At 38.4% G+C, this 130,925-nt stretch overlaps 4 protein-coding genes across 4 annotated transcripts in view; 3 read left to right on the top strand and 1 right to left on the bottom strand.

Moving 5' to 3' along the window:
- Positions 1 to 2,361, top strand: part of LOC140246095 (uncharacterized) — a 16,796-nt gene extending 14,435 nt beyond the window's left edge. The window contains exons 8-10 of the mRNA XM_072325544.1: positions 462 to 730; positions 938 to 1,016; positions 1,435 to 2,361. Coding sequence (XP_072181645.1) covers positions 462 to 730; positions 938 to 1,016; positions 1,435 to 2,179 — 1,093 coding nt within the window. The 3' untranslated portion in view covers positions 2,180 to 2,361. The remainder of the gene's footprint in view (positions 1 to 461; positions 731 to 937; positions 1,017 to 1,434) is intronic.
- Positions 2,362 to 25,237: 22,876 nt separating this feature from the next.
- Positions 25,238 to 54,481, top strand: LOC140246094 (calcium-activated chloride channel regulator 4A-like). The gene is made up of 12 exons (XM_072325543.1): positions 25,238 to 25,890; positions 41,860 to 42,020; positions 42,919 to 43,049; positions 45,115 to 45,437; positions 45,925 to 46,167; positions 47,412 to 47,651; positions 48,437 to 48,730; positions 49,270 to 49,515; positions 50,224 to 50,497; positions 50,887 to 51,045; positions 52,018 to 52,239; positions 53,029 to 54,481. Exons 1-12 carry the CDS (start codon positions 25,696 to 25,698, stop codon positions 53,721 to 53,723), a joined length of 3,183 nt encoding a protein of 1,060 aa, XP_072181644.1. The 5' UTR covers positions 25,238 to 25,695; the 3' UTR covers positions 53,724 to 54,481.
- A 1,250-nt stretch (positions 54,482 to 55,731) lies between these two features.
- Positions 55,732 to 72,279, bottom strand: LOC140245908 (calcium-activated chloride channel regulator 1-like). Its single transcript, XM_072325385.1, has 14 exons — positions 72,273 to 72,279; positions 69,783 to 69,898; positions 65,294 to 65,588; positions 64,143 to 64,426; positions 62,800 to 63,042; positions 61,994 to 62,221; positions 61,430 to 61,571; positions 60,855 to 61,018; positions 60,267 to 60,497; positions 59,385 to 59,513; positions 58,152 to 58,299; positions 57,471 to 57,632; positions 56,690 to 56,908; positions 55,732 to 56,207 (listed from the first exon to the last, which is right to left on the bottom strand). Exons 1-14 carry the CDS (start codon positions 72,277 to 72,279, stop codon positions 55,732 to 55,734), a joined length of 2,844 nt encoding a protein of 947 aa, XP_072181486.1.
- A 30,336-nt stretch (positions 72,280 to 102,615) lies between these two features.
- On the top strand, positions 102,616 to 130,266 carry LOC140246093 (ATP-binding cassette sub-family C member 9-like). The gene is made up of 33 exons (XM_072325542.1): positions 102,616 to 102,812; positions 104,481 to 104,641; positions 106,247 to 106,500; positions 106,856 to 107,101; positions 107,529 to 107,702; positions 110,441 to 110,599; positions 111,222 to 111,377; positions 111,801 to 111,935; positions 112,748 to 112,910; positions 113,443 to 113,483; positions 113,839 to 114,111; positions 114,502 to 114,717; positions 115,447 to 115,525; positions 116,289 to 116,394; positions 116,960 to 117,058; positions 117,546 to 117,711; positions 118,214 to 118,351; positions 119,082 to 119,313; positions 120,247 to 120,449; positions 120,707 to 120,870; positions 121,783 to 121,852; positions 122,083 to 122,240; positions 122,780 to 122,872; positions 123,363 to 123,465; positions 123,700 to 123,813; positions 124,688 to 124,799; positions 125,304 to 125,431; positions 126,110 to 126,188; positions 126,930 to 127,038; positions 127,719 to 127,822; positions 128,153 to 128,286; positions 129,080 to 129,142; positions 130,129 to 130,266. The coding sequence occupies exons 1-33, from the start codon at positions 102,616 to 102,618 to the stop codon at positions 130,264 to 130,266; spliced, it is 4,767 nt and encodes a 1,588-aa protein (XP_072181643.1).
- The last annotated feature ends 659 nt before the right edge of the window (positions 130,267 to 130,925 follow it).

The raw sequence follows: 130,925 nt of genomic DNA, 5'->3' as shown, positions 1-130,925 counted from the left end.
ATTGAACACTAACTTCTCCATGTTCATGGACTTCGATGCCAGACGGATTTTATAGGAGACTTTTGATTACACAAAAGAGCTTTACATGACATTAAACAAATCTGTCTAATATCTTCTGTCATTGTTATATTCATTTCAAATGACACGTTATTGAGTCACTTCTTCATTTTCTCCCTCTTCTCATTCCTCGCCTTCCACTTCCTTCTCTCCCGTCAATTATTCCAACTGTCTTATCCGTCGCCATCTTGTTGTTTCACTCTCAGCAATTCCTCTTTGACAATATCCAACCCTGTCCAAATTCGGCCACCCTCTCTTTCGTTCCCGGTTACCTTGAAACTGTTTAACACGACTCACGTATCGACGAAGAAAAGATAAAACATGAGTCATTCTTACATGTATATGTTATTGATATGATTAAAAATATGTGAGTCATGTTTTTCTTTACATTTTCCCCTTTACAGAAGTCTACGGAAATTGCGGCCTAATAAAATCCTGATGTCTTTGTGTGCTTCCCTGCTGTGTCTCTACACTGTCTTCATCATACTGCTCTCCGTCAATAGAGTTTCCATGGTGATATGTGGCGTCATTGTAGGACTGCTTCATTTCTCCCTCTTGATGGCGCTGTGCTGGATGGCCGTAGAGAGTCTTAACATCTACCTCATGGTCATCAAAGTGTTTGTTCAGATGGGACTGGAACATTTCATGCTAAAAGCAGCAATATTTGCCATTGGTGAGCAATATGACAAGATTCATTATGCAGTAATCATTATACTTCAACCATTTTTATCGCTGCAGATCTTGATTGTCAAATTCAATTTGTCAAACTCGCCTTCCTTTGATAACGTAACATTTGACAAACATAACCCTCTTAATAGGAAGAGTAGGTTAATTAACAGTAACGTATTTAGGCCTATATCAATGTTTGATCTACACACAGGGACCCCTGCCTTGATAGTAGGAATAGCCGCGGGAGTAGCAAGGACCGAATACATGAGCTACGATGTGGACACCCAACAGTGAGTGCACATTATACATTTATAAGCAGTAAAACTCATTTGCTGTTTAACAGCTAGTACATCGCACTCATCTCATCATATGTGAATGTGATACCCTACTATTCATGGGAACCGAAGTAGATTTTACGCAAAACAAATGTGGATATCAGGATATCGTAAGGAATGTATTTTCTCTATCTATCATTATGAGACTTTAAAACACGGTTTCCCCAAAGAATATGCTCTTTCACGACTTGATTAATCCAAATTCGTGAGACGACATAGTTTTATGATTTATCACGTTTCAATACGCGCATAACGCAGTTTTACTGCAAATTATTTGAGTGTCGTTATCACTCACAGACAATGCACAACGAAATATCCTACTGCACATCTCAGTTGCCAGCTTGTGATATCAATTTCCGTTTTCTCTCAACAGGTGTGGCTTTCTAAACAAATGGCCACTTGTGGGCGGTGTTCTGGTTCCCATAGCAACCATCATCATATACGATACTATCGTATTCACGATGGTGATGCGGCGCCTCTCGCAGCGAGTGGATGGCAAGCGGATTACCAAACCCAAATACAAGGAGAACCTACAGCGTGTGCAGCATGCCGTGGGTTTTATCATCGTCATGGGAACGACTTGGATCTTTGGATTCCTCACATCCATTCCGGCAGCAACCGTGGCTTTTCAGGTTATCTTCATCATCTTTAACTCCCTCCAGGGCGTCTTCATATTTCTCTTCTACTGCTTGAGGAGACCAGCTGTCCGCGCCAAGTGGCGTAAGGCACTCTGCTGCTGCCTACCACCTCCAAAGGATTCAACCAGCACAGCTTCCACGGTAGAAAGTCAGTCGCGATCTCGCTCCCAGTCTCACCCCTTGGCCGACTCTCATGTTGACTTTGAAACATCTCCTGAGGGAAAGACAGTCAAGTGGTATCAAAAGTTTGGTAGGGTGAAAGGATTCTACGACTTGACGTCAAAGAATAGAAACAGTCGAATGATGAATATGGAGCTATCATCCGATTCAGCTTCTACAGTGGTTATCTCGAAGAGTAAATCTTATGGGGCCACTCATGTGTTTGGTACTGGTATCAATGGTGACAGTTGTCACCCCAGTGATGCTCAGCAGAATTTCTCTGAAATGGATTGTGAAGAGAGTAATTTTGGAGCTCTCTAGCTAGAGTCTTAAATGCATAGAGTACAAATTCAATGACAGTTTACACATTAAGAGTACAAAATAAAGGCATTCTGATTCTACTCGCTCTCGACCAGTTTCACATCCCCGTGAACTGAGGAGAGGACACTCTCTCTACGACCAACTAACAGTCAGTTCTTCGTTCATAATTTTAAAGTTTTACTCCGTAGGTAACGATTCAAAGGTAAATTTATTTTTAGTGTTAAAACTTGTATATAAGCACATTAATAGCAGACAGCACCCTTGAAAACTGCAACAAAAATATGAAATAATGACAAAGTACAATACCTCCATAATGTCATCTGCAGGTGTTCTTGCTCATCCACACACGGTCAAATGGTGCTGCATGTAGTGGTACCTTTAATACAATTACAGTAGTAATGATAATAATGACAGTAGAAGTAGTAGTAATACTATAGTCATGGCAATTGTAAATACAATAGCAGCCGCGCTGCAACAAAACAAATTATTACCCATGTAAGGTAGTTTTGCCGGGCAATTGTAGTTGTTATTTTGATTGGTCGGCAGACCACCAGTTTCCAGCGAGCAATATCAGTGGGTATTTTCCTTCTTCCGGGTTTGGCCATTAACTTTACACGTATACACTCCGGTCAATCACCGAGAGAATATATCGAAAACCGCTAGCATCCGGGCACTTTAGTCCCCGGTGAGGAAAATTTACTGTTGTGAGAGTTTCTCGCGGAGAGGTTTCGAGATGAAGGGCAAATTCCCATACGTTAACACGTAAAATTAGAAGACAATCGCTGCACCGTATATAGGCGTGTGTCTGACTGTGTGTGCTGGCTGTTCTACTCGCACGGTATACCTGAGTTTCGCGACAGAGGGCATACGTTAGCACGTGAAAAGGGGGGACGATCGCTGCGTGAGCACGCCAAGTACCTGAATTGTGCATAGGGGTTGTGTGCAAGCATGTGGGTGTAGTTGAGCGCAGTGGTCTAGGGTTCGACCTGGGACCGAGTGGCTTTTGCTACCGTAAATCGGAAAGTTTACATTGTAATAATATAAGTTACTGCTCGAAGATTCCTGAAATGGGCAGTAATAATAATATGGACTGTCTACTCGCGGGGGATAAGACATTGATTCCCTCACTAGAATTGTATTGCCCTCGTCTTCGACTCGGGCAATACAATTCTAGTTCGGGCAATAAATGTCGTGTCCCCCTCAAAGCCAGTCCATATTTCATGTATATTAATATTCAACTTTAACTTACATTCACTTGTCTTCATATTCAATTAATAATATGCACGGTATATATGATATAAAGATATCTTCTGCATCGTTCTAAAACATTCTGCATAGTGCGTTTTTCAAAAACATACTGTACAGTTACAACTTTTAACACGTATGCATCAAGCAAATTTAACTTCACAGTACATGTAGTCCATTCTAGTAATGTCTGTAGGAGTTAAAAAAAAAAACAACTATATACATATAAGTCCTCAATGTTCAAGATGCTGCAAGAAGCAATGTTACTTATTTAAAAATGAAAAACCAAAATAGCTGTGTTTCATAGTTACATCGACTTGAATGGATGGGAACTACTTCGAGTAAATGTAATTGTATTGTGTGTGGATGTGCTTTACGGAGATTCACCATCTCTAAGAGTTACTAGTAATGGGTATAGGTCCTAGTCTTGACATGCGTTCGTTTGTTTGGTGGCTTTTAGTATTTTGTTTCGTTTTGCTTTGCTTTGTTGGTGTTTGTGTGTATGTTTGATTGTTTGTTCAAGTTGTGTATGTGTGTTTGTGCGTGTGCGCTTGTGTTTTAAAGCATTAGAAGAGATACCCATTGCTACAACCAAGATTTTCAGGGCTGTCACAGTTTTTATCAACTACCAACCGAGGTATTTTCGAGATTCTTCTTTTCCTTAAATGAATATTCATCGTCTGATGCTATGAGTAAGTTATTACTAAAGTGTTATGAAATTGGCTTTAAAATCTCTGCAATCTGATTGGTCAATTGTCATGCATTGATTTTTACTGATCTACACCGAGCCATGCGTCCGGTAAAATCCGAACGCATGACTCAAGTCTTGTATAATGTTGTAAGTGTCCCAGACGCATGATGGGGGAAATGGTTGTATTTCATGAATTTACGGGCCCATTTTATAACACAAATGATACACAGGCCCATTTTCGTGGATCAATGAAAAGTGGATGCTCTCGTTTAACTTTGGAACAGTCTAAAACCCACTCGCTGCGCTCGTGGGTTTTAGACTGTTCCAAAGTTAAACTCGCTCATCTCTCACCAATCCACACTGTCATGTGCATGGTTTTATATATTGACTCTCCCAATGTGTGTTAGAGAAGGAAAAACTCGCACTTGCTTTATTCAATTTTAGTTTGAAAAATAAATACACTGTATAATATTATGTGTAACTTGTTGGTCCTTATCTAACAGGTGCATTTTTTTTAAGCGGTAATAAGTACTTTCATCATCAGCATAATTCTAAGAATAACTTCTATTTTGTTGTAAGTTACAGAATTATGTATATAAAGATGCGTATAGCAAGTGGCCCGAGAATCCAGTTACATTGTATGCCGCACTCGAGTGTAGCACACACCGTTGCGGATGGGACTCCGCTTTATGTAAGTGTGTGGGCATTAGGTGCGGAATTACTGCTTAAAGTGGGGTTCCCACTATCACGATTGGCACCACGATTTTAATCGTGGTCTTAATCGTGAAGCAATCGCGGTGATCTTATCAAATCGTATTAGATTGTATCAGATCTTGAGGTCAATCGTGGCAATCGCGTTAATTGTAGAAAATTTTTGGACGGTTCAAAAGTTTTCCACGATTAACACGATTAATTTTTGATCGTGATCATCGCATCAGATTGTCTTGGATCGTATGAAAACGCAACAAATCTTATCCAATCGTTCTTCTCAATCGTGTTGATCGGGATCGACTTTTTCACTTTCCTTCTGCTTATGTTGCATATTTGCCCTTATTTTACTCGCAAAATCGTATATGTTTTGTGTTCCGCGAGGTTGAATACGGGAGGGGTGGAACAATGAAATATAAAATAACACCACTGAAACATCCACCAGAAGCAGAATGTTTCACATACCCTATAAAGTAACTTTTGTGACTTTTGAAAAGTGACAGTTGTCGTGGGTGTAAGGTCACTCGTGCATGACTGTAAAGATCACTGTCATTATTTTTCACACAGAAGTTAGTCAATAAGTGTAGCAATACCCCTGCGAAATAATTTTGCTTAAGATTTTTTTTTTTAAGTGGCACTATTTTAGGGGATTTACCTTTCTGTTGTGTGTGTGTGTTGGTTTTGTTAAACACTGTTAAACAGGTTAAATAAAGCAATAAATCAAGCCAAACCAACCAAACTTTCAATACCCCATGAGATAACGAAATTCTGAAATAAAGATGCATATAATACATACTATGCAAATATGAAATCAAACAGACAAGCAATGCTATCAGTTCGACCAACCTTCTTACGTTGAGCGTTTATAACACGTAGTATGTTAGCATTCAAAAAGATCCCATCCCCCTTTTTAGCTTCAATTTCATCATACAAGGTGAAAACATTTATCTTGATCTTTTTTTCTGGGGAATCTGATCTTATGTACTCTTTTTGGGGGGAGGGTGAGCAAGTTGATTCAATAATCTATTAATTTCTTTGGGTTAGATTAGAGGAGGGACTATATGAGGTTTTGGTTGGCCTATAGGTGATGCGTTCTATCTGATGATAGTGTAATCGTCATTCGCAATACTGCAACCCTGTCAACCTGTCAACCCTTTCCATTATCAATGGTTGTGGATGGTATGCCTAATCACACTGCAGAAGTTGAGGAAACAATCACGAAATCCATTTTCAGCCGGACTTTAATATTCCCATTTGGGTCCAATCGCACCTTAAATTTGATCTCGATCGTGAAAGATATCGTATCTTATCTCGACAGCCCGCATTGGTTCGCGGTACTCGTATTTGAACGTATCAGAACGTAGTTGCACGCACCAAATCGGGGATCCTGATCGTAATGATAGTGGTAGATCGGAACCTATCATAGACTCAATCGGGACAATCCCATCGGATCGTAATTGAACGGGAGACCAGATCGTGACAGATCGTATTGCTTGAAATATTATAGACCAATCGTGACCATATCGCATAGCAACACGTATTGACTCGCATAACCTCGTATCCAAACATGAAATTTCAGACGAGCTCAACGAAACTTCCACGATCAGTTACGAATGTCCAATCGTGGCGTTCGTAATAGATCGTACGATAGTGGGAACCCCGCTTATACCCCGTTCCCACTGCCGATCAGATCAACTCGATCAAGCGAGATCAATCCCGATCACCTATTTTTGCCAGAGCAATCCCGACCAAATGCTCGATCGTCCTTCAACACGATCCCTTCCCGACCGCTATTCGATCTTTTACGATCAGCATCCGACCATTCTCGACATCTCCAGAATCTCTCCTCGACAGCCACACAGATCTCTACTCGAACATCCCGATATACACACAATCAATACACGATCGCTACACGGTCAATACTCGATTTCTACTGGACTTCCTAGACCAGCTCGACATGACTCGATCTGTGTAAGATCTTGCATCGAACGGGTCGGCAGGTTCGTACAGTGATCGGGTGAAGGAAGTATTGGTTACAGTATTCGTTTGGTTATATGAGACAACTCAGTATTTCTGCTTGAATACGGCGTGGCTAAAAAGAGTGCTACAATCTGACTTTTAATTGCAAAAGCATGAATGAACGAAAGAAAGGATTATCTTAAGTATAGGTTTTACCGGCCAATTTCGCCCTTTTGTCAGTCCATTTGATGAAAGGTTCATTCAATTTAGCGAAAATCCTCATCACTGCACATTCGGTCATTGAAAATTGCAAGTTGTTTGTTCAATTTAGCATTCCGATCAATGAGATTTGCACATGTGCCTTTCGAATTCGTAAAACGGGCATTCAAATTGGCACGTGCTCTTCAGTCATTCAAATTCGCCAGCACTGGCGAAAGGGATATTTCAGTCATTCAATTTCGCGTATGGGCAGTCAAATTCCAAACATGTTCATTCAAATTAACGTCATGTCATTTCTTTTTGTTTGTTGAAAAGGTGATAACATTTAAAAGCGTATTTCTATGTGACTTATTGTTTCATCCACACACTGTTAAGCAGTAAAAGTATCGTATTTTTTTACCATATTATATAACTTTGCTGTTCTGTAACGCCCCTTTTCTTTCATACATGACATTTTAGGCCTACATGTACCAATACTCTAGTTTAACTTCATCTTCTTACAGTCATGACGGCACAAGTTAGATACAGACGTATTTCTCAAGAGGACAGAAAACGAATTACAGGAATATTTGATGATCATAACCTTGACTTCCTATAACTGGCCGACACACGGAATAAAGCGCTCAACGGCGAGATAAGTTGTGGCCATGCACATGTTGCACTATCTTAGGAATTGAAGAGTCACTAAGCACATTAAAGAGAAAAAAATGTTGCCAAAATCTCTGAAATGAGTACGAAAATATGAAATGTAATGACGCTTGGAAAACAATAACTATGTTAAGAAAATAAAGAAAGAAGCAAACCATAAACATGCGTGCTAAATCGACTGCAAAAGATGTTAAATTGACTGCCCAAAAATGAATTAGAATGTTGTTGTTGTTATTTTAAAGATCGAAAGAAGAGAGAGAGAGAGAGAAATGGGGCCCTATACAAATAATTTGCCCCAGACAGCACTTATAACATAAAACAAACATTATAGATCTTAAAGAGATATAAACAAGAATATTAAATGCATACCAAGTCTCCTCGAGGGAGCTCATATCGTCTCCACGAGGGAGCTCATATTGTCTCCACAAAGGAGCTCATAAAGTCTCCACGAGGGAGCTCATATTGTCTCCATAAAGGAGCTCATTACGTCTCCACGAGGGAGCTCATATGATATTGATGAATACCTCATATTATTCTTCAGACAAACTCAAATAACTACACAATACACGCGCGCGTGTACCGCACACTAACTCATCCACGTGCACACACTCAACCACATACACACACCTTCAACCACGCACAGACACATCCATATCATGGTTCAACCCAAAATAATGTACAGTATTTGAATAGAGCACACACACAATGATATGTTTTTTACAAAATAGATAAAATTACTATAACTGTATCATTGTTTCGAAAGAAAGAAAGAAGAAGAAAAAAATATATATATACAGTGTTTATATCAAGGAGCTCTAAGAATGAAAATGAAAATGAAAATTAGAATGAACGAGAGCAGCATGTCCATGATCACGTGACTATCATTCTAAACTGAATGAACGAATAACCAAATAGTGCTTGTTTTACGAATTTCAATAGAAAAAGTGTTAAACGAATAACCAAATGGTGCTTGTGTTACGAATTTCAATAGAAAAAGTGTTACTTAGAATGAGGCTAAAGGTAATTTGAATGCTCCAAAATGAATTTGAATGAAGCGATCATAAAATTAAACTATGCCGAACATGTCATCTTTGGTATATTTTGCTAAATTGAATGCAGCAATTAGGAACTGGACTGACAAAAGCGCGAAATTGGCCGGGAAAACCTATAGTTGATAGAAGAACACTTCCTATTTTGAAACCACAATCATCAATTCTCGTGCCGGCGTTTCGATTCTGTAGTCATATTTCCTGAAAAAAAAAAAACGATGACAAAGACTGATCACTACTGTTTGTGAGCCACTCAAAAAGGTACCAAAAATGCATTCATTTGTATTCATTCATTTTATCTGTTTTCAGTAGCTATTTTTGACGCATTCGTTATCAGTTTTTACGGCTTCACTATCACTCAAGTAGGATATCAGTGCGGAAAGTAACAGACTTGTAAACCACAAATTTTCATGGAGATCAAAGCACCTGCACGAAGATTGATTATCATTGTGTCAAATAAATTTTGAGATGTTCTTTCTATTGAATAATGTAACGATTTCATTCAGTCGCTCATATCTTTTTAAGTAAGAGACAGTTTTGTAGCACTCTGTCTGCCGGGACACCATGTGTAATACCTATAATAGGTTCGTTCATATGCATTCGATATTTTCAGTGGATGTGAAGAATAGCAAACCTAAGTTTGATGTCTCATTAAAAAAAAAGAAATGTCACACCGCCACGCTTCGTATAAGTGCATGACATATAGGTGGGCTGAAATTAATTTGGTTTAAAATGAAACAAAGGCCTATATGCCCATAAATGCACCATTATATAGAGTTGAAAAAAAAAATGACTGTTCTCTACCCCAAATGAGTCGTGTTATCTTTGTAATTATTGTTCTCATTATTAAAGAATGAAAAAGTGAATGAAAAATATCTACGTATTCATTGATAAATTATATAGGCCCAAGAGTGTGCAACATAAAATACATGTATCATATTAATTTCTAAATTCATGAAGTGTGCTGATATGTGGAACAGAGTACATTATCATGAAAATAAAATAATATAACATTTTACACTAGCAAAAAATGATGAAAATCTTGGTTGTTTATTTTTTTTTTGTCAACTCATCCCAGCCAATCGATATCGAGGTGGACTTCAAGCAATGTACATACAACTCTCAATAAAAAAAAAAAACCTTATTAAGAGAAGCAAAAGTGTAACATCTACGTAAATAAAAGTAAAGTAAGTCACTGAGCATTTATGAATCTACGTTACAACTACAGTTTTAACACGTCAGCGTAAGAAATAGATTTTATATCAACGTAACCAACTTCAACTTTGAAACAGGCAAGCTAGCAAAAGAATTCAAGAAACATTTCTCAGTTTATAAGTAAAGTATATAATCTAGAAAATTTCCTTTCACGTTACAGTCATATTACCAGAATACCGATTTTTTTTTTCTCAGTTTCAGTTGTGTTTCTTTTCTTACTTCTGGTATTTTTGTCTGGAGAGTCTAATTCTGTCATGTTTGCTGTTTAGGGTTTGTTCTCTTTTCCCTCTCTTCGTGGCCCTTTTCTTTTCTTCAGTGGGCCAGGAGTGGATGAAGAAACTGACGACATTTAACTTTTTAACGTGACCAAGGATTGCATATGTTTTTTCTTAATACCTGAACAATAAATGAGTGCTAAGAAAGTACGTCTGCACCTGCTGCAACCACTGTCAAAAAGTGCTCGGTATTTGATCGAGTGCCGGTCGAAGCATGATCGAGTTTAGTCGAGTATCAATCGATAGCAGTCCTGTATCGGTCGTGTAGCTGTCGAGTTATTCATGAAACTGATGAATCCTGGATCGAGATGATCTGAAATCAATCGTGTAGCATTCGAGTATAACTCGAGATGATCGGGAACTGAGCTCGGGGAAAAATCCGTCCCGACCACACTAGATTTCTATACGACCGATTCCCGATCAGCACGATCTCTTCTCGATCACTACCCGAGCTGTTGGTGTTCGGGCTTCCTACTCGAATATTTTGGACATGTCCAAAATTATCGTGAAGGAAGCAGGAGCGATGCCGATCAAGGTAGATTGACCCCGAATACCAATGCCGAGCGAGCCCGACCAGGCTAAAAAAGCTTGATCGGGATTGATCGAGTTGATCTGATCGGCAGTGGGAACGTACCATAATGGTACGTTCCCACTGCCGATCAGATCAACTCGATCAATCCCGATCAAGCTTTTTTAGCCTGGTCGGGCTCGCTCGGCATTGGTATTCGGGGTCAATCTACCTTGATCGGCATCGCTCCTGCTTCCTTCACGATAATTTTGGACATGTCCAAAATATTCGAGTAGGAAGCCCGAACACCAACAGCTCGGGTAGTGATCGAGAAGAGATCGTGCTGATCGGGAATCGGTCGTATAGAAATCTAGTGTGGTCGGGACGGATTTTTCCCCGAGCTCAGTTCCCGATCATCTCGAGTTATACTCGAATGCTACACGATTGATTTCAGATCATCTCGATCCAGGATTCATCAGTTTCATGAATAACTCGACAGCTACACGACCGATACAGGACTGCTATCGATTGATACTCGACTAAACTCGATCATGCTTCGACCGGCACTCGATCAAATACCGAGCACTTTTTGACAGTGGTTGCAGCAGGTGCAGACGTACTTTCTTAGCACTCATTTATTGTTCAGGTATTAAGAAAAAACATATGCAATCCTTGGTCACGTTAAAAAGTTAAATGTCGTCAGTTTCTTCATCCACTCCTGGCCCACTGAAGAAAAGAAAAGGGCCACGAAGAGAGGGAAAAGAGAACAAACCCTAAACAGCAAACATGACAGAATTAGACTCTCCAGACAAAAATACCAGAAGTAAGAAAAGAAACACAACTGAAACTGAGAAAAAAAAAAATCGGTATTCTGGTAATATGACTGTAACGTGAAAGGAAATTTTCTAGATTATATACTTTACTTATAAACTGAGAAATGTTTCTTGAATTCTTTTGCTAGCTTGCCTGTTTCAAAGTTGAAGTTGGTTACGTTGATATAAAATCTATTTCTTACGCTGACGTGTTAAAACTGTAGTTGTAACGTAGATTCATAAATGCTCAGTGACTTACTTTACTTTTATTTACGTAGATGTTACACTTTTGCTTCTCTTAATAAGGTTTTTTTTTTTTATTGAGAGTTGTATGTACATTGCTTGAAGTCCACCTCGATATCGATTGGCTGGGATGAGTTGACAAAAAAAAAATAAACAACCAAGATTTTCATCATTTTTTGCTAGTGTAAAATGTTATATTATTTTATTTTCATGATAATGTACTCTGTTCCACATATCAGCACACTTCATGAATTTAGAAATTAATATGATACATGTATTTTATGTTGCACACTCTTGGGCCTATATAATTTATCAATGAATACGTAGATATTTTTCATTCACTTTTTCATTCTTTAATAATGAGAACAATAATTACAAAGATAACACGACTCATTTGGGGTAGAGAACAGTCATTTTTTTTTCAACTCTATATAATGGTGCATTTATGGGCATATAGGCCTTTGTTTCATTTTAAACCAAATTAATTTCAGCCCACCTATATGTCATGCACTTATACGAAGCGTGGCGGTGTGACATTTCTTTTTTTTTAATGAGACATCAAACTTAGATTTGCTATTCTTCACATCCACTGAAAATATCGAATGCATATGAACGAACCTATTATAGGTATTACACATGGTGTCCCGGCAGACAGAGTGCTACAAAACTGTCTCTTACTTAAAAAGATATGAGCGACTGAATGAAATCGTTACATTATTCAATAGAAAGAACATCTCAAAATTTATTTGACACAATGATAATCAATCTTCGTGCAGGTGCTTTGATCTCCATGAAAATTTGTGGTTTACAAGTCTGTTACTTTCCGCACTGATATCCTACTTGAGTGATAGTGAAGCCGTAAAAACTGATAACGAATGCGTCAAAAATAGCTACTGAAAACAGATAAAATGAATGAATACAAATGAATGCATTTTTGGTACCTTTTTGAGTGGCTCACAAACAGTAGTGATCAGTCTTTGTCATCGTTTTTTTTTTTCAGGAAATATGACTACAGAATCGAAACGCCGGCACGAGAATTGATGATTGTGGTTTCAAAATAGGAAGTGTTCTTCTATCAACTATAGGTTTTCCCGGCCAATTTCGCGCTTTTGTCAGTCCAGTTCCTAGTTGCTGCATTCAATTTAGCAAAATATACCAAAGATGACATGTTCGGCATAGTTTAATTTTATGATCGCTTCATTCAAATTCATTTTGGAGCATTCAAATTACCTTTAGCCTCATTCTAAGTAACACTTTTTCTATTGAAATTCGTAACACAAGCACCATTTGGTTATTCGTTTAACACTTTTTCTATTGAAATTCGTAAAACAAGCACTATTTGGTTATTCGTTCATTCAGTTTAGAATGATAGTCACGTGATCATGGACATGCTGCTCTCGTTCATTCTAATTTTCATTTTCATTTTCATTCTTAGAGCTCCTTGATATAAACACTGTATATATATTTTTTTTTCTTCTTCTTTCTTTCTTTCGAAACAATGATACAGTTATAGTAATTTTATCTATTTTGTAAAAAACATATCATTGTGTGTGTGCTCTATTCAAATACTGTACATTATTTTGGGTTGAACCATGATATGGATGTGTCTGTGCGTGGTTGAAGGTGTGTGTATGTGGTTGAGTGTGTGCACGTGGATGAGTTAGTGTGCGGTACACGCGCGCGTGTATTGTGTAGTTATTTGAGTTTGTCTGAAGAATAATATGAGGTATTCATCAATATCATATGAGCTCCCTCGTGGAGACGTAATGAGCTCCTTTATGGAGACAATATGAGCTCCCTCGTGGAGACTTTATGAGCTCCTTTGTGGAGACAATATGAGCTCCCTCGTGGAGACGATATGAGCTCCCTCGAGGAGACTTGGTATGCATTTAATATTCTTGTTTATATCTCTTTAAGATCTATAATGTTTGTTTTATGTTATAAGTGCTGTCTGGGGCAAATTATTTGTATAGGGCCCCATTTCTCTCTCTCTCTCTCTTCTTTCGATCTTTAAAATAACAACAACAACATTCTAATTCATTTTTGGGCAGTCAATTTAACATCTTTTGCAGTCGATTTAGCACGCATGTTTATGGTTTGCTTCTTTCTTTATTTTCTTAACATAGTTATTGTTTTCCAAGCGTCATTACATTTCATATTTTCGTACTCATTTCAGAGATTTTGGCAACATTTTTTTTCTCTTTAATGTGCTTAGTGACTCTTCAATTCCTAAGATAGTGCAACATGTGCATGGCCACAACTTATCTCGCCGTTGAGCGCTTTATTCCGTGTGTCGGCCAGTTATAGGAAGTCAAGGTTATGATCATCAAATATTCCTGTAATTCGTTTTCTGTCCTCTTGAGAAATACGTCTGTATCTAACTTGTGCCGTCATGACTGTAAGAAGATGAAGTTAAACTAGAGTATTGGTACATGTAGGCCTAAAATGTCATGTATGAAAGAAAAGGGGCGTTACAGAACAGCAAAGTTATATAATATGGTAAAAAAATACGATACTTTTACTGCTTAACAGTGTGTGGATGAAACAATAAGTCACATAGAAATACGCTTTTAAATGTTATCACCTTTTCAACAAACAAAAAGAAATGACATGACGTTAATTTGAATGAACATGTTTGGAATTTGACTGCCCATACGCGAAATTGAATGACTGAAATATCCCTTTCGCCAGTGCTGGCGAATTTGAATGACTGAAGAGCACGTGCCAATTTGAATGCCCGTTTTACGAATTCGAAAGGCACATGTGCAAATCTCATTGATCGGAATGCTAGATTGAACAAACAACTTGCAATTTTCAATGACCGAATGTGCAGTGATGAGGATTTTCGCTAAATTGAATGAACCTTTCATCAAATGGACTGACAAAAGGGCGAAATTGGCCGGTAAAACCTATACTTAAGATAATCCTTTCTTTCGTTCATTCATGCTTTTGCAATTAATAGTCAGATTGTAGCACTCTTTTTAGCCACGCCGTATTCAAGCAGAAATACTGAGTTGTCTCATATAACCAAACGAATACTGTAACCAATACTTCCTTCACCCGATCACTGTACGAACCTGCCGACCCGTTCGATGCAAGATCTTACACAGATCGAGTCATGTCGAGCTGGTCTAGGAAGTCCAGTAGAAATCGAGTATTGACCGTGTAGCGATCGTGTATTGATTGTGTGTATATCGGGATGTTCGAGTAGAGATCTGTGTGGCTGTCGAGGAGAGATTCTGGAGATGTCGAGAATGGTCGGATGCTGATCGTAAAAGATCGAATAGCGGTCGGGAAGGGATCGTGTTGAAGGACGATCGAGCATTTGGTCGGGATTGCTCTGGCAAAAATAGGTGATCGGGATTGATCTCGCTTGATCGAGTTGATCTGATCGGCAGTGGGAACGGGGTATTAAACAACTTGAGGACAATTATGCTTCGTATTTCATAAAGTACAACTTAGCAAAGAAATACTTGTGATCAATGTTATCAAATCCCTTCGACAATTAATTGTCAATCCGGTAAGCAGTGTTTCATCAATTTTCTCAAAAATATCATCAATGAAATTCAATTTTTTTTTTTGAGGTTGAATGCTGCAAAAAAAAAAAAAAAAAAATCAGAAAACATATCGACTTATTTCATTTCAACTCATTTCATTTTGTTATTCACGAATCTGACATCAGCCAGAGGCTGTGTTTTCACAAGTCCGTTCCATGAAGACTCAACATAGATACAAGATACCAGATAAAATATCATGTGCATGATTATGTTGACTATTGTTGATGTAAATTTAGATAGATTTTGACATTCCACCTGTGCAAAAGTCTCCGAATGTTTTGATATACACTTATAATGAACTGATCTTTTGATAACAATGTGCTCGCGTGCTGTTTATATAATGAGCCGTACAAATGCTCCTTGGTTTCTTTGTTTTAAGTTCTTAACCCGTTGGTGCTTGCGAGATAGTACACTTCTCGGACCTTCAACAGATAGCACAGCCAGTAGTATACGATTAACAATGGGTTAATTCTATCACACTTTGATTTTTCTTTTGATAAGGTTGTAGTATGTATTGAAAGTAGTGTTATGTGATGCAAATAAAGTGTACAATGTATTTCTTATCATTTAGTTTGGAAAGAGTAACGTATTCTGACAACGTAACCTCTTCATTTCCTCACATCCTTATTCCGACGTCAACTTCCCCTCAGAGTTTGAACTTTAAACTTGGATATGTTGTATCGGAGTGTGTTACGCATCACAAACTTTTTACAGATTGTTTGAATGTTTGGAAGATGACAGGATTACAAAGTAGACCTCGTCAGCAACATACAACCTTCACTCTATCGATACAAATATGCATGCTCATTATTTACTAGCTATATATAAGTGCGTGTGTTATCATTTTAACTTGATTTTATTTATCATTATCATAGTGCCGAGTAAAATAAAAATGACATGTTCTCGTGTCAGAACTACTTCTTCATTCTAGTCATGCATTCATGTTGCAGTCTGTGAGTGAAATTTGACCTTGTTAAGGTAAGATTTGATTTTTGTAAGACCACATAATATTATCATACCTTGACTGCCTTGGGGTCAATTTTGTGGTAATAGTGGCTATCATGATCAACCTTGGCGTCATAGCTGCACAAAACAAACAAAGCAAAGCAAATAAGCAAACAAATCATTTTGTTCAAATTCATGAAATTCTTCCGTCGAGATGTTTTCATTGCAACTGATTGACAAATTGCCCTACATCGACGTAAATAAGCACTAAATTGATCAGTGTTTTAGTAGTAGCCATGATAAAAATTTAAAAAAAAAATCATCACGTCGATGTAGGGTAATTTGTCAATCAGTTGCAAATCATTTTGTTTTTAAAGCGATTGCGGTTCTTTTGACACCTAGTGCATGTAACCATAGGTGTTTATATCAAGGGTATATAGAAATTATAAAATTCTGATTTTGTGTCAGCATCTTCATATTTGGCTCTTTAAAAACCCGTGTTTCTGTGTTTCAGTGCCATCTGAGAAGATGGCTCCGTGGATTGTCCATATTCAGTTGCAATCAACTGTGCACTAGCTTCCAAAGGGGCCAGTCGGATGCGAGGGATGGACCACGAGGGATGGACCCTGTCCTTCGCGATGAATGCATGAAGCGGGATCTTTTATGTGCATTAGTTGTGACTCTCTCATACACAGGACCTCTTTCATATGCCATATCGTATAGGGACAGAGTGTTTTGCCTCTTACTTAAGAGGGGACGGGGTGTGATAACACACAACAAAGCTCAGTTAGACTCGGGAATCGAACCCGGGTCCTTTTGATCTAGTGGCAGACGCGCTACTGACTGAGCCAAATCACCGCCTTATGATGAAAGAAGGCAAGTTACACTGAGGTGATATGCATGGAATTTACTGGCTATGTTCATATTGACATTTAAACACATTATTTATATACATGACATCAGGAGAAATTTGTTCTGCGGCTAAGCTCGGTTGCAGAGATTTTGCACACCACACAAAGTCATTTTCACGCACATACACATACACACGAACGGTTTCCTTTTGGAAAGGGGAGAGCTGGATATTTCAAGCTTATCTTGTCTCGGTATCAAACAGAAGGCATAATTATTCATCACCGACCACGTGTGGCTGCTGAAAATAGATTTCTATGGTAACACGATATCCCGAACATGTCGAGGGAGCAAGACATAGAAAACAGTGGAGGATACTGCATTCAGCCTTAAAGATTTCTGATACCACGCACTTCCTATAAGGGCTGAGGCCGGAGTCTGAAGACACGACGAGTTCCCTCCCCTCTAAGCACAAGTTCGAGTATGAGAGCGGTAACAAATTGTTTTGTGGACTCCTCATGAGGCTTACCATGTCATACGTCAAACCATCACTTTGACCAATCTACAATCTTTTTTCCTTGTTTTGTTTTCTTTCACTGGTTCTGCTTCAGTCGTCATTATTAGAACGACATACTAAAAATGTAATATTTTTTTCCCGAGGTATTGCATGTAACCAAGGGTGATTATCAGAAAATTAGAGGATCGACATTAGTTTTGCACGAAACGTGATAAAAACTTAAATCTAATTTAAGGCATGTTTTAGCTTTTGTCCGCGGCACATTGCGCATTAGCTCGGGCTTTCTTTCAGCTGTTTAAACTTTAAAAATGGTTATGAACTTTCGGATGTTTTTTTTTTCTTCATTACATCTCAATCATCCGAACATTGTGCTTAGTCTGTGCTGAGGCTCGTTACATCCCCTGTAAAACCTCGAAGCCCGTGGTTCTCCCTAATACCTTTGCTGTGAATAAGAATCAAAATGAAGTATTGCAACTGATTGACAAATTGCCCTACATCGACGCAAATAAGCACTGAATTAATAAGTGTTTTAGTAGTAGCCATGATAAAAAATCATGGGCGTACATACTCGAGTAGGATTCGAACCTACGACCTCCTTTTTTATCATGGCTACTACTAAAACACTGATCAATTCAGTGCTTATTTACGTCGATGTAGGGCAATTTGTCAATCAGTTGCAATGAAAAACACCTCGACGGAAGAATTTCATGAATTTGAACAAAATGAGGTAGTTATGAAGTAACAGTATTGTATTTACAGGTCCTATATGGAATCAAGTGTGTGGCGAGACTGAGTCAGAAAGCTTGACTTTTATCCTGTGTGCGAATAAACAAACACGATAAAATTGAATGATGATGCATGGATCAACGAGTTCATATTAATTGCCACCTGTTATGACTGACCTACCAGTATATCAGTAAAGTATCTCACTAAGAAATGGCTTTCAGGAAGTGCAACACATTGATGAAAAAAAAAAAAGAACTCGACCGATCAACCAACTTTTTCACGAATTCTTAACAATTTTGTCGCATTTCCAAATTGTGAGAACTAGCAGACCCTATGCCTTAGGACTAGTAATGGACTCTATTAGCTGAGGAACACAAATGCTCTAGACCGAATACATTAGACCGTCAAATTACTCATTCATCTTTCTTTTCAAGTTTTTTTTTCTCAATCTTTATCTACAAAGTTCGCAAGACATTAAATTCAATAACTTTCAATCATTCTCCGTATAATGTACGTAATACACTCACGTGCGTACCTTTGAAATCTAATGTCAAAGTTAAATGTTTGCTATGTCCCTCACGGGGTCATCCCACTAGACCGACACCCACGAGTCATACGGCCCACGAGTTCGACACTGAAAACAGGTCCATGAGTCATACAGCTCACGAGTCATACAGCCCTGAGTTCGACACTAGGTGAAAACAGCCCACGAGTTCGACAGATACAACACGGCGCGTAATGTGTCTGCCTCGTGGGCCTTGTTGGCTTAGTGTCGAACTCATGGGCTGTATGATTTGCGAGCTGTATAACTCATGGGCTGTATGACTTGTGAGCTGTATAACTCATGGGCTGTATGACTTGTGAGCTGTATGACTTGTGGGCTGTATGACTCGTGGGTGTCGGTCTCGTGACGTGCACCCGTCCCTCACATGATTCTCTCTCTCCCTCACGCCTCACGCCTCACCCCCTCCCTCTCGCCCCCCCCCCCCCATCACCCCCCCCCCTCCCTCTCTTGACTGAAGGAGGAAGAGGTAATACGTCGATTCATCCTTTCGCTCCCCGTCACTCTTCCCTCCTTTCCTTCCGAGAGAGAATGTCTACAATGCAGACCTCTTTAGGCAATCATGTGAAATGCAAACAAAAACAAAAGAAAAAGAAAATATGAAATGCAAATTTAATCAGAAGTAGATAATAGACTTGCTTATCTTGTCATTTTAAGTAACACTTAGATCATCTCGTGGACAAACTGAACGTAATAAAACTGAAAATGAACAAAAATGTATTGAGGAAAAGTCTAGTACTTTCTAAAATATCTGATTGCCTGTGTGTTATGGAATAGAGACTCTTATAAGCCAATTTTGGTACGCCTGTGAGTGTGACTAATCCCTCTTACTCAAAACGAACTGTCTGCAAATTTATATGACAGATTTCAGTGTTTATTCCCATTTCTTTTTATCTTTGACGTCAACTATGGCACAACCTCGTAGCAATTTGTCAAGACAGACAAAGAATAATATGGGAGTTAGCCCATCACGACCTTTGTCACTCACGAGATTTCGATAACTTGCCCCTTGCGTCATGTTAGTCCCATTCCTTGCCTCGGGTTATGGACCCTTCCATCGCGTGTCTCTCGTCAAATTCACTGTTTTGCTCTTTCATGGTTCTTTTGTTTAAAAACACACAAAACACACTCATGGATTCGTATCTTCATACATATCATCTTCTTGAATAAAAACCCTTTTATCACCCCATCGTAAAAATATAGAAAAAAATACTGGCTTTGGTGGGTCTTAACTTATTTTGTACAAATGATTATCATGATTATTATGAGAATTTGTGATTTTGCACAATGAATTTGTGGAGTCACGGCGTGGAGAAACTTGTTTGTGTTGTTATCATCGTCCATACGAAATAAAATGGTTGGGGCATACTGACGAGGATATGATTATTTTACGCTATCACAATCCTTCTACAACGATTGCAAATATCATCACCTTTATTTGTCACTACTTACTAAGTCGTTATCACAAGAATAGGTACAAGCCCTGTTGACCGATTATCAAATTTTTCGACATAGATCCAAAAAGCAATTTCTTCAATTTGATGTGACGTCTTTTCCACTATGATTCCTACTGATCCCCAAACTCTATACAGTGGTATAATTCAATATAACGTTACGTGAACTTTTGTGCGGGCAAATGCCAGGGTGAATATGGTCTCTGCTAGCGCTGGTTCTATGACAACGCAGTGAACAAGATTCTCGAATCCCAGTATCTATACTGCAGAGCGAAAAGCTCCGCCCTTCGTTGCTATGGGGACGGAGGAACTTGAGCAGGTCAGGAAATTTGTGTGTTATTGGAGCAGACGTGTGTCAGAAACTCGGCCGGAGAGTGGAGGAATTCACAAATGGTATCTTGCAGCTATTTCTACTCAGTGCTTGTCACTATAAACCAGCTTTGGTTGTAAACGGTTTACAGGTGAAAGGGCTGGGTTACTCTTGCAGAAATAAACAATCTTCTTGTAATTCTACCACTGAGTATTGCTTGTGCGCTACGCCATAAAAAAAATTCATAGCAATCACCACCGAAATATCTATTTCCATGAAGTAAAAACAACACAAAGCAAAACAAAGCCAAATAAAGATACGTAATTCAACAATAAAACCTCATCTAAATCCCTTTGTCACTCACGCATTGCTCTTTAGTTCGTAAGCGTTCATAATGCCAATCAGTAAGTACTTCACGTTTCCCTGAAGTGGAATGCGAACGAGTTACATGTCACTTACCCACCATAGTTTATTGCTATTGCTCTGTCATGCAGGGCCACATGTACATAAGAACTATCTTTAACTCAGAACTTTTGTACAGATTACGCCATGTTCAGGCCCCTGTCTGTCATACCTTTGCCAGACGTCACCATCATTCGCAGGGGGAGTTCCCCCTCCTTTCACCTCCCCTCCAGGCCACCCAACTTCATGTGAGTTTTGCCTTATTTTCGAACCGTAAAAGGGGAAAATCAGTCAAGGGCAGGGGCTGATCCAGGAATTCCGTAAAGGGGAGGCACCTTTACAAAATTAAAGGGGGCGCACGCCCCCCCCCCCCCATTTTTTCTTTTTTATTTCTTTTGTTTTAACAAAAATGAAGGGAGTGCGCTCAGTGCACCCCGTCCTGGATCCGCCACTTCATGTTTGTCAAAGGTAATACGATATCCCTCCTGAAATGCTGAAACTAATAACAGAGTAGAAGATTAGTAGAATTGAAGAGAAACAAGATAATGTGGATAAACAATCTTGCACAATTCTTATTATCATATAGGTGATGCTTATTCAATTCGCTGCATTGGTTGACGTGATTTCTGTTAATGTTGCAAGAACTTTCGCTGTTCTCTGCTTAGTTTGATGATGAATTCTTTGCTGGTATGGCCTTGACTTAGATGCTAGCAAAAATAAAAAAGACAAAAGTGGAAGAAATCCAAATCATTATTTTTTATCTAAAAGGGGTTTGTGGGGTTTTTTTTTATGGTCGATAAGTGGGCTATAACTTCTTTGCATCTGTGCCAAGTTTGAACAGAAGGGTATACCTCAATCTATTTTTCATTACAAGACTTCATTTTTCTTGATGTCAGATGTTATTATGTAACCCACCTCGACCTACTTGTTGTCAGATTTTTTTTTTTTACTTTAAAGCAGTTGATCATTGTTCATACGGAGATGATAATGAATAGTATGTGATTGGATGTTATGGAATGTGTTGATAGGGATTTCTTACCCATTCATTGCAACGGTCGCATGTCATATTAGGTAACAGTAAATATATAGCAAAACCCACTTTAATCTACATTATACTGCTATTATCTGATGACGTTACGTTAATAACCACCCGATCTATGCCAGTTTTCTAAGCTTCGCAGGATTGAAAATGTCACTTTTCTATACCAACCTTAAATCTTCATATTCAGATTTTTATGCCAAAATAATGAAACAATCGTACTTATTTATGTGTTCCTCCGTTCAAAGATACCAAATTCAGATTCGTTGAGAGTCATTAAATGGCCAGTTTAAATGTTAGGGTATATAGGCCTACCCAACCTTCATGGCGAAGTTGATCAGGCTACGGTTGCCGTTGTCCCTATATACAAGAGAATATCATATTGGTAAACCTTCGTGGGGGTCTTAAAAAACGGACGCATACTTGGTCTCCAATTCACAAGCAGGGAGGTGTTTTTCCTCCACCGCCTTGGACAGATTTACCCGAAAGCCTCGACCCACTTTCTTACAGGATGATGGTAAGATGTCTGAAGTAATAGAAATACATATAAAATTGTTACATCAGTACCGTTGAACTTGTGGGTAGTTGCAGCCGGTATAGTTCACACATCAATTCTCTCGATGCCAAATGCAAATACAAATGTACGTTGAAAGAAAAGCTTGTAAATGCATTTAAACGCATGTACCAAGTTCATCATTTTATGCTTCTATTTCACCATTACGCTCTGCACAGCATTCCGAAATTCTATGCCAATCATCTTTGTTAAACGCTCTAAGAACTAATCACAGTAAAAAAAATAGTACACATCATACTCATACACACAGGTATTAAACTTATAATCGTTAATATCTATGCAGTTCTATGTGATTTCACACCAATCTGTGTTCCTTCAGAAAACTATTCAAGCTGAAGAGAAAGCTTGCTTTAACCAAATGTTAACGCGCTTCCACGCGTGAGGTTGGCTGGTTGGATTTAGTCAGAAGTCGCATATTTGTTGGTTCAGGGAACAGTGTGAACTTCACCCCCAGAGAAAATAAATCATGGGGGAGACTAAACCCATCTGGTCTGGCGGTGAGAGAGAGAAGTATATATGCATTATATTTTGAACTTATCTCGAGTTACAGTGTCACGCGGGATTCTGTAGGGGGCCACAGACATTCGGAGCCGAAATCATTTTTTTTTTCCTCCAAATTTCATAGAAAGCAGGAAGCACACAGAAATAATGTTGTCTTCGGCTGCAGATGATAAATGACGAAACAATGACGCTTCACCAATTTCTGATGACTTGTGTAACCCTGAAAGTACATTAAATCCCTTTGGTTTGATACCAAAATAATCCGTGAATTGTAATCCGTTTGTCGACCGGTTGGGATAGATGGTTTGCAGCCTATTTGACTCTCCCATCAATGCTGTTGTGAATAAATCACTTGTAATCATTTAAAAGCCATTAACATTTCAGTTTGTCCTCCTTTTATCATTCATCATCCTCATATTCCATAACATCTGTTAGCGCTTAGAGACATTTCATGTGATAATGCGCCATATAAATATCGTGAATTATCATTATTATTATTATTAACATAGGAAGTTGAGGGGAAAATAACCTTCTGGATTATGATGTTTCATATCATCTTAAAAACTTCATAATGTTCATCTTCTACCTGCACTGACAGATGCAAAATATTTCTCCGCAATATTACATTTATAATACTTATCTATAAATATTATTTAGATGTTATTCCTCATCAAAAATGTTGGTAGCCGTTATAGCTTTTTTTCTTAGCGAAAAGTGAATTTCAGTTCACATCTTGCTTTTTGTTAGATTTTGGAGCAACGGCTGAAACTGGGAATAATCCATAGTCTAGAGCGAAAAATGATGCCAGAAAGATGTCATCATTAAACTTCTCAAATATCTCTCAGACTTCAGCTGTGAGCAGGATAACGTAATTTGAGTGAGCAAATATCACGCAGCGATTGAATCACGTCTTGTTCTCTAACTGTAGATCTGTGTTGACCCGTAAAAGGGAGTATATGGAACAAGGCAAACGGGAGTCTGCTGCAAAGTTCTTTCCCCCACCAGTGATTCAATCATCTCTTTGAAATAGCATTTATCAAATTTCAATGAGGTCTGAGGCTATTGTAGGTTGTCTTTTATAGTATGTTATGCATCTATATCGCAGGGCTGACAGATCAAGGTTATTTTTGTTCTGTGTTTAAACACACACACACACACACATTCCTCTAATCTAAACTGGACTCTAGAAATGCATTCTCCTTTTTATTGTTTGTGTTTGCAACATCACCATCTTCGATTCTCTGTAACTTCCTGTAATTACATAATTGATTTCAGTCTCAATAATTCTTCTTTTAATATGCACATTGACAGATGGAACCATTTCTATCATATACATTTGGAAATCAGAAATCACTAATCAAGGTAATTATTTCTGATAGGAACCTATGCGGTACGTAACATCTATCACTATATACAGAACAGGCAAAGACACAAACAATACACATTTGGTCATACAATTTCGTAGCCGATCTCAATATATGGGATTTCCACAGCAGAAATTGCAAATTGACGTCATACCGTTGCAACCCCTTCCTCTCAGCTGAGATATCAAATCTGTGATCAGGCGACACGGATCATGGGTATCCCGTTCCTAGACTACCGTACTATTATCATTTTCTCTAGATGTCTTGTCTTTTTTTTTTTTCTTTTTTTTTTTGACTTAGCATCCACCGCACTCATCGCGCAGCTGCTCTTTCTGAGTAAGGGGTCGACTTTCATGTCTGGGCTGTTTCCAAGGCAACAACCCTAGCTGCTGTCACGTAATGTGCTCCGCGAGGCAGGGGATCCAAGTCTGCGCTCTGCAACCAACTGGCTTTTCATAATCAACAGAGTTAAACTTGTCTCAAACACCATCTTCGTTTCATCGATGAATGGCCTGAGAGTCGGTTTTGGGGTCTACGATTGTGTTCGATCTTAGAAGAAACTGCTATGTCAGACTCAGATAGAAGCAAAGACACTCTGTGGAGATTTTTTTTTGCGCATGTAGGTGTGTGACTCAAAGAGCCAATCGCAGATCGTGCGAAGTTTCAGTCGGTCGAGTGGAGAAACTGGGTGATTAGGGGACGACTGTTTGCTAGGCCAAGTATTCAATCCTCAAGCCTTCTTCGAGAGTGGCTGAAAGTTCGCCGGAGAGCAGTTCTTGTAAATCTCAACCTCATTACCAACATTCTATTTTCTAAAAATAGTGAAGGGCACGAATTAGAGCAGGAAATGAAGGCCTTAACCGTTTGACACCCATTCATACTGGATATAACCCTCGAAGATATTAAGAAATGAAATTCCATATTCACGATTACAGCGAAGAGGAATTGCAGGCAAGCTTTTAATCATATGAGCGATTAATTTGAAGCGTATTGGCATCGCTCTAAGACATCGGATATCATTTTGAATCAAACATACCGGTTTTCCGCCCAAGTTGACCGTGAGAGAAAACCACTCGAGTACCACGTCCTGGTCATTTTGAGACCATCGCCTCAAATAAAGGTTTGAGTATCAGGTATTGGTGCCATGGCACCTCTTCGCTTCGTCCAGACGATGCTCCTTGGGTTTTTGTTGGCGGGAAATGTCCGTTGTCAAGCGCCAATTTCCATCGGAAGCTGGGGAAGAAGTGGAATAAGTTTGAACAACAATGGCTACTCCGGAATTCTGGCAGCTATTGACCCACAGGTGCCGTTTAACGAGACACTCATTAACACTTTTAAGGTGAGTTTTGTTCCATACATGGACTTTATATTAGTACTCAGATGGCTTTGATGAAAGACGGTGACGATTTCAATAGTGAAATTAACATGATGAACTACGATGGCAGCAGTTCTAACACAGAAGCACGTCTGTCCAGAGCGTGAGGAAGGGAAACGCATTATTCCGCGGTTATTTTGTGGTTGTTGATTGCTTGGGATGAGGGTTTTGGCACTTTGTGTCAATGGCACACAGGCTGATTTGAATACAATCAATGTGTGTATGTCTTCATTTTCATACTAGATCTACATTGTACGTTACTTGCTTTAGGTGCCCCTTTAAACACCAACTTAGTTACAATCAGATGACGGATCACTCAGACAGGTATATCGATATGTCTCATATGATAGTGTTGCCTATTTCCAGCAGATAATCGATTCTGTAGTTAAGGTTTCATAAAAGACCTCAACTGTGAGTTACTGTGACTTCTTATTAATCTGACGATGGGCTTCCCGCGGTAGTTTCAATGAAGAATTCTTTATTTGACATGTGTTTTCTAAGCAGGAAATGAAATTAAAAAAAAAAACAATATTTATCAAATTATCATTTCGAGTAAAATCAGTCTTGTTACTTGTGTTCAACTGAGAACAATGAATGAATAAATATTGCAACTAATTATTGTCCTGTGTGCTTCGTTGATAATTAAAATCGAAAGTTCATCTTTAATGAATGAAATTCTCCTTTACTCCCCCGATAGGTCATTACATCCCCGATAATACAGTAGATAAAGGAATGATTATGTCGATAGAATATTCAGATTGCCGTACTGTAAGAAACAAAATTGTGGAACGTCTTTAGTTTGATACAGACCACAATGTTGTTGTTTCATCTCTGTGTGATTGAATATTGCCTACTGTCAAATACGAACCCGTGACATGAGAAAAAAAAATAGATTTTTTGATGAGATATAGATTTGTACCTCTAAATGTCAAGTTAAAAGCAGGCGTTTTGCTTTTCTGTAACGGATTAAACTTGTATTTCAAGTCATTTGTTGAAGACGTACGACCATCGACAATAGAATTTTTCCAGACAAGAGCGTCTGACAGATTTCATTATCGAACCCAGTAAACCACAGTCACTGCATTTTAGGCATCATCATAACAGGCAATTATAACTCTTGGCAACACCCACTGCATTCACTGTACACACACAGACACCAACATTTCGAGTCTGCCTGGATTGAAATAACATCAATGTACTATAAATAAAGAGGGTTTGCAAGAGATTTCAGATACTCGTCACCAGTTGATTTAAAATGGGATAGTACAGCTCTTAGACCTCCACAGAGCGTAAAAGGACGAATTTCAACTTGGATGCTATATTTCGTACAGAGTGTGTTTATATAGAAACTCAAAACGGCATTTCTAAGATTCATCTGGCAAATTTTTAATTTCTTATTTTGGAGATTATGTGCAGTTTTGTCTGTTTATCTCTTTGTGTTTTTCCTTTGAAAACACGCACACACCATGCAAAGAACCTTTGTGAATTTCATTGCGATAAAATTATCACGTGAACAGATTCTTAGCAGACAGTTTTGTAACAACCTGAGCATTTACTACTCTGTTCTCCGAATAAACCTCTCTCTTACCGATTAAAATCTTAGGGGAGAAAGTTGTCACTTATTGTGACGACAGAGGGAGAGACCACAACGATTTCAGGGGTCAAGGTCACTACGCGTCTGTTTTAAATTCCTTATTGTCAGTCTTTTCATAAAACACACTTTGTGAAACTTATCATTGATGAAGGACAAGACAAATGTCGAGTCAAGTCACCTGCAATAAATCTGAGCGCATCGTGCATCATCATTCTGAGTTGAGGTGTTGAGGCTGAAAAGGGGTCTACCCAGGGAGGTGGTCTCTTCCCACCTCCCTGGTCTACCATGTTCAAGTCATCATAGGCCGGGGAGGTGGTATCACAGATGTATCAACATTTGAACCATGCATCCCTATCTTAATAGTGCTATAGGCCCTTAATTACCAGAAAGCTTTGATTTTGATCCCGTAGTCAATATGAAGTATGTAGAAGAGAACTAAGGACTTCAAGCATCCGATATAGCTTGACATTTTAAAATCATCATTGCGGATGTGCAAAGAGATCTGGAAATTATGCTGTTGGAAAGAATTTTAAGTCTTAGCTAAGTATCAATGAATAGTACAAGTTACATTATTGTCCATTTTGCATATAGCGAGAACCACTCCCTTAGATGTTAGCCAATGATAAGTCACCCTCAGGGTTTATAGTGACCTCGTCTACAGCCACTATGTCTATTTTCCAATTGGTCTACTGGCATATCGTCTATTACCGATTCGTCTAATACCCATTTGGTCTACAACTCGTTTTGTCCAGTACCCATATTGTCTAATAGTCACTTTGCCCACTACCCGTACTGTCTAATACCCAACTCGTCTAAGGAGCATGTCGTCTACAAAACAATTGATCTAATAGCCAAATCGTCTACACTCACAATGTCTATTTGCCATGTCGTCTAATATCTATTTTGTCTACTACTAGTTAGTCTACTCCCACCTCGTCTACAAGTCATTTAGTCTACATTCACTTTGTCTAGTTATCATATCGTCCAACCCTTAGTTTGTCTATACCCAATATGGTCTATACCCATCTGGTCTACTCCCAACTCGTCTACTCCCAATTGGTCTACTCCCAACTGGTCTACTCCCAATTGGTCTACTCCCAATTGGTCTACTCCCAATTGGTCTACTCCCAATAGGTCTACTCCCAATTGGTCTACTCCCAATTGGTCTACTCCCAACTTGTCTACTCCCAATTGGTCTATACTCGTCTATACCCAATTGGTGTACTCCCAACTGATATAGTTTTACTCTCAACAATTTACCCAAACTGATCATTTCCATCTGGTCATGCTGATAATGAATATACCACTTTGTCTAGTGTCCAGTCCGTCTCACTGTCATGAACTATTCATATTAAACCCTGCCCTTGATTAGCACAAAAATCAATATTAGACTATTCTAGTTGTTAATTATTCCGCACATGCTGAATATAAAGACATACTAATCAATGGTGAGACATGACTATCCAGTCTACATTCTGGCCGTAAAATAACTAAATAATGATAAACTAGCTCAGTTACAATCCTCCATCACAAACGAATTGTCAGCAACCCCGCCTTCGAGATACATTGAGCCATTTCCATAATCACATTATTTTGGGTCAATCTGAAAATAGGTAGCCTAGGTAAAACAAACCGTTATGTTAGTACTATTCTTGATGTTACATTAGGGCGCAATTCCACAAAATGTTACCAACAGGATAAACATAATGTAGAGCCATTATCACACCCTTGTGTTTGAAGAAAATGATTTTGAAACATGATGATGACCTCAATATGCATCTCTCACGACTAAGGATGGATACTCCAAAGCATTGTAAACAAAAATTGAATCCAGATTCCACATGGAATGGCGCTAGTCACATTTTACTGTTTCCTTGAATATCAAGTTTTAATGTATTTAAATCATGTGTTTACAAATGTTATTGTGAACTTAATTTTGATCAATTTTCAAAGATATGCTGAACAGATTTGAATACTGGGTGGCGGGGCACCTTTGAGCTTATTTAGGGTTCCTCGTGAAACGTGTATTGAGTACATTGCAGGCAAGTAAATTATTCATCTTAGTAGTAGCTATATATTGTACATGAATCATATTTTTGTTTATATGTTTCAACCTTTTTTTTGTGCATTTAACCGTTTACATATACATCAGTACGTGGCAGACAGAATAAGAATACTGATAATGTACTTCTAATGTGTTCCTTTTCATTTTTACCATACTTATGATTGTGTATCAAAGTTGAATGGATGGAGTGTTGAAGTTTGGACATATAAATGCTGCATGATTGCTTCTGATATAAATTACACATCCACCACAAAAATAACACAGCAAGTTTTTCACACTGTGACATTATCTTTTTTTCCAAAAAAATTGTCATAATTAGAACATAAAAATTTAAACCAAATGGGGCACCAAGAGTGTTCAACCTATTTCACTGGGAAAAAAGAAACTGGATGAAGTAGACTTAAATAACAAAAAAAAAAAACTATAACTAGTAGTAGACCAGTTGGGAGTAGATTAGTTGGCAGTAGACGAGTTGGCAGTAGACGAGTTGGCAGTAGACGAGTTGGGTGTAGACCAGTTGGGTGTAGACTAGTTGGGAGTAGACGAGTTGGGAGTAGACCACTTGGGTGTAGACGAGTTGGGAGTAGACCAATTGGGAGTAGACGAGTTGGGAGTAGACCAATTGGATGTAGACCAGTTGGGATTAGACCAATTGGGAGTAGACCAGTTGGCAGCAGACCAGTTGGGAGTAGACTGACTGGTTATTAGACTAATTGACTATTAGACAATGAGTTGTAGACCAATTGGCTATTAGACAAAATGAGTTGTAGACTATTTTATTCATAGACCTTATGATTAATAGACGAAATGGTCAATAGACATAATGGGTGTTAGACGAAATGTGACTTAGACACATTGGACATTAGATAAAATGGCTAGTAGACGAAATGACAATTAGACTAATTGGCATATAGACAAAATGGTTGGTAGACGAGTTGGTAGTAGACGAAGTGAGTTTAGACGAGATGGCATTAGACTAGGTGGACAGTGGACAGGGTGGTTGTAGACGAGGTGCCAATTTACCACCCTCAGTATACCTTGTGTCAGGTTTGGGCTTCCTCACAGATGACGACATAATGTCAGTCAATTCTATCGGGACCCAAGTAACCTTGGTAACAGAGGATTGAATGCTTGTTATGATAACAACCTCATCACGAAGTACAACATACTCAGAGGAAACTATGGATTAAGAGTGACTACAGTATACTTTTTTTTCCATTTGCATTATTTTTTATAAGTGTCGATATGACATTGTATACTTTATGTTGATGACACAAAATTATGTATTCTCTTGCTATAAGTGATTCATTCTCCAATACTATAATTTGTCTGGATATAGGGTGTTTTTTTTTTAATTCAAGTCCCCTTCTAACATCTTAGAACTCAGTGGAATTATGTTACTCTGCTATGGTCAACCTAATCTTCCATACCTGATAGTTACCTGTTTTGCTCACATTGACTTGCAGTTTGACTTTGAGTAAGATTTACAGCTGTATTCTCGGTTGTCTTTCGGATGGATTCTAATGCTTTGCCGTCATCTACAAAATTTGAAGGGAAAGTGCAAGAGGGGTGTTGGTCACCGCTTAAAATGAAGTTTAAAAGCAACATACTTTATTCATGAGGGAAAGCATTCATCAAACTGCCCACTGATAAAGATGATGAAAAATAGACAAAGGTCATACGCCAGTGACAGAAATAAAAATGAGACCCACTAATTGGGGATGGGATGGTCGTTTTGCACAGAGGCAGATTCGTTGAATCAAAATCCTGTGCGTTATCTTGTGTGGAAAACCTTCCTTATGAAAGAGAACAATAAACTTCATCTAAATGCATGCAATTTAGTACTCGTGAGAAAGAGATACCTGAAATCAGAAAATAAGATGGCAAAATGACCATGTGACATTATATGTTGTTTTGTGCCGTCTTGATATTGATAGATAATGTTTTCATATCATCATAATGAATGTTTCTATGATTCGAAATAAAATACAAGTCAGGTATAACATAACGGGCTTTAATGATGTGTCACGGAGAAGAGGTAACCCCTCTATTTGGTGACGGTCCAAAACAATCGGAATTGAACTAGACATGTTGATTGGTCGGGCAGTTCACAAGTACTCGTCAGCTGTCCCTGAGCTAAGCTCTTTTGATCTCACGGGCATACATCAGATCGAGGCTGAGTGGGAAAATTATTTAACCACTGAGTCACCCGTTATAAGAAATGTCTCTAGCAGCTACACTATTATATCATATACCCAGCGAAGCCATATTTTATTTACTTTTTAGCATTTATTTATGTTTTATATATTTTTAGCATTTTAGCGAGACGCCGTCTGTGACGTTATTCTTATTCGTTCTGCATGGTTTTCTTCACAATTTTTATTGTAGGGGAAAATTTGTACTATATTTGATTTTTCGCGAAGAGAGAGATTTATTTTAGATAGGCCTATGCCAGACCATGATACTAGTGATGTATCTTTCATGACGCCATAAAAAGTAAAGACAAACTGCAATTAAGGTATAATATGCTGTTTGTTGTACAAAGTAGATGTTAGAAACATAAGTGATAGCTCATGTGTGTTCAGGAGACTGTAGGCAGGGAGCCCCGCCCCGTTACCCCGTTAGGAACCCCTGGCGAGAACCGTCGGTTTGCACAATTTTCTCTTCCGGCGTGGCTATTTCTGACTTGGAGAGCCGTCAAGTAAAGTCATGCACTCACAGAGCCTCGAAGGAGGTTAGTCGTCCATTTTATCCATTGTTTAATCCAGCACAGAGAAATCAATAAAAGGCCATCTTTCGACCCAAAGAGACAGAGTATGCGTCATAACTCGCTATTTTTTTTTCACTTAATAGAGACGCGAAGTTAGAACAAACAGGATACGAAGGTCTGTAAAGAGAAAGCAAAGAAAAAATTAGGAGTCTTTAAACAAGTCTGCTAACAGAAGCTGATCGAATAATTCTGCCACATTACATGATAAGAATTGATAAAGATGATATTCATGCAATATGCCATTATCTAATGTGAGAGAAGAATTCGAAAGTGAGATGTACAGGACAGATTTCATCAAGGTAAACAATGTAACAAGTGTCTAACAGAGGACGTGGCAGAATTCCTTGAAACGGTGTTTGCACAGTGTAGGCATGCATGTCGTCATGATTGCTTTAAATTTCAGTCATAGATTAATGTCTGTTTTACATTAATTTGTTTATGATTATTAAGATCTAAAATAGGATATCTCCCAGGTCCTCGGCACTTTTTGAATGCATGTGAAACGTTTGTAAGGGCTTGGAAACATTGTTCACAATGTTTACACAAAGTCATCACAAATAGTAGTTTGTTTAATAGAATATCATATCATTTCCACCAGTCGACATATTCATGTATGCAGAGAAAGCTATCGCTGTCAAAACCAAGAACAGAATATTGTAAGCGCATGTTCGCGTATTGTAGGGTATCCATGTTTAATTCTCTTTCCTTAGATATTTATTATCCTCATCACCGAACGTAATAGATGATCTTGTTTTGCATTGAATTTCATGATTTTATTATGTGATATGTTGTGATGTTCCTATAATGTTGATGGTCGTATTGGCAGGCGGTGTGGGTGGGGAGGGAATGCTGGCAGTCGGGATAGGAGGGATGACTTTTCAACGGGCTTTTTGTAATGTTGTTTTAGTTGATGTGCTGATGCATCAATATTGCACTTTGTATCTACGATATTATTTTATGTATATATACATGCATATGAGTGTGTGTATGTATTTATTAGTTTCGTTGATTTCATTGTATGGAGTTTCAAATGTAATTATTCATGTGAAGTTGGACCCCTCGGAAGACCAGCACGACCACGAAAGCCGAGCAAAAGAGGGCAATCCATCCGTTTATCTTCAATTTCCTATGAATTCCAGTTGTATTGGATCATTGTCACTTTGTGATTTTATAAATTGTATGAATAAATAAACAAGCATGCAGAGATTCATTCCGCTGTCACGGGTGCGAACATCCACACGGGGAAAGAGCGTGGTGACATCACAATAGCATTGATCACCTGACTTTGTAAGCGTTAGAGAAAACGATCTCGGGAGAAAGTCACAGATTGGATGTTGTTTCCAGAATGATACGACATGATTGAATGTTCTGTATTATAAATTCATAAATGATTTAATCTCACTCATTCATATGCGTTTAGAAACACGATGCTCAATCTAATCATTTTCTTTTTATGGGGGGGAATCGGAGGGGGTTATTATGCTACATTATTGCAGTATCATCGATCGTTATTGAAGAACTTGATGGATAGGTCCTATGTATTTTAAAAAAATGTGAACGTGTTTGTCTTGATAACTTGAAATCACGATTCGCATGATCTTCATGATTAACACGACATTTGATGCCAAACATTTACGATACCCTCGTGACATTGGGACTTTAAAGACCACATCTGCACCTGATCACCGGGTACAGCCTACCATTAACACAATCAGCCACACCCTGGTCGAATTACTGTCGTGAGACATTTAACATGAAATTCCAAGATAAGGGCCCGTGTAAGAAAATTGATTGAAATGGAGTTTAAATGTCACGGTTTTTTGATGGTTTCCAAGAGATTCACGTCACAGCATGTTGACGGTTTTCCAAGAGATGTATACGTATATATACACTGTACGTATACACTTAAAATCTATAACTCTGTCATCCAAAACTGGTAACTTGCCTTTTGCGATGTGACGATATTTTGAAAAGGTGGTCTTCAGAGGTTTGTATAATACATCGTAATGTGTTCATCCTACTAACAGGCAGGATATCCATACGTCATTCTCCCCTGATGGAAAGAACACAGTGTCCCACAGTGTTTCACAGTGTCCCGCAGTGTCTCACTGTGTGTTCACAATGTGTTCACAAAGTCAGCTTGCGTGATCTAAAACGCTCGAATCTGACAATGAGAAGATGGTTTCACACTGTGCTATGGTTTTTCCCAGACTGTTAACATAGTAACGTTTTGTTTCACGCTTTGAGTTCACAGTGTTGTCATTATGTTAAAAGCTCAAATCTTACAATATGAAGAGATTTCACACTGTGTTCTCACTGTGTTTGACATTGTGCTTCACACTGTGGGACACTATACCTCTTTCCACAGGGTCGGGCTACTGTGACGTTCTAACTCCCGATACCTGCATGTTTTTATGACAAGCCATGACTCACAGATTTTATAGAAGCACTTGGACATCCTACAGCCCCAATTCCTGTCACAAGAAGATTTGAGGAGGAAAAGAGGAATTGATAGCTTCGTAACGAATATCTCGAATGCCTTGGTACATACAGATCCGTCAAGTTCAGTTGTTCCAAACCCAGTTGTTTATTTATAGACCTCACAAATGGAAATGGCGATAAATACAAGACAAATTATCATTTCATACCTCAAAATCATAAATACATTAACATATTATTATCAACAATACCAGAAACACAAATTTCTGTACAATCAATAACTACAGTTCACTAAATAACGTATGCTTTAAAGTGAGCTATGTTATGAACAATATTGTCTAGATTGCTGCTTTTTATTTTCTCATTATGTTCTTGCTCATCCTATTTTTTTCTGCTTTGTTTTATTTCAAATTTGTAATGATACTTTATATAAAGTGATTGTATCATAAATTATATTCCCTTCGATGTTGGAAATCTATTCATGAATCTATTCAGCCTTTTTTACCCATCGCAGAGACGACTTTTTAGAGCTAACACAGTCGAGTCAGTCTTGTCATTTTCACTAATGATCTTAAATAAGCTATTGCGCATACACATGTATATCATTCAGTCAGAATGTGACATCCATTACAGTATACTCTGTTCAAGTGAGTTTGTCAGTATGGGGAATAAGAGACAAAGGTAGGAGACAAAGAGCTTGAACCTATCGTAGAGGCTCTCTACCTCCACACTTAGCCCTTTACCACAAGGTTGTCATCAACGATGCTTGTGGGAATACGGCAGCATCCGGCTTCATATGTCACTGGGTTCACTTCTAACTCGAGGATAAGTCAACTCACCCTTAGCGGAGAGCCAAAATCGCGCAAGGAAATCAGAGAAAAAAAAAAGAGTGATGGGGCAGAACGATGGATGGATGGATTAGATGCTTAGGCAATGGAGAAACTATTCAAAAAAAATCAAAAAAGCACTGCAGATATTTCTAATGCTTGTAAAATCATGGTTATTATTGCTTTATATTGCTTCATCGGATGACTAGTTATATCACTGCCTCATTAATACAACCGCTTTATGAGAATTTCTGCCAAAGTTATTTATCAAAGCCAAGATGACCAAGTAGCATAATCTAATCACATTAGGTGAAATCCCGTGTACAACAGTCCTCGGAGCGTTTCATCACATTCCGCTTGTATTAACTTTAATATGTGCTGTCACTGTTACACAGCATGGTGTGAACATTAATCATGTCGAACTCATTCATCTTAAATAGTATACAATATAACGAAGATAATACTATCTAGTATGATATGAAAGATTATATAATACTCTAACGCATTCTTTAACTGATGATAGTATGATTAAATTTTCTTTTGTTTTGCTATGCAAATTAAATATGGCATCTTGTTGGAGGTATGCAAATTTACACTGTAAGAAAGCAAAATAAGATTTACAGAAGATGAAGTGAATCAATTCCGACTACATGATATGGAGACTTTGTTGTTGTTTTGACAAGAGTTCCGGTTCTCTGTCCTTTCTCACTCACCATCTCCCGTCCTTTACGCTTTGACTGTGGCCACGTCTCAAAGGATTTCCGTTTTGACTGAAAGTTATTAAGATAACTGTAGCCATACTTTCCAGTGAGATCCGTCCAGGGAAGGTAGGGTAAGAGTCGCACAGTATGAGTAACCGAGAGGAAGGGGTAAGGGTGGTGGTGGGTGCTGATAAACAGAAAGTTTGTTAAACTGTGAGGGTGAGTCATGTGTCATTCCTTGATGTGCCCCCTCTCTCTCTCCCAAACTGGAAACAGGTTACGAAACATGACTGAGAACTAGCCACCTCACCCTGAGCTCCAGTTCATATTAAGCCAAGGTTGCTATTGTTACTCACAGGCGCCACAGACAGTACCTTGATGTCTCTGATGAGGGCCTCACACAGATACCAATCTAGCAAAATGTCGATTTTTTTTTCTTTTTCGTGGCACATCTTCGCTATACAGCTACATTCTCTGGTACTTTTGACATGTACCAACTTGATATATTGTCTTATAATTGAAGGGGTCGGTGCAATATACTGCTAACCCACACAATAGTAATTCTGAGGTAATCGCTGTTGAATGCTTGGAAAGTCCATACATTGTACATTAATAAAACATGAATGCATGCATTTTTTACCATGTTATTGGTTGAATTCAAATATGATATTTTCACGGAGGTTAGAGTGAAGGGTAAGGATTATGAAAATGCATGTAACTCAATTTTGGCAAAAGTGTGGGTTAGCACTATATTGCACCGACCCCTTCAATTCTTGCCTATTGTTTGATTATGTGATGTGATTGTATTTTTCCGCTCTCTCTCTCTCTCTCTCTCCCTCTCTTCTCTGTATTAACACCCTGAACAAACCTTTTAATTTGACCTAATTTTTCCAAGTTTTCAACAGCTTGATGGAAATACTCCATTTTCGATCATGGCAGAAATATTCACTTTTAGATCCCTACCCCACCCCACCCCCTTCCCAATTTAAGACGCTCATAAGAACAAGAAAAGGAACCCGGGTTAGACTCATTGTGGTTCGCTCGAGTGATTGAGACAATTTCCCCTTTTCCCGCTGAAAACCTAATATGTCATTACATTTTCCCTTCTTTCTTTCTTTCCTTTTTTTTGGGGGGGGGGGGGGGGCTGCAATATGCTGTAATCTCCAATAAAGTTATACCGACATGCCAGGTGTCCAAAAGCAATGCATGAATTTGTGATTAACTCCTGTACTGGTCCAAACTTTATACTTTGAGACCTTGGTCATGTTGCACATAAATCAAACAAATCACACACCACTCTTGTTGATAAATATATTGCTTTATACCCTCACGTATCGTATCTGTATATGAATACGCTCTATGCTGAGAAAGTACTATGAACTTGAAGAGAACATGGCCGAGTGTTGATCAGCCTTGCAGCATGCTTGTAAAACATATTAGCAGAGTCACCTTCACCTCGAGATGCTTGTCACTCCACAGTCTAAAACCTGCCACTTGCTGTGCGGAGGTCACATTGTCAACTCTATCCAAAGCGACTTTTGCCTTGACGTCAGTGGAAGATTGCCCTCCTGACCCTTGCTCTATAACGACAGATGTATGTTTACACAAAGCTGAGGAAGTCCGTGTTTAGAAAAGTCACATTAGTCTAGGTTTCTTAGAAATACTAGAAATTTACAGGTAATACTAGAAATTCTCATGTAAGTAGATTGTTATGTATTTCACGCCAACAATTCCATTCATAACACTGCCTTATCCAATACTACTAGAGCAAAGATGAAGAGAAGTGTAAGATAGAGAGAAAACGTAATGTAGTTCAAGAGTGGTACATCTGGGGGTGCAGCACATTTTGAGTTATTGCAGTGATTTTGATGTCATGGAGTGACCCGAAAGCTTCATACACATCTATCTTCTTCTGTCACGCTCATCCATTACCCTTCAACTCATCGCGTGTGAGATGATTTGTGTTATCCTAGCAAAAAACCGACAGTGGTTATACCAGATAACCCCTTTCTCCGAAGTCAGCTATGAAAGAGATCCAGTCCTAGGTTGCCAAAATGGAGGACACATCAACATCCTCACTCTACTCTTATTCAAATCGATCGGGGAAAAAAAGGAAATACAAGCGTATTCTTAATATTCTTCTTCTTTTTCTTCATACAGCACTATGTGCCTGCATGGTTGATACCCTTTGCTGGCTATTGCTATATATTCACCTGGGGCGAACTACTGGCGAAGGTCGTAATCATTCGCCAGATTTCTTGTGAAGGCATTTGGAAGAAACACTTCTTTTAGTTAGCAACCTGCTCTTTACGATGAGTGTATAAATGAATTGGGGTCTTTTAGGTGCATGAGCCGTGATTTTCTCACACACGGGACTCCAGCTATTCTTATGAATTTTAGCACAAACAGAAACTGAGAAAAGCATCGACACTTACACAAAAGAAAAAAAAAATGTTAATGTTCCTTACTATGAACATAACCCCCTGGAGGAGTGGGAAAAGGGGACAGTTCTTGAAGAACTATTTTACGTTCGAAGACATGATCGACAAGGGAACATATATCATTATGTCTGTTAGACAGGTTCATGCACTTTGATGATGCTAATGTCGTGCCATATATAGATGCCATTGCCTGTAACTTCATGATAAGCCACCTGCATGGCCTAGATTGAGGCGCTTGTATGATTTACACTGTCATGTTTCGACTACGCTTTTTAAAAGATATATGTTGGGGCCTATACTCATAAGAGCCTAAAATTCTGATTAACTGTATCATGACTCGGGAAAGGCCTATTCATAAATCTCTCTACAAGAGTAATGTGGCAAACAGAAATTACCGAAGATGAATTTTTAGTTGAAATTTGACTTATTTGTTCTGACACTTTCATACTGTCATTTCCACAAAACCTTTGGGAGAAAGAGGGATCCTATACTGCAATAAACAATGTAGGAGAATTGAACTTGAAGACTATAACGATTTAGTGGTGGTGAAAACAAAAATGAATCCTAAGTACAATCTGAACTCGGGATACTGATATTGAACTGATTCCAGCAGCTAGCGTACATTTGATACAAACTAGACCCCAGCTGGGTTTTTGAAAACAACTCTATATTCCGTGTTCAGTTTGACTTGAATATGAAATTAAACACACAAGCAATAAACAGGGAAAGTCATACTGAAGAAGATCAGAAGTAGTGAACCTGTCACATTAATCACTTTAGATTAGATTTACTTATCATGTCAGCCAAGTCTCCGATGGGTTTACGCAACATCCATCACCAAACTAATTTCCTTAACATTAAGATGATTTCTAAAGAAGATATGACATAACTGTATATAGTATCGTATTATTCTATAATTGGAATAACCTACCACGTTCTTATTACAACAGAGATACAGATGCTAACTTATCGACTTATGATAACTTTACGTCTCATGTCAAACTATTGATTACTGAGACCACAAGATCGTCGCCAGATCTTATTTGCGTAATATCCCAACCAATCATATTCTGTTTCATCGAAGCACATGAAATTTGAAATTACGTGTTCCCCATTATTTTGATGTAATTTTGGTAAACCTGCATTGTATTCTTGTGGCTTTCTAATAGGCCTTCCCTTTAAGGAGAGCGCATGAAGCCCCAACTCAAAGAGAGATGATACAATAACACAAGGACAGCTCATCATAAGGTAGCTTTACTCGCGATTACTCTATATCAACACCATTATGTTCTTAATGTTCTTAGCAACCCACAGCACGTAGCACGTAGAGTCAAACCAAGGAGGTAATACACGTCGCCGTGTTATCGTAGTCATTCTCTCGCCTTTTCTAAACCTTTTCATAAAGTAAACTACCAAACTATTTATAATCATCGAGAATCTCAAACACTTGTCATGTTCTTTCCTGTAATTGTACAATGATCATTGAGTGCCTATCCCTCTCTATCTAGTATCTAGCGTTCTATTTATCCAACTATGTGTATGTATATATATATATATCCCAGTCTCGGAACATGTGTCGTCTGACACCTGTTTCCCGTTCGCGTTGTTAATCAGCTTCTCGTTATGTGAATTTGTGGCAGTCAATAGTTACCATCCCCTGTCATACTTTTCTAACTCTGTCATTAGCAATTAAAGTCCCCTCTTTGGTCCCTCATAATCATCTTATTGTCACTCCCAAACACATATTTAGTACTGCTGTTTGTTAATATATTTTCTAGAATACGGTTCTTGCCCTTTGAGATTTTCTTCTTTTTTTGGGGGGGGGGGGTGTTTTGTTTTGTTTTGTTTTTTGGTACAAAGATTTTAACTTCTTCATCCTAACTGGCTAGTCGAGGTAAGTAAAATCAGTTTTGCAGGTTAAACATGACTGTTCAGCTGAGCTCTTGAAAGGATACAGTAACTCATTTCAGGGGTCTGGAATTTTTTTTTTTCTCTCTCTCTCAAACCACTATTCGTCGCATCGTTTGAAGTTTGTCAGTCACATATAATTATATTTTGTCAGTGTGCTGCCTTGGGTGAATGATCTTTGGCCGCAGACAAATCCAGTCATTTTAGAGGAAGTGCGTTCAAATTGTGAAATTTTTTAAAATGAAATAATGTCGTATGTATAAGCTTTTAGATCTATTTCACTGCATGGTACAATATTTGCGTGTGATTATATTTTCTATCATCGCGTTAATGCGCTTCTATAAATGGAAAATGACCGTGTACAAGTCACGTCCCTGATTGAGGTTTTGGTTTGAAAGGAAGTGAGCATTTTGGTGAAATTAACATTCTTTTTCTCCCTATTCCAGCATTTCTCCAGCATACTGAAATAACGAGATCCCATCAACTTACTCTTTCTGAATCTGTCATCCCTGTTCCCTCAGATTATTGCAGATTTGTCAGTGTGAATGAGTGTGTATTGTCATAACCTGATCTTTTCTTGCAAAGCCTGACATTTTTTTTTTATAGTTTTATGCGCATCTTTGTTATTATAGACACGACTTACAGATGAAGATAATGTGCTCATAAACGCACGTGGAATTCAACGCTTGTACAATGTTCTAATCCGACATCAAACTCCATATTTTGGGTTTTAATTACAGTTTAGGTCAAACGAAGAATCATCGAAAGGAAAAGGGCTCAGAGGATAGATCAGATCTCTGTGAACATCTCATATTGAAACAATCACCTGGTCAGGAGCGAACATAAAGAATATTTTAAGAAAATTGAATAAGCAATCTTTTCTTCATTTCAAAAGAATTTTTTCAGAGTGTTTAGGCCGAATATGGTTTAATATGTTTCGTCCCCCTCTTTTCCTCCCCCCCCCCCTCTCTCTCTCTCTCTTCCTCTTGCTCTTTCCAAACTTTCTTTATTTTCTCCAGGAGTAAAAGAAAAAAAAAGGAATATCTGGGAGTCGCTGACCTCCCAGGGCCATTTTAGGTTACAATTTGTGCCTCTCCTAACTTCGAAGCTTACAACCTATATAGTCTCATAAATTTCTTAAATAGTAGGAGGCAATAACGTGCTTGTATGCCATTTTACCCCTCACAGAACATTTTGACTTCGGCCTCATCTTTCCTCTTCAACGCTACGAACCAGAGAGCTTTCTTCAGGGACGTGTCGATTCTCATTCCCCCATCATGGCCGCGGCTGCCCGGTTTAAAGTTCGCTCCTCATGGGGCTCGCTTTCCAGCAGCAAACATCGTCGTGAGGTAAAGTGACACCATTTCCCTCATTTCGTCTCCATGACGACCAACCTCCCCCATGAAGTGTTTCATACAGGTGCACTGAAAGTGTTATTCCAAAGGAGTCTCATGTTTACACGTGTTTACACCCTGGAAAGTCCAGACGATATTCAACATTTCATATTATAGGACATAAGACCTAAATCGACATCACCATGTAGGGGCCTATAGATCTCTGGCGCTTATTGTGGTCTTTGAGTAGAGAAACCATGAATCTTCTAAAACCCCAAAACGAATCACACTCAACAACGATGATGACAAAGGAGACTCACATCTTTCAGAAATGTATCAGTATAATTCCATTATAATGTCACTTGCTTAATAAGTTCATCTGTGTAGAATTCATGCAGCCTTCCTTTTGATCTGTTTCCTTGAGCCCCCATCATAGATTCTTATGGTGAGGCTGCCATGTCATCATCCTCGCTCATTGTGATTTGCTATACATTTTGAAAACATTATATACCTCATCCCAATCACTATAATCTTTAAAATTCTGTACCCAAGTACAACCAAGTTATAGTTGTTCAAATTCAAAAGTATGAAAATCATTCGGATAATCTCCTTTAACGCTTACATTCACGATATATGCTTTTTCCAGCATCGAAAATAAGTAGATTCGACGAACAAATCCCTAATGAAGCTTTCTAAACTGCATTTTCATGAAAACCGTAGCTTTTGAATTCTATTCCAACTTTCACTTGCAATCACTATTGCAGATGATGCTTCGTTTTATATGCACTTGCCATCATATCTTATTTCAATTATGTAACGAAAAATAGTATCAGGATGGTACTGGGTCTCTTGTTCTAAAGGTAATACGGAGCATGTCGCTCTCATGCTAGCACAATTCTTTATTATGACGTAGACCTACATCGGCTGACGTCCCATCACGACCCTTCGTCCGCCAGCCAGGACAATGTGGAAGCCCTGGAGAATACATGCACCTGACACCAGAATTTATCATGTCTGGAGAGACAGGAAGATGGGGCGATCCTGGTGAGTTTGGTTTGGTTTATTTCTGCATTTTCTTTCTCCAAATACAATAACAAATGAAAACAAAGTGATGCAGAGTAGGCACACAAAAAAAGGAAGAAGAAGAGTATAACATACAAATCAATATAAGAAATGTCAGTTTCATAACAACATCAGTCTGTAATGAATCAAAACAAGATATGAAGGCATACTGTACTACTGTATATGAACAAAGGAGAAATCAATACAGGGGACCGTCATCATAAGCAGAGCTTGACGTGGATGAGGCCCTATAAGTGAGGCTCCTTGGTTCAACATAGTTGCATACTCAGCTCTACACTACACTATATACTACACTCAATTACACTGCACGGCACTACACTACACTACACTACACTACACTACACTTCACTATAGGGCTCACACCCATAACTATTTCCCCATAGGGATGTGTGTTAAAAATCAAATTTCAAAAAAATTCTGTAAAATAGCTGGGAGAAATGAGGTGTTTCAGCTTCACTAACCTGGATAAGTGAGATATACCCTTTCATCCATCAAATTTTCAGGGTGGATTCTTCAGTCCAAATTCTGTCCAGGGGTCCGCAAAGCCAGACTACGAGTTCTTGTCACTCAAAAAATCACCCATTTTCCGTACACGTACCCAATGAAATATAGTCCCCTCAAAGTCCACCAGAAAAGCTTTCATCTTCCAACCAAAATGCAATTTGTAGAGGAATTCATACTCAATATCTACAGCTATTCAGTTTTTTGCCAAACTACATCATTGATTTTTAATTAATTGTTTTCTTCATTTATTTTGGTATCTTTGGTACGAATTTGTGAAGGGGTCTGGGACATTCCATTGTATTTACGGGTGTGAGCCCTATAGGGCTCACACCCATAAATATTTCCCCATAGGGATGTGTGTTAAAAATCAAATTTCAAAAAATTCTGTAAAATAGCAGGGAGAAATGAGGTGTTTCAGCTTCACTAACCTGGATAAGTGAGATATACCCTTTCATCCATCAAATTTTCAGGGTGGATTCTTCAGTCCAAATTCTGTCCAGGGGTCCGCAAAGCCAGACTACGAGTTCTTGTCACTCAAAAAATCACCCATTTTCCGTACACGTACCCAATGAAATATAGTCCCCTCAAAGTCCACCAGAAAAGCTTTCATCTTCCAACCAAAATGCAATTTGTAGAGGAATTCATACTCAATATCTACAGCTATTCAGTTTTTTGCCAAACTACATCATTGATTTTTAATTAATTGTTTTCTTCATTTATTTTGGTATCTTTGGTACGAATTTGTGAAGGGGTCTGGGACATTCCATTGTATTTACGGGTGTGAGCCCTATACGAAACTTCACCATTACACCACGTTGCAGTACTCAGATTTATGCTTCACTACACAACACTACGTCACATACTGCACGAATGTCTCGTTCTCATGGTCACCTCATGTCATGCTATAAACATTATACACAAACACATCCCAGTTTTTCTCTCGCCTTTATAGTGTGTCCGACCTACAATGACACGTCACGTAGTCATAACCCTTCTCTGTCAGTGATGTTTGGCTCTTGTTGTATAGGTCTGTTGTCATAGTAACGGAAGGTGTTCGCGTGCATAGCAATAGCCTGGCTGAATGGTACACCACGTACCATCATATCAAGTTGCTTTACTTTCGATGGGCAGGGTGGGGAGGAAGAAATGAGACCCTGTTCACCGCCATACTGAGCATCGAGAAACAAGCAACCCCGATAAGCGATGGAATTTTAATCGCTTTGATATAACATGACCTCATAGAAGATCAGTTTATCTATTTAAATAAACAATATGGAGAAGGCAGCAAAAAGTCATTCGTGTCAATTTCAACCTCGGCTTGTTTACACTACACTAATTTCTCGAGAGCTGCATGTATAGCTGAGAACACAAACCAAAACATCAATTATATTTAGTCTTGACCTGAAAAGTACTGCTGACCTTAACTATGTTCTTCCTCTCTCCAATCTTCGTCTTTTACCTGCCATCACCCCTACCCCCCCCCCCCTCCCCCCCCCCCCCCCGCACGCAAACATGCACGCAGCCAAGGTTCTTGTACACGAGTGGGGCCATCTGAACTGGGGTTTATTCGACGAATACCCCACGCGACCCGGAACTCCTCAATTCTACATCTCCAGCAGCGGCAAACTGGAGGGAACGAAGTGCTCTACGGCAATCTCAGGGGTCGCTTTACCGCCACTCGCTGTCGCCATGACCCGCGGAGACGCAGTTACTCAACAGAACCCGGAAGTGGTGTGTGACGTCGAAGCCGGGAAAGTCCCGCCGCCAACGTGTCGCTTCCGACCGAACAACATCGAGGGTCAAACCGCTTCCGGGTCAATCATGTACAGCACTAGCATTCCATCCGTAAGTTTGTGATTTACATTTGATAAACTACAACACTCAGCAAACAACAGTGACATATTTACGGCACCATGAACGCTCTTAATGAAAGGTGGCTGGAAGCACTTGAAGAGCTTATACTCTGATAAACGACCGTTTAAATTTGTATCGAATTTCCTTGGAGGATACGCTTTAGGGATTTTACCCATGAAATGTTTCTAATGATCGATAAATGCATCCTTCAGTGGAAAGCATCCCAAATCTTCGTACATAGATATCCGACATTGTAAAGTGTGCAAGTTGCCCCTATATGGCATTTCACTTCTATTCTTTATATGATAAATGATATGTTATTTTATGGTAAAACTATAAACCGGAACTGTTGCAATGCGCAGTTCTGTAGTCCTTTCTAGTGGCCATAAAAAGCAAAGAGCCAATGCGTGTTTATGCAAGAACTTTTTGTTTAGTATAAAAGACCCTTTCGCACACATGGCATCATCTTTTATTCCAGATCAGAAAGTTTTGCCAAAGCGACCCGAATGACCCAGCCTCATTCCATTCCTCGGAAGCACCGACTGAGCAGAACAGGCTGTGCGCAGGTCAAAGTTCATGGGACGTCATGCTGAAGTCGCCCGATTTTCTCAACAACAGAAATCCGCCCCCACCGGCAGTTGTTGACACAACTCCGTCATTCACACTGATGCTTTACAAAAACAGGACCGTGCTCGTCATCGATAGATCCAGCTCAATGCCTGTGAGTAACCATGGCAATAACAAAGTTCCACCTGTCAAATCACTGCCCATCCTGTTTCCCTGGATGTGTTTAAGACATTAGACCTCTAGCACAACAGGGCAGGGTGGTATGATACTGTCCTTTTGTATTCTGTATACTGATATGATACAAATTATTATTGATCACGTCAATTTGTTCTTCTTTTTAAAGATATGGCAACATATCATAATTTCTGTTAAAGCTTTCCCCGGTCTTCAATAGTTTCAGTGTAGGTGGTTCGTTAATGTGGCACAGAGGTGCTGTGCATAATGTTTGCCCAAAATACTTCCAGTTTCTGAGTTACATTCACCATTCCAAACGTGTTTGTGGCGTTTTCCGGCGGTGATGAAACGCAACCGTGCTTTTAAATCGTGGTTAGATACTCTGATTTGAAACGACCATTAACAGGGTGATTGAGAAATTCATTTGAGCTTCAAACGCCTTTTTAAGAAGAAGATAAAGTGCAAAGCCGTTTTGAAACATATCGCTGTACTTTGATCGAACGGCGCAAAGCAGCAGCGTAATGACAACTCCCAAGTAGCGATTAGTGGCACCCAGAGGAACCCTTTAAAATTGCGTTTAGGAAAGCGGTCCTGTTTCTCGAGCTTTTTTTTTTTCATAAATGCCGCCTTAGATAAAGAATCGGCTTCAGTGTTGCTCTCATTTCTTATATGATTAGATCCCACACTTTCTTAACTTTTGCAAGGAACAGGTAACATCAAAATAATGAAATACGTAAATAAAAGAACAATACTATTATACTCTCTAAATACCGTGATGAAAAGTGTGTCAAAATATATGAGCAGTCATATTGTTTGAAGTAACGAGAGTGCGATGATAAATCATGGCACATTCGTCGACTTTTCACTATCAGCTGAGTGTCCATATTTTGATCATGACAGGAAAGCTGTTTTTTTTTTCTACAGTGAGTGAATAATTACCCGAGTCCAAGAGAGTTTTTAATCTCCCTGTATTGAGAGGAAATTATTTGTTTTCTGGAAGCGATAACAAATCCGGAATAGAAAAAAAAGAACACGTATGAAAGTATTACAAATTAAACTGTGTGCATCTTTTTGTCTACGATGACGCCTATTCGAGTGACGTCATCAGGATGTCCAAACGGTTCGTCGATTAATGGGTGTCTCTGAATTAGTTCCAGACTCTATTCTCATTGCAAGAAGGTTTCTCTACTCACCATCGTTTCAATTGTATGCATTCTTTGCTAGGATGACGAATATTGGAATGACGTCATCAGAATGTCCAAACGGTTCGTTGATGACGCACCAGCAGACAGTCTAATAGGAATCGTCACCTACTCTCGTTCGAAACCAGTGACGAGGGCGCGCCTTACGGAGATGAGTCCACAAGGAAAGCAATCCCTTCTCACTGTCCTGGATAATCTGGCGTCGCCAAGTAGCACCAGCGCGGTAAACCCAGGGGCAGCTCTCCGCCATTCTTATTACAAGGTGAGTTTTCTTCTTTTCTTTTCTTTTCTTTTGTCTTGTATTTGAGAGGGGGGAAATAAGGAGATGAGAAGGGGTGGGATTGGGGCAGATCACGAGGGGGAGAGGGAGTTGCCATCTACAACATTTATTTAAGTCGTGACATGTTTAATACTATTGTAGAACAGTAACATTATGATTCTCAGGCTCCGGAACTGGAAGATGGCTGCAGTCCCCACCCCCCCCCCCCCCCAAGCTCCCCAGCTCCCCTCCCCCAGTACTCGTTTTTTCTTTATATAAAAAAAGGAACAAAAGAAAGAAAGAAAATCGAGCACTTGACTTCCCTTCTTCAAAAGTAGAGGGAATACTCTCATCATGTGTCAGTAGTGCGTCAAGGAGTGTGTTCATTAGAAAATGATAAATTTCTGTCATTCTCATAATAGTCCTTTTTTAATAGATTGTTCCAAAACCTTATCCAGCAAGGACGGCAATTTAACATTCAAACAGATCGTCCAATTTTCTCAAACTTCACAGATGTTTCTTCTATCATTTGCGCTTTCACTGAATCCACATATTTTGGGTATAAGTTTCTCTTTTCTCGTGTGAATAATACCCTACTGAGAACAGCACCTTCCTCATTAGGCCTAAGGTAGAATACTGGAATAAGTCGACCTTCACATTTTTGCAATCATGAGAGGAAATGAAGAACTAAATACGTTCAAAAAGTAAGCCAGAGAAACTTTAGTTAAACAAATGGCTGTCGATTATACTGGACCTGATGTATCTTCACTTTCATATATTTCATATAGGTCATTCTGAATGGAACTAACACGGAAATGAATGGTGTTGGATCGGACATAATTTTAGTGAGCGGATGGCAAGGCGTACCTCCAACAAGCCGTATTACAGAGCTGCGTGATAAGGGCGTGGCTGTACGCGCTGTCAACTTTGGTCCTCCGGGGAACCCCCGTAGCATCAATATATCGGGCGTCCTGGAGCCAGGGACGTGGTATGCCTACGAGCCTTCTTCAAACCCCGAGAACCCAGAACTTGCTGGAGAACCCGTCTTCGCTGATTTGGAAAATAATCCTCGTTTCGTGCAGGTATGGACTGGATCTGGTTTTTCTCTTCGTCATAGTACCTGTCAACTTAGGAATAAGATGAAGTCACCAGCAAATGATTTATCTGCCAACAATTGTCGAGTTGCATAGGCTGAACTTATCAGTTAAGCTTTTATAGGATATAGATTCTACATTTTCTAGGGGAGTGAGTGAGTGAGTGTGTGTGTGTGTGTGTGTGTGTGTGTGTGTGCATGTGCATGAGAAAGGTACATGTGGGGGTACTGTGGCATAGTGGATAAGACTCCCAATCGGAGGACCCGAGTTCGAATCCCGCCCAGTGCTTACGTCCTTTTTTTTTTATTTTTTAGCCACCATGTCCCTCTCGACCCATGTGTATAAATGGGTACCTGGCAATGCTAGGGTAATAATAATAGCATTGCCCTCTGGTAGAGCAGTTGCAGCACTTAAGGGGCTACCCTTGGTAAATAAGACCTGAGTATGAGTATAAATCGTTCAGTCTTTAAAAAAAAAAATGTGAACATAGCAGCGGCTTACCTCCATTGCCCTTTGTCACATTGCAGGTTTTCCGTGAGTCAATCGAAATCCCCAATCCACTCCCGATCACCAATGTTTCTGCACCTCTTATAATCGACGGATCGATCGGACGATCCACTACGTTCCGCTTTTCTTGGGACCAAGATCCACGACCAGTATTCTCACTTCGTAGCCCACTAAGACGATGGCATCCCGTGACGCCCGGCTCTCCAGGGGTTACCCTGGATGAGTCCAATCAGCAAATGGACTTTAGAATTAACAATCTGATGAAGGTGAAGTATTTTGGACATTTTCCCTTTTTTCGTTGTATCAATTCAAAGAAAAACGGAAATTGGGGAGATATAGTCAAAGTGATATTCGTGTGATGAAACAAAATCAACATTGCTGTGACTATCCAAACGTCGAACAACAAGAATTTAACATCATATATTACCTTGACTGACTACCAAATTGCCAAATGGAGAACATATTTTGTGAACTTTATTTTAAGTTTAGTCAAATCAAGGACGTACTAGCCAAGCCTAGTATACCTCCTCGGTGAAATCAACAATAATTTTGATGCAGTACAGCATTTTAGATGTATTCCCCATGCTTGGATTGGAACGATCTAACCCTCAATTTCCCCTTTACTTCTGTCATGAGTAGAGATATGAGCGTCAATGTGTGAAATCCTAAGGGGGGCTGTGTCATAGTGGATAATACTCCCGACTCCCGATCGGAGGACTTGAGTTCGAATCTCGCCAAGTGCTTACGTCCTTGGACAAGATGTTTTTACCCACTGTGTCCCTCTCGACCCAGGTGTACAAATGGGTACCTGTACCTGACAACGCTAGGGTAATGATAATGGCAGGGCCCTCTGGTAGAACAGTGGCAATGCTGAAGAGACTACCCTGGTTATATAAGGCCATGATCATAAAAATTGGAAACATTAATTACTTTATGTTTCATCAAATTCCATTTTTTTTTTTCAATCTAAACAGAAGGGAGTTTGGACCATAAGCATAGACAGTCACCAGCAACCTGATCAGACAGTAGACATCCAGGTTTTCTCTGCAGCCTCTTCTTCTCAACCACCCATCCGTGCTCGACCGCTCCTTCTACAGCGTGAGATCGATGTCAGATTCAACAATATGTTCATCATCTACGGCGAGGTGAAACAAGGGGAAATGCCCATAGTCGGAGCATCGGTCAAGGCCTTGGTCGAGCGCCCTGGGGGTAGCGACATCGAAATCACACTCAGAGATGGAGGTATAGGTAAGTTGAATTGTCCGCGTCTAGGTCGTCCGGCCTCTGTAAATGGACATAGATTACTTCATGGCTATACTAGATGATGGAGTTATGTTTTTTTGTCCACGTCAGGATATCATGTTGATCTGTTTGCATGGCATATCATTGTATTTTTTATTATATGTGTCAAGATGGATTTTTTTAAATCATTAATTTGAAAAAAAAAAAGTTTTGTAATTTCGTTGTCGTGACCATGCCAACAAAATTCAGTATCTTCCTTATTCATAGTACAAATCGTGCATGTGTTTCTCGACAATGAAAATTTCTGAATGCCGCTTGAAAGTAAGTTATAACGGATTGCTGCCCAGTATAAGAATGGTAACTTAAAGGCACCTGTCATACGACCTCTCCTACAGGGGCTGATACCAGGGCGAACGATGGGATCTACTCTGCGTATTTCACACAGTTTACTGAGGAGGGTAGTTATCAGATTGACATGAAGGTTCGAGGAGATAGTCGGACAACCAAGAGACGAGGAACCTCGGCAATGAGTGGAGTCATGCCCGCAGACTGGGGTGAGTTACTGAATGCACGTCACGAGACCGACACCCGCGAGTCATACAGCCCACGAGTCATACAGCTCACAGGTCATACAGCTCACGAGTAATACGGCCTATGAGTTATACAGCTCACGAGTCATACAGCCCACGAGTCAAAGAGCCCAAGAGTCATGCAGCCCACGAGTTATACAGCTCACGAGTTATACAGCCCATTAGTTCGACACTAAGCTGACAAGGCCCACGAGACCGGCACATTAAGCCCCATGTTGTATCTGTCGAACTCGTGGGCTGATTTTACCTAGTGTCGAACTCATGGGCTGTATAACTCGTGAACTGTATGACTCATGGACCTGTTTTCAATGTCGAACTCGTAGGCTGTATGACTCGTGGGTGTCGGTCTAGTGGGATATGACCACGAGTTACTTGGTCTTAGCAAGCTGTAAGTTCGAATGTGAGAAAATATTTTAACAAAGAGCTTTCGAGCACTTCAGTAATGATGTTTCTGATGTGATAGTTGACCAGAGAAACCATGTATCAAAATAAAAAGGACCAACAGAAAATTATTGATTTGTCATCTAACAGTCTCAAGGAAACGGTGGAAAACCATTTACTGCGATTGTGACGTTAATGCTCTTAACTTCGTCAACATGATCTGTTTGCACAGCATTTCACGCGTTCTTTTGATCACAGTTATTTGTATCACCTGTCACGTATTGCATAAATTGTTACTTGATCATGCGGTTGAAATTGATCAAAGTGAACATAAAATCAACACATTTCCTATACCAGTAGTATTGAGTGTCTGCGACAAGTTAACGAAATTGCCTAGTTAACAAATGTTAATAAAAGATTTGAACAGCTAGTGACGATCCACTCCTAAATGTTTACGACATGATGTAAATTCTATTCCATGTACACCACTATATATGTGTATAATGCATGCATATGCATTCTGTTAATAAATCGAATCAAATCAAATCTTAACAGACGTGACAGAGCAGCCGGCAGAGCTGGTCAGCGTAGGCCCGTTCATGAGGGCCCCACCCGAAGCTCACGTAGAGGTGACGGGCGACGTTTCGGCTCTCTTGGCTCGTGATCGATTCCCTCCTGCCCGGGTCAATGACCTCGAGGTGGTGGTGTTTAACTCGACATCATTGAGGGTTAAACTGCGATGGACAGCCATGGGAGACGATTACGACTCTGGGCGGGGTGAGTGGAGATGTTCTGATGGTGTCTTGATGGGGAGAATATACCACATACCACACAGGGGAAGCAGAGCAATAATTAGAAGAGAGTTTTTGGAAAGGGGGAGAGAGGCGTAAGGGGTAGTTCCTACGGTTTTGGTCAAGGGGCAACGCTCCCGCCCCCTCCTTCCATGGGAAGAACCTCGGAAAGTCATCGTATTCTTGTGGGTTTTTTTTTTTTTCTTTTCCTTAAACAAAATTGTGACAGCCTCTCCCCCTCACCCCTTCCGCCCCTACCTTGGTTCTGGGTATAGTAAAATTATTTTTTTAGATTGTTTTCTTGTGTCAAAACAAATTCAAATATAATGATGCCGAAAGCTAACAGCTAACAGTTGCCTCTAATTATAAACATTTTTGTCTTTGTCCGTCCTGAAGTGATCAAGATCAAAGTTGATAAACGGACAAGCTTAACTGTATGCAGTCTGACACTTGTTATTAATGAAAGAAGTGTCCACCCGTCAGTAGTTTAATAGAGTTTTACACTGAAGAAGCAGTATGAACAGCTACCTTTACGCAGTAAATCACTAACGTTTCAGACAGTTCAACTGTAATCGAAGTGAAAATCAGAACTAGATCTAATGTTTCTGGGCGATAGTTAGAAGGTTTTATGAAAAGAATTAGAGAAAGAATGTTGGGTTTATATATATATATATATATATATATATATATATATATATATATATTTACGAGTTAGACTAAAACACATGTCGATCATACTGTGATCAAAATTACTTTCTTTTCTCTCTAATTACAGCAAGTTCCTATCAGATCCGATACAGCAGCAACGCCAACGTCTTTGGCCGAAACTTTCTGTCTGGAGACGTTGTCACCAGGGGCATGTTAGTGGTAGGCAGTCTTACAGCTCCCGCTACCAGTTACAGCACTGAGAATATGATCATCGCCCTACCTCGCGCCTGCTTCAATCCCGTTTGCGCCATTCGTCTCATCAGCCTTGATGAGGTGGGCAATCGTGCCGAGCCTTCCAATATGGTGACAGTCGTGACGCCCTCAGTACCGACCCTTCCACCGACGTCAGACACCATTACCGGTCTCTTCGAGGTCACCACAGCAAAACGCATATCCACGACGAGGCGTAGGGGTTTCTTCCCGGGACCTGACACAGGCACCGCCATACCGGATGTTAACATGACCACAACAGAGAAGAGTGCCCCTCCTAAGGAAGTTCAACCACGTGGTCGAATCACGACTGCCATGATCGTTGTAGCAGTGCTTACCATCCTGATCTTACTCACTGCCATCGTCATCTACACCATTATCCGACATGCCAGCTGTGGGGCAGGCTTGATAAAGCGGTATCGTCATCGAAATAATCAATGGGCGGGTCCGTATGAAGCAACGTCCGAGACAAATTTGGCGGAAAACAGTTCGAGGAAAAATAAGAGAACCGGAAAGAGAGTGGCAGATGCTCTAGTGTTGGAGGACATTTGAAAAGTCCCTCCTAAATGGACTCAGAAAACTCTTCGAAAATTATTCATACGAAATTCAATTTTTCATTCAAGTTGGATGAAATTGTAATGGGTAGCTTGCAATGATGTCAGAGAATGTCAAATAAAGTGATCTTCTAATGTTTCTTAGGGCTTTCATGCAACGCATGTTTGCAGGTGTATGTTTACCCCATAAAGACTGGATTATTTTCCCTGGAGTATTCAAAGATGATACCAACAAAGAGAATTGTTGATTCCATCTTGACGCGAAAATTTTTATGCCTGCTTAAAACTGCCTTCTGTTATCATTTAGAACTTTACATTCTGAACCACGTTTACACATTTGACCATGGCGTTATATTATTTTGATACCTTCTATCAGATAGACATTTGTTTGGCGAAGTATAGGTTGTAAAATGATGAATTAAACAAGATGGTATTACAAAACATTTTATTTACATGAAAGAATGCTAGTTTATCTGTGTTGAAATGTATATATTGCTGATTAAACAATTGTAAATAGACGTTATTTTCGTTCATATGACACATAAGAAAAATTGCATCTTCACTTATATATATCTTTATGTATTTATGTATGTATCGGTCTTGCCATTCCTTGTGTGATTAGCCACGTAAGAAAAGTATATGATTGTACATGAGTCGGCATGTTTTGTTTTCGATGTTGATTTTGATCGTGGACGTGTTTTTGTGTTTGGTTTTGTTTGAATGAGAAATAAACACTGATGCGATTTTTGTTTCCATTTTCACCCAAACTATTACAGCAAGTATGTAAAAGTCATTTAATTATCATTGAGTAACCACAATAGCCCCAGTGTGCGTCACGAGATTAGCAAGCAGAGTCCTGATATGTATGTACAATGGGTTTTCAAAATAGGAAATACTGGTATGCTATTTTCATATCGAAATCTTACTCATCATGGGATATGATATTGATTTTCAAGAGAAATTAGAAAATCAGATTACTGGATCAGATTTATAAGTATAACGCAAAATATGTTTTTCAGCATCATACACAAATATAAACACGAATTCCAGACTTGACCTTCACACATACCCTCCGACTCATTACCTCTATGACTCCAGCCTTATAATGGTTACCATGGTTATCACAGATGATCACTCGTTTCGCTCCTGTTGGTACTCTTCTAAACTACTCACACGAGTCTAACTAGAAAAACTCACACCAGCAATGCACTGTTTTCCCATGGTTATTTCTTTGAAAAGTTGTCTAGAAACTTTATTTGTATCTGGCTATACAACAACGATAAAAGAAAAACTTCAGTAAAAACACTGACGAAACAAACAAAAAACAAGTTCTGTTAATAGTTTATGAGACATATTGCTATGCACGCATAATTTTCTTGTTCATTAGATTTTCTTGACATTTGTACATTTATATCACACGTATCATTTGGTTTTAATGTTTTTATAAAAACTAGATGTGTTCTCCAATCCAGAAAATAGTACATGAGATAGAACTTTGAAACATATTTGCAGAGGTATTGTAGCATAATGGTTGAGTTAAGTATATATATATATATATATATATATATATATATATATATACGCATACACCCATATATATATATATATATATATATATATATATATATTTATAGAGAGAGAGAGAGAGAGAGAGAGAGCTATATAGGAATGGACTCACAAAATCAAGGTGATTATAGATCAGTGTTTCGTCAATCATTCAGAGATGTACTTAGTATTATTTTTTTTCCAACGTATGATAATTATGTTATTCATTCTTTGTAACTTTACAGTCATGAATGAGACGTAGTAAACAGGGCAACTGCAACATTCAAAACGGCTAATGTAGCTTCTTGTCTTACTGTCTCATGAAAGAAATTCAGTTTTATATAAAACGTATTCGAAAATATCCCAATGAATTACAACATTGATAGAATGTCACTATTAGTCTCTAACTTATTGCGTTTAGAATAGACCGAAAGACAGACAGTGGATACTAGCTCACAATATCAAGCCACGTAAGAGCTGTTTTCATACACATTTCCGTCGTTCTTTTCATTGTCGCTGTTGGGTTTGGTCGGGTTTGTATCCACCTTCTTCGACGATGAGTTGGTCTTGCAAAGTACAACAACGAAAACTACCACAGCCAGAGCAGCCACCACAGAAGCAGCTGAGATGACGCCGATCGCCCAGGGCTCGAGTCCAGTGTCCGTGGTCGGTAGGGGGATGAATTCGAGCGAAGCTGATACGATGTTGGAAACATCTCCAAAGTTTTCGTCTTCGTCTCCGGCCGCGATCGCAAAGAAGTAAACCACACTTTCTCCTCGCGTGGGCACGCTGATGGTGAGGGACTCGAGTGACCCAGACTGACCGATGACCGACAAGTTGCCAGAAAGGACCTGCTCTTCAGTCACTGGGTCACTGAGAGTGAAATTATCTAGGAGTGCGTCAAACGATGTCGAAAACCGTAGGTCGTAGTATGAAGCTGCAAGTGAAGAGTTTGAATACAAAATGTTCAACATTGTAATATAAGTCAGTCATCAGATAGAGTAAAAATTCCAACGATACCTCACTTGTCGCATAACAGTGAATTTCACGTATCTTCTTACTATTTTCTTTGGTTTTTAGCAAGTTTAATGGAAATATCTAAAAGTGACAAGAATGGAGTTAAGTCGTTTTTGCGATCAAACTCTTCAAGTGTGGATCGTCAAACAAGGCGTAATTACATTCCATAGCGCCGCCATGAAATAAATTGGGAATTATCAGGACAACAGGGTTTTTTCGAGTTTATATATCCATCTTGACTTTGTGAGCCTATACGTGTCGGAATTTCACAGTAACTTTTCAAAACAATAAAAGGGTAACAACCAAAAAAAAAAACAAAAAAAAAACACACATACACACTATTAAATGCACTATTGAAGAGGATACAAGACAGCCAATATATTGTTACATTGCTTTGATCACCTGTTCCTTGATCATAATCGTCGCCCACGGCAGTCCACTGAAGTGTCACGCTGCTCGATTCGTAGCTGGCGGAGGCGACAGCCAAGTCAGTGATGCGCGATGGAGCCAGGGTGTCTCCGACAGGTTCTACGTAATTCTCGACTTCGAACACCCCGCCAGAACTGGTGCGGACAAACGCTTCCGCGGGCTCGTATGTGGTCGGCGTTGGTGTGTATCGATCTGGATATTTACAGATAAAAAAAAAAATCATACGTGGGTTTGTGACCAGGAGGGCTGAGGAACCTGTGCTCACAGCTGAAAACATCTTTCTTTCACATTCTTTAGTCTTCAGAAACAATGCCAACAATTAAGATATACACAGACTATTGATGAGAATCATCTTCTGAAAATGTGCTCAATATAACGGAAATGGAATAGATACTGCAAGGAACAGGAGCACCTAAGGGGATTAAAAAACGAAGAGTTTACAGATTGAAAAGAAAGCTAAACAAGTGAGTACGAAAGTTGACGCTGACAGGTTGCAAATTATTGTATTGGCATACACTAAACCAGTATTTTGTTCAACTTTAACCTGCATGAGAGCCTTACTTTACATTAAATTGTATTGGCATACACTAAACCAGTATTTTCAGAGCGCCTTACTTTACATTAAATTGGTGTAGAAATAGTTAACCCTTTCTATGCCAGTGAGTCAATGTGCGCAAAGTTTACACACAAAGTTATGGACATGGAAGTTAGTGTGGCACGCAGAGGGTTGAGGAAACTATTCTCCAGGCTATACCTGGACTGAGTGGAAGTCCTCCTGAACTCCGGCGGCTTCGAGAAGCTATGGACGCAGTCGAGCCTTCGTTGCTCACTTGGACTTTGACACTGTAGCGTCCGTCACCATCCACGTCGAGGAAGAATGCAGAGTATATGCCGTCATTTTTGGTGATGTCGGCTCCTGCATAAAATGCACCAAAAATGTTTTAAAATGCTGCGAAAGAGTGCAAATGAAAAAATAACATCAAACTTTGCCTGGCTCTCAGATTACCAGGATCACGTGCATAATTATCAAAATAATAGTGTTTTTTTTTTTTTTTTTTTTTTTTTTTTAACTACAGTCAGTTGCATCATTTTCTTCCCAACATAATACTTTCTAAAGAATTTGTCTTACCAAGAACGAGCTAGTAAAGAAGAGCCACGCCTGGTACCTCCTTCATCTTACAGAAACATGGACGGGTCATCTTCTGATCTGTTATTCCTTGATTGCCCACTTACATTTATTGCTCCATTATAACTACGATCATTCTCACAATAACACTATTACGCAGCTTATATCATTCTCTTTATGTCCTAAGCATGTATAAATTCAAATATGTACAATGTAATGATATTACTTGCTTGTTATTTTCCTTCAAAAGCATTATTCTCTAAAGTACACGGATTCATAACATTCGAAGTAGCAGCAGTCTCTGCGCACCTGCTCCGTTGTCATAGAGGGGCAGGAACGTAGTCGCATCCCCAGGCGTTTCGATGACGGCTGTCACTTGAGCGTTAATCACGGGCAGATATCCCTTGCGGACCTCAGCGTAAATCTCCATGGTTGGTGTCGATCTGTGATTTAATGTCTTCACGACAGATGAACAAAATGTAATTCTCTTTCACCAACACAATTTTTATGTTTAGTCTATATGACGAAGTACGTATGTTAAAGGTAGGGGATACCTTTTACAGACCTCCCAAAATGCAGCAAAACATTAAATATGAACCTCAGGGGACTTGTTTAGGCCACTGCTGAGAAATTTGGAAGTCAACAGTTATCCACAATTTGAATAATGCACAAAACTCAACTACTCAGTAGTTCTGTGTGTCAGCCACACTTAAGCCGTTTTGTTGCAGTCTTCTGTATTTTTTTTAATCTATAAACACAAATCTAAAAGTATAAGAGCTGATGTAATAACATATAGAGTGTGTGGCAAGAATGTATATAGAAATGTTTGTAAGTTTTGATGAACTTTCTTCACAAAATACACATGATGGACACACATGCAGTGCATGGGTCTGCAAAGGTAGCCTAGTAATGTACTGGAATTTACGGTGAGCCCCGAAAAAAAAAAAAAAAATCAATTCAAAATCTAACGGTCAATAAAAATGTACTAAATGTTACCTTCCGCTTTCAATACTTTATGGGAGTTTCTAAAATGATACTCTCTTCAACATACCACTGTATTTATACAACTCTTCATTTAAGGCATGCAAATGGGATTCCCTACCTTTAAAGGAGAATGTTTCCTTTACTTGGGCAACTCATATTTTGTCATAAAAAATACAATGAGATACATATTTCTTTTAACTGGTTTAAGTTTTTAATTTAAACTAATATTTATTATGGGAATGAAATAACCATGAAAGGTATTGAGATCATAACGTGCACTTGAAAAGTATGCCCACGAAAATTTGGCACTTGCATATTTGTCAAAAATATGGTTTCAAAATCTTCTTTTGAAGTAGTAAAAGTCATATGGGTTATGATACTTCATGGTCATCACATTATTATGTATTCTCTTTTGTACATCACTGAAGAGCGAATTTCCAAAAATTTAAATTTTTGAATGAAAAGTACACATTTCTATTTGTTACCGACATACGTTAAGGGTAATATCCTTCTGCTGTAATAGTGACAGAGGAATGGTTGCAATAATTTTCACTCTACCTGTGAACCAACGACAGCATTGACTGTGATCGGCGCTTCCGTGGTCGACGTCGGCTTCGACTCGATGGTAACTATTACGACCTCTGCTTGGTTCGAGTCGCTGTCCACTGTGAACATCCACTCGCCCGGCTGTCGTCATATCATTCAGTTGTAGACAGTTAAAAAAAAAGGTTAACATGATTTAAAACGATACAACCCTACTAACCCTAATGTCATGTGTAACAATGGCTTCGCTAAATGACAAGTTAGAAAACTTTCTCATGTGCAGGAAACCAATGCCCTGCTTATGAAGCTTAAGTTATATAATTGATCTTAAAATCTGTCATAATTATGTCTGTCCTCCTTAAATGGATTATAACTTTCTACAGACTACTGGTATACGTTTCCGTTTTAAGAAGAGACTTATTGGTTTCGACCTATTGATGGTAATACTGTCATCGATTTATGGACTTATCATTGATTTTAATTGGGGAGTTATGACTGCTTTCTGAGACTTAAAATCAATTTTAGGTTTGATAAAATTGGACCCTGGTGTTATAACAGACATTAGGCACTGTTAGGCGTATTAGCTAGCAGCCAGTTGGAAATAGCCAGTAATAAAATTTATTGATTAACATTGTTATTATAAGTAGTGGTTGTACTTTTATACAAGGAGCATTGCCAGTGTCAGTGGTCAAAAGATACTTAGTAATAGTTTCATTAATTATAAATTGAGTAAGGAACATTCGAACTAGAAGTATAGCATCAGTAGTTATGGCGGTATCATTATAAGCCTGTCAGTGACCATGGTTATTGTTGCTGGGTTCAAATTAGTAATTGGTAGCACATGATGTTCAGCATTACACAATGTAACGATCATAATACCGTCTTCTATAAGCTCACCTTGGCTATGTCTGTAATGGCTACCGAGATAATCTTGGCGGCCATGTCTACCCGGTACTGCGATGTGTCACTGCTGTTGATGCGTACTCCATCCGGGTCCTCCACCTCGACGCTGATTGGCTCATCAAGCCATGAAAACAACAGCACTGTCTCGAGTCCGACGCTCGAGTCGATCACAAACGTGTCGGAGACGGGCGAGTTTCCCGGCACTGTGAGGGCCCCGCTGTACAGCTGACATATCATATTGAATGAACATTGCTGTGAATGGCTTTCCTGCAGTTTATATCGTATATTCGAGAGGGGTGCTCTAGATGGAGGAGGAAATAAATTCTTCATATTCAGCAACAACAAAAGAAAAAAGATCGAAAACGAAGCAATCTATCAGGTCAATCACTTTTTCTATAGCTGTTGTCTATCAGAAATGTCAACCTTGATAAAATCTACATGTAATCTGAGCACAAAAGGGTTCTAGACTTGCCCAGTACTTTCTTGCTCTGATGATGTCTTTCTAGGACGTCTAAAAAAAGGTGATTGAGTAAGATAATTCTTTCGAGATTTCATGCCATCTGTGAGATCTAATGAACAAACCTGTACAGGTAGCACTTCTGTGCTCAGGCCGGATCGGCTCGTGACAGTAGCCGTGAAAGCATCGTTGAGGGCGGTAGAGTTTGCGGTGTCGGGGTAGAAGAACGCCAGACCATTGGTAAGAGTCGAAAGCTGCTGGAGTTTTGGGTCGGCTTGAGGACTGAAAGCTGCAATGACAACAGAGACGGCAGTGTCGATCATTTGAGGGAAATTTACTTCAAACGTGTTTGTAGATTAAGTAACATGCAGCGATATTAATATGACACACCAGTTAAGTGTGAGGAAAATCGGTTCAACAGTTATGAAATTTTAAAGTTCTGCTGCTCCAATCGCTTAGTATAGGAAGGTTTCAACAATCCTATGTGTTAGGAATGTAAAGAGAATTCATTTATTCTTTATTTTTCTGCCATAATGAAATAAGATTTTTCTGTAATAATTAATTCTAATAATTCATTCTGTAATAATTTCATTCAGGAAATGAAATAAATGAAGTAGGCCTATGTATCATTATGAACTTGAATTTAGATGGTAATCATAGCAATGAACACCGGTGAGGTATTTTGAAAGGGTAACATTACCAATGGTGTCGATGATGACGCCAGATTCTACGACTTGATCGAGTACGTTAATGATGTAGGGGAAGACATTCTCTTCGCCATCACTGACAAGGAGGATGTAACCTCCTGCTGGGTCTTCCTCTCGACTCGGTCCTTTCAAAACCTGTTTGAAATTGAAAGTTGCATCGTCACTGATCGTGATAGAACATTTATGCCAAAAAGTCAAATTCGACGTGCATTTTAAAGGTGCTAGAAACAACCCAAGTTGGAAAAAAATCAGAAACATTGATAGGTTGGTGAATGATAAAGATTATTCTGTCTATCTCACAACTTTTACATGACTTTCAGTCCATATAGAAATCTAGGTACAATTCATTGAATATTGTTAGGTTCCGATGTCCAAGAAAGACTGAAGATTGATCGGAGACCTATATCATGATATCTATCAGTAATCCATTATCATAATGTCACCATAATTGCATTACAATTAAAACACCGTTGAGCCTTTCATACTGGTTTCTCGGGCACATCGCTGTTGTAATGCTTGCTTCTCTCCGATAGTAATAATCAAACAAACCAACATACCTGAATTCCGGCCAGAATCCCACAGCCAATGCAGGTTGATCCGTCTGGAACGTCCGGTAGATTTGAAATGAGAAATTCGCGATTTGTCTCGTTGTAGATTTCTGTGAGTTCGACGATAATCTCACCAGTGTAACTAAACTTTGTAAGTGCCATCATACTCCCATCCTCAATGGTGTAGCGAAGGTATTGGGTGGCTGCCTGATTCAGCTTGGCCAATCTGTCGTTAGTCTAGGGTCAGAGACAGGTGACGTAAGAAAACGGGATAGTTGATCTCTCGCGCAGCATCAAGGAAAAGTGAAAGGACTAGTCAGTGGTGGATCCAGAGGGGGGGGGGGGGCACCGGGAGCGCGCCCCCTCTTTATTTTTTGTTAAAACAAAAAGAAAAAGAAAAAGGGGGCGCTGGCGCCCTATTCAATTTTGTAAAGGCGCCTCCCCTTTACGGAATTCCTGGATCCTCCCCTGCTAGTCTTGTAATATAACAACGGGATAAATAGACACTAATGTGTAAACCTCTATAATTGCTCTCACGGAAAGGGATCGACTGAGTGGCTGATTGGTGATACATTTAATTAATTTTTCGTGATGTTATGACTGACATTTTGTCAAGATGAGTATTCCCATTAAGATTGATCTCATAAAATTTTACATTTTAGTCGCCTTGTACAACTGACGATAATCAAGTAGAATACATTTCTTCGAAGATATGTACCGGGGAAATCACAGATATAAGGACTAATTTCAAACTTTGGGACGGTCAGAGAGAGGTAATTTGGGGAAAAGAGAAAGCTGGCGTCCACTTAACTTACCCCCATACTGCCACTGACATCCAGCACAAGAGCCACACGCCGGGTGCTCGCCTGGACGAGCCTGAAAGTTGGGGTAGTGTCGATGTCCTCTTCAAAGGGAGGGTTATTCTCTCTTGCAAAGTCATCCGTCTCTAGCATAACGTCCCATGCACTCCTGCTGCTGCAGAGGTTGTTGTGCTTGTTCGGCGCTTCGCGGTTGTGGTAGCCGGGTAATTCAGGGTTACTGTGGCAGTAGTCGGTGACCTAACGAACAGGCGTTATGAAAACCATGAATACTCTTTTTTTCATAGAGTAACGAGCCAATATCTTTGGGAAATATTTATTTTGTTTTTAGAGAAACATAATATAGGTTTGCAAAACAGTCCTAAACATTTTACGATTCTTGTACATAGGATTTTATGAACTTTGAGTTGGGGAATCTGAAACATACATCATAACGGTGTCTACCTTTCCACTGCGTAATTTTAAGCATACCTTTATTTTTTTTTAAAAAAAGATTAATAAGAAAATACCTTCGCTCTTTAAGACCAAGATTACATGAGTGTGTATGTATGTATATATATATATATATATATATATATATATATATATATATATATTAAGAGTTTGTTTGCAAAAATCGATAAGTCCATTTTTGATGATTTTGAAGTACGGTCTCTGTCATAAAGTACAAAATTATACCTTTAAAATGATATATTGGTCACTACATATAAAGGTACATTTTTGAAGTTATGGTCAAAAGAAGCAAAAGTTTTCTTATTATTCTCTTTATTTTTCTTGACCTTTAATGGCAAATATCTCAATTAGGCAGATATGGACTTATCGGTTTTTGCAAACAAACTCTTCACATGCTGACTGACGGCTGACAGCTGATTGACGACACCAAAGGCCTAAAGATAGGGATTAATGAATACTTGTTGGTGAGATGCTTGCTGGTTTCAACCTCTCTACAGCTATATAGGAAGCTTTAGATTTCCGCAACGCGGACGTTCAGATGAAAACAACAACAACAACAACAAACATGCTTATCAAAATTCATCTCACGTCGTATGATTTTTCACGGTCGGTTCTGGGCCACTTTTGCGTCCGCTCAAATTCACGACGCAGAGAGCTACTTGATGCAATGATAATTTTACTTTGTATAGGCTGTGTCTTCGCGTAATCTAAAACTACTTTGCAACAGGGAGAGAGGAGAACAGCCAACGCAATCCTTGTCTAATCGTCCTCGTCTCAAATCTAAAGCTCCCTGATGACACTCTGGCAGAGACAAACTTTGTCCCTTGACGGTATCAAATTATTACAGCTTGACCAAGAGAAAAGAGGACTGCAAATCAGAAACTCACCGACTCTAGAAATTGAGCATACATGATGGAAGCTGGCTCGGTCTGGCCGTTAAGATCGGGGAAGAAGAAACAATCTTCTTCGTAGAGCCCGGTTTCAGGGTCACGCTGACACGGTTCAAATGTATTGATATTAAGGGCTTCTCCGGTGAGCTTAGTACTGCATCGTGTCGCCTCGATGTTACCGCGAGAATTAGCGTAGAACTTTGAAGAGCCCTCATCCTCTGTGTGGTATTCGTCAAACAGTCCCCATCGCAGATGCCCCCATTCGTGCAACAAAAGCTTGTCTATGGTACAGAGGTGAATGATATATTTAATTTGGATAAGTTGTAATGACTTTTTGAGACGGAGGATAAATTTGTAGAAATAATGGAGGAGGAAACGAGGATTTAACGTTTATGTTAGTTGGTTAGTTAGTTAATGTATTCAAACACTTCTTACATTAGCAACGCACAGATTATTATGCTGAGGAAGCTAATCTTTAGCTCATTTTTTTCAACAGACAAACACACACCTCCAAATTCACATGCAATTTGTAGATACGATTATCATTCATACCAGCCTACTGGACAGGCGATTTGTTACACTGGTGTTTGATTTGCCTGTGGAATGTTGAGTATGATGAAGAGAGCAATTGATAGAAACACCAATGATTATCTACGAGACTGTTTCATTCTTAGCGAATATAAAGTATAATTCTTAAATTGGTACTGACCTTTTGATCTCAATACACACTATTTACCTAAGGAATCTTCAGCTGTGAATACAGATGAGATTCTACTCAAATAAAACATAATGCTATAATGTCTATACTGAGGCAAGGAAGTGACGTTCGAAGCTACTCGGGCTTGTTACGTGTAGGGATCATTCAAATTCACTTTGACTTGAATTATCGCCTTATAAACAGTGTTAAATGCAAATCTGATAAAATTGGAAATTGGAAATCCTATAGTATAAATATGGTTCACATTTTGTATATTTGACAATACTTAACATTGATTATACTGATTTTTACATTGGTTGTTTCTATCTGTAAATCACATTTTAGAACTATTTTGAAGCACTAAAGCTGGGTGTTTGTTTCATCTGCAAATGGTAAATAATGACTGTCTTTTTAAGCGAAATAATGAAAACTAAAGAGATAAGGCTCTTACCCATCGGGCCCCAGATGTACTCGCTGTTTTCTCGATCCAAGAGGAAATTGGGCGTCAAGTGAATGTACTCCCCGTGGACACCACAGCCACCAAGCTGCAGGGTATACGGGTTATCCTGCCAGGCGGGGTTCTCGGCATCCACAATGACATTAGCCGTTTCGAAGGACTCCGTTCTGGCCCGCTCGTACTCAGGTTTAGGGGTCCACGTGTTCGGGATCAGGATGGTGATGTTCCGCCAATACACCCTTCGCTTCGTGGCGGTGAAGAGATGCCCTGACCCAGAGGTGAAGATATCCTTGGCACAGAATAGGGAAAAGATGATGCTCATCATCAACTGATTTCATGGGTGCACATCATGAGCTCGACATTCACGACATACACTTTCAGGGACGACAATTTCCGAATTTTCCACACAAAAAAAAAGTGCTTCAGATCACTTTATTTCAGTTCTAAAAATGCAAAAGTTCTGTCGGTCTTACTTGCCTAGTGTCTGTCTCATGGGCCTGTTTGAGCTGGATGACCCAGATTTCATTACCATGTCTACGCATTATTTATTTCTGAACCATAGTCTTCTAGCTCTAAGAGGGCTCTAAGACTTATCGCACAGAAGCGAATTTCAAATTATATCATGTATATCGGCGGCAAAGTTAGAAGTCGCACTGCCTTACTTCAGAGACACGTTTAAATAGGTTGCTAGGAAATTGAGATGAAACATATCTTTATGCTATGTATCACCAGAAATAAAGGATATAGCGCGCCAGTGGTACTGAATGAGGTGTGTACGGAACATGATCATGTTTCATTGTCATATTAAACGTGTGTTTTACTGGTATAGCGGTGGCTCATGATTTCCAATTCGTCGCTGCTATACATTATCGTTGAATCAGAGAAAGAAATGATCCGTGTATGGAAAAAAAATATGTATATTTAGTTATTATGAAGACTTTTATCGCAAAACAATCTAAATCCATTCTTGTTGAGTTGAAATATTTGTGTTTAAAGCTGCTGAAAACGAAGAAAATAACTAGAAAATACAGGATACTTTTAATCATAACTTCTAGAGGATAATATGTCACCAGTGAGGTATTACTGGAAAGGTTTAATTTTGCTCTATCTGCATGATGTTGGACTTACTTTTAAATGCTTAAAAATGGCGCTTGCTTATTTTTGCGATAAAACTCTTCATATATGTTATGTATGTATATATATATATATATATGTATATATATATATATATATATGTATATATATATATATATATATATATATATATGTATGTATATATATATATATATATATATATATATATATATATATATATATATATATATACATGCATATATATAATGATACTTGTAGTCCGCGTGTTGGTACCAGTACAGAAAAGATGACGAAGTAGGATGGTAATGCATTTCAGTCCAACAGTGCTATATATTCAGACCAAATTTTTGACGAATACATTCGTCTTCGTCAGGGTCGACAATGATGACTCTATAGAATAGAATAGAAAATTTGGTCTGAATAAATAGCACTGTTGGACTGAAATGCATTACCACCCTACTTCGTCATCTTTTATATATATATATATATATATATATATATATATATACATATATATATATATATATATATATATATATATATTCATTTGAATTCATATCAGCGCTCTTTGCTTATAACAATGTAAAAGCTCTTCATCTAAACAATTTTTATTAATTATCATGAGAATGCGTACGTTATCGATATTCGAATATTGGCAACTATCAAATGCATGTTTACTTGAACAAATCAAACATACTGTATATACAAAAAAGGTAATATTTCATGATATACATTTTATGAATGAATCTTTTTTAAGTAAAAACAGTAAACTATGAGGACACTGATCAGTTTCACAAAAGTTCTGGTAAACTGTAAGCAATTAATAAAAACTGATTACTGGTTTTGTTTGAGGTCATAATACCATTGATTGGCGTCATTACCCAACTTCACAGCGAGAAGACTACACCATAATTACTCTGATCTTTTTGCAAAGTTTCATTCAAGTCAATAGCTTTAAACTTGTTCTTCTTGTTAGAAATAGTATCGCATCTTTCTGTCCAACCGGAAAAAGCAACTAAATTGCTTGCTTAGGGGGTAATCAAATTGGAATTTCATTTGTAAACAAGTACAATGACTTGTCAACGTGAGATTATGTTGAAGTTGTGCATCAATCTCTTCTTTCGACCTACAAAATTTGTCAGGTCGTGGGCTGAGATATGAAAATGGTTATATCATAGTTTGTTACTGGTCCAATTCTGCCTAATGACCGCCAAGGGTACAATACTGCTAAAGGATTGTCATGATATTTACCCAAGGCAAACCACACCCAAAGTCAAATACTTCTTTGAAGAGCCTTGAAATTTGTAAAAGGATTACTGTTTTGCGTAGTTTCCATCACTAACTTGTCAGTTGTCTCGGCCAACGAGTCGCCCTGCCAAGTATAAGGTGATTAACACACATTCTCAGTTGTAACACAATGTTCCCTCAAAAATCAAGTTTGTTAGAGAAATTTGATGCATGTGACACTCAAGACTAGAGTGTATCAAACTGCTTACTATTTACACAGCTTCAAATTTTCTTTAAGAGATCAAATCTTCGATCCCCATCTTTTCTTAATCAGCCCCTTGTTAGTCAAGTGTGGCACATTATATACAACTGAAACTGTTGACCTTCCATGCTAGTCCAATCTATCAAATTTTAAGCCCCTCGTATACTCGACCTATTTATTCTCTGTTCTGGCTTACAACAGCTTCTCATCTCATCTGGGTTCTCTATCGATACTATTGTAAACTGTAAGTCTGTGACGGCATTGTAGTATTCTCTATCAGTCGTCATTTATTTAAGACTTAAATGTTTAATGATATATTATGTGTGTATAGACATATATTGTTTAACTGTGTGTTTATGTGTAAATTGTGTCTGTGGTTCATTGGTCACAAGCTAAATTTCACTTGTTCCTAGATCGCGTGTTATAAAATTGTAACAACAGGATATTGTGGGCAGCACTCTAAGTATTTCGTGAATGCAGGAATTTATGTAATCTATGTTCTTTTTTTTATAGGAAAGAACACAGATCAACTTGATAAGGACTTCATATCTTTGTGGGCGGACAGAGCATGAACTTCTCCTAATTTCGGGTAAAATCCAAGTAAACCGAATATAAAATGCGGTAAAGAAAAATGCGCATCCAGAAAGATTACTAATCTCATTGATAGCCTGGAAACTATCTACGTTGCTACCACATAATGATGTTTGACCACTAAACACAGCATTCTTTTTGAGACTAAGAAGCGGGGCAAATACGAACTGCTGTACAAGGACATGCGGTCTCCTGGTTACAAGATTATTCTTGATAGTTTAATTGCTGTTTGTCAATTAGTTGGCGTCAAACGCTTTATACCTTAACGTGTTCCATTTTGAAGGTTAATCTGCTTGTGACTGAAACATTGAATTCAGTTGAGTCCACTGTGGGTTTCATTTCAGATTGTCATTGATCGTAATTTATTATCTCCTAATTTTCAACAAAGACATGAAAACGAAAGCATAAATGGAAAACTTTATGAATTTGGATAAGAATATTCACAACGACATGCGGAAGTGTTGAACTCCTACGCTTGTCAAACCAACGTGGTAATACTGTCATGTCTGTACTGATTTGTTTGAAGTCGAAAAAAAAACGAACATTCCTACATCTAGTGTAGAGGTCAACCACTCTGATGCACTGGGCTGTCATTGTCATCTAGGCTTATATCCACGATGATATTGTAATATATAATTGAGACAGTAATGATTTTTAAAAAAGCTAACAATTTCCATAATTAAATGCAGACCTTTGAATGTTGTCTTGCAGTGGTTAATGTATAACTATTCATAACCATTTATTGTAGTATGTCGTTGATGCAGCGAGGGACGGAGTAAACTACATTAATTGCCATGACAATGCTACTTTTTTTTTAAATCTAGAAATCAGGCAGTTCACTATGCACTTATTCACGAAAGTGTATGGTAATAGTTCACTTCCAGTGTAAATTGTTACCATACACCGTAATGATAACAGAACAAGAATATTATTCTTGTTCTGTTATCATTACGGTGTCCACATGTCTTTCACCAAAGTCTTGCACTAGTCTCTGCCCAATAAGTTTTGTAAAGTTTAGGCAAAGTCAAATTTTGCAGTTACACACAACGTTCTCTAAACATGACATTACGGGGAAAAACTTGAAGAAAAGGAATAAACGCGTGAATTCAGTTGTCTCATTTATCATACAAAATTTGTTCAAAATTTTGTGTAAGTTTGCGTGTTTGCGATTGATTTTCTTATCACCTCAAGATGTCATCTTTTGGCAAATTTAAAGACTATTTTATGATCATAGTCAAGCAATCAGATTAAGCAATTAGTAAATAAAGAGATATAAAAAGTGTCAACATAGACTATTTCAAAACTTACGATAAGGGTGTCGACGATAGTCTGGTCCTCGGCTACGTCTTTGTTGATAGCAATGAGGAGGTTTTCATACCCGCCATCTCTGATCGTAATTTGGTTCCTTACCGCCGAGCCATATACTACAGCGCAGAGGAATAAGGAGTAAACAATCACTCTGAGCATGGTTTCCTTCGTCCCGCTGTATCTAACTACGCTGACGATTATTCTAAATGAGATTTCGTAGAATACTTTAATCTCTTTGCAAAGTCTCCCTTTTTTGCCCTAAGTTGGATAAATCTTCACTTAATACCGATCTTTTGCTCCTCAAAACCGATGATATGATGCCAAATTTCTCCAAGTGGTGTGTTAGCCAGTAACTCTAGTGATATCCCGATCTTTAGGCGAACGACTTGCAGAAGGGACATCACCTCTTTTGATACCTTTGCCTCTACGTCTCTTCCACATATTGACATAAAGCCAGAACTCTGTCTTTACGTGATGCTTATCAGGTTTGCTAGTGTCGTGTGCAAAAATTGGAGTCAAGAACAATAAACCATTTCGCATCTTGTTCAGACAAATATTCGCAGTAAATTGATTGGCTGGTAAATTCACACAATCAGAATAAGAGCGATGATACGATCTAACCCTCATCACGCTGACCTTTCACGCTGAAGTACTCGATAGTCACGTGATAGTGTTCCAGCCTGACCAAACATCAGGAGTCTTCATCCATGGTAAAACAAGTAAGCTGCCCATCGTCAGCAGTAGATTAGAACAGGATATACGTAATATTATGCATATGTGGTGACTCTTGTGAAGTGGCGCGCACCTATTCAGCAACCGACTTTTCTGTTTCTAGCATTAGGCCTACGTTCTTTCTTGTATTTCTTGTTTTTATGAACGGATATGAATAGATTCCTCATTTTCTTTAATAAAAAAGGAACAGAGGCTTCATTTTTTTATGAAAGGGAATCTTGATGAAAATTTTAATAAAGAAACCAGAAAAAAAGACAGCCACAGTGTGACATTTTATGTGTTATTCTGTTTAAGAAACTCTACACCACGCGTTAATGTGAAATTAGAGGGACATTCCATTCTATTTTAGAATGAGCAGTTCAAATATAATTACGATCGGACACAGGTGATAAAAAGTTGAGAAACTACACACAATCTACACGATTCCAATCAACAAGTAAATCTGTGACAATCAAATAAAGATGCAAATTAGATGAGGAATGACATCATTGGTTAGTGATTCTCCAACGGGGTAGTTTATGAAGAATTTCACACAGCAGATCAGTGACCTATCAACTCTCAATCCCTACTACGCACTCATCATGTGGTATAGTGTAAGACTCCCGATCAGCAATCGGAGGACCCGAGTTCGATTCCCGTCTAAATGCTTGCGTCCTTGGACAAATGTTTTCACCCAGTATGTCCATCTCGACCCAGGTGTATAGATAAATCCGAACTTCAGAGTTCTGTAACAAACGTTCAGAATCTAAACTAGTACAGGGGCGGATCCAGGAATTAGAGAGGCGCCTTTTTTGATACGAAATTAAAGGGGACGCTGCCCCCCTCCCCCCATTTTTTTCTTTTTATTTCTTTTGTTTGAACAAAAAAAAAATAAGAAACATTCATTATCATTAGTTATAGTAGTGGTAGTGCAAAATTATTACAGATATTAAATCATTTTATTTAAACATCATTTTTCTTCTCCATAATTTCATTCTCAAAAAGAAAAGAAAATTAATCAACAATTCGCTACCGGCCAGTCGGACATTATTTTTTTACGAGAAAGCGTCATCGCCTCTTCCGTATTATACAAGTCAAATGTAATACAATAATTATGTTTCCCTCTTATTTCATTCTACGAATTTTCAGTGTTGATGAAAAGTGCCAAAAGAGACTAAGCGAATTGGCGTCATAAGGATTAAGATGGACGCCCTCTCTTGTTACTGATTGCCCACTTTGACATAAAGAATAAATAACTAGTTTCTATCCCCGTGTAAACTGCGCCCTCACGCCTATGTGCTTGTTGTTCTTCTTTCTTTCTTTTTTTCTTGATTTGTAAGACTCTTTTTTTTTCTTGATTTGTAAGACTACCCTTTTCGTTTTGATGTTGTTATTTTTTAAGGAAACAGGAAAGTTAGTATTGGCGAATGAAGTAAATAATTAGTTTAGTGAGATAACTATGTTTGCTTTCAAGTAAGGCGTGGGAGTGCGGAGATTTTTATGTAATCCGTGACTGGTAATCAGGTACGGAGGTCATCCTTTATGTACACTTTGTCTTTCTCAGTCTGTTTGTAATGCAGCCATTGCTTCACCGTCTGCTGATCAGAGGAAGAATGAGTGTTAAACTCTATGTACTTCAGCCTTTAGAATACGAACACATGAGCGATGAACTATGCAGCCGGTATGTGTGCATAGTATTTACACCACGCATAGCGGGTTGTGAATGTACACTCGTCAAGTACATCTTGGAGAATTTCAAAGTTCAAAGTTTTTTTTTACTCAACATGTCGGCGTATGTTCATTTGTGGATAGCTTCTTGAAAGCTTCTCTCAACCTTACCAAGTACCAAGTAGGACTGAAACAACGAAGATGGTGCCAACATTTCCTGAATGATAAGCGGATGCTGTTTTTATGTATGCTTCACCTGTGTTGGTTGCTGGTTTCTAACAACATGGCAGGCGAGGATATGGGTCTGTACAACAAAGTTTACGCCGTCCAAGGGATCAGCGGGTCCCCAGAACATTCGAAACTCCACCACAAGCAGGTATGACTTTGATGGTGACGTTCAAATGAAGTGTCTGACGTTTCCATCTTTTGTAGGTAATGAACAGACCCAGTGATCGATAGACATGTAAACTAATAAATATTATTAGAGAGAGACGTATACACGAGAAGATGATCATGAAGGATGTGAGTAAAAAGATACCAACAGCAGACGACAGATCAACGAGAGTAATCCTGTGTTAATATAAAGGTATAGACAACGAATTTGTTGAAGCTTCGCAGAGAGCACTTTTTACTTATAATAACGATAATGATGATAATAATAGTAATAATAATAATAATAATAATAATAATAATAACAATAATAATAATAATAGTGGCCTCTTATAATGAGCTGAAGTCCATCAAGAATGATGCTCATTGCGCTCTTACATAACCAGCATGAACAGTACATAATACAACCATACAATATTCAAATACGATAACTTATCAGAGCACATGAAATAAAAACAAAAACAAAATGCTTTACTATACATAACGAAATTAATCTCGGAACATAAGAAAAACCCATCATGTACGAAATATGCAGTAATGTTTACAAAACAACTCAAATTATAGCAATCATACTTCATTCACAATTAAGAATTAAACAGATATGTTGCTTAAAGGAATTGGTTAAGGAAGCCTGACGAAGAAAAAGGGGAAGGCCTTGGAGTGGTTCAGGAGCTACCTCATGAACAGGAAGCAATATGTTTTTTTTGGGTTTTTTTAATGGTTGTAATTCACAAATGTTAAATATTAAATGTGGGGTTCCGCAGGGAAGTTTATTAGGTCCACTTTTGTTTAATGTTTACATAAATGATTTTTGTAGATCATCAGATATTCTTTCTTTTATTCTCTTTGCAGATGACTCAAATTTATTTTTTCGTACAATAATCCTCTTACCCTTGTAAATACAATAAATTCAGAATTAGAAAATGTTGCCCAGTGCATAAAAGCAAATAACTTATCTCTTAATCTTCAAAAAAAAAATGCTTTTTAGCAATTCTACTGAGGCATTACCTGTTGACATTGTTTTAGATGGTACTCCACGCGAAAATGTTTCTCATGTAAAATTTCTTGGAATAATAGTTGATAATAAGCTTTCATGGAAATTTCATATTGACAGTATATGTAAAATTATTTCACGTAATATTGGTATAATTAATAAGCTTAAATTTTGTTTTTCTTTATCGTCCCTGCTTACATTATATTCATCCTTAATATTGCCATATTTGAATTACGGTATTCTCACGTGGGGAAATACATTTAAAACACATTTAGATAAATTACTTTTATTACAAAAGAAATCACTCCGTATCATATGACATACTGCATTTTTGTCCCATACTGACCCGCTATTTTTATGCCTCCGCCACGAAGTGGTGCCGGAGGCATTATGTTTTCGGGTTGTCCGTCCGTCCGTCCGTCCGTCCTTCCGTCCGTCCGTCCTTCCGTCCGTCCGTAATGAATTTTGTGGACAAGGTAACTATCGAAACCTGTTGAGGTATCCTAATGAAACTTGGCATGTATGTGTATTAGGGGGTGAAGTTGTGCCTATCAACTTTTGGGTGCACATGCTCAAGGTCAAAGGTCAAAAGGTCAAGGTCAAATACATAAAATTTCACTATTTCCACCATATCTATTGAATGCCTGAAGAGATTTTCTTGAAACTTAGTGTATACATGTATTACCCAATTAAGATTCTCTGGTGAAAGTTTGGGTCATGAGGTCAAAGGTCAAAGGTCAAAAGGTCAAGTAAAAATATTAAAACTTCTTTTTTTTCTCCGTACCTTGGAAAATTGTTCAAGGTATCTTCATGGAACATAGTATATACATGTACTGACTGGAAGTGATTATCTAGAGAATGTAGGGTTCATGGGGTCAAAGGTCAGGGGTCAAAGGTCAAGTGAAGACTTCAAAATTTTACTATCACCCTCATATTTATGCAATGCCAGCAGGGTTATTTTTTTACACTTGGTGTATGCGTGTGTAACCTAATAGAAATTCTCTGGAAAGTTTTTTTTTTCTTTTTGCCTCAAAGGTCAAAAGGTCAAAGATCAAGTGAAAGTGCTGAACTAACTTTTTCCTCCATATCTCGGAAGTGGCTCGAGTTACCTTGAAACTTAGTACATACTATGCATGTTCTACCTGAAAGTAATTATCTTATGAATTTTAGGGTCAAGGGCCAGATGAAAATGGTAACAATTTACTATTCAATTCAGAAATTGCACTTTTTCTCCACACCTGTACCTTGAAAATTACTCAATGCCTAAATGTATGAATGGGTCAAAGTCAAGTTAAAGTCCTTAAATCCCTAGATGCATGCTCTCCTATTCATCCAATTAAACCTACGTCAAGGAAGGTGAACATTCAACACATTTGTGACAAACTTGTCTTTCCAATATTTTGCCAATTTTGTGAAAATGTAATCACACAGTGTCCACATGTACTATCTAGACCTATTGGGAAAATCTTGCATTATGGCGGAGGCATACCAGTCGCCAAAGCGACATTTCTAGTTTTAGCATAAAATATTGAAATTTAATGATTTGTGTCTGTTTAATATAGGACAATTTATGTATAACTATAATAAAAACAATCTTCCAAATATATTTGAAACAATGTTTCAAAGAAATCAATCTGTTCACAATTATCCAACAAGGCGATCGAATGATTTCCATTTGCCATTTCTGAGAACTTTGTTGGCTCAGAACACATTCATTTACGATGGGCCAAAGTATTGGAATTCACTTCATGAAAATATTACAACAGCTCAATCTTTGAACTCCTTCAAGAATAAATTAAAATTGTTTTTATTGAAATCTAACAATATCAAACCGAGTTAGGTTCGTTTTACCATCTCAGTCAAGTAATCATTTCTTTGAACATTATACAATTATGAATATTTTTTTTTTTTAAAAACACAAGTCCTCCTTACATATTCCTGTTAGTGTTTCCTATACCGATGTGTCTATTTTCTCCTTCTCCTGCATTCTTACCGGTATAATTACGTAAAAAAAAAAAGAATGCATTATATTCAATCCAGGTTGTATTTTATCACTAATTTTACATCATGGAATCCAGCTTGCTTGCGTCCACGATGGCACGTGCTGTATAGTTCTTTTTTCCCCTTTCTTTTTCTTTTCTTTTTTCTTTCTTTTTTCCCTTCCCAATTATTTTGATTTCATGTCAATTGACATCGGTTCGTCTTATTTTGCTTTGTATTGTTATCTTGTGTATTTTCTGAGGGTCCCATATCGTACAAGCTTTGCTTCTTAGTGGGACCCTCCATTTCCATCCCCATCCTTAGTTAACTTGTATTATAAGCTTTATGTATATATTAACAAAGATATAATTGCGGTTGTGGTTTTTTTTTTTCATCTGCTACTCATTTTCATATATGTATACTTTGTTAAATCACATTCTTCAGTTATTACAAATATCCTGTACATATGTATTGTATATAATTTCTTTGTTTATTATTTTGATGGAAGTGAAAATAGATTTGAATCTTGAATCTTGAAGAAAAAGGGGAAGATTGTTCCAGAGAGGACCGGCGTGGGAAAAGCTGTGGTCTCCCCAAGAGAGAGAGGATCGAGGAACCTGGAGAAGTGAAGTACCAGCTGAACGGAGTCTACGAGGGGGTTGATATGAATGTATGGAGCTCTGGAGGTAGAGTGGCGAGAGAACTTTGAAGATGATGCGCTTTTTGACTTGTAACCAGTGAAGGGACTGAAGAACGGGAGTTATGTGACAGGATTTCTTAGTGAGGGTGACAAGTCGAGCTGCAGAGTTTTGAAGGCGTTGAAGTTTGGAGAGCTATTAAAGTTAAGTGTTTCCTAAACAGTAGGCATAATGGTTGTCAGAGAGCCAAGTAAGATAGCATTTGATGTGTCATTAGAACTTTCTTTTGATACTGCTATTGACGTAGAGATATTTTGATCTTTCCTCTCGCAGCTCTCGACCATCAGGGGACTCCTAATATTCACGGCAGTACTAAGGTAAAGATCACTCCTGTATCGCCTTTTATCTTCAAATGAATACAGTCATGGAAATGAATAATTACGATATGCTGTATTCCAAGTGATTAACTAATTGATTGCTTGCACTCCCTAGGTTCACATGTTTATTTTGTTCTGCGTACAAATAAATCACGACTATAGGATTATTGAATTTGTATATCTTTATCTGTCATGATGTAGTGTACCTCTCTCCTAATACTCCTGTCAATTGCTCTTCCTTTTCCTTTTCTTCCGTCACATCCTTAGTTCTGATACCGACTGAAAGTGCATAGTGCAATCTTTGCATAATGTTTATGCAGATAGATGTTTAATTATATCTACTAGATGTCCTAGTCAAGCTTTGAGTAGTTAACTTATAATGATCCATAGATAAACGTACATGACATATAATTGACTTCCATTTACAAACCATTTATAATTATGTGTGTGCATGGCGTATGCATACGAATTGTAAATAAATTGTAAATAAATCAAATCAAATTATAACAAACATCATTCTCTCGACATAAGGCTGTGTAAATATATCAAGAAGTTATGTCATTACATCACTTTTATTTTATTTCCTTTCTTTTCTCAGCACAATAGGAGCTCTGTCCGTCATTCTAGTCACTTTCGTGAGAAGGAAGATTAGACACTCACGAGTAAGTGCGTAGGTTTCAAAAATATTTTCTTTACCGTCATGTGATGTGGAATTGGTATTTGCTACCTTTTCCTACCCAGATTCATTGTGTCTTTGTTTTGAGAACGGCGATCATTATGATCATATAAATAATACTGTCTTCATTTCTTATACTAACTCTTGTAGTCATATCATTTGTTACAAACAGATTAAGGATATCCATAGTAACAACTTCTGATTGGTCTTACATTGGGCAGGCCCTCCATGATCATTTTTAGTTTGATTTTTTTTTTCAAATTACATTCAAAAGCGCACGGAAAGAAAAGCTAAATGTATGAGAAATCTGTATAGAATGGACAGATTCCTAAAAAAAACTGAGTCTTGAGTCGTAGAATAACCCAAACAGGTGGCCCGTGTAATTATAACGTCATAACATCCTATACCAAACTATAGTTGGAAAGTACCGCATACAACTGCCATACCTATATACATGCGCATATTCCACACTATTGCCATTAGGAATTTTAGTTAAATATTGTGGCAATTCAATTCTGTCCATGTTATGATAGATTTTGCTTGATGCACGCTTTATTGTTTGGCAACTTTTGCGTAAGAACAATTGCATTATCTCATTTTCTGATGCTGTAAATACAAACAAGAGAAAACGTTTTGAAATCCATGAAATCGAATGAAATCCATGTTTTGCCTTCTCCTGATCCAGGTGCTTCCAGTTTTCCATCTCTCCTCGGTGGATTTCATCGCCGCCATCTTGCTTGTCGTCATCTCTGCCTTGTTCTTGTCAGATGTCAGTCATTTGGAGAGCATGTGGAAGACATGTTCCATACTTTCTGGATTGTTGATGGTAACAAGCAACCCCTGCTATCAACCAATTTAGTCGCCTTTGCACTGTTGTCTGGTTTTATTGCAGGAGGTTCCTGGAGCATCGAAGACGATGAAGTAATCTTGGAACTCGCATGAAGTATAACTTGGACAGCGGGAAGAGTGGGGGGGGGGGGAGATGGGACTGCATGCAACCCTCACCATACACCCACATATACACGCACAACAACACAAGCAAAGATGCAGACTCACATTTGCCCCCCCCCCCCCAAAAAAAAGCGTTTTCTCTTTAAAAAGAAGGAGCAGAAGAAAGTTCACACATGTCGTTCTAACCCTATGAATATAGCCTACCGTTTAGAGTATAGAAAATAAAGTATCAACTTGTGTATAGGGTGAGATGGCCCATTCCCTAAAGGTTGTACCTGAAATTGTTATTCTGCTGATATTGAAAATCTTTATACTGTCCCACGTTAACTTGAGAGAGCGTTTCTCACTTATAAATGACTCGTGTTAGAATAATTGGTTAACAGTTTTGATTTGATTTTGATTGATTGAACCGTTTAGAGAGGGTTTACTAATGAGAGTAAACTTAATTCTCTCTGCTTTTTGTTCTCCACCTACAGTCGCTGTACTTCACGTCTCTAATGTTGACTGTTTCGTACGCTTTGGAAGCTTACGTCAAAACAAAGTCACTTATCAACTTTCCTTCCCGTTTCAGCTTTTCTGGTTCGTTTGAAATGGTAAGTGAACCTCTGAGAAATGTTTCACTAAGTGTTTACAGAGTTTACAGAGACAAGACGGCGTGCATCGTTTTCTACCGTGTGGCAGGCTAGTGTAGATCGGAGTGTTCGGATCACCATCAGGCTAGTTTAGTTGTTGGTCCGCGCTGAAGAAAATATATCAAGCATTATATGAAGGAAACGAATTTACATTTACGGCAGGGTTTCGATACTTTGATCCAAGATTGAGCTCTTTTTTTTTTTTTGTAACGTTAACAGAGGTAGGGCAATGTTTCGTAGAAAATGGTTTCTAATTTGTCTTCATTAAGACTCTATATATTATAGGCAACCATTATATACCCCTGCAATGCAAACATGCATGGCCTATTCCAGACAAAACACAGGCAACTCTCTTTATAACGAAATCCTCAGGACCGACATTTGTTTGTTTGTATTTTTTTTTTTGGGGGGGGGGTGGGCTTTTGTTATATAGAAATCGAATTCGTTATAGTCGAAGAGTAAATTATATAAAGATAATGACAATTTTGGGGCATGATTTTCTACTTTGTTGTAACAAGAATTTCGGTGTAACCGAGTTCGTTGTAACGGGAATGTAGCTCTGGATATTTAGAGATAACACACCATACTTTTCCCCTCACAGCGAACCAGCTGCACCCCTTGGTACATCCCTCTCTCCAACCTACTAGCCTGGATCGTCCCGTTCCTAATCATGACTATTAATATAGTAGAGATAGATTTCCGAGGGCCCAATCCTAACAACGCCAACTGTACGGACACAACATACAGGTGAGGATGCATAAAGACACAAAACCAAAAGACTTCCAAATCGAGACTTTGTCCATGACATCATCTGCCATTCATTGTCAAAGTATACTTGTGTGATTAATGACATTGTTATAGTGCACATTTCCTATGTTATTAACATAATAACATAACAAAAGACATTACAGGGAAACATGGAAGTTATGCTCAGTCTATATAGGGGAAGTTTATTTGGTCATTTTGCTTACCGTATTCGAATGAAGTTTACTCAGTATTTCTGCAACGTCTTGAACCCTGTAAAGAGAAATGCAACTTAGACTTCCCCGGACTGACGAAAGTGACCGAATAATCAGCAAGTTGTTGTGGTCACTCTCACGCAAAACAAAGGTGCATTCCCATGTATCTGTTGATCATATTAATACTTCACCAGTGACTGACAAAACTATGATGTCACTGACAGAATCTTGGTTTTGAAGGGTTTTTTTGGCGAGCATATCAATGTAATCTAAAAAAAAAAAAAAAAAAAAAAAAGTTATTCTAACATATTTATTATGTGGCACATTTTCCGATATTCATCTATGCCCGGTAAGTGATGATCATGGTATCATTAATCAATGCCTTTGTATAGTCGTTTTAATTAATATAAACATCACCACGCCCAGTTATGGATACTGTAGCTTTTCAGATTGGATCTGGCCAACAAATATGCCCGAAAGCTCATTTTCCTTTAAAATATTCGTTATCATATAGCTGTGGGTTGAACTAGAGCTGACCATGGTCAGCTATGGACCGCAAGAAAAACAGCACTCTACACTTTCTGAATTGAATTGAATTGAATAACTGAAACTGCACTGGTCTTGCACTCGAGACACAGTGAACAGTTCCAGCACGTTTATTTTCATATTTCACTTGACATCAAACTACATCCAAAAAAAGAATACAAACCAAGTAAGATACAAAATATGTCATACGTCGGGACATGAACAGAAAAAAGTGTGTCAGCATACACAATGTTCATAAGACTATTCTCTATAACTTGTAAAATATGATGGAACCGCAAAAGCAAAGCTTGTAAACGCAGGTTCCATGAAAAAATACCGGTGTAAATTTTCTATGCAATCAATGGAGATAGGACACAAAGTAATAATGACGAAACGATTATGAAAGCTAAAATATCAAAGTACAAAGGGAAAAAGAAATAAGAGAATGAAAAGAAAAAGTGAAAAAACAAAACAAAAAACAAGAACCCAAAGAATAAGAACTAAATGAAAATATGGCATATATAATTAGGTACACAAGTATATACGTGCACATTATCTATAATCAACTTCATAATGAGTTCAAAATGTTAATACAAATACGGGTGCAGTGATTATATAACGGGAGCATAAACCAAAAATATACATTGAACGAGGATACTGCGCATATAACATATTGAAATATTCTAATCAGACTGATTATATTCATTTATTAACATTAATTTCAATTTTTGTTTAAATGTAAACATACTAGAACAATTGATTAAATCGGCGGGAAGATCATTCCAGAATTTAGGTCCGGTAAAAACAATTGTTTTTTGAGCAAGGAGTGTGCGAGTACGTTCGACCCAAACCCTTTCGAGGGTTTGGGTCGAATTGTAACGATATACTCTGTCCTCATTGGGGGACACTTGAGGACAAGAACAACTGAAACTATAGTCAGGGATAGTTGCAAGTTTCGTTTAGAGTAGACAGGTGGTTATGAAATAGCGAACCGAAGAGAATGTGGACAAGTCACACGGTAGTCGAGAAAAGGGGCGTGGTTCATATGTGCAGGAAAAAAGTGCAAGATTGTGAGGTGGTCAGAGAAGGCTATGTGATGAAAAGAGGTAAGCTGTACATCTGGAGAACAGAATCAAAGGGACAGGGCAGATCACTGAGCAGGGAAAGACTTCAGTAGTTCAGCTTAATAACGATCACGTGAATTCTTTTTAGTGTTTTTAAAAACATCATACACTGTAAATTTTATTAGCCCGAATCAAGGATAAACGCTCAACTGCTGACATGTAATCAAAAGATCTGCAAAATTAATTTAAAGTATAAGTAAAATAAAAAGTCCTAAAAAGTCCCTATCTTTTCAAAATGAATTTCAGACGATCTAGATTCACGATTACCAATTGATTGATTGCCGAGAAAAGAAAGTAACAGAATAGTCACAATTCTTATAATTTTTAATATTTTAAAGAAAGTTGCGGATGCATGTTAACGAGTCAGTTCTATATGCGCCGCATACCATGCATACGATCTCTCACTGACAATTATTTCACTAATTTCGGTGTTATTCTTTTTGTTTTCATGGATGGATACGGCAGTTGTCTGCTGATTTACCATCATCCAGATGATCCGTGCATGGTGAGTAGACCTACACGAAATCTCCAAGTCACACGCAAACATAGTCTTGCACTGCTTTCATATCAGAATGTCCATATCACTAACAATAACATTTTGTTAACTGTAGGGTGTTCTATCATTCTGTCCATATCGATGGTGCCGTTAAATTCTTCATCTCGTGTTTGCTGTTGAAGCAGATAATCCCAATATAGCACCTTTTTGTGAGGGATTAGTTGTGACATAAACGTTGGTTCCTCATAATCTTAACCCACTTGATTATCACAAAAGAATGGTTTATAGTCTAGTAATCAACTTCTCAAGAACAAGATGTACGATTTTTGTATTTTTTAGTTTGCCTGACATAGTGAAATATTGGACTAAAGACTAATATTTGTCGCGCATTACATTGGTCCTATGCAGTCTCTACGCATTTCCTTCATTTTCATTGTCAGTAGTCATTTGACATTGCCTCTTAGTTCGTTCTCGGTGTCTCTCCACCCGTTATCCTTTCAGCCTCCAGACTACCACAGCTCGAGTGTCAAATCAGTGGTCATTGGTCTCGTCACCTTTGCAGCTCTAGCAATATCGGTAAGGTTTAAACAGGAGTTCAACCTCCGAGTCATTGCCGAGAAAAGTGTAGTCACATACGACGTGTCTACCACACCGGTCGGTGGATCCTTAGAATTGGGCAATGTAACCAAAGAATGAAATACAGTTATAGGGGTGTGGTCTACTTTTCGTGAAGTATCAAGGGACGATCATCGTCTAAAAAGCCGCAATAAATATGCTGTTGTTGTTGTTGTTGTTGTTGTTGTTGTTGTTGTTGTTGTTGTTGTTCATTTTCCATCTGTGAAGATGGCTGGATAGCCCATATTCAGCTACACTAAGCTGGTCTTCCATGGGGTCCAGTTGGATGTGGGGTGGGACCACTTCATTCTTTTGGAAATGATCAAAGAAGATGATAGTACGTAAATGGTGCATAAACGAGTCTCTGCTTGAAGTGGCATAAACGGAGTGATATTCGACAAATTTCATGGCTTGATATGTGTCAAAAGATACTCTTGCAATATCTTGTCTTTTCCTTAATATAGCTGTGATTTTCTTTGGTGGTGTTGTCTTAGGACTCATGAATTAACGGCGTACCCCCGAGGAGGTAATGTATAGTTTGTAAACGCTGTGAAACATATTATATAAATGTGGAAAATGTGGAAACATAACCATTTAATAAGTGTCAGTTCAATGTGTCCGTCTACAGGATGACGGTGATCACAGGAGAGTATTATCGGTCGAGAAATTCGGAAAGTCATTTTATTTTTACTCAAATATTGTCCAAAATAACTGTTTTCATAATGACTCTGCAAGACATAATGTTTAGCAGGGGCGGATCTAGCTTTTTATAAAGGAGGGGGTTGGGGCGGTATGCGAGGGAGCGTAGCGATCGAGCCCGAGCGAGCGGAGCGAGCGAGGGGGGGGGGGGAGGGTGTGGGAGGGGGGTGTCCCCCCTCCCACAGTAGGGAGAATTTTTGAAAATCTGTGTGTGAAAATGGCGTTTTCTTGCATCTAAAACACCACTATTTTTGGTATAGAGGTCATTGCCATAAATAGAAAATAATAACATTACAAGTTAAAAAAAAAAAAGATAAGATTTTTAAAAAATGGTCCCTGGATTTTTTTTTTTTTTTTGGGGGGGGGGGTTGCAACCCCCCAACCCCCTCTCTAGATCCGCTTCTGTTTAGGAAAATGACTTTATTATCAAGACAAAGAAATGTACGTCTCTCAAGAGGGTGTTTTTGGCCGCATTCTGCTGGTTTGTTTCTTTGCTTTTTGTCTGTTAACGATTGTCGTAAAAGGAACAGGTGATTGATAAAACTGTAATTCAGAGCATGATCCATATAATGTTTTATAATATTTTTCTTTTTCAAAAATGAATGCACAGTTTTTTTGGTGTTAGTGACCCTATGACCTTAGCAAAAATTGCCCTCTCCAAGTGTGTCAAGTTTTTAATGTGAACTGCTCTCCCCCTATAATTATTTATATTGCTATAAATTAATGTTAATGACCAAACTTGCGCAATGTCAAACATTATTGTAATCTTGTCAAATGCATAATAATAAAGTACACCGTACCAAATCGTAATGCAACTTAATCACATTCTACCATAAAGCATTATGTCAAAGAACAGAGCTATTAGGCCTATATCTTTTTGATTCCGTCCGTTGAAGATTCTCTACATTCGGACATATCGTGTATTCAGACGAGGCCAGTTCTCACAGGGACTTATGGGACACAGGCAAAACCTGGAGGCTTTACAGCTGAGAAACCGCGGGTTAACCTATATCCTCATGTTCGTCATTTGCTGGGTACCAGGTATGTCAAGTTTGTTTGTTTGTTTGTTCATTTCCATCTGAGAAGATGGCTGGATAGCCCATATTCAGCTATGCAAAGCTGGTCTTCCATGGGATCTAGTTGGATGTGAGGTTGAACCATTTCACCGGGCTAAACACCCTGCTCTTTGCGATGAATGAATGAAGCGGGATTTTTTACGTGCATGAGTTGTGACACTCTTGTACACGGGACCTCCATTTTATGTCCTATCCGAGGGACCGACTGTTTTGCCTCTTGCTAGAGGGGAGTCAGGGGACGGTATGCTTACACACAACATTGCTCAGTCCGGACGCGGGTTCGAACCCGGGCCCTTAGGATCGTGAGGCATGCAGACGCGCTATACCGACTGAGCCAACTCACCGCCTCAAGTTACGAGTATTCAGCGTTGCGCAATATCGCTTAGTCCTACTATAAAGTTATTCATGCATAGTTAAAAAAAAAAAATAATAATATACTGAAGAGGATAAGCTCGTGTAAAAATGAAGTTGTACTATCACATGCCTACAGCTCCAAGCAAAACTTTCTTTTTAATGTGTTCAAATTTGCGTGTACTTCTGCTCAATTAATTCATGTTACGAACCTCTATCCAAAGTTTGCGAAAGAATTATCACGTACTGTCAGGAGATACAGTGGTCGGTTTTTTTAATGGTCCCTCTCCTCTAGGAAATAAAATACCAGCTCCTGTGCAATCTGGTCAGGTTGAGTCCATGCTCAAACTCAGCTTTCAGATAGATACCTGACATATGCAAGGCCCAGTTTCGACTTGTCAAAGGAGGTACATACCATGGCATGTAAAATTACGTTCATTTCTGTTGTTGTTGTTGTTGTTGTTGCTGTTGTTGTTTTGTTTTAAGTCCACAGAATTTTTTTCTCTTTCTAACTCTTTCACTGTATCTATAATGATTATTTTGTAATCCAGAAAATAGTGCTCTTAGAAACATCCGCCTTGTAGGCGCCTTATATAAGTGTTTTATATTGTTATCACTTATCATTGTTTATTTTCTTCTTTATACATCGCCCGCCGTGTCCATCCAAAGTAGAGGGAATGCTTGCAATAGCCAGTTTGGTCACTAAAGACCATGAACGTGAAGAAAAACATCCGGAACATCATGCATATAATGATCATGAAACCACCTGTATAGCCTTGTACGGAAGGCCTATGGGATTCTCGACAGTGCGAAAGCACTTCCCATCATTATTAGCCATTGTTAGCCTTTGTCAAAGGCGTTTACGCGTTTACGCGCAAGTTGTCAGCACTGACACTCGTGAGAGAAGATTATTACAAAGAGAACCGAAGCTGAAGTTGGCGGTCGAGGTCGCCTCTGTCGCTTCGGCCTCTCGCTGTGTCTTGGTTCTCAATTGTGTCTTGATTCGTGCAGGGTAACAACCCTTTTGCTCCTTTTGCAACATAACCTTACATTCTGTAGACAGAGTTCGATACGTCTCACAGATGGCTAGTGCCTTCATTGATATTCAGTTCAAATGATCTTATTTCCATATAAAGTAATACAAAGCAATATACATAACGTTTACATGAGTATATAATATTTTAAGGAACTTTGAATCACATAAGTTTCAACAAAACATGGATACAATATTGTAATGATATCCACTTTGGGTGTTGTTGGGTTTTTTTATAAACAAACAAGTAAGCAATGCAATCTTATTTTGTAACTCTTATAATATATTATATTGAAAAGAGGAATTCACAAGAAAAGCATAGCTTGTAAGATTTGTGAATTACTCTAGGAGATGAGGGCATCTCAAAATCCGTCAAGGACTCCATGTATGAACATTTTGATATCTTGACGTCAGGCGAAACAAACAGAAAAAAGGACTATGACATGGTCAAGAACGAAAGCAGGGACGGGACAGGCAGGAAAACAAACTAAAAATAGGCATAACAAAGAAAGAGAGAGAGAAACAAAAACAGGTGTCTACAATTCAGTTATCTGGAAAGGTCACTAAGGCATGAGTAAGAACTTGAAATTCTATACAAATTTGGCTTATAATCAAACACAAACTCTCAATCATTTAAAAGATACTCATCATATACTTATTTACTTGTTTATTCTTATAAAAATGACAAAAACTCATTTTCTAATCTATTTGTTTGTTTTTGTGTGGATGACAATAGAAATTTTTCAGTTTTCATTAAAAGTAAGGAAAATTCAGAGCATCTTTTAGAGTGTTGTCAAGGCTGTTCCAGAACCTCGGGCCAGTGAAAACGAATGTATTTTGGGCGAAAATTGTTCATAGTAATAGTAAATGATATTCACTGGAACGTCGAGTAGGATAATTGTGTGCCGCGCATCATTGCTACGAAACATTTGATCAAATATTTGTGATAAATTTTCATTATTGTATTTAAACATGAATTGACCCAACTGAAATAAACATAAATCATTTATCTTTAATGATTTGTTATCACAAAACAAATTCTAAGTATGAGCACACGAATACAGAAACTTAAATACCATAGGGCAATAATCATTATAGGAGATAGCTAAGATACCGCGGGGCACTATGATATAATGTAATCACAGATACAAGAGTTAAAAAGTACTGTGATGCCCACACTGATTTGCCTTCTTGGTGTAATTAAGAGTACGTATAACACCTGCGTGAGGATCAAACATTACTCACTTTACGAAATAGCGCACTCATGGTCCTATCAATAAACACCAGACGGGTCACCAGTAGGTTGTATCTATAATTCACAACATAATGAGAATTCATGATGCGCCAACTTAATGTATCCCACCCCCCCCCCCCCAAAAAAAAACAAACAAACAAACAAACAAACAAACAAACAAACCCTGATTTATCAGAGTGTCTCAAAATATCTAATCTTCGAGAACTCTGAACGTTGAGACTTCAAAACTTTTAAAAACGTCAAATGGATTGCCAGCTTAAAGAGATGAGCCAAATTTAGAAATTTAGCGATGTGAAATCATAATAATTTGGAGTCACGCAGGACATACATTTCCAAGTACATTACATAAATAGCCAAAGATTATATTGCTATAGGAATAGTTTATGTTGATGGTAGCGTTTTTCTGTTAGGAGTGCACTAATTGATTTTGATTTTTTTTTCATTATCTTATTTCCACTTAATTTTCTGTCTTGTGTGAATTTTTCTCAGCATATATTCTGGCCATGTTAACTCTTAGCCAAAGAGCCGATGTTCAGAAGCTGTACTGGTTATACGTTATTGCGGTGAGTTTCTATATGCATTATCATTTTCTTCTCTTTTTTAAGCATGGCAAGTTGACACTGTAGAATGGCAAATGATCAAAGAATTGATGAGCATTTGGTAGGAATCTTAACAACATTGCTTCATGAGATTAGAAGACAAATTACAGCAGTGGATTTCTGTCATTTCGGCTCAGACATACTACTAGACCAAGAAACACCCGTCTCCTCTACCGTCTCATCATCGTCATCGTTATCTGCATCATCGTCATTAAACTCTTCTTTCATATAGCTGAATCTATCTATTTTTGCGAGATAATAAGAAACCAATTATGAAATACTATTCAAAAAGAGGATTAAACAATATTCCAAGAGGAATACTATATTTGAAGAAAATTGTTTTCTGAAATGGCTAGGATATTCACAAACAAAGTAAAACAATGTGGTCCTAATAAAAAAAAAATGGTCCGTAATAAAAGGTACACTGCAAAAAGTCCGGTGTTAAATATGAAACACCGAGCTGGTGTTAAATTTCCGGTGCTCATTCATGGTGTTAGATTAACACCTCCGGGTGTCATTTCAAAATTTAAAATTGTTTTTTGAATAGTTTCTTAGTTACTGCACTTCTTGTTAATTTTGAACTTCAACAAGACGATAAAGAATTTTCCGATAAAGTACTTGATTTTTGAACAAATCTGTAAATACATTTACACCACAGTAACACCAGTCGGTGTGGTCCCCTACTGAAGATGGACGGGTGTTATACCATTGAAATTAACACCACCAATATCAAATCAACGCCATGCGGTGTCATTATTGAATTAACTCTAGCGCAGGGTCAAAAATATCACCAGTCACAGTGTCAAATTAACACCACGAAGTGCCAGGCGAACACTTTTTAACACCGTCACGATACATTTTCTACACCTGTGGGAGTGGTCCTCTATTGAAGTTTGATCGGTGTTAGATTTAACACCCATGGTGTTAAATCTAACACCGATGTTTTTACAGTGTAGGTTTCTCATTATCTTGTAAAAAAAAAAAAAAGTTGGAAACTTGAAGCCCCATCTCAACCAAAACTACACAATTCCTTTAATACATTGTATAACTACAGTAATACAACTATATTAACACAACTTCAAAGTTAAAATAAAAACATCGTCAATTCATTCTTCAATTTCACATACGACAATAAAACCGTGTATCACTAAAAAATGACACGCAGAAATGTATGACATTTGAAAATGCACTGTAATCATTTGCAATAGTACAGGAACAACTCGCTATAATGAGGATCTAAAACAGTGACAACCATCTTGTAATATCAGTGGGTTTTTTCTCACTTAGTAAGCGTACAAAAAGAGTTGGAATCTTTAAAGTCTCCTCGTTATAAGAGGGTTTGGATTCATCTGACCTCTTTATAACGAAGTGTTCCTGTGCTACAGCTTTCTAGCACGACTGTCAAAATCTTCATGGGCCGGTATGCTTCTATCTCTTCATAATGCAGGCGTTGACGATGCCTCTACAAGGTCTGGTAAACAGTCTCGGCTATGGCTGGTGTCGTAAGGGTTTTCTGAGAGCGTTGGACTTGGAGAACCTCGCATCAACCTATCCTCGATTCCGCGTCAGAGGTCTCTCTAGGGAAAGTAGCAGCACGGTAGCGCGGACGGGTTCGGGTACGCGCTCGTCCAGGGATTACCGGACTTTTTCAAACTCTGGTTATAGCAGCAGCGAACCAAACGACAGACTGCCTTGGCGCGAACAGACAACAACCAACCACAGCTCACCCGTATATTTTGACTAGTATATTAACTTGTCAGTTACGGCTTCTAGTTTGTCGTCATATTTCGTCAGCCGTGCAAGTTTGGAGTTCAGTCAGTCAATAGGAAATGTGGAACACAGCGGAATGTTAATATGTATTCATTCATTCATTTTTTGTATTGATTAGGGGATATAAAATGTAAGATGCATATAACAAAACATGCTATTGCATATACGAAAGAAAGCGTTATTTCCATACAGAATATCATAAGTATTAGTTTGAAATGTGCGGAAAGATCAATTTTCCGTACGAACTTTTTGATTTAATTCAGTTTTCTATTATGTATTTTTTTTTACAAGCCAGTCAGATGCACCTGTTACCTTTTAATATTACGATATGGTAGTAATATTATGCAAATGCTGCATCTTTTTGTCATAACTTCTTACAGACGCTGGAGTCACTTTTATATCGTTTTGTATTTATTATTTAATTCTTATCAAGAATCTGACATTAATTCTAAAACTGCTGATCTCAATACACATTATTTAAGTCAGGAATTGTCAGCTGCCAATGCTACAGCTTTCATCAGCAAACTGATCTTCACAAGTGCAAACTGATCTTTACCTTATTCACGTGACGGTCGATAACTGGTCATAGACTTCCGGAATTTACATCGAATCCTCGTTCAGATAAAGGTTGGTAGGCCATGATGTAGATTGCTCCCTTAACTCCCATTTTAGAGTATCGAGGTTCCCCATCCACAACGTGATTCTTATATGTAGGTCAATGTGGTGACCCAATTGCTGTAAACTTCCGAAGTCTATGACCACCCGCTTATTGACAGTCACGTGATCAAGACGGCTAAGGTCAGTCCGCGGATGAAGGCTGTAGAGTAGACAGTTGAAAATTCCGGAGGTTAATATTGAGTATTGAGATCAACAGCTTCACGTCAATTTCAGATGAAGTAACAATACAAGATAAATAATGAGCTTTTACTCTAATCTTATCAAGAGTGTGAAATCATTATGTTTGGCCATGGGCCACTAGGTCACATGGCTGTATTGTGGCTAAGTGAACAGAATACAACTTGCACTGCGGCAGCATAAAGAGACTACTGAGTAATCATTAGACGAGCCAGACTTTGAGGCCGCTTTCTATGGCAATGACATGGGCCAATGACTCGAGCCTGGCCTCTCCTTCTCATTACATTCTGAGCTAATCACCTTTAACAAGCTAAGAAGCCATTCCTTTTCAGTTTTTACAGTCTCAAAAAAAAAAACACAACAATTCAGCTAACGCGAAGTTGTGCAACACTAATGGGCTATTCAAGCCATCCAAACACCCGAGAAATGAGGGCCAAGGATACCAGCCGAACAATAGTGTACATCAAATTATGGACCTATTAGGTCCATGATCCAACACGCTGGCTAAGGAAGGAGCTGAAGGAATTATTGACATGAAAGCAATAACTTCAGATACGATCTGGATCAGTACCGCCAGTGTAGTTCTTCTAGCGAATGCCGTCATCACTCTATTTACTAAACCGCACGAAGTTTTGGAATTCAGATAGTTTGGGAGACGCGTTGCTGAAGTTGTTTACGGACTTTATAAAACAATCATTCGGAAAATTCATTGGCCTTAGAGGCACCGACATTGCCCAAGACCGTGACCGTCTGCAAATCAACATGTCAATTTGAACTGAGGGAGTTACAGTCAGCTACAAATATTCGTGTAAGTCCTGTCAAACGCATTGATTTGCTGCATGTACTTATGTTATCAGAACCCCTCGGAATTGGGAAGATTTTGTTTCTCTATCACCTTTTATTCCTGGCGATGACTGTGGTTTGCTTAGGTGATCATATTTTACTTTGTGTCATAAATTGTCTCGATCTAGGTCCATACAAAGACTTAAATGTCAGTGTAAAGAGTTATCTTTGTCGATAGAAATAATATGAAAAAAAAAACAACATCACAGTGCAATTCTTAGAATATGGTTTCATTTTTTTCTCAACAGGTAGTCGTTATTTTTTTTTCAGGAATGCACATTTAGCACGATTAGAATTGTCTTTTCTGTGAACGATAGGATTCGTGTTGTTAACAGTGTCTTCCACATTTATGATGAATACCAAATTAATTCAGGTCGAGCAGCTGTGTAAATATTTCGCCCTTACTGAGTACTCTAGATGTATCCATTGCCGTGATTAATAAACCTGTGTGTGTGAAATGGAAAAATGAAACGAATAAATATGTGTACACAGTCTAGATGCAGCGTTGGAGTAACACAGTATCTACAACATGTATTATTGAGGCATTCAGTATGGGTTCATCTACCGATCTCCAGGTCATCCTATAGATAGTACCAAACAAAAACCCAATCCATACACGAATCTTAGAGTCCTATGTTATGTTTAGGGAATTCTTAGTCTCCTAATGGATCACGATTAACATGAAAAGTGAATACCAAGAGGAACTAAGTCGTGACTTACGATAGAATAAACACATGAAGGAATGATAATAATGTTATCTATAGGGACATCCACTCAGAAGATGACAACATCTCCCTTCAACGTCATCTTGAGGTCTTATCCACCTGGGCCCAGTTTCATAAAAGATGTAAGGATGTCAACTCTTGCTGGAATGACAACTTCCAATAGCAACAGCCAGTCAGGAAGCTGCATTCTTGTCGTTACCATGACAATTGTCATTCCAGCAAGAGTTGTTACCATATCAGCTTTTTAATGAAATGGGGCCCTGGTCCAAAGTCTGGCTAATGTCATTCAATATAAAGAAATGTACAGTGCTTACCATTACAAGAAAATGTAGACCTAACTTGTACAACTATATACTGTGCAATGAATCCATCCCTATAGAGCTGACAGCTACAAATACCTGGGAATTACAGTCACCCAAGACCTCCGATGGAATGAACACTGCCAGCAAAAGGCCAACAATGCCAGCAAGACTCTTGGCCTGCTGCGCAGAACTCTTGCACCATGTCCAAAGACGGTAAAAGAAAATGCATACAAAGCCCTGGTTCTCCCCAAACTTGAATCCCTACACATCACAGTGTGTTGAAAACCTTGAACGAGTCCAGAGAGTAGCCGCACGTTTTGTTACCCGGGGCTACCGAACAACGACATCATCTTCGAGTCTCGTGAGTCAGCTTAGATGGGATCCTTTGCACACACATCGCCTCCTTGCACAATCCACAATGTTCTTCAAACTACGACAGCAACTTGTAAATATCTCCTTCCCAGCTTTCATAACACTAGCCCCATACATCAGCAGAAACGACCACAGCCTCAAGCTTACAGTACCTGTGGCCACCATAGATCCCTACAAGTTTTCTTTTTTCCTCGAACCATCCGGATATGGAACTGTCTACTACCCCAAGCAGTAACAGCACAAACCCTTGCTGCTTTCCAAGAGGCTGCCCTTCCAGCTATTGGAAGGATGAAGCCTCCCATTGCTGACAGGATGCTGTAGTTCAAGAGCATCTTTTACTGCACATGCATCACGTTTTAATTGTACTGGTATAATCACGTGCACCATCATACTGCCACTGCACCAACCCATCCCAGTCTAGCTGTGTTTGCAGCTGCTATAGGGATTACTCCATCAAGACTCAAGGAATATGTTCTCAAAAGACTGCCAAAGTTAGAATATAAATTGGACGTTTGTGACCAGCCAGACCTCAACCACAATCTCGAGAATGTTCCGTATTACAAAATGTGATCCAGCATATATGACAGGTATACCGGTCTGGGCAGGGGAAAAGACAGAAAAATCTCTCTATAGATAAACTCAATAAACTGTTAGAGGTATTTGCAGGGGAAGGATCAGACTCACACATTTGGTACTACCACACACCTGCAAATTTGATTAACGTTTCATTCTCTAAAAGATTTATCATTTGTCAAAGTTATGAGTGGTATGTCTTCACTGCTTTTCACACTCTCTTGTATGCATTTTGTTAAAGTACAAAGAAATAAAATCAAGCCGTTTTCAAAATGAATAATCGTAATAATTTCGAGCTTTTGCCCCTAAGATATGTCACATCTACCCTTTTTTTTAGATTAGACTTTGATAGCTCTAGGCTGACACGGCCGAGAGAGCAGGCAGCAGAAAATAAATAAATGAATAGATGAATAAATAGATAAAATAACGTAGTCGTAATTCAGATATTGTGTTAAAAAAAAAAACAAATGTGACAATAACTTATTTTTTAGGACTCCTGATATACACTGGGTTTTCAAGTTCCTTAGTAATATATCTAATTTTTGTTAGATAGTAATGATAGTTCAAGTTACGAATTTTCTCTCGTGTGTAACCGATCACAGTAATACACAAAGATGAACAACTCCCTTTAATGCTCAGACAATTATGATTCTATGTCGCTATTTCCTAAGGCACATTCTTGTACCCTTCTACTTGGCTGAGCTTCCCGCACACATCTTGTGGTTTATAATCGCTCGTTTAAATTTCACTCTTTGCACATACGGCCTATAGAGTATAACCCCCCCCCCCCCCCAAAAAAAAAAAAAAAATACAATCGGGTTTCTGCGTTGATAACTTTCAATAGGATTAAATTGTCTAAATCCTACTTCGGGGTCTAAAAACATAACATCTTACCTATATTGGTTAAGTGGTCACAGAAGAAAATGTGGATCGTTGCAAAACACGCCATGGGTCTGTTTCTTCCACGTTAATAGGCTACGGTCACCTGACAACCCCCAAAACCAGCCTGCTCGGCGAGCGGTCGGCGAGTTTTTAGCCAATTTCGGTCGGACAACGACCGGTGATCGACCAGGAACTACCGATTTTTAGGGCATCGGTCGGTCACCTCTGAAGTGTTAAGGCGGAGTTAAAATTTCAGGGGTGAGCGACCAGCTTTCACTCGCTGCCCAAAATACGCTCGGTGTCCGAGCGGCAACCTCTCAGGCACTGGCCTAATCGAGCGGTCGCAGCCGAGCGATTTAGGGACTAAAAATCGCAAAGATAAAAATGATAGGAGCACTGAACGAAACCAGAGACGAGATGGGGAAGAGAAGCCAGGGCAATGTGGAAGAAGCAGGGGAGGGATAGAGGTAATAAAGAAAATAAATAAAACTATAAAAAAAAAACTCGGCATCAAAATCTCGGCAACAAGCATTCACTGCATGAGGAACATGAAAGACGAGGACAGCCACTTTTGGGCAAAAGAGATGAAAGCTTAATGAACTGAATTGAATGAATTGAAAACTAAAAGTTAGTGTCGTTATGTAGACGTAGTAATATATATGGTTTGGTTATCTTATCATTTATTAAAAGCCTATTGAATGAAGAAGTTACGAATGACAGGAGATGGGGAGATGAAAATATGAAATTGAATAAGAATAAAATATACTGTAAAATATATAGAAGCAAAAAAAAAAACAGATACTTTGGAAAATTCTCATCTATTATAATCTTTGTTTCATCTTGGGTTTTCCTCCTTTTTGTTCGATTTCCTAATTTCTATTTATCTGTGGTTTCACTCCTGATAACTGAGGTTTGGTAGTTGGTAATATAACTCTTAAATCTTTTGCCTCGACTTTATCTTAATTGATTGATTAATTAAGTAATCAATTAAGACATCACAAATCATATAGGTTTATTAATAAACCCAGGTAGAAATTTCCGCCAGAGACTGACGGGCGGCCGCCGGTACGCCTACGGGACACCGGTAGATGACCTATCGATCACCCGTCGGTTGCTGAGCGATTTCGTAAAAATCGACCGGTGGCCGGTGGGAGATCGTCCAGTTGCCTATGGGGCATCGCTCGGTGACTGCTCAGTCTCTGCGTGGAGAAATCCCCGATATTTCGCAAATTTTTAACCTAAAATCGACAGGTGACCGACGGGAAATCGACAGAGAATCACTCGGGCATCGCTGGGGTTTCACATCCTGCTCGACATCTCCAAAAACTGCTAGGCGGTGCCAAAATTTCAGCGGCGACCTAGCAGGCTACAAATCGGTCGGTCGCCGCTCTGAGTTGTGACCGTAGCCTAAGCATTGGATGCTTTTGGAAATGCATATTAATGTGTGATCACAATAGAGAGAACTTGAGTTGTGAAGGGATTCCTGACATGCTCTACAAAAATCCTCATTTCTCTTTGACCATACACTGAAGTAAATTGGATGGGGTTTTCTGTAATATGTGGCCGGGTTATAGTTTCAAGTTATAGTTATAGTCAAAGTTATAGTTTCATACCCTGAAATTGTATTTGGATTGATTCCTTATTTCTAAAGATATCGTTGCGAAGGGTCCCATTGTATTTTTTTTTTTTTTGGGGGGGGGGGGGAGGGGACATACTAGCTTTACACGTATAATAATATGTTTTGTTTACACATCACGAACTCTTGGTGTCTGAACTTTGTCGCGTCAAGTGCAATACCTCGTGGCCTTCACTCTAGACTGTTTGCGTTAATACTGACCAATGTATAGTCGAAACGTTTATTAAGGCAAGATAGGCTTGCGTGAGTATTAAATGTCACGATTGGACGGTCTACCAGGTCAGTTTTGATACTTTCAAATTTTGGACAGGTCCTTCACTTGATATACTGTAATCAACTTGATTTTTTTCTTTAAAAAAATGCTAAGTGCACAAAATATGTAATCACAGCTTGTCTTGAATCTAGACTAGTCACAAAATGGTATGATTGTTATACACAGCTTTTCAATGTATGTACCGTTCTGTTTGGTGAGCGAGAATAATGGATAAGAGCAAAGTCTCTCTTTGGCTCACCCCTGAATGCCTTATCGCTGCAGCGAGAGAGAGCTGATGATCGACACGCGAGACTTGCTAGCTAACAACAGGATGAGGGCCCTCGAAAGAGACTAACCCCCTGCATTTGGGTTATATCTCAAAGAAACAATTATATGTTCGTATAGTCATTTGCTGAATACATCAATAAATTCATCAATGAATGATATTCCAATAAATAAAAAACAACAACAACAACAAATATTCTTGAGCCCAATTATGGGGGAGTGTGCACCTTTCATTTGTTATCACGTCGAGTTATTAATTTTGTAAATTGGACTCCTGTATCATAGCAGGAACTGTCAATTGCAATGAATGTGTCCGTTAAAGCGAAGCGAAATTGAGATGAATCATGTGACGAACGTGCCTAATTTTGTTTAAGATACTTTCCAATGCATAATCAAAATGATGAGACACTTTATATCTGTGCGTACTTTAAAGAAGGACCACAACATAACTCATCTTCTGAGCGTATACGTCAGTTAATAAGAATGAAAATTGTTCGTCATAGGCTTGCATCTCAGTCTCATCAGAAAACACGTGATTTCTAAGTTTTAAAATACATACTTTCATCAATGCACATGGTATTCTGATTTCATTAAACTATCATTTTTTTTTCATGTTTGTACATTTGCGATGGTTTACAATTGCCTCTATGCACTGCCAGGAAATATGACGTTGATGTGTAACATACCAAATGTCGAACATGAAGACAATAGTAATCCTTGTGACCAGCTGAGCCAAAGATACACTGAATATCTCTGCTACAGAGAACACGACTTTTCAATACTCAGTGATACTCAAAGTGGGCATATACGAACGCTCTATATACAAAAGGAAATAAAACTTAAATATATATCTGGATTGAGAAAATGTGGCAATTAAAGTAGAACACATCAAAGAAGTTTGAGAGTATTTCCTTTAAAGAGTATGAGTTTTCAAAGAGTCGGTGCTGCCATCATCACGCGTGGGCAACGATATGAACAAGATATAAAAACAACTCCGCAATTTTCTTTTTTATAAAAAGTACATGGTGTTCATACTTCCCTTCTCACGATGCAGTTTAGTACTAACAATAATATGTTAATGGAAATATGGTTTCTCGGTGTCTTTTTATCAATGCTTTTTCATTATATTATAAAATGGAAAATGAGTTGAATTCAATTCACGTTTTCTTTATAGCTCGTTGTCCATGTGTGACGTCGCAAAATGTTGTAGTCTTTTCATCCAGCGATGGCGGTACAGAAACTGTAAAAACTCGTAACTTTTGAACAAATATACGACCATATATCATACGATCTTCCAAAATCTTCGCAAATTTTGTCATTCATTTGTTTTGCCGATGACACGAGCTTGTTTTTTTCACACCGAGACCCTGATGCATTAATAAATATGATGAATACTGAGCTCAGGTCCGTGCAATCCTGGATTTATGCGAACAAATTATCCTTGAACATAGAAAAAACTTATTCTTTGAATGCTGTTCCATATGATATCAAAATAAATGATTTATGTTTAAAGCAGGTTAATAACACAAAGTTTTTAGGGCTTTGGATTGACCAAGAATTATCCTGGAAAACTCACGTTAATTTCGTAAGTAAAATTTTGTCTAGAAATATTGGAATTTTGAATAAGCTCAAACATTTCTTTCCTGTTCATATTTTGCAGAGTATATATTCTTGTTTAATATCTCCACACCTTAATTATGGAATTTTGGCGTGGGGAAATGCAATTCACTCATTACTAGATTCCCTTCTCCGTATTCAAAAGCGTGCAATAAGAATCATAAACCACGCCGGATATTTTGCTCATACCAATTGTTTTTTCCATCAAAACGGAATTCTGAAAATTTCAGACCTATTTTATTACAATCTCGGAATTTTCATGTATAAACTAACAACTAATGAATTACCATCTGTTTTTATCCACATGTTCAAAAGAAATCGCTCTATCCACTGTTATCCCACTCGCCAGAGTGACGCCTATCACCTTCCCCGTACTCGCACTATTTTTGCAAAGAAAACAATTATATTTACTTGACCCAGATATTGGAATGATCTCCCTCCAGATATCACTTCTTCCTTATCTTTATTCACCTTCAAACGCAAATTAAAACAGTTATTACTTAGTGGATACACACTACCAAGCTTCTAGCAACCTTTTTATGCTCCCAGTCTTTTGTCCTTGCCCGCAGCACCAAGTTATTCAAGTTATTTCATGGTACCGATACATCTTTTAATAATATAGCATTTTTGTTTTTCAAACACTGCGAGATTTGTATGCAGTCTGGTTTGTGCGATATCTATCTATGTGGTTCATTAGTTTATTACTCATCGATTTTTTGTACTGGTGTAATTTTAGTTGGTCAAGACAAACATGTCCGTTCTCCGTGTAAAATTATATGCCTATGAACCCGGGAACCTACAGTTTTACAAGCTTTAAAGCTTTTATGTAGGTCCCATCATATTTCTTATACTTACTAGTGACATTTTCACACGATATGACCATGTACATTTGTGTCAAGTATATTTTCTTTTCTTTTTCTTCTACAATCAAAAGACATGATTGTATATATATTTTGTATTCTTGTTTTGTTGTCAATAATTTTGTAATCTCATCATTGAGAAATGTAAATATGAAATAAATTTGAACTTTGAACTTTGAACTTTGAATATGTCAGATTTTCCTCAAACTTCACTGATGTGTTCTACATTGTTCAAATACATCTTCATTCATTCAATTCACATGGGTTTCATTCTCACCTCTTGGTCTCGAAGAACCACAAACATACGAGGTAGGTGTACAAAGAGCGCGCGCGCGCACACACACACACAATACACACACGCACACACACATATATACACACACGCACACACACATATACACATTCACTCTCCATTCAGTGACAACCTCGATGATATAATATCAGTAGCTGAATACAGAGACTATTATATCTGAACGATTCGATTCTCACACAATGATATGACCTGTCACAGCTAAATTAAACCAGAGTGAGAAGGTCAAAGTCGAGAGCATGTTTGAATACAAGGTTTGGACTGTGGCTTGTAAAACTTCGCAAGTACATAATATGTATTATCATATCATCGCACTAGCAAGAGACGCTGAATGAAGCGTGATTTCAGCCCAGCTCTGTACATTGAAGTGCCAGATTGTCATTGGGGTGCATGTAGAGTCAGTTCTCGCCGGAAGTTCGCCGTACTTCTGATGTTAGGGCATACTAAGGACAGGACTAAGTCGAAGACACTGAGGTAAGTTCCTTCTCTAGCGATATGCTTCCTCTGCTCTGTTATGCCAAAGATTTTTGTTGATGTCTTGCAGCAGAGTAAAACAGGCAAATTGGCAAATTACAACCCTTCGTTCTGCTAAGACTTCCCTGAGTCATGTTGTTATATCTTACATACATCTCTACATTCCTTCTAATACTTATTTGACTGACTGTGACAGATGATACGAAACTACCCAAGAGGCTGGTACTGCGTGTTGATTGTTAGAAAAGCTAATTATGATGAAATTCGCTAAACAATCATATAATTCTGGCATCGCCGTGGTCGTAAGTGAAATGATGACTTAATTTGTTTTGAGCGACTAGCAGTGTAAAGAGAACTTGCATGCTTCAGAGGTCGGTAAAGAGCCGTATTGGCAAGATTGGTCGTACAGGGAAAGGATATCTGCTATACTAGCGGTAATCACCAGCATTATATTGTTGTTCTAATATTCATTCGGAAATACAACGCCTGATCTGTCATTCTAAGAATATGGAATGACTCGTGATAAATGATGACGAGTGTAAATGATACACTCGAATATTCTGTTGATTGATAGTATACGAGACAAATTAATCAAATAGTTTCGCGTCTAGTGATGATCTTGTGGGTTCTGAAGTCGAGTGGTTCTTGTCAAAGAACAGAGCTCTTTTCAGGATTATTTCGTGTTTAATGATTTCCTAAAATCACTCACTCTCTGCCTCTCTGTGGCACAACAATGGCGCTTTCATATTACAGCCGAAGATAAATTTAAACATCGTAGTTCACCACACATAGATAAGAAACACATGTTGCTGAAAAGTGAAAGCACATTATTCAGTGCTGAAAGAAGCCTGTCTATCGTGAGGATTGTAACTCTTTCAGGGGCGGATCCATGAATTCCGTAAAGAGGGTGCGCCTTTACAAAATTAAAGGGGCGCACGTGCCCCCATTTTTCTTTTTATTTCTTTTCTTTTAACAAAAAAATAAAGAGGGGGCGCGTGCCCGGTGCGCCCCGCTCTGGATCCGCCACTGCTCGTTAGTGTAATGAGGGTAGAACTTGTCTCTCATTCGGCTTGTGGTAGAGCCCACAGAAACATCAATCCCAATAAATTTGTGGGAATTATTTAAAACAGAATGACGTGAGTCATTCCTCTCCCCTAGTCTGTACAAAATTTAATGTCACTGAAGAGATCTTTCGACATCCGGAGAGGACGATTTTTAGGTCATCTCTGAAGATAATTAAAGTGATGATATGCCATACATCTATGCATGGAAATGGTAATTATGCGATTACAACAACACTGTTAATAATGTTAATACCATCGTCAGTATCAAAGATATACCTCTCGTTTTAGAATATTGTGACTGACTATTCTCTGTGATGACTTGTGGTAACTAAAACATAGCTAGTAGTATAACAAACACAAATTTTATGCCAAGGTATCAACGCGGCCGCTAAACAAAGAATTGGGTGAAATGCATGATCATTTTATGACTCTTAGTCAAATCAGGCCTGTTAGGTCGAGAATAATTCCTCTTTAAATCTCCAAAAGCACTAAAAAGGTGAGGTAACTTGAATAACACCGATTGGTCAAACTTTGCCTCCTATTTGGGTATATGTGTGCACTGTTTATAGAAACTATCACAATTTTTCAAATGTAACATTTCTGTCTGATTATTCTTAAAATGACCATGGACATTATGTTTGTGTTCTCCGAGACACACAAAAGCAGTTAGTTCTTTGAAAAAATGCACAAACAAATGTTCTTGTTTGTAAGTGTCTGTTAATAGGTAAGAAGTAAGAAAAGTGATGCAAGAATCGTCTTTGTATACACCAACACAATCAGGAAGGACCGTACTTGCCTACAGGACGTCATGTTAGAGAACTCACCGACCATCCAAAGGTCAAAATCAGGACATCGATTGCGTGATAGCTTGCATATTTGATCATATTCACTCTCGCTTTTGTTTTACATCCAACTGTTATTTACATATCGACGGTTATCCAAAGAACGTCTATTATAAGATTATCATGTAAATATAATTCTGCCTTGGGTTAATGTAGCCCTACTTCTGACTGGTAGATCCAATGCATATCTTATGTAGCAAAAAAAAAAAAAAAATGAGTAACAAAGTGTTGTTAACAGGCGAACGAGTAATTGTTGTCGGCTCAATGAAATTATTTTGTCAACAAATATTCTACACGCAACCACCGTATCAGACCAGCAGAGTAAACAATGCAATACACGGACGAGAAATAGCAACGCAGGAAAATCAGCGCGAGTATGTCCATAGGACGAATTATTGGCTTCGATGTTTTTGCTTTGTTAAGAGCTACAGGGGTATCTACTACTTTATCCACAGATATGGCGTCTCTTTTTTATGACGTATCAGGTGGATCATTTTCAATCCGTGGTAATAACAATGATGTAACATAAATTAGAACATGAATAAGAAAATGTGAATGAGTATTAAAACGAAATTCAGAATAAGAATGTGAATGAAATTTAATATTAGAAACAGAATTAGAATAATTTTATGAGAAAAAGAATTGAAATAAAAATTAGGATCATAATAAGAATGAGGATTAGAATGAGACTGAAGTGAGAATGAGAAATAAGATCAATGATAGAATGGTAACGAAAGTGAGAATTGGAATGAGAACGATAAATAGAATTACACATAGATTTAAAATGTTAAAAGTAATAAGGATGAGACTAAGAACATGAATAAGAATCTTTCGGCATTTACTTCGGGAACGCTTAAATGAATGAAGTTTAATATATACTATGCGACAATATGTAACAACAAATGTTGCTGACTGTTAAAACTGTAAAAGTGATGCAATAAGACTATAGTATTAACAATAAAGCCATGTCAGGGAGGAATATTGGCCATGAGATGTGAATGATAAATGTTATCTGTAATCGATTGGTGCTCCTTAAACCCTGCAATATTATACATTTTCAGGACAGCAGTCTACACCTTTTAAGACAAACACCAAGTTTTTACTCTTTTCTTCTATCCTTCTCCATTTCACTAATACACAATACACATAGATACATACGCACAAGCATACAAATATGCGTAAATATACATACACATAACACCTCATAGACTGTATACATACACACCACTAGATACAAACATATACGTAAATAAATACGTATAGTTTACATGCATGCACACACACAAAAAAAAATGCACTTTTGTTTTATATAGTAGAAAAGAGAAGGGCAACCAAGCACTACTCCAGGACGTCATCCAGGCACAAGGTATAGTCTTCACACCTGGCTAGTATACTACTTAGCACACTAACCGATACCAAACATGGAGTCAGAGAGCTGGAAATGGTTCTGTGGAACAAACAGCAGCGACCTGCCTTCCTTCAACAACCGTTCCTTCAACTATGCCGATGTTTTCGGCAATCAGTGCTACATCGACGCCTTCATTGCTGGCACCCAGGTCGCGTTCGTCGTCGTCACGGCCGTCATTATCATCGCAATCAGCTGCTGCACGTCGTACAGGTATCATCTCAGAACGATAACAGTGCTTCTTTTTATTGTGTCCTAAATGACGTCTCTGTTCCTGACGGCTTTTCTGGGCTTTGTGTTGCGCATTTTTAGGTAAAATCGCAGTTCATATGAGTGTCGATTTACCACATTAATAACTCTAAACTTTGTGAGTGTGATTTGTGTCTTAAAGGGGAAATCAAGTACAAATAAGTTAGTCTGATAAGAAAGAGTAAAATATTACGAGTTCAACGGTATAATTTTGATCGAAATCGGATGAAAAATAAGGAAGTTATGACATTTTAAATTTTCTCTAATTTTTCTGGAAACAGTTCTTGAACGGACAATATGAATATGTCAGTGGCAAAGTGAGTATGTCATCCCCTCACAACTTGCCACATAGTTTGTACATATGAAATTTTGAAATTTGCAGTTTTCCATTCAAACGCAATTATGCCCGAGGCTCAAATCCTCGTATATCTAACTGATCACTATTCTGAAGTTATTCAACTAGGAATAACATCATGTTTCAGACTTCAATGACAGAAAAATTGAATTTTCGTCATCTTTTGTACAATAGAAAATTGTGAGGTTATGACATGGTTAGCTCGCTCATTTGCATATCCATTTCCGCTGTACATGAACTGTTTTGCAGAAATTAGCAAAACTTCAAAATTTCATAACTTCCTTATTTTTCATCCGATTTCACTCAAATTTTTACCATAATTTAAAGGTCCTGTTTACCTGTGGGAACAGTGATTTAAAAAATGTTCAAGATATCACATTTAATGCATATGTGTAAGTCTGTTGTATCACAAAACATCCTACCATATAATATTTTCCCAATAAAGCCTAAAATATAAGGAGATATCAGTATTTTTCTCATTAAAGCGTAACTGTACACGGTTTAGTCTGGAAACATTTTTATTGTAACTATTGTTAACATTTTGTGTATTTAACAATACTTAACATCGATTATACGAATTCAAATTTTTACAGTGGTTGTTTCTATCCCAAACTCACATTTTAGAACTATTTTAAAGCACTAATGCTGGGTTTTTGTTTCATCTGCAAATGGTAAATTATGCCTTTAACCCGTAAGATTATACTCTTTTTTTATCAGACTAACTTATTTTTGGACTGGATTTTCCCTGTAAAGAACAAGATATAAAATGACAGCCATTCGTCGCGCATATGCATGATATCTATCTACACTATAAACAAAATATATCGATAATCAAATAATAAACTGTGAGAATCTTATCGCTACCAAATCTGTTTGAGGTGTTGTTGACGTTGTTGTTTGTTTTTTTTTTTTCTTTTCTTTTTGTTCATACTCATTTTAAGTAAGAATGAATCTGAATACACCATTTTAATTATGGTTCTCAGTCAAAGCAGAATATCATCAATCGTTCAACTGTGACACCTTTATTTGCAAAAGAAAAAAATAATGGAAGTACTTCCTCTTGTCTGTTTAAAATTTGGAATGATTAATCATCAGAAATCAGGATATCCCCAACTGAAGCACTCTTGAAATCAAGACTTATAACATTCCGTTTTCATTTAACTGTGCATTATTGTCACCCACATTCGAAGCTTTTGCAGCACAGAAGAGCATAATTACGTACAAATGTTTTACACTTATAATGTTCTTATCATGATCATAATTATAATTGGTTTCAGAGAACGGGAGGGTCATTTTCTCCTCCGCTACCCCACCCATGCCCCACGTTGGCTCCTATCATTCGTGCTAGCTGTCATATCAGTGGCGTCCATAGCTGAGGGTATTCTCACAGACAGCACCTACATCCAGCAGCCAACACAGCCACATCTCTACCTTACAGGTTGGTAGAACCATATACCACCATAAGAGGGTTTACCTATAAACAGTGTTATTTCTAAGTTTTATGTTTACTCCACGACCTTTAACCCTATTCCCGGGGGGGGGGGGGCATTTTGGCCCCCTTTCCCACGTTTCGCGTGATTATTCCGCAACGCGTGATGCTCTCGCCGCGACATTTTATGACTTTTTCCTTTCAAGTATCGCGCAACTTTTGAGACCAAATTTGTCGCTCCGGGACATACCGTTTTGAAGCCACGTCCCTTTGAAAAAAAAAATCGTCTACCCAAAAATTGCTCAAAAACATGATTTTGTGTACAAATCCAATGTAAATTGTGTTTTTGCAATTAATTCATACAAAAATAAATATTTTTACTTTCAATGGCTAATAAAAATAATCTATTTTAGCCTGATTATGCTTTAAAAAGTTTCTGCGACAAATTTTGACGAAAATAAAACAACAAAAACAAAAAGTAAAAAACAAAAATACATAAGAAATTCAATAAACAATAAAATACATAGGAAATAATTATTTTGCTTCAATATTATTGTTGAAGATATTGAAAAGAATATGCTCACTAAAAATTAGAAGTCTTGGAGCTTTATATTTTTTAATTTATAGGCAAAAAATATTTTTGCATAAATTAACATAAATTAATTAATATAAAATAAACAAATTACAATTTGAAAAATGGAACTATACAGTCTTGTAGTTACATTGGCCTCTACCTTAGTGCAAATTTTCGCGAGGATCGCGCGATCCACGACCGAGATCTCCCTCCCTCAAAAAACCCGGTGGGATTAGGGTTAACACTGAATCGTAAAATACTGAATTTGGTCGAACTTCGTACTTGATTGGGAGTGCTCAGAAATAGGACAGATTTGGAGAAGTCTGATATTGTGGCATTACTGACACATTTCGGCGCTGCTCAGTGGCTGCCGGGCCCACGATCAATTGGGCAAAAAGAATTTCCATTCTTGGACAATAAAATTTGGAGTTTATATCCAAGACAATTATTATTATTATTATTATTATTATTATTATTATTATTATTATTATTATTATTATTATATTATCATTATTATCATTATTATTATTTAGACCCGCTGGAGGCCATTCAAAATAACTCCTTTCCACACCAAGAGGTTAATCACAATCTGGCAATAAGGACTTTCTCATAACAATCACATTTGATCTTATCTTATTACTTCTAACTTCAAGTCTGCTGTTTAACTACACTTTTGGAACAATACTGTGATAAAGAAGAATAAATTTTCCGAGTGTGTATAACATACCATGTGCATCTGTGATGGTTAATTTTATAAGTAAAAATCTCATGTATGTGTGTGTGTGTGTGTGTGTGTGCGTGTGTGTGTGTGTGTTTGTTTGTTTGTATTAGTTTCTAGAGAAGTTGCATCAGTTTCATCTTTACATCCAACAAGACCGCAATTTTCAAGAAAGCGACACTTTGAATCTGTTTTTATCGATAACGATAAGGAAACAAGTAAGAAGTTTAAGAAATATGGATGTAAAATCATACTCATCACCTTGTTTATAGCTATACAGAAAAGGTAAAAGCGAGTGTTTCTGGTTTCTTTGATTGGGCAGGAATATCATCTTTCTTCGGGAGTCTGATGTCGCTGTTGTACTTTACTAAGATGGAGCAATGGCGCTCGCGGCATATGTCTTGGTTTCTTCTCTTATATTGGGTGGCGTCCTTGGCAACCATGGGACTCCAGCTCGAATATCTCAACTACCAGGAGCTCAATGACGTCCATGTCACCATCTATGACATCACAATCATTCTCATCGTCGTCTACAGCGTCTTTCTCTTACTGGAGATCATTTTTATCTCAATCATGGTAGGTGTCCAGTTTCATCATTCCTTAAATTCAAGGATGGGACTTCTAAAATAGAAAATGACGTCATAACACGAGAATTAGATTAGGTAACTTTTTTTTTTTTTTTTTTTTTTTTTTTTTTTTGGTGGTGGTGGTGGTGGTGGTCTGGTTGATGGTACAACAAGCAAAAGTTTTCGATTCTCGAAGTATGAAATGTGAGAAACATGTGGTATCCAGAAATTGATATGCTGTCGTAAGAGCGGGGACGGGAGAAGACACTCACAAAATTTAGCGGTGATCACAAATGTGACGAAGACCAGATTTCACTGACGTCAACGGTTACTAAGCAACAATGTTCTCTTTGCCAAAATCGCAGATTTTCGGGTTTTTCAACGACACGACCCTGATTCAGGAATACCCCGAAGATCTGAAGAAGGAATCTATGTACTACATGGAGCTCTATGTCAACCTTATGTCTCAACTCATGCACTGGTGGCTTAACTGGATGTTCATCCTGGGTTTCAAAAAGCCTCTGGAGGTCGATGACCTCGGTACCATCTCGACTGTGCACACGGCTGAATACAACCACTTGCGGTTCAAGAGAAATCTGCAGAGAGAAGTAGTAAGTTTCCATGTATCCCATGGGTTAAGGCTTGTGTCTTCCAAGGATTAACGTTCCCCCCCCCCCCCCAAGAATCATTCAAATTTAGATTCATGTGCAGATTTGATCGTGGAAAATTGATCAAAATAATCTGATGGTTGGATGCGCACTGTGACACAAGTCGTGTTAAAGGATAATCACAATGTGTGAAAGATATAAGTTACCCGCAACTTTAAAATTCTGTGTTATATGTGCCGCAAGTCCCTCTTATTGCAGCTTAGATTTATGCAGACTTAAAGAACAACATGACAAACACGGCAGACAACACAAAACAAAAACAAAGAAAAAGATTGCAAATACAGTGTACAGTATATACCAAATATTGAAATCAACTGATGTAACGATGCCGTCTGGGAAATATTGGGTATACTTTTTTATGTTTCCATAGAAACGTGCCAAGGCCAAAGGAGTTGAACCAAGTTTGGCCCGGGTGTACGTCACGACATACTGGCCTCGGATGCTCGCTGGTGCTTTCCTAAAGCTCTGTACAGACTTCGGTGCCTATGTCGGTCCGTTGGCCATCGGGGGTATTACCCTCTACGTCATCCGAGAGCCAGAGGAGGTAGGACGTTCGTTATTCCGAAGGTTCGTTAATCCGAAACATACAAATTCCCTATACCTAGCGGCTCGTTAATCCGAAATGAAAAAGGGTCATTACTCCGAACATTATTTTGTGACGTTATTCCTATGGTTCGTTAAATCGAAAATGAAATAGGGTTCGCTATTCCGAAGGTTCGTTAATCCGAATATGAAATAGGGTTCGTCATTCCGAAGGTTCGTTGATCCGAAAATAGAATATGGTCCGTATAGCGCATATTCGGAACAACGAGCCTTATTTCAGTTTTGGCTTAACGAACCTTCGGAATAACGAGCCTTATTTCATTTTCGGATTAATGAACCTTCGGAATAACAAACCTTATTTCATTTTCGGATTAACGAACTTTCGGAATAACGAATCTTCGGAATAACGAAACTTCGGAACGAAGATCCTTCGGAATAACGAACTTTCGGAATAAAGAACTGTAACCAGTAGAGCACATGTGAAGGGAGCATGTTATAGAGCTAAACACGTTCAAAATTCATTCTTATTTATGAATTACATGGTTCATCATCATCATAATCATATTGATCTTAACCATGTTAACTATAGCTATTCTCTCACGTCTTTCTGCGTGCTGGTGATATAACTGTTTTCCCATTTTGATAAGCTATATACGCATACCTGTAGTCAGCTTGTTGTCGTTTTTATCATTGGGATGTCAGGTACATACCTGAACTAAGTCCTGACAATAACAAGTTAACATTATATTCATCTAGAGGGTGTAGTTCTGTTTTGTTTTGCTAAATGATCAAAACGCGACCAGAATTTTGTAAAAGAAAGGAGTTCAGCATCATTTCCCAGTGCCCCATATTGTGTATAGGTGTGATGCAGTCACTGTATGTCAAAAAAAAAAAATGACAACGGGACCCTCCGCAATGATAACTTTAAAAATAGTGAATCAATCCAAATATAATATCAGGGTATAAAACTATGACTCATTACCAACATCTTACAGAAAATCCCATTCCGATTTGCGTCAGTGGTGTAAGAGAAATGAGTGTTGTAGAGCATGTCAGGAACCCCTTACCTTCAAGTTCTATTCATTGTGTTCACACGTTATGCAGTTCCAACAGAGCATCCAAGTGCTAAACTTGGAAGAATCAGACCCATGACATGCTTTACAATTATCCACATTACTCTGTGACCACTCTGTGCAGAATGTAGCGAAGATGTTACATTTTAAGACCCTGAAGTAGCACTTAGACAGCTTAATCACATTGGAAGTTATCAATGCGGAAGTCCGGTTGTATTTTTTTTTTTTTTTTTGGGGGGGGGGGACATACTGTACAATATGGACATTAAAACAGGTAAAACCTACCATGTTTGGTAAAATTGTGTCAATACTTGTCCTACACTCGGTCTTTCGTTCGTTTGTCCATTCACATTAGGAAATAGGAAAGCAGCCAGACACATAAATATATATAAATGTCTGTCGCTGCTGGGTCCTTGCTCTCTTTTGTTTGTTTGTTTGTTTGTTTGTTTGTTTGTTTGTTTGTTGTTTTTTATTGTTGTTGTTGTTGTTTTGCTTGCGTGCTTTCTTGTCATTGAAAAAAAAACAATGGTTTTACATGTTTCCAACAAAACAGCACCTTTATATAAAGTCGCAGGTGACATTGTCACCCCACACACTCAAGAAGGCGTTATATTGCCAGATTGCTTTGTCCCAAGTCCAATCTCGGCAAAATCTTCTCCGTTTATCAGTAGTAATCAAATCAAAAATTACAGCAAGAGTTCAAATGCCGTTATTTCAGTGTTCCAATGTCTGATTTTATAATCATTGTGTTATTGCATGCACAATACATTGTTATGGCTTCTGTTTTTATTCTTATCGTCTGATTTTCCTCAAGGGTTTATTACGCGTTCAATTTACCTACGAGTGAGTCAAGTCTATACGAACGTCCCTTAGTAGAACGATCATATCTCTTAGTGATCAAGATCAGTGTAAACAAACGAATATCAGATGAGGTCAATGGGTCATGTATATCTACCGTGTACTCTGGTCGACTTTTATATCACAACAAAAAGGCACGTATCATGGACCCACTAAAGAAAGAAATGAAAAGGAAACTATATTGTCACACCCTCTGACCCGTTCCCCTATGTACTATCAAGTACTATATCACACATGACGAGATTACGATTTCGACACAAGTCGACATGCTTTTGTACATGTTAAACAAGAATACGTACATCCTGATGGTGGGCCAAGCCCTTGAAAGCGATACAATGACAGCGCTGCAAAAATCTTCAGCTTATGATATTCCATAATCAATTTAATGGATGATTTAAGGGGTTGCCAGAGCTACCAATCCTCATACTGACTAAGACAATTCCAATGGATATTGACTTTTTTTTTTAATGCAACTCGGTTCATATATCAGGTTTTACAATTTCAATATATAAACTTTTATCTCCTGTCTTCATCTTTCTGTCGTCGACAAGCCATCAGATATTTCGATAATCTACTTTTAAGTAAAGTGATGATGAATAAAGATCCAGTGAGTGAATGTAAACAGGTGACATAGGCTGTTGACGATGGACATGCTAACGTAAGTTTTGCCGCTATAGGAACGAAATAGTTCATCGTCATTCTAGGTTTCGTAAATTCGGCATGAGATATCGATGTGTTACCCACAAAAGCATTATCAATGATGAGTATCCTTGTACATATAACATTTCAATGAACTCTTGATCCTCAGCCACAACTTCCCCACCCCGTTAGTGTGGCTGAGTTTTTTGCCGATGCATACATTCTCATTGGGTGTATCTTCGTAACGGCTCTTGTCCGTCACATGTGTGACCAAACCTACCAGTTCTGGACGTCTATCGAAGGAATCCACGCACGATCCGCTATTCAGGCAAGTTTTAATACTATTTCGATATAATTATGTATCATATATCTATATCTGTATATATATATATATATGTATATATATAATATATATACATACATATATATATATGTATATATATATATATACATACATATATATATATATGTATATATATATATATATATATATATATATATATATATATATATATATATATATGGTGTGTGTGTGTGTGTGTCAGCCAAATTTTTCGTGGTTTTAAAATTTTGCTTAGGTATTGCAAACCAACAGCATGAAAAATGTACAATGTCCAGTATTGGCCATCATAATAGCAGTAGATTTTGAGTCAAGATGCTTCGCAATCTAGATATTTGAAACAATTGAAAACGGGGTCCACTTCATGAATTCAAATGATCATGCAACTCATTTCTACGGGTAACAAATTGTAATGAGAAACTGACTTTCTTTGTCACACATTTACTGTGTACTTTATCATTCTTCATTGTACCACTTCAGATGTCACTCGTCTATACGACATACTACCTTTGCTGTCGCAGTGTAACTAGCAGTGTAATACTGCTTTGACCCTTTTCGGTACTCGAATGAATGATTACTTCTTTGGGATATCTGCTTATATCTTTTTCAGAGCGTAGTTTATGAGAAGTCTCTTCGGCTGTCGACCTATGCGATGTCCGGCGGGATGATGACCATGGGTCAGATCACCAACCACATGTCGGTCGACGCCAATAATGTGATGATGTTCTTTATGCTTGGCAACGAAGTCTGGGCGACCCCAGTGAAGGTATGTGCCGAGGGGAACCGACTCCAACAAAGCTCAGGGGAGGGGAACCACTAAACAGGAGCAAACAAATTCCATCTCTATTCACAGCTCATTCTGAATCAAAGTTCTCGGAAGGACAGCCGAAATGTCCATGGTTCCGGTATGAATAGGTGAAATACTTACAACGGGATATGACACATATTGATCAGTACAATGAATTACAGTGAAGGGGCTACAAAATTCGATATCGCTACTTTCATCAATGCCAAAGTTTAGTTTATTGAGGACGTAGAGGATACATGAAATATGACAGAATTTATGGGAAAGATGTATAATTCCTGCTACATTAACATATATGTTAACAACATGTCAACTAGTAATACCACCCAGTGTTCACTGCCAATAGCAGTGAACTCTAACCTTCATCTGTCTTTGTACTTCCAGATCGCCTTCGCCCTTTTCCTCCTCTACCAACAGCTGGGATCACCAGCTCTGATTGGAGCTAGTGTCTTCCTCCTTGTCATCCCATTCCAACTAGCAGCAGCTGTATCAATGTCAAAGTTCATCAAGGCTGTCCTCGTAAGTCACGTGACGTCGCTGCCTTTCCATTCATAAAGGTCAAAGAAGCAGCTAAAATGAGAATGCTCTTAATTGCTATTCAGTGTATACCAGGGAGGTGGGGTGGCGGGGCACTTTTCCCACCTCCCTATTATAATAATACCATTCTCTGTCGGCCTGTGTATTGTGGTGTTTCACTCATTCTGGAATACGTTCAGTAGAATTTGTCGCCAAGCTGATGTCAGGAACAACTATTAGTTTTGTATCCCGTATCAGCTGGAATCTCATTCACACTATTTAGAAAGTTTGTAGTTGTCAGTCATATCCTGTATTCAGTAGTATGTATCAAGTACAATGTATTTGTATCTAAATGTTTTATTTGAATTTCTTTCTATACAAAGTACAACAATCCTTTAAGTTTATGCTTTTGGTTATTTGATTAACTGACTTCGAGATAAATATTAGTTAATTTAACAGAAGTTGTCTACAAGCTTACCATCCTGTGTCTTTGTCTCTGCCTTCCATACGCACGCCTATATGTGAAGTGAACACCAGCGTAAGATAAATACATTTGAAAGCTTGCAAGTCTCATCATCCTATAACAACAAAAAGCAAATCAAAACAAAATCAAAGAAAAACGATACTCCACGTAATGTAAAGTAGCCAATCTGGTTAAAGATGGCGATTTCTCCCATTTTTTTTTTCTATTCGTCTGGCAGTAAAGTCTGGTATGCTGTTGTTGACATGATGAAATAAATAATAGAAAACTTATTCGACCAATCACAGACAAACGAAAATTAGTATTTGGTATGCATTCTTCACTCCATCTCAAGGGGGCGGCAGACTTTCGACTAAAAATCTCTAATGAGATGCTACAGGGCATCAAGCTTTTGAAACTCTATGGATGGGAAAGGATTTACTACCAAGCCATCAAACGGGCCAGAATCACTGAACTCTACGCTCTCCTCAAAGTCTACGTCTTCTTTGCTGTCACCTGTAAGCTGTTCCTTGCTACTCTTACTTTCTTATCACATTAATAGAAAAGTAAGAGCTACTTATCTCTCCCATAACCCAACAGAAGTCTCATGCTATTGACAGTGCCCAGCTGACGATTTTTGGGAGGCTGTAACCTTCCTTCAGAACAGCAAAGTCATCCATTGATTCAAAGTTATCTCCCACTTACTAGTGATCCCCTCACTTTTTTTTTTTTTTTTTTTTGGTCTTTTGGGCCTGATGTTACCATTATGTATTATGATGAGAGGTGGCCCTAGATTACCAAATTGCAAACCATAATCAAAATAACTTATACACTGTATGCATAAATGCAAAATAAAATATTAAAAAAAATCCAAAAAGAAGTAGCTTCTAAACTAACATAGTAAGAAGGATAAAGACTGAAAATAAAGAGAAATAAGAAGAGATATATATTTATGAATGAGAATGAGAAAGGTTTGCTCTTGTGACTGTTGTGTACGAAGACCGTGACGTCATGCATGTTTCATGAATTATTTTGTTCCTTTATTTACAGTTGTCATCAATGCTGCGACACCCATCATAGTTACCCTTGTTGTAAGTACACCTCCGTTTTTGTTTTTGTTTTTTGTTTTGCTTTTTCATTTCTCCATATTTCTTATTAATGATTTTTGTACTCATTGCTTTGGCTTCATCTGTATGACACGAACATGATACGATAAGCAAAGTGGTTGTGTAGCTCTGCCAAATTGAATTGATTTATTTATTGTCAGACGAACAAAATATATGATGGAATTTACTTTTTATTATTTTACTATCTTATTGATAAAGGGCTTCCATGTAAGTGCTCAATCGAATTTATTTTTGAACTCTCTGACCTCATCACTTGATGCCGTTTGAATTAATGACATGTATTTTGTGTCCTCCCGTTACCGTCCTCACTTTCCTGCAGTCATTCGGGACGTACACAGCGGTGACTGGTAAGATTCTCACACCCGACGTCGTCTTCACCTCTCTCTCGCTCTTCAACCAGATCGCCGGTCCGCTTTTCATGTTTCCCTTCGTCATCAACCTATTCGTCGGCTGTATCGTCAGTACCTCCCGTCTGCGGAAATATCTTCTCGCTCCAGAGGTTGAAGGTCGGTCTGGAGACATCAGCGGGCTCCCAGACGGTGTCGATTCGGCCACTGACAGTGCAGAGAGTGTCACGTCTACCGACAAACTCGTACGTGTCATTTTCAAGATAGATTTATAGCTGAGTTTATAATTTTGATGTATTTCAGTTTGAGCCCTTTTACAATAAGGTTTGCTGGTGATATATTCCAACTCGCCTCAAACACGTCAAAGTCCAAGCCCATGTTAAGGAATACATAAATATGAGGATTCCAAAAGTTCCTCATATCAATAAGCAGTGCCCATTTTATCTACATACTTCGCTGGTGAATGTGTGCAAGAACTTATGGGGATATTTTCGGGGTTTGTCGACTTTAATTGACAGGCAATACTTTTCTTGTGTATTGGGGATTTAGACACAGTACCTCTTGCCCACAAAGAAAACATTGTCCAAAAATTCTTTGCATTTACCAATTTATTCCATATGCATTTGTCATAATAGGACTTTGAGATCGATGTGAAACAGCCCAGCTGGGGGAGGAGTCGGTCAAAGAAAAGCAAACGTGTAGAGACGGCTTCAGACTCGCCTGATAAGAAGACACCACTCCTTAGCGGAGACGGATCTCCCAAGTCTTCATTGTCTTATGGAGCCACTGATTATCAGGAAGACACTTTCTTTGGAGAGAAAGACGGACTTCCATCTGATGTGGCCATACGGGTGAGCTTGATAGCAGTTTGTGAGGAGCTTCGTTTGAAAATTGTTTTCCCATGTTAGATACAATCATCGTTAAAGTACGCATTAATGAGCTTTTCCTAAATGTAACGACAGGTTTCTTCGATTAGTGAGCTTATTCCTGTAGAGGAGAGACTCTTAAAAGCTATCCATTCTCTCAACTTTAAAAAAAATGATCACATATGACGCTGATGTATGACATCATTTCAATGACACGGACGCCATATAGCTACGTACGTCCACTTTGTCCGTTAAAGTATAATTTTACAACCAATTTCTTTACGAAGACGTAATGGAGAGGGAAGTTTATACTCAACAAGACCTATGAGAATAAAAAGCCCCTTTCCTCCTCCTGGCAGTGTGGCACAGTGGGCAAATTTAACTCTTGACTTTCACTCGGGGGGACCCGAGTTCAAATCCACTCCAGTGCTTAGGTCTTTGTACATGATGTTATTACCCACTATGTCCCTCTCAACCCAGGTGTATATGGGTACTCAGCAAACACGGTAGGACAGTATACCCTCTGGTAGAACAGCTAGTGTCAGCACTGAAGAGGCTATCCTGGGTAAAGAAGACCATGTGATATCATTATTTGCAATTGAGTCTTAGTGGCTGAAAATATTCTACCATTTGTGAAAGTGTTTTGTTATCATAATAACTGTCATCACGAGTTACCAGATAGTGAGTTGTTACTATCCTGTTGCTTGGCAACAGATCAATGATGGAAACTTCACGTGGGATCCTGACTCCAATGTACCCATCCTCACAGACATTAATGTGGACATTCCTAAAGGTAAGAGGAGAGATCCGAGTCTGTTTCTGATCGTGTGTGAAATATATGAAAAACAAACACAAGACATAACATAACACACACACACACACACACACACACACACACACAAACCGACAATACGCAGTACATCCGACTTATAATTACAGTGTCCATTCTTGGATACAACATTGAAGTGTTAAAACGAATGCTGAAGCTGTGTGTGCACAAAAGTACAAATCACTCATTTATCATTTACTGGGGTGTTGTATGTTTGTGTGTGTAAATGTGTACATAAGAATAAGATATGGTACAAGAGAACTTCGAAAGATCTGTAATTAGTCTCCCAAAGTTTCATTACTCTGAGTGAACAAGAACGATCGTACAACGTAGTATTTATAGTACATAAACCTACTAGTAGACATGTTATGATTGTATTACTACTTTTTTTAAAGTCCCCTTTTTACCAGCAGACATGATATCAACAAAATATGCTTTGCCGAGAACATCCAATGCCCGGCTTCATGAATTATGAGATGCGCTTATGGAGCGCTTTGCATGATACTTGTCTTTACTGCCCGTTCAGAGTGATTCGATAATCTCTGCAGCCGTGGATATGTTTTCCCGGAGTTCAACAATCTAACCTGGGAAGTAGGACCCACCTCCCTGATCCAACCAGATCCAGCCAGGGAGGTATAAGCATGAAGCTACTGCTCCATGGTGTAAAGGAGAATAGTCCACCTCTTAAATAACCTTGCCGTCCTTTACTATCTTCTTCTCTATCCAGGGAAGCTGACCATTGTTGTGGGGCAAGTGGGCAGCGGAAAGTCATCTTTGCTGAGCGCCATGCTGAATGAGATGACCACACTGTCGGGTTCTGTCGCAACTAGCAGGTAAGGATGGTGGTAAATAGATGCCTTTAACAAGGAGGAATTCGAGAAGGGACTACGGCGAGTGTGTGGGATGAGTAATTTGCATGGTCCTAATTTATTGGACTGCAGGCAGGTGTATCCCAATTAGAGCAGGTGTGTCAGAACTGTTGGGATATAGCATAGTATAAGTGTTACTTGCGGTCGATAGTAGTTTCTTAATAGATATATTGTTATATTTTGTGGCAGAGAGTGAAACAATAAATGTTTCCACGACACTAGCTGCGTGCATCTTCGTGGTAACTACTGTTCACTCATACAATTTCCACATACACATACATTGATTTATGTCATGTTGTCACTCCATTGTCTTGCATCCTATTTTTCATCTTGTAACATGTAAAAGGTATATCGATGAGGCCAAGGTTCAGGCGACGTACCTTTTTAATTTAAAGAGACCAACATCTTGCTTTAGTAATGATAAGTACTGTATTTGTTGTCGAGAAGAAAATATGTTTCTCGGTCAAAGAATATATCAAAAAAATCAATATAAGTCATTTTGAAATAAGTGTCTCTCCCTTGGTTGTAGTGACGCCAAGTCGACTGCGTACGCCCCCCAGAAAGCCTGGCTCGTCAACGCTACACTGAAGGAGAACATCATCTTCGGGGAAGAAGTCAATCTTAGCATGTAAGAATTTCATTTGTCACCAGTGGTGGTAGCAGTGCGATAAATATCTAAAGTTTAAATCATGTTCAAGTTGACTTTAACGAAATGGTAATGATTTCTCAAAATCACAACCAGAACAAGAAAGTTATGAAATATCAATTTTCACAAATAAGAGATACATGTATTTGTAGCAAACACATGTGAATTGGAAGAGGGAATAAAGTCGTCATTTCACAAATTTCCTATTGACCTGTATTACATCATTGTTCAAAAATAGTTTTTTTTTTTCACATTATGTGCTTGCAACTAATTTCATTATCCGGGGAAAGGCAAAATTTCATATTTATCTTTTTTGTAATGTACGCATACCGTTAATTCAGATTTATGTGATAAAAATGCTACTTATAGGTTCCGCAGTGTTGGGCTTCTTCAATAGCTCAATTGAAGCATTTTAAAAACTTTTCTGGAAACTTATTAAAAATTTGTCTTCCTCATTGTTCCTTGGCAGGTATCGGAAAGTGATTGACGCATGCGCATTGCAGCCTGACATCGACATGCTTCCAGGAAAAGACATGACAGAGATCGGTGAGAAGGGAATCAACCTGAGTGGTGGACAGAAACAGCGTGTCAGTGTGGCCAGGAGTCTGTACGCCAACAGGGATATCATCATCCTGGTACGTGTGACTATGTATCCTTGCCAGATCATGATGATCAACCCCACCCCTTTTGGCGGGTGCACATCACGACACCGACACCTACGAGTCATACAGCTCACGAGTCGTAGAGCCCATGACGATATTTTATACAGCTCACGAGTCATACAGCCCATGAGATCGGCACTCCGAGACCGACACATTAAGCTTGTGTTGTATCTGTCGAACCCGTGGGCTGTTTTTACCTAGTGTCGAATTCATGGGCTTTATTTACCTAGTGTCGAACTCATTGACCGGATGACTCGTGAGCTGTATGACTCAGGACCTGTTTTCAATGTCGAATTTGTGGGCTGTATGACTCGTGGGTGTCGGTCTGGGGGGATGACCCCCTTTTGTCAGAATTGCTGTAGATAAAGATTTTGTTCCTCGGAAAGAATTCACAATGAGATAAATTATTATGCATTAATCGTTGTCGAAAAAAATCTTCCAAACTTTTGTCTCGTTGTCCTTTGTTTGTCTCCAGGATGACCCCCTCTCTGCACTTGACATGCACGTCGGATCGCATCTCTTCAAGAATGGTATCCAGAACATCCTCAAGAAGCGACGGAAGACAGTGATCCTAGTCACACACCAGCTGCAGTATCTGCCTGACGCTGACAAGGTAGGAATACCAATATTCAAACTGAATTTGTAACGTTGAACAAAATTATGGTGATTTACCACCAAGAAAATTGTTTTTTCTCCCCCTGCGCTGCGAAATTCATCATGAGTATTATCAAATGCTCGTATGTCTGTCTATGTAAAGTATCATGTCAAAAATTTCAGGAAGTAATCTGAAAGTTAAATACAAACGCGAAATCCTTTATCAGCAATACGAATTTTTATATCAGGCAAATCATAGAATCAAAGGCTTTTGATTATCCATCCTTTCGTTGTTTGTGAACATAGAGTAATATACAAATGACAATAGAGAGACAGAGATAGTCTGCGACAGAGAAAGAAAGGGGACAAATGGAGGGGTAGAATATGTGTCATATGCAATATATACATACATTTGAAAGTGTGTTTGTGATGCTATATACATTAACTGTATGTGCACGAAGGTGATGGGTTAATAGAATATCATTGTATGATCTGTCGTGCAACTATAATGTTGTCTGCTCTGTATTCTACTTCTCTTGATACTTCCTGTTGCATTGAATCTTCAGCAATTACCAAATCGATGACTGGTGTTTAACTCGGCCGCATGCTCAGTATACCAGTGATGTTTCATTCTATACTCGATGTTGCTGCTGTCGTGGATGATTAAATAAATTACAATGATCATTTGGAGATCTTGATGATCTCGCACTTTGGTATTCATGGACACTCCTTGTTCGACCTCCTGACAGGTAATCGTGATGAAAGACGGTAAAATCTCGTGTCAGGGCACGCCTGATGAGGTGGCGGAGGCTGACCCATCTCTTTTGGCCGACTCGGAACGCATGCTGAAGGAGGCAACGGAATCAGAGGCCGAGGCGTCGGGGGCCGAGTCTGAGACATTGCTGGAAGAGAGGCGAGCCCTGAAGAAACAGCTATCGAGACAGATTTCCGTCAACAAAGATCCAGTTCCAGGAACATCAGGTAGTGTGGAGGAAGAGAAATGCATTATTTCAACATCAACATCTTTATGTCTTAGAATCTAAGAAGTTGTACCGAACATTCCTAATGGTTGTTTGCAAGTCACTCTTACTTGCTATCTAAGTCTAGTTTTCATCTTGCATCTTGTTTGTTTGCTTGCTTGTTTGCTTGCTTGTTTGTATGTTCGTTCGTTCGTTCGTTCGTTTTCATGTCCGAAACAGTAAAATCCTGTACAAACATAAACAGCGTCGAACATAACATGATTGATATATCAGAACACAATGAAAACAAATTTACATGACTGTGGCAATGATAATGAAATATGTAGCTGTGGATAGCCCATTTCAGATCTGTCTATACATGATAGATCTGTTATTCCATGGTGTCCAAGACAATAAAGCCTACCAAACATCTTTAACAGTTATCACTCTGTACCCACAGCTTGAGTATACTCAAAACATCCCCCTTTCCTCCAGAGGACTCACTGATACACGATTCATGAATGTATTACATAACTATTACCTCGAGATAGCTGGAACATTAATATCACTAACGAACTTATCAATAGTTCATATTGTAGAAACGTTCTTAATTATTGATGCGATCACAGTCGATAAATAAAAGTGCCGTGTATCGTCGTTATGACCGTCCTCACAGTGGTAGACATCACATTTTAGTCATCAACATAAAATCGTCATTGGCTCAATCATTGTTAGGAACACAATTGTTGCTAATCGCTGCCTTCATCAACATGGTTATTGACTTCATCACAATTATTTCCATCGGCATCACTTTAAGTGCATTCATCATCTGTACCACCTCCATAACAGTCATCGATATCTCCATTATAGTCATCGTCATCTACTTTGCGCGACATTATACCTGAACAAGAAACAGATCGTTTGTTACATTGATCGCTTTTCCTACACACCCTAGCGGAGGAGACAGGCCGGCTAATCGAGGAAGAGGAGAAAGAGAAGGGATCAGTGTCCTACATGATGTACATGTATTACTTCAAGTCGATGGGATACTCCATCGCCTGTCTGATGATTGGATGCGTTGCTATGAGGAGTGGTCTCCAGGTGGCTACCAACTTCTGGCTCTCCGATTGGTCCGAATCTGGCCTATTGCCCGCAAACGTGAGAACAAAACTCAAAATGTTCACCTTCTTCTTGATACATTGTACGTCATACCATTTGGTTGTTGTTGTTATTGGTGGTGATGATGATGATGTTGTTGTTGTTGTTTTCTATTCTATCAATCAAATTTCAGTTTTAATTCTTCAGAATCATGATGTCTCAAAGGTTAAAGTTAAACGGTTCAAATGCTTATATCTAACTTAGCTAAGATTGCATACTGAGTATATACTGTTTGTCTGTGTCGTAACCTGTTATAGGAAACCAAATCAACAAGCTACTACCTGAGGGGATACGCCGGATTTTCTGTGTCTACCGTAGCTGGGTCAATCTTATCGAATATTTTCAGCTGTCTGGGAGCACTGCTGGCAGCTCGAGCCATCCACTTCGCACTGGTCCAGAATATCATCGGCATACCCATGAGGTAAAATTCCTACAATATTTTTTTTCTGTTTTCATCAAAGTAACGACTTTTACAGAAACAACAAACGCACAGTCATTATACATAGTCAACATAGATAGTATAATGGAACGCAATCAACAGAGTAACGATGACAAGAAGTAAAAATTAAAAAAAAAAAGGTGACGTTCAAATTGTTTTGTACTTAACGTCTTGCTCTCGACAGTGCAAGGTTTCCTGGCAAATCAAACGATTTTGTAGATTAGCCTTTCCTCTTATAGCAAATTCGTCCATCCGTTCAAAGTTATATCACACTTGCTTGTGAACCAAAAGATATATCTTCGAAACAAAGGTTGTATGAAAGAAAAGGACTGAAAGATGAAAATGAGAGAAATAAGACGACAAATATTTGTCTTTACTCCTATTTTCGGTATACAAAAACCTTAACCCAGGCAATTTTCTAGCTCGAAATTAATGATGGTATATGCACCATTCTTACACCTCATTTGTTGTAATGAATCATTTTACCATCTCTCTCATGAGGGTTTATCATTGCATGTTAAATGTGGAATGATAATAGTAATATGGTATATGGCCTAATTTTCTGAATAAACATTTATAGAGGCTTTGAGATAATGGAAAACGAAAAGATAAATTGTGATAAACTAACGATTCCTGCAAACCATAGTTCTCATAGGATGTTCAGTTCATGACATATTCTGGTAGGTAAAATTTATTATTTTTTTTTAATGCCCAATTTAAAAGTTTGAGCGTGTAATGGAGTTTGTGCTTTTGTTAAACAAATTCTTCGGTACATCAGTGAATACTTTGTCGCCATTGTGTAATCAGTGTACTTCCAATTAGTTGAGATGTCAGCTTTATATTCAGCGGTACTCTTAATGACTTCATTTTCTCATTTTCACTTTCTGAAATCAGGTTCTTCGACACCACACCTATTGGGCGGATTCTCAACAGACTGTCGAGCGACACCCAGTGGATCGATCAGGTAATTATTGCCTTCTTGCAAATAATCGAAGAAAATTTTCTTCCTGGCTAAATCCATTTTTTCATAAACAGTTGTGAGACACAGTTCTATATGATTTCCGAGATCAGATCTTTGAAATTACTATGATGAAAAATGCCATTATATTATCATATGAAAGTATCCAGGACAATGGGCAATAGCGGAATGTTTACTACAGTATTTGTTGTAATGATCTTATACGATTATCCCAGCGTCTGGTTCACACCTGCAACATGCTACTCAACACACTGGTAAGCGTCATCGCTTCATTCATCGTCAACTCCATCGTCAACGTCTACTTCGTCATCTTCCTCGTTCCGATCGGCATCATATTTTTCATCATCCTTGTTTACTTCGTGGCCACGTCAAGGTAAGTTTTGTAACTTTATTGTAACGATTATGCATGGTGATTTTTACCCAGGATAGCTTTCTCACAACATAAGAACTGTTATTTTATGGTTCCGTCTGTCCGCCGTTTCCGTGTGTAGGCCCTACCACGCCTACAGCTCCAGTAGAATGGACATGTCTTGATACATATTGTATTCTCTCTTTCTCCTTTCCCCCTCCTCTTCCTCGTTGTCTTCTTCTTCTTCTTTATCCTTTTCCTCCTCCTATTCTTCTTCTTCTTCTTCTTCTTCTTCTTCTTCTTCTTCTTCTTCTTCTTTCTGCTCGATCTCTTTCCCCTTTTTCTTTGAGTGCCGTCTGAACAAAATTTCTACACCTAAAGTGTTGCCAGGATGTGTAAAGATAAATGATTCTTGATTCATACAAAAGAGTTGTTGATATGACATATGATGATTATACTCAGTATGTGTCAACTGTCAAAACAGCTCAGATTGTTTGTAACTGATCAAACCAGTGAAGCTTACTTCTGCCAGTTACCTTCTTAATTTCTGCTTTACTACGCAGGATGTTACAACGTCTGGAAAGCGTCACCAGGTCTCCGGTATTCGCACATTTTTCTGAAACCTTGGGTGGTCTTCCTATCATACGTGCATACAAGTAGGTGATATAGATATTGATAATTCTTCTCAGTCTATGCAAGGCATAAATAGTCCCAAATTTTGAAAGCATGAAAAATACATATTCAAACACAACGATGACAATATGTTGAAATATCTTCCATATGTTCAGATCTCATTGTTAGGGATTGGCTTTTGAATAGATTTCTCCTATAACTCTGTAATCATGATCCGTTTGTCAAATTTCCCCGTAAGGTGAGGCAGGGCTTTATCTCACCAACGAAAGATGTCTTGAGTTGCCGTATGAATTTCATGAAGCTACCTTGCTATTCAAAACCGATATTTTTGCGGTTTGCCAATAAAACGTTTGCGAGTTATAGGAACACCGCTGTCCAAGATATACACATCCTCTTACAACATTTCTCAGTACGCAGTAGATATTGGTGATTTCAAGGAGTTCTGTTTGGAGTCTATTCGGAAACTTAGTGGTGAATTAAATTAATGTCATTTAATTTTTTTCTTCCTAACAGAGATGAGAAACGCTTTTTCAGAAACATTCTTGGTAAGATCGACAAGAACAACACGGCACTGGTCTACCTGTACACTGCAAATCGGTGGCTTGCAATTCGTCTGGTGAGTTACAGAAAGTGGGGTAGACTGATTATACAGACATTTTGCTCAAGATCAAGTGCCATTATGCTATATTATGGTATTTCTGTCGTGACAGCTACAAGAATGTATTTGAGTTTCAGCTGTGGCTTCATGAGCAAATGCGAGGAAAAAAATAATTGCCTGTTTCCAAGACACATTAATGTGATACCAAGAGTCAGAAATAAAAATGTATTACGACATTATCTCTGTTCACAGGACTATCTCGGTGCTGTCATCGTGTTAATCGCCAGTCTCTCGGCTCTGCTAGGCGCCATCTACGGTAGTGTGGATTCCAGTCTTGTTGGCTTGGCTATAACTTACTCACTCGAGGTGCAGTATGCTGTACACCTTTTCCTTATTATTTATCATGTCCAGTCTTTAGGAAAACGGTAGGCTGAAAGGAATATATATAATCGTATGTAATATCATTTGCGCCAATCTGTTTTCTATCAATATACACGTACATGTACATCCTATAGACCTGATTTTTTGTATCATTTTTAAACGGCAAATAAAGCAGTTGAAGATTTTTCTGTGCCTCCTATGCAATGACATCTTATTTACTTTGAATTATTCACTGCTCGGACTTTCAATTTCTTGCACAAGAGAAACCTACTAAAACATTATTTGATTTTTACACATATCTCTGTCTGGAGACTTAAGCATAATCATTCTCAGGTGTGCCGAGAGAGGTTCCACAGCGTGGGTGTTGTGTGCTCACCGTGAATACACAAACTCTAGTAGCATTGTGCTGCTGTTTGGTGAGCAGCGATGACTGCTAGTCTCGCTGCAATTAAAAGTTAATGATAATGATAGTAATTATCACATTTCAATAGCACCTAGTCTTTGGCCCACACAAGACAACCACTAACTTCACCTCCTTTGTGATAAAGTTTGATTCTGTCCATGCTCATCACTTTCTACATGATAGTTTTCATTCAATTTAGTATTGAATGAGGTTCTTTATTTGAAGTACATTATTACATCATTTGCAAGTTCGAAAGTTTTCTTTTATCAGCGACCTGATTTTCACAAAGAACACTTGAATCAATCGATATCAAAGATCCCAGATTCACGTCAAACTCGAGATCATAAACGAGAACGTTGTCTAATCGATATACCGATGATCAATCTTATCGTATAAGGTGATAATAAACTCATAGCTGCACAATTTGAAGCCGTCAGTAGTTCTATTCCACAACAGATTTCCATCTTTATGAACATGGTGGTCCGAGGTTGCGCCGATCTGGAGCTCCAGATGAACGCCATTGAGCGAATTCGGTACTACACAGAGGTCAAGAACGAAGACTACGACGGTAGGCTAAAAGTTCTTGCTGAATTTGTTGCCCTAAAAAGAAACAAGAAAGCTAACAGCTGACTTGGGAGGGGGGAGGGACTTTGACATTCCACATTCTCAGCTGAATTTACAGATGATTCTTGTAAAGATATTGCAAGAGAAGATAGATAGGCCTACATATAATATTGGCATGATAATCGACTATGATTATACATTGTATTTCCTTAATATTACGATTTCTTGTATGTGATCATTCCGTTTGTTTTGATGATAATCAGACTACCTTAGACCAGAAATAACAACAAAATGTTTACCAGTGACTGAGCTTTTTATTTGTGGAGCAATGCCAAAGCAAAAATTCCGCATAGAAAAACTTAAATCAGTTTCCAAACAAATTATATTTGTGTGAAGCAGATTATTTTTTGATATTTAAGAGGCTGATTAGAACTCAGGGAAGTAGTTTCCACCTCCTTGTTAGAACTGTTAATGTAGGTGACAAAGTTATGTAATATCATTTTGTCAGGCCTGGAGCCACCCCCAGAGTGGCCTGACAAGGGCGAGATCGTCCTCGAGAAGATCAGCGTACGCTACGCGCCCGAGCTGGACCCGGTACTACACGATGTCGACGTGACCATCCCTGCCGGACAGAAGGTAATAAAACGTTCTCCGCCTCCCGGAGAGTGTGCTCTTGACTGTTTTGTCTTCCTTGATCCTTGGCCAGGAATAAACTCTGTTAGATGATGTAAATCAGCGTTCATAATGATGTAGACTATGAATAGACTGAAACGTAACTATAATGCTATCATAAACATGTATGTGTACACTACCAAGACGTCTTAAGAAATGAATGCGAAGAAGTCATTTCTATTTTTCATATCGGTTACTTCCAAACATGCGTAACGAGAGAGTGCACAGTGAAAAAAAAAAAAAAAAAATCTGTCATTTCTTTTGTTGGTTGGTGTATAACCTCAAAACATGGCAAAACTCATCCTTACGTTCCGTTGCTAAACTGACACGCCTTGTTTTCAACCATGCAAAATGTTCACAGGAAATATAGTATTGCATCATAACTAGTACTCTCCTTTTAACATTGACATAGAAGAGACAAGGATAAAGTCGAATGCAAATAATTTTCTCAGTCAACCATTAACGTCATCATCATGCTAAAATTCTACTCGTCAAAAAGCTATCGATTTCATACTTACTAACTTTGACTTTGTACAGTATTAGTATGTGCAACGATATTGAATTTTCAGTGGCAATGGGCACTGCAAGTACATAAAAGGTTAAAATATCTTTATTGTGTTTGTCCTTTCTTTTCATGACTAGCTTGGTATTTGTGGACGGACCGGAAGTGGAAAATCATCTCTGACCTTAGCCCTTTTCCGTATCATCGATACTTTCAAGGGCAAGTTGAACTACGTCTCTTAAACTATCATTCATTAAAGTTGCCTTCTACATGCAGTTAGTAGGTTTCATGAAACGACACATGTTACTGAGCACTATTCTACTTTTGAACACATTAAAAGTACAGATGATAGGTTTACCTATCATCCCCGTATCTATTTCAGCTTATCTCTTTCGCTGAATCTTCATTGTCCAGTCTTCATTAAAAAAAAAAAAAAAGCATTGTGTGTGTGTGAATATTTCTAGAATTTTCATTTTCAATTCAGTACACGAAGCACAAAGGTACAGACACGTTGACGAGAATGACTGAAATATACTGGTTACTAATAAATCATTAACAGAAGGCATTTCCTGCAATAAAAGTTAAATAGGCATTGCCTATACTTCTTAATTTTCAGTGAGTGCTAAATAACAGCTCTGAAGCGATCAAACAGGATCATAGTCTTGATGATGTAAGAGTAGCCAACCATGTATATGTAAGAGTCATAGATCACTGAGACCTTTACAGGGATTCTATCGAATTTACCTTCTTCACCCCCGCTATGGTAATGGAAATTAGAAGTTATTCCATGCCAGAAGGGAATGGAACTGAGAGGATTCTGACTTATTTCGCAGAATGAATGTCTTGTAATCATAGGTGATGTAAAGCTGTCTTCAACCTTTATTCCAGAGTATCGGAAGAAAGATGGTGTGAGGAATATAAGTGAATATGAATTGATGATTCTATCGCTCTCGTCCTCAGGTCGTATTTTGATAGACGGTGTGGACATTGCTTCCGTTCCTCTCATCACCTTACGCCAGAGACTATCTATCATCCCACAAGATGCCATCCTTTTCACTGGTAGCATCAGGTGAGCAAAAAGAGTTTCATCACGTGATTGTCTCACGTCTTTCCTGAAAAGGCGATCGTCACTCTTTGTTGATCTTTGTACCTGTCAGTGTGTGCATGTGCCATGTGTGTGTGTTTGTGTTTGTTTGTGTGGTCGTATAAAATATGCGTTTGTGCGAGTAGGTATTGACACAATCTCAATAATATTGCAAAATGACATTCACGGAGTCTTGAAGAAAGTTATGGGATGTTGATTGTCAATTGCGTTGAAAGAGCTAGACGTAAGACAACTTTTCAATAGAAAGGTAAATAGAGACTAAATTTCTTCCTTTCCTTTATCAACAAAATAATCCTAGACTCAGGGTTGAGATATTTATTTTATAACGTTTTCAAAGCAAAATGCACCTTTTCCTTAAAAGATTTTGCAAATGATATTTTGTATAGTTTCATTTAGTTTGTCAAGTAACAAGACTCATAAAGATAATTTGTTCGATCCCTGTATATCAAAATATGCTGTGACTGTTGAATTCAGCCGTATGGGTAGATAACAAAATACAATGTGCATTATTCTATAGCATGGTATGTACAATTTGCGTTTCATTGGTAATTATTATCATTGTGTCCTTTATATCCTTATTCCTCCATTCCTCTCACTCTTCTTGTTATTTTTTCTTTCTTTCTTTCCCGTGTCACTCGTAACAGACGGAATCTAGACCCGTCCGACTCAAAATCCGATGACGAGTTGTGGAAAGCTCTGGACATCGCTCAGCTCAGAGATGTAGTCACACCTCTTGAAGGGGGACTGGGTGAGACCTTTGACCTTCCCATAGCCTTTGCTAATTTACAATGAAACCTACCTAGGCTATTGCTTTGTATGCTACAAAGTTTCTATTGACAAGACTATAACTTGAACCGAATGGTTTAGCCTTCCTTGTCACCAAGTGAAATGGAGAATACCACACTCTGACTACTGGTTTCAAACGCATGAAAATACTTTCAATCTCGTGACACACAAACACACATAATCTTGTTTATACAACAGGGTTTAATTTCTTAAACATGAGAAAACTCGGAAACAGTACACTGGATTAAAACAAATCTTACATTGGTCACCTGTTATACCATTCCTGTTTCAGACTACGTTGTGACGGAAGGTGGAGAGAATTTCAGCGTAGGTCAGAGGCAGCTGTTCTGTCTGGCACGGGCCTTCCTTCGAGATTCTAGGATCCTTGTCATGGATGAGGCCACTGCGTCCATAGACCAGGAGACGGTACGTTTACATCAACATCAGTATCCATGTTCAAGGCACTCCAAGAAACTCGCCCTATACATCCCCTCCCTCCGAGATCCAAACCTATCCCATCTCCCTTTCTCAACCAGTCTTTTGAACAGAGTATCTATCATGTCAATGTGTTTGTGGTAGCAAATGGAAACTTGGCATGTGAGAGATTTGTACAAGCTTCTTTGTTTACTTTGTGTTATTCAGCAAGTCACCTTGCCATTATTGTTAACACAAATTCTATGAATCTCTTTTTGTGACATCCTAACACTCCGGTTTTCTCTTTACCTAAAATCAATATAACTTTGTCTATAGAGCATCTCATGACGTTTGAGGGTAAATTATCTGTCCCCTTCCCATTCCCAATCCAACATGATGATAAAGCCATGTCTGCACATTGTTACTTCCATGATTGATACAATCTTCTCCACATCACCCTACCCTCAACCTTCTCTCCCCTATTCTCACCGTTGACCTTTCGTACTTGAGTAGGCCCATACATACACATAGTGATGATATGGAGATAGTCAGGAGGGAAAGTGAGGGAAAGAGAGAATGAGAGAAACTTTTCATTGTTATTTTTTCGTAGGGGCATAAGAATCAAATACGCATGATACTTTAGACGGATGGATTTGTTAATGCGGTGAAAGTCACGCAGCATTGCGCAAAGCATTACCAATGTATTACCGGTATCCCTTCTCCTTATTCATTGTGTGAGAGTATAGCAGGCCCATTGATTTATTCAACTACAACTACTTATCTTTCTCTCCGTAAATTAACGCAGGATCGGATATTGCAAGACGTTGTTGCTGACGTGTTCCAGGATAGGACAGTGATAACCATTGCAGTAAGTAATGCTATAAATATATCAAAATGCCTACGGCGAAACGAGTAGTTTATTTCCATTACAACTTTACCACAATCATGTCAGAATCTTCCCATAAGGTGTACTATCACACAATATTCACACTCATTTACTTAGATTTAAACTTGAATTTTATTTGTTAAAACCATCACCATGACATTGATAACCTAAACATGTGTACAAACAATGCAAACGAATAAAAAGAATAAAAAAAAAACACGTGAATGTGAAAGTTTATCAAGCTATCACTTCGATCAATATATCTCTGTCACAAGAAATATGTATGCTTACACCACCTGTACCTAAATGAAATTATTTCACCCATTGGAAACTACGCAGAAGAGTGAATAATCACAGCAACTTTATTGCACGTTAAGTGTTTGCTTACCTTTAATGACCAAAAAGATTCTACAGACTAAAACACACGATATCAGGCGTAATTTCAAATTCCTTGAGAATATGTTCCCTAAAAAAAAGGGGGAAAGTGGTGTCTTCTTTATAGTGAAATGAAGTTTGTTCCAAGAAATAGTTCCTGCATTTGCACAGAAAGCTCTCTTTAATATATTCACTTGGAGCATATTCCTATATTCAATATAAGAATATGTTTTGCTTGTATGTGTATATATTGTCAATTCTCTTATTTGAAATTATCAATTGATTTAACATAAGAGAAAGATCATCAAACAAACGTATTTATCATATCTACAACGCGTTGTCAAAAGTAACTTGCATGTGTATTTTACTTACCAATAACCGAGTACAACATAAGGATTGGGCCCCTTCAAGTCAGAATACTTGAACACGATCATTTCTCTTTTCCATTTGAGCTTTACAAAGTGTTAACTTTTCATTTGATGAATCAAATACAAATATGTAGGGGGTTCGTTTCAAGTTCAAAGTTATTGAATGTGTACACAACAAAAGACTATACTATTCTCAACATTTGAGTGTATTTGATTTCCTTGCAGCATCGTGTTGGTACCATCATGGATTCAGACAACATTCTAACACTTAGTGACGGTCATGTGGCTGAGTTCGACCCTCCCAATGTGTTGATGAAGAAAGAAGATAGTATCTTCGCCTCCCTCGTACGTGCTGGCAAATAGTATGCTGTTTATCTCTATTCTTGTACAGTACAGAGAAGAATGCAAAAACTCCCATCCAATCAAGGATCGCATCCAGGTCATTGTTTATAATTATGTTATCAATTTTATAATAATGTTCTCAAAGAGTATAGTCACTCAAGAACAGACCACAGATTAAGGAGATTTTTAGAGGTGGGTAATAACTTTCCTACCGGGACTTCCAAGCCACATTGTATAATAAAGAGCTTCACTCCTTGCATATCTTACCTCATGTAAACTTGAACATAATATCTTCTAAGTTCTCACACATATTCCTATAGATCCACTGTATACAGAAAGTCCACTCACATCACAAGAACTGAGACTTAGGTGCCACTGGTGTGTTACTAAGCACGTCTTGTTTTACTAATCGTAAGAAAACAGTAATGCGACAAAGATTTTGTCTACTTTTCGTTTGTGAAACGCAAAGTTGTTATTATTTTTTACTCACTTGTTGAAGCCCAATGTTATGTAACTATTCGTTGTAGAATTATGTTTGCCGCATAAATACTTGTGGATTGTTCATAGTTATCAATCTTAAGCATTTGGTTCTACTGATTTGTCAACAAGATGTTTGCTTTACTTTTTTCAGATTACCAGGCAATAAATGTGCTTTGGAAAATACACTCATTCGAACGCCA

Source organism: Diadema setosum, chromosome 2, assembly GCF_964275005.1.
Source record: "Diadema setosum chromosome 2, eeDiaSeto1, whole genome shotgun sequence".
NCBI classification, from domain to species: Eukaryota; Metazoa; Echinodermata; class Echinoidea; order Diadematoida; family Diadematidae; genus Diadema; species Diadema setosum.
This window is presented reverse-complemented; position numbering and strand designations above follow the sequence as displayed.

Excerpts from the sequence above, each read along its gene's own strand:
- LOC140246094 (XM_072325543.1), top strand. The coding sequence starts at position 25,696 with ATGGCACCTCTTCGCTTCGTCCAGACGATGCTCCTTGGGTTTTTGTTG. Across the intron at positions 43,050-45,114 it reads AGGAAGATGGGGCGATCCTG|CCAAGGTTCTTGTACACGAG; the intron begins GTGAGTTTGGTT and ends ACATGCACGCAG. Across the intron at positions 46,168-47,411 it reads ATAGATCCAGCTCAATGCCT|GATGACGAATATTGGAATGA; the intron begins GTGAGTAACCAT and ends ATTCTTTGCTAG.
- LOC140245908 (XM_072325385.1), bottom strand. Across the intron at positions 62,222-62,799 it reads ATGTCAGTGGCAGTATGGGG|ACTAACGACAGATTGGCCAA; the intron begins GTAAGTTAAGTG and ends CTCTGACCCTAG. Across the intron at positions 60,498-60,854 it reads CAGAAGTGCTACCTGTACAG|CTGTACAGCGGGGCCCTCAC; the intron begins GTTTGTTCATTA and ends ATGATATGTCAG.
- LOC140246093 (XM_072325542.1), top strand. The coding sequence starts at position 102,616 with ATGGAGTCAGAGAGCTGGAAATGGTTCTGTGGAACAAACAGCAGCGAC. Across the intron at positions 106,501-106,855 it reads TCATTTTTATCTCAATCATG|ATTTTCGGGTTTTTCAACGA; the intron begins GTAGGTGTCCAG and ends CCAAAATCGCAG. Across the intron at positions 124,800-125,303 it reads CAAGAACGAAGACTACGACG|GCCTGGAGCCACCCCCAGAG; the intron begins GTAGGCTAAAAG and ends TCATTTTGTCAG.